The sequence below is a fragment of the Lampris incognitus genome, chromosome 8 (genome assembly GCF_029633865.1).
Source record: "Lampris incognitus isolate fLamInc1 chromosome 8, fLamInc1.hap2, whole genome shotgun sequence".
Taxonomy (NCBI): domain Eukaryota; kingdom Metazoa; phylum Chordata; class Actinopteri; order Lampriformes; family Lampridae; genus Lampris; species Lampris incognitus.
Window position 1 is genome coordinate 28,232,971 of NC_079218.1, and position 143,734 is coordinate 28,376,704.

Genomic DNA, 143,734 nt, shown 5'->3' on the forward strand with positions numbered 1-143,734 from the left:
ATCATTAATTATCTTGAAGTGAACCTCTTTGGCTTTGGGGGGATAGGGAATGAGATGTATGTTTTTCTAATTTTATGGGCATTCAAATTTGAGTACATGTCGAAAATATAATTCCCTTTTAAAGGGTTAGGATAACATCAACAGTTTCTAATACTGCAGGTTCTAGAAGACGAAGAAGAAGAAGAAGAAGAAGAAGAAGAAGAAGAAGAAGAAGAAGAAGAAGAAGAAGAGGACGAAGAGGACGAAGAAGCAGAACAAGAGGGAAAAAGACGAAGAAGAAAAAGGAAAAAAAACACTATGGTTCGGGGCGTCTTTGCGAGCTAGATTTGCAAGTTTGCAAGGCGATCCTTCATGTTCATATCGGGTGTGACAAGTCTTGTAAAAAGCAATCTTCGTCACGGTTACAAACATTCGTTTTCCGCTTAGTTATCGATTCTCGCATGCGCATTGCGCAAATCGCCAACCCTCCCCAAATAGAACTACAAACCTTCCCTAGACGCCCGTCTTTTGTAGTCTTTAAGCAATGTATTCTCGTCGACTGTGGTTGTTTCAGCGCCATTTTTTGCCAAATTATATAGGTGATGTACAGTTGGAAGCCATCGAATAATTGTATCTTTGCTTGAAGCGTCAAGGACGGGTTCGTTTATTCACCCGATGCTACCGCCGTGCTCCGGAGATGTCTGCGGAAATGCTCAGGTAAATAAATTGCTAATTAAACAGCTATACCTGGGGGGGGGGCATTAAACAACTAATGCTAGCCTTAGCAAACGATACCTGTCTCTCCAGTGTTAGCAACTTGTGACATTTTAAACCAGGCAAAAATGTCAAGACGAAAAAAAAACAACCCCTGTTATTTGAAGCGTTGTTGGTTTAGGATTTCTGGCAGTATTTGGCTAAACAGTGTATACGAAAGTAAAACGTAGGCTATCAAATCTAAGTAGCTAAGCTGAACGGGCTATTCTACCGAAACTGTGATTAAAATGAAACTCGCTGATGTGTATAAAATGATTTTGAACAGTTTAGCCCTGGCCATAACATTCAGCATTACGTGACTACATCACAAAGCCATTTGGAAAAGGAAAATAAGGCTCGAATTTGAGAAAACTACTTGAATAGTCACCGCCCAGTTTGGTGATTTTTTTTTATTTTTGCAATTACGAAACATTACAAAAGACATTTATACGCAGAGATACCTACATAAACAGACACTATTAAAACCATTGTCAGGGGGAGGGAATGCATATTATAAAGATGCCACAAATACCAATTCAATATTGTGAGACCGCAGATGGGTATATGGCGATATATATCGTGTGATGATAGAAAAAGTCTATCGTTTCATGTTAAGCTCTATCGTTTATTTCGTTGTGTCGCAAATCACACTCTTGACGGCAATATTTTTCGTCATTTGGGCGACCCTTCCCGCTCTTTGCACAGCACGGACGCAGGCAGGAAATTTGCATGAAGGTAATACAAACAAACATGGAGGACACTGAACGTAAAGGCCGTGACACACTAGGGCGACGGTCGGCCTTCGGCCAATGTCAGGCCGTCGGTCAGCGGCTGTGGCCCTAGGCTGTGTCCGAAATCGCTCACTATATTGTCCACTATATAGTGAGTTCGCCATTTTGTACCCGATCTGTTACGGAAACCCGATGTTTTAGGCATGCGCGAAATGCGTCTACTTCCTGTCGGCGTCTGTCGAAGCAATTTACGGCTCGACGATATATCGAAGCAATTTACGGTAGTTTCTGGGATTTAAATGAAATAATGTTAGCTTTGTTTTTATTAATTTTGAAATAGATTATAATTTTTTTTCATATTAAGTAAATACACCCCCCCTCATTTTTGTAAAGAACGTCTAACACATGGCGCTAATGAAATAGAAGATTACACTTTTACTTATCGAACAAACACCTTTCTCCTGTTTTGATAAAGAATAATATGTGGAGTCAATTTCGTCATCCATTAACAAAAAAGGCTTGGTAAAACGCTTACATTACTTGAATAAAGTGATTGTTAAAAAAAACCAAAACTAAATTACCCTAGCTATTCATTCCAGTATTGAAATTATATATGCAGTGATTCAAGTACTTTCTTTAACTGGACAGTACAAGCCTATTTCATGCCATAAGCAATCATCAGCTGCTGATGATTGCTTATGCTTATAGTGATGTATTGTAAAATAAACTTTCACAATACATCACCATGATGGTGCAGCATCAGCAGTAACGCGGACATTGTACTGGACCGTTGTGGTGAAGAGGGAGCTGAGCCACAAGGCAAAGCTCTCAATTTACCAGTCAGTCTTCATTCCAACCCTCACCTATGGTCATGAGCTTCGGGTAGTGACCGAAAGGATGAGATCGCGGATACAGGCAGCTGAAGTAAGTTTCCTCTGTAGGGTGTCTGGGCTCAGCCTTAGAGAGAGGGTGAGGAGCTCGGACATCCGGAGGGAGCTTAAAATAGAGCCGCTGCTCCTTTGCATCGAAAGGAGCCAATTGAGGTGGTTCGGGCATCTGATTAGGATGTCTCCTGGGCGCCTTCCTTTGGAGGTTTACCAGGCACGGCCAACTGGGAGGAGACCCTGGGGTAGACCCAGAACTCACTGAGGGACTACATGTCCAACCTGGCCTGGGAATGCCTTGGGATTCCCCAGGAGGAGCTGGAGGGCGTTGCTGGGGAGAGGGACGTCTGGAGTGCCCTACTTAGCTTGCTGCCGCTGCGACCCTACCCCAGACAAGCAGTTGAAGATGAATGAGTGAATGAGTACATCACCTTGTTGACAAACTCCTTCACTTGGTCTGTGATGATTTTCCTGATCATGCCGAACATGTACAACTTTGACGTTATTGTTGCAGACACCTCAGTTGCTGTCTTAGATTGCAGAGGCTCTACAATCACCCACTTTGTATAGAGGTCCGTCATAGTAAGGACATATATGTTGTTTTGTGCTGTTTCTGGTAGTGGTCCAATCAAATCTAAACCAAGCACCTCCCAAGCTTCTTTTACCTGTACACAAGGTTGTGACTAGCACGTTAATCCACATTAATCTTCACTAAGCTAAAACATTGTAAGCGGTAGCTTAATGGAATGTAACACTGGTGCAACAGTCTTGATGGGATCATTCAATTGGCAGCGATGACAACATCTGAACTGAAAGATAGGTTAATACAAATGAATACTTTTTTAGAAAAAAATGTCTCGCATAATGAAAGCCCAATGAAGGAGTTATCTTAACAATATCACATCCTACAAATAAATGTTCCACCTGTAAGACACTAATTGCAAATTGGGAAATTGTGTTACGGTTTCATTTTATGCAACGTCACAAAAAGCCAAAAATCACATCCGAGTATAAACAAATCAGCAGATGTGTCAAGTAACAGGCATGTGTCACTCTGTAGTACATTACCCAATCTTTAACATCATGTATCAGTGTGAGCCAGTAGTAGCCAGCAATAACCCTGTTTCTGGTGCCGCTGATGCCATCGCGATTTCCAGTACCAGGGTTATTGTGGCACTCTGTCAGAAAGATCTCTTTCCCTCTGACAGCACAACTAGCATGTACTGCCTGCTGGGGCCGGTGTAGAAGACTCTGTTGTCTGTTTTAAGAGCCAAAAAGGAACAGGCTGAGAAAGTTGCAGTTCACAGTAAAAGACATGACTATATATCTGATTGAGATTAAACTACATTAAATATAAAGCCATTTGTACACTACTTCTCCGACTCAGGTACAGGAGTTGAACAAATACAGTTAACATTTAAATGCTGTTGGACAGAATTATATTTTAAACAAATTGCATTTGTGTATTTTAACACATGACCAAACTGTTACTAACCAGAAAGTCCCCGTTCTTTTAAACCGCCATAAGTACATAATAATTTGTAAACTAAATCCTTTTTGAGAACTTCATGGACTTATACATAAACTATGTAACAATTATTTGTTCAGTAACTCTGGCGTTTCTGGCTAACTAGCGTTGTTTTTCCTTTTCTTTGTTTCTTTTTAAAATCTGCTTATCATTACCTTCAAGGATTAAAATTGAAGATGCCTGTTCCAATTTTACTCGGTCTTTGCGATCAACGTTGGAGGCAATTTCACCTTTTAAGAGGTATTCCTGCAAATGACGGTTGAAGGCAAAAGAAACCATGTCAGGCAAGGGGATGACACTTTTTCGACAATGCTGTAAAACAAGAGCGGTGACAGGAAGTAGACGCTTTTTCACACATGCGTAAAACAAATCAGGTTTCTGTAACGGATCGGGCAATGACAGTCACTAACCAAGTAATATATACCATCATGCATTGCGCTGAAAGAAAAATGGGAGACGGACGAGAGGAGAGAGAGTGCCAGGAAAGAGAACTGGCGTACAAATGTAAGCAATTTTCGGTTTAACTTTCAATGATATGTTGACAGGCCTGAGACAAATCCGTGAATTGTGGCGTGAAAATAATGTTTAATGCATAGACTGGTTTAATATGAGCAGAGCAGCGCATCACAACACAAACGGCCATGAAGCACTTTGTATTTATACATTTGAGAAAATACGCTCAGTATAATATCATCTATTTTCACAAAAATGCAGATTCTGTGACCTGCAGTGTTGGAAGAAGTACTCAGGTCCTTTAGGTATTTAAAGGATCAATACCACAACGTAAAAATACTCGATTACCAGTAAAGTTCCTACATTTAAAATCCTACTTAAGTAAAAGTATAAAAGTATTACCAGCTAAATTGACTTAAATTACTACAGTAAAAGTACTAATTTTGCAGAAAACTGGGTTGTGATTAATATATTAAAATGCTGCTGATGCATTGACTCATCATTATTAATGACTTTGTTAGATATATTTAATATGTCAGGTACTTTTCCTTAAGTAAATTCTATTATTATTATTATTATTACTATTTATTATGGACAGTCCACCTGATGTTGATCTGGCATGTTTTAATTGTGCGACAGCAATGATGTAATTAACGGCGCAGAGAAAATGACCCGAGTAGTGTCTGAAAGTGTTTTTTCATTTTGCCGATGAGCTCACTATATAGTCGTCAACATAGAACCCCCTATATAGGGAGTAGGGAATGAGTGAGTGATTTCGGACACAGCCCTAGTTTTTGCGGTGTGTTCCGTACCGTTGGCACCAGTGTTGTAGTACTCGAGTCCAGGACTTGGACTCGAGTCCGACTCGTGACTCAACATGGACTTGAACACTGATGACTCAGACTTGGACGCGGACTCGAACACTGGGGACTTGAGACTCGACTTGTACTCGAGGTTTAGTGGTTCGACTACAACACTGGTGTGTGTGCACATGTTTGTGAGTGCATTTGTTTGGCTATTGTGTCACAAAGTAAATAAACTCCCTTTGAAATGGTGACAGCTGTGTAATTTTTGTTTAATGTAGACCTTTTTTATTTGTATATCAGCTTTTTTACGGTGCTATAGTGGAGCACTGGAGCCCATCTTGGAACTCGACTCAGACTCAACCTTGATGACTCGGACTCAGACTCAGGTAATGGGGACTTGACTCGGACTCAACTCAGACTATTCTTTGGGGACTCGGACTCGGACTCGAACACTGGGGACTTGAGACTTGACTCGGACTCGAGGTTTAGTGACTCGACTGCAACACTGGTTGGCACTAGTTGGACCCCTGTCGGCAGCTTTTTGGCTGATTCAGCATGTTGAATTGGCGGCGGTGTCCGTCGTTGAGATTGCTCACTCTGATTGGCTGTTCAGCTTAGTGAATCAGTGCGTGAGAAGAGACGGAAGTTACGAAAGCAAGCAAACAACGAAGTAATTTTTTCGCCTCTTCCTTTTTGCCGCCGCCTCTTCCTTTCTTCCACAATTAAACGACCAAGGGCCGACAACGCTAGTGCCATTTGCAACTTTTTATCAGGCGTTTTCTCAGTTAGAAGTAGCTATATTAGTACACTGTCTGTAGTGAGTGAGAGTTGAGTGAAAATGGTAAGCAAATGCTGCTTTGTTTAAGGTTTGTATATCCGCAGTCCTGGGTCTTCGGTTTCAAATTTTGAATGACGAATACAGATTACCGCCACCAGCTGGTGTGTAGAGTTATTTACTCGTACGCAGGCGCTGAATGTACATACTAGTTGGCCATTGGCTGTAGTCTTTGCGGCGTGTTCAAGTGCTACTTTTTGGCCCAGATGCAGGCAACTTGAGGCGACGCAACAGTCGGCCTTCGTCTCCGCTAGTTCTCTGATGTCGGTAATTCCTTCTGTTCGGGGTAATTCCGAACATAAGAACTCTGACCAGCCGGGACATAATGAGGAGCTTGTACCTAAAAGAGGAACTATTTCTATCGTACGGACGTGGTTTGGGTATGAAAAGTCTGACACTGACCAGAAAACCGTACTTTGCAAAATATGCCTAACGCCGGTCCCCACAACAGACTCAAACACCACTAGCTTCACACGTTAATATTGTGGCGAATTCAGGGGGCAGCCAGGAGGCGATCCTGGGTCGCCCGCACCACGGGCGACTGCGCTAACTAGTCAACTAAAGGGTTCGACCTGTTGGCCAAGGGCTAGCGAGTCTAGTCATCCATAATCGTTACACTACCCCCCTCCTTCGGCCAGTGCGTCCCCACACTTCAGCATACTAACTCCCTCACGCCTCTGGGTGCACACGCTTCCGATGGCTTCACGGCCTCACCATCCCACTTCTGACACCAATGTAGCAAATTCAGGGGGCAGACGGGATGTGAACCTGGGTCGCCTGCACCACGGGCAGCTACGTCAACCAGTCAACTAAAGGGTCCGACCTGTTAGCCAATTAGCTAGCAAGTCTAGTCATACATGATCATTACACTGTCCCCCTCCTTTGGGAAGCGCGTCCTCACGTTTCAGCATATCAGCTCCCTCACACCTCTGGGTGCATGCGCTTCCGATGGCCTCACAGTCTCACCATCCCATTTCTGACACCAATGTATCGAATTCAGGGGGCAGCCAGGAACCACCGCAGCCAGGATGCAAACCTGGCTTGCCCGCACCACGGGCGACTGCGCTAACCAGTCAGTTAAAGGGTCTGACCCGTTAGCCAAGGGCCAGCAAGTCTAGTCATCTTTGATCATTACAATATTTTATATTTTGTTGCATGCTTAATTGAAAATAAAAGGAGAAAAATAATCAAATATGAGTACCTTTATTTGTCAAGTACATAATTCAAAATGTAATAAGACCTTTCCATGTGGTCATTTTATATAAACTATTTATTTATTGAATTTACAGAAATTAATAATAATAATAGTAATAATGCATTTTATTTGTGGGCGCCTTTCAAAACACTCAAGGACACCTTACAGAACACAGTAAAAAAAACAAAAAAACAAGCAGCACTGTATCAGACAACGTAAAATCAAAACAAAGTAGGGTAGACAATAAAAAGTTAACACAACAGATAAGTATAAAATCAACATCTGCACAAAACTCAATGAAGCGTGGATCAGACTGAATATGCCAGTTTGAAAAGGTATGTTTTGAGATGGGATTTGAAGGCTGAAAGAGAGTCAGTGTTGTGAATTTCTTGTGGGAGAGAGTTCCATAGGCGGGGACAGAACGACTGAAAGCTCTAGTCTCCATGGCAGTCAAGCGGGCCAATGGTGTGAGTTTGAGAGCAGAAGAGGATCTGAGAGTGCGGGAGGGTGTGCGGCTATGAAGGAGTTCGGAAAGATATGAAGGAGCTAAGTTATTAAGGGCCTTAAAGGTAAGGAGCAGGATCTTGAAGTCAATACGGTATATAGCAGGGAGCCAATGGAGTTGCTGAAGAACAGGAGTGATATGATCTATGGAAGGAGTTCTGGTAATGATACAGGCAGCTGAATTCTGGACCAATTGAAGCTTATGAAGACACTTGACAGGAAGACCTAAGAGGATAGAATTACAGTAGTCAATACGGGATGTAACCAGGGTGTGAGTGAGTATGGCTGTGCTTTTAGGTGTAAGTGACAGCCGAAGACGATAAATATTGCGTAGGTGTAAGTATGCAGACCGAGTAACATTGTTGATGTGGGCTTCAAAAGATAATGTGTTGTCGAGGATGACACCCAGACTCTTAACCTGAGGTGATGGGGGAACTATAGAATTGTCAATAGTAAGAGAAAAACTATCAGTTTTGGCCAAAGTAGATTTAGTGCCAACTAAAAGGACCTGAGTTTTATCACTATTAAGTTTGAGGAAATGGTATGAAAACCAGGATTTAATTTCTAGTAAGCAGTCAATGTGCTATATCGTGATACACTATTTGTGCAAAATTATCGGGACACCTGGCCATTACACCTACAGGAGCTTTTATGACATCCCATTCTAAATTCATAGGCATTAATATGGAGTTGGTCCCCCCCCTTTGCAGCTATAACAGCTTCCACTCTTCTGTGAAGGCTTTCCACAAGATTTTGGTGTCTGTCTGTGGGAATTTTTTGCCCATTCATCCAGAAGAGCGTTTGTGAGGTCAGGCACTGATGTTGGACAAGAAGACCTGGCTCGCAATCTTCGTTCTAGTTCATCCCAAAGGTGTTCGATGGGGTTGAGGTCAGCTCTGTGTGGGCCAGTCAAATGTCTTCCACATCAAACTCACCCAACCATGGCTTAATGGACCTTGCTTTGTGCACTGGGGCACAGTCATGCTGGAACAGAAAAGGGCCCTCCCCAAACTGTTCCCACAAAATTGGAAGCATGGAATTGTCCAAAATATCTTGGTATGCTGAAGCATTAAGATTTCCCTTCACTGGAACGAAGGGGCCTAGCACAACCCCTGAAAAACAACCCCATGTCATTATCCCTCCTCCACCAAACTTTATAGTTGCAGTCAGGCAGGTAACATTCTCCTGGCATCCGCTAAACCCAGACTTATCCATCAGACTGCCAGACAGAGAAGCGTGATTCATCACTCCACAGAACACATTTCCACTGCTCCAGAGTCCAGTGGCAGCGTGCTTTACACCACTCCATCTGACGCTTGGCATTGTGCTTGGTGATGTAAGGCTTGGTGATGTAAGGCTTGCATGCAGCTGCTCGTCCATGGAAACCCATTCCATGAAGCTCCTGGCGCACAGTTTTTGTGCTGATGTTAATGCCAGAGGAAGTTTGGAATGCTGCAGTTATTGAGTCAACAGAGCGTTGGCGACTTTTACGCACTATGCACCTCAGCACTCGTTGACCCCGCTGTGTGACTTTACATGGTCTGCCACTTCGTGGCTGAGTTGCTGTTGATCCTAAATCTTCCACTTTTCAATAATTCCACTTACAGTTGACCGTGGAATATCTAGCGGGGAAGAATTTTCATGAACTGACTTATTGCAAAGGTGGCATCCTATGACAGTACCACGCTTGAATTCACTGAGCTCTTCAGAACGACCCATTCTTTCACAAATGTTTGTAAATGCAGACTGCATGGCTAGCTGCTTGATTTTATACACCTGTGGCAATGGGTCTCACTGAAACACCTGAATTCAATGATTAAGAGGTGTTTCCCAATACTTTTTTACATATAGTGTATGTATCATTATCGAGATATGAATGACCTATATCATGATATGAGATTTTGGTCATATCTCACAGCTCTAGTATAGAGGTATAGTTTTCATTCCTTTCACATTGGTAGAGGACCTAATCGTATCCAAATAATGTTCAAGTTTGTTTTGAATGTGGTGAGAGAATTTTTAGAATTTCTAAATTTACATTTATGAATATGAAATTTGGCAAGTGAAAATATGTAAAGTAAAAAGTAAAGTACATGATGCAGTTCCCTGCCACCTCCTAGATTTCTGTTCTCCAAACTGCAGGGGCCAGACCTGAAGTATTTTTGTCGATTGGATGCCCATGAATAACACCCTGCTCCCCGCCTCAAAAAAACAATCAAAACAAAAACAAAAAACGTCTCACACTAACTGTCCCAATTGAACTATACACAGTAGTGTTGGACCAGTACGATTTTCTTTTTTTTTAAATTTTTGCATTGAGTCAGGAAGTCTCTGAAGTCAAACCTCTTAGCCTTCTGAGTATTTTGAGTAAAGGCCTTTGCACACCAAGTCCATATTTTTCGTCCGAAATTGTTGCACGTTTAAAAATAAATCCGAGGTCATGTTGTGTCAATCACGTTTACACACTGACTCTGAAAGTTTCACTCCTCATCAAAGTTTTCGGAACAGGTTCGATTTTCTGCGTTTTTTTTTTTTGTGCAACCGTCAAAAGTCTGTAGAGTTGTTTGACCACTCAGAGCCACCATACATGCAAACATCGTCATCCAAAATGGCATCTGAGAAACTTATTCACTTCGTCTCCCAGCACAAAGCACTTTATGACGAAGAAAGCAAAGAATATAGAGATGCAGAATTTAAAGACAGATTGTAGCAGGTGCTTGTAGAACAGCTTGGAATTGGGGATGGTAGGTACTGATTACAAAACAAAGATGTACGAAAAATGAGACAGTAGTGATTGTGCTATAGGCAGCTAAGCTAATTTGCCTTGTTTTTGTATTATGTTAGTCAAAGCAGTGAAGAAATTGTGGCGTAAGCTGTGGGACACATATGTCCACAAAAACAGAGAGGCGCAGGACAGAAATGGATGGGGTCAGCAAGAAAAACGAGTGGAAATATATGGAAGCAATTTCCTCCCTGAAATCTTTCACAACAAAGAGAAGGTAACGTTAGCCTATCCAGAAATGCAAAACAGCAATGATGATGCTTACAGCGGAGTGCAATTTAATGGCCGCATAATATCGTTTCATAACTCAGACAGACTACTTTCAATAGGTCAGATAGTAAAATTCAGCTGGGTGATGAGGACAAGGAGGAGGATGAAATACAGGATGAGGACAGCACACAAACAGAGGGAGAGCGATAGTGTGGAGACAGAGAGAGAGCCCCTTCAGGTAGCCATGGTGCCAAATCTAAGATGTGGGCAGAGTGTGGAGACAGCTTAGTGAGGTACCTCCAGTGGAGAGAAGCAAGGGGTGAAATTGAAGGAGAAGGAGCGAGAGGCAGAGCGACAGCAGCGCCAGGCCTGGCAGGAGTAGCAGACAGATGAGGCGTCTCCCTTTCTCTCCAGCTTGGCCCCCCCAGCATAAGGAGACTCACCCAGAGAAACTGTCTCTCGTAAAGATCAAGATGCAGCAGTTAGTTCATGAAGCTGCCTTTGGGGGGGGTCTTCTATCCGCAGTTCTCTCAGGATCCGACCTGCCATGATTTTTACATTCTGAGCATGAAATTTGTCCAGAGGGAAATGTGCACACATATTTTATGAGAGTCCGTATTTTTCATATTTATCTTTTTTTTTCCGTTACAATGTTTGGATATTTTTTTCATAACAATTTAAATGTTAGGTAGCCAAATTTCAATACAGTTATTACTAATTTATTATTTGTCAGTTACTAATTTATTATTATGTATTTTTAATATAGCACTTTTTCTCTGCATTGGTTCAGGTTCTGCTCTTCTGAGCAGCAGGTTCTTTTGTATTTATGAATGCGAAAAAAACGGAACGAGTTCATTGGTCTTTTGTTATTTTACTTTGTATGTACATGTTTGTTTAACAATATCCGGTTCAGTGTGGTATTTACGAAATATAACAATAACAATAGGAATGATAACGTGTAAACTGTGAGTATATAACAATTCTTGGTTCAGTGTTGTATTTATAAAATATAATAATAGCAATAGCAAAAATAATGTGTAAACTGAGTGTATAACAATATTTGGTTCAGTGTTGTGTTTACAAAATATAATAATAACAGCCAATGTATTTAACTACACCCTTGAACCTATGAACAACATTCTAACAAATGTAAAATATCTGACATCTTCTATCTTCTATGGTTGCATTGCTGTATCTCTAACCTATGAGTCTGCGACGCACACGGTCATACTGCCATGGTAGTTGGCCAGCAGGTGAGACAAAATACTGTTTAAATGTATCTCAAATGCGCAGAACCTCTGCAGATGCCCAGTTGCCCCTTGGCCTCTGGATCTACCGTAGACACCCGCTGCTGTCAGCATCGTCAAAACTGTCATCCTGGCCAGCTGGTCCCTCTACTTCATGGTGCAGGTAGTTGCATAAGATGCAGGTTGCTTTTACGATGCTTTCTGCCAGGTCAGGGTTCACCTCCATTGGCCTTTTATAAACCGTGAAACGTTGGGTCAGAATGTTGAATGCATTTTCTGATCCGCGACGTGCTCTTGACAGGCGGAGGTTGGAGATGCGCTTGTCCTCTTCAAGAGGCTTTCCAGGGTAGGGTCGGAGAAGGTATGGCTTCATGGGAAAGGCGTCATCTGCCACAATAACGTGATTGACCTTCCCCAATTCAGGTGCAAACGGGGGCTCCAGCGGGAAGCTGGAGGCCCCTTCCCAGCGTAGAATCTGCAACTATGCCTCCGTCACTATTCCCACCATAGCTCCCCACATCTATGGCAAGGAAACGGTAATCTGCATCCACTAAGGCGAGGAGGACAGTGGAAAAGGTGCCTTTATAATTAAAAAAAAAAAAAAGGGAACCTGTGTTTGCAGGCACCTCAATTCTGATATGCTTTCCATCCAGAGCTCCAAGACAATTAAGGAAGTTCCATCTCTCATTGAGCCTCCTTACTGTGTACTTCGAGATCTCCTCTGTTGGAGCTGGCATGTGTTTGTCCTTGAGGTTGCAGCCAGATTTGGTCACAGGTCTCCCTCACAATCTTCCTTATGGTGCTGATGCCCAACCTGAAACTGCTGGCGATGGTGGTAAATGAGTCCCCAGCGCTGAGATATCTAAAATCATATAAAGATTGTTATAGCAAATGAATTGATGAACGAACAGATGTGTGTGTGTGTGTGTGTGTGTGTGTGTGTGTTTCCTACCTTAGACATACTGCCTGTCACTGTTCGGGATCAATTGGATCGCGGAAATTGGTGGTCTTCTTTTTAATGTATGGTTCCAGTATTGCTAGCACCGAATCTAACTGGACCACTGACATCCTGAAATATATCTGGAAACGATCGGGATAATTCCGCAGCTCCTTTATCAGCAGGTGAAACTCTCCCTGCTCTTGACGTCTTCTCAGGATTGGACGGACCCAATATTTTCTTTTTCTTTCAAGAAGTGAGAGGACCACAAAATCATCCTCACTGCTTGACAACTCCATTTTTTCTCGTATTGCGGATTTTCACAATGCATAGACTAGTAGCACGCATCGGACTCAATGTGCAAGGTTTGTGTGCGTAACAATTTTTATCGGATGACAGATTAAAAAAGCACATACAAAAAATATGGACTTGGTGTGCAAAGGCCTTTAGAGTCCTCAAGCATTCCTTTTCCTGTAATGCATTCAATGTTCCAGTAGAGGGCTCACATGCTATCTGTTACATTGGCAGATTAGTCAAAGAAGGTTTAATCAGTTTATCTGGATACAGCGTTTATTGACAGATACATTCCATCGCTCAACTAAGGGACCTTTCTAAACTGACTGCAGGTATCCCCACCCCTTAGAAACAATACAGTTGCATAACGACCAAAACCAGCGACCATTTACATATACAAATATGGGTGTGACCATAACACTAGAATACCAAGAGGGTCATTATGACCGTTTTGGATTTTCAAAGTTTAATAACTGCGAAAAAAGAGATACAGATGTGCCACTTCCTGAATTGCCCTAAAATTCAATATGAGTTTTAGATCAATTGCACAAAAAAAAGCTATGATAAGATCTAAAACGACCATGGGCGGTCATCATGACCGCTCATAATTTGCATGTGATTGTGCATGTCATGTCAGTATTTATGACGTGTTTTGGTCGCATCATTTCCTTTGTGAAGTTCATTACTCTTTCCTAGAAAAAACTAGCATTCTCCAGTGCAGAGAAATAGTCTAAATTGGATTTTTGATTATTGCCAATTTGTCTGGTTACAGACGCCATTACTGATGCACCATGACTACCACCAACAGGTTGCAGTATGTACAGGCATGGGCAACGGCCATTTTAAATTGTTTGAAAAATAGTATTAAAGTTGTTCAAATGTTAATTTTGGTGTCAGTTAGTTTATTAACAGACATACTAACATATCGTCACCTTCTTAAAATAATGGCCTAAGTCATTTTTTCAAGTTTTTCAAAAAACAGAATAAACTGAAACTGAAACAAAATTTGTCAGTTTATTCTGGCAGGGAAGGAGCCTGAGCTGGTGTGAGAGGTGGAGCAGTACCAACCAGACATAGAATAAACTGAAACTGAAACAAAATTTGTCAGTTTATTGTTTTTTTAAAATATGACTTAGGCCATTATTTTAAGAAGGTGACAATATGTAATGCATTAATATCTCAATTGGGTATTTATCTTGACAGATTATAGTGTTTACAAACTTTGGCAGTCAAAATGACCGCCCATGGTCATTCTAGTAGTTTAAGTTCCAGTTGTTGTTTGGGACTGTTTCAATATTTATTTTCAGTTCTTTTTTTACATTTCACGTTTTATAGGCCTTGTTATGTTTGTTAGATTAACAATATGTGTTTTCGGTTTTGTTTTTCAGGTAATATTTTCACCTTTTCAGTTTTGTTATTCAAGTTCGACAATGTCTCTCTGAAGTTTAAATTGTTTAAAAATAGTATTATTGTTGCTAAAATGTTAATTTTGGCATCAGTCGTTTCCTAATAGATATACTAACATATGCAATGCATTAGTATCTCAATTGGGTATTTATCTTGACAGAATATAGAGTTTAAAAACCAACGGTCATTTTAACTGTCCATGGTCATTTTAGGACCAGGATTTCACTCCTATCTAAAACGACCATGGGCGGTCAAATTGACGGCCGGTTTTTATGCGGATTGACACACATGGAATTGGTCAAAGCCTGGGTTGACAAGGACTGCCATTGGTGCTGTGCCCTCACAGGGTACCGATGGAAGCTGTAAAATCTGCTGTGGTAACCCCTGAGAAATGGGAAAAGCCGAAAGAAGGAGTAATTGTGCATTTTTGAATACATTTCCTAGAAATGCCTTTATTTTCAACATCTGTTGCAGCAGTGGTGAATGAGAACTTGATTTTTTATTAAAAGCCACGATTTCCATTGTGAGTAAAAAGAACTTAAATACAGTGTAACTGTGTTCATCCTGTCAGAGCTAAAGTAGAGTGAACATAGCCTAGCAATATTTGAGCTACAAAAAGGCAAAGACTTTAGGCTCTAGACTTTACTGTCCCCAAGGAGAAATACAACAGCTCACAGTAACTACATGGAATGACAGACAACACTACACACTCAGGCCTGTTCAGCGAGGCCTATTTTTTAAGGTGGCTATGGCTGCGTGGATCAGGCATTTCCCAAGTTGAGCCTTTCTGCACAGTTCTCTACCTGCGCCTGGAGGGTAGTAGGTATAGGGCAAGCAAGTTGATCTAAGTATAGCCACAAGCTAGACCTCCCTCGGCTTTTAGATGGTGGCTATTGCACTCTGGGAAGAAGGTATCAAGCCTGGCTTACTAATTAGCTAGTAAGCCTAGATGAAGCTAACTTTCACCTTATGTAGTTACTTATGATGTAATTCCTCTTTCTTTTTTTGTTACTTATTTTACTGTTGTAAGTGAAAGAAGAAAATAACATTAAATTACAATGTGGGGCTACAGGTAAAACGAACTGGCAAACAGTATCATTACGGTACATTGTGAATGAGAGGCCTAGTCCTGACTACTTGAATGGAAGTGGATACATGCGTTTGAGGGCTCTATATAACCTTCAAATGCATACTGAACACATTTTTGTATGGCAGTGTTATTAATAACGTCATCTCTAGTTTAGACATGGCCTGTTCACTGGTGTTTTAAACATTCAAGCTTTTGAGCTTTGTATATCGCCAGATGCAGCAGTACAATGAGGCTGATTCAGTATGTACCATTCTGTATGAATTATTCAGTACGTGCCATCTGATTCATTCAAGCTGTTGAGCTCTACAGTATTTGTGTATGCCCCAGTATAATTACAATTGATACAAATGATTCAGTACAAATGATTCAGTAGCATTCAGAATATACCTTTTCAGATTGAAATTAAAAATGATTCATTCAAACACGACTTGCTCTTTCATCTTAACCACTGTTGATATAGAAAAATACATCAGTGGCAGCAAACTATTGTCTACCGAAGACCTTTGGAAATGGCTGTCTAAATGCATTAAATTTTGACCTGAAATTTTGGCCTTTAAAATTGATAACCTCAAACCAAATTACTGGGAAGCAGAGACTACATTCTTCTAGAGCTGCAACCAAAGATTATTTTCATAATCCATTGTCTGCTGAGTTATTTTTCTGATTAATCATTTAGTCTGTCAAAAGTACCAATGAATGCCCATTTTAAGTTTCCAGAGTCCAAAGTGATGTCTTAAAACTCAAAGAAGGTTGAATCAGTTCATCAGGATACAACTTTTATTGACAGAAACATTTCGTTACTCATCTAATTCCCCTTTTCCACTACGTGGTACCGGCTTGACTCAACTCGACTCGCTCTTTTTTTGTTTTCCATTACTGGAAAGTACCAGCATTTTGGTAACTGTTACCACTTTTCTGGTACCACCTTTGTTGAGGTTCCAAAAAAACTACATGGAGGGGGTACTGTTACGGTAATGGAAAACGACACAGAAGAGAGTCTAATTGAGTTGAGTCGGTACCATGTAGTGGAAAAGGGGCATAAGTGACATCTTCAGTCTAAACTGACTGCAGGTATCCCCACCCTTGTAAAGAATACAGTTGCATAATGAATGAAACCAACGACCAGTTTCATATGCAAATATCGGTGTGACCATTAACTAGAGTTTCAAAGGCCATGTGTACTATTCACAGAGGATTTGGGAATGTTTGCAATCGCAGCATTGTAAGATGGCGACGGATGTACTCTTGTTTCCCCCCCCTTCGCTTCAGGGATAGTTGTTCCCTCTTAACATAGATGGCTTCTCTGCCTCCTCCGATACATGTGGAGTTGCCAGCCGCGTCTTTTCACCTGACAGTGAAAAGTTTCGCCAGGGGGACCTAACACGTGGGAGGATCACACTATACCCCCCAGTCCCCCCACCCCTAACAGGCGCCCCGACCGACCAGAGGAGGCGCTAGTGCAGCAACTACGACACACACTCACATCTGGCTTCCCACCTGCAGACACGGCCAATTGTGTCTGTAGGGACGCCCAACCAAGCCAGAGGTAACACGGGGATTCGAACTGGCGATCCCCGTGTTGGAAGGCAATGGAATAGACCGCTAAGCTACGCAGACACCCTCTTCTTTGATTTTCTTACCTGGATTATTGAGCATGCATAAAGACATGTCTTAAAACTTTACTTGGGCTGACCAACAGCCAAGCAAAACAGAATTATTCATTTCATAATGATATAAATCAGAGGAAGGTAAGCAAATCTTAGCATTTATGAAGCTGCAACTGATAAATGTTTAGTACGTTTACTTTATGAATGACTGAAACGATTAGTTGACTACCAAAATTGTAATCCACTAATTTTCTGTTGATTGACTAATCAGTTAATCGATCATTTGAGCACAACCTACCTCCCCCGCTTTTCAAACTTGAACTTGCTATGAACAGTCCCATGACTTTGCCTTCACTGATATAAAGAGCGAGTATAATCTCACTTGCCAAGCTCGGAGCTGCCTTAGCTCTGGGGAAGCCCTGGCTGGGTAAGTGCTTAGCCAAGACAATAAAAGCTCAGCTGAGGTACAGTGGTGCTTGAAAGTTTGTGAACCCTTTAGAATTTTCTGTATTTCTGCATAAATATGACCTAAAACATCATCAGATTTTCACACAAGTCCTAAAAAGTAGATAAAGAAAACCTAATTAAACAAATGAGACAATAATATTATACTTGGTCATTTATTTATTGAGGAAAATGATGCAATATTACATATCTGTGAGTGGCAAAAGTATGTGAACCTTTGCTTTCAGTATCTGTTGTGACCCCCTTTGTGCAGCAATAAATGCAGCTAAACGTTTCTGGTAACTGTTGATCAGTCCTGTACATCGGCTTGGAGGAATTTTAGCCCATTCGTCCGTACAGAACCGCTTCAAGTCTGGAATGTTGGTGGGTTTCCTTACATGAACTGCTCGCTTTAGGTCCTTCCACAACATTTTGATTGGATTAAGGTCAGGACTTTGGCTTGGCCTTTCCAAAACATTAACTTTATTCTTCTTTAACCATTCTTTGGTAGAACAACTTGTGTGCTTAGGGTCGTTGTCTTGCTGCATGACCCACGTTCTCTTGAGATTCAGTTCACGGACAGATGTCCTGACATTTTTCTTAAGAATTCACTGGTATAATTCAGAATGTTCCATCAATGATAGCAAGCCGTTCTGGCCCAGATGCCGCTGGGATAATGTTCTTATGCTGGAATGGAGTGTTTTCCTTTCTCCAAACGTAACACTTCTCATTTAAACCAAAAAGTTCTATTTTGGTCTCATCCGTCCACAAATTCTTATTTCCAATAGCCATCTGGCTTGTTCACTTGATCTTTAGCAAACTGCAGACCGGCGGCAATGTTCTTTTTGGAGAGCAGTGGCTTTCTCCTTGCAACCCTGCCATGCACACCATTGTTGTTCAGTATTCTCCTGATGGTGGACTCATGAACATTAACATTAGCCAATGTGAGAGAGGCCTTTAGTTGCTTAGAAGTTACCCTGGGTTCAGAGACATGCAGACGTTATGGCTATAGTGGCTCGAGCCACTGCCCCTTTGCCCTCATTGGCCGAAGTGCCCCTCTGGACCAATTTCTTTCATTATTATGTTGTTGTTGTTGTTGTTTTTGTTGTAGTACCTGTTGCTGCTGCTGCTGCTAGTGTTATAATTACTATTACTGTTATTAGACCAAAATTAAATCGCCATTGTCATTTTTATATTATATGATGATAGGGCAATGACAACAGGAGAGAAGGGCAGCAGGCAGCTGCTAATTGTGACGTGACTGATGTCACACTAGCGACCAACCAAGCGAACGCAGTTGTTGCACTGCGGTGAGTCCTTATCAAACTAAATTAAGGAAAGTATTAATGACAAATACAATTGTTAAAGCGATATATCTGTATATAAATCTCTTACCATGTTAGCTAATAACAAGCTTGTCGTGTTTGCTTGACATTAACGTTACACATATTACCTCAGCTCAGTGTTTCATAACGCTAACGTTAGTCAACATTAACTTAAGTGAAATGTGTGTTCTCTCTCATTCTTCTTGGTTCAGATAGTTTGACCTCTGGGTCATGCTAAATTAGGCAATTGTTTTCTGGCAAAGACAGCTGGAGTTGCATGTTAATGTAAACTGCACGGCAGGTATTTTATTATTATATAGATAGCTAACATTAGCAAGCTTAATGTCATGGTAGTTTTAACGTTAGCTTACCTTTGCTCCTTGGTAGATGTTGCTAGATGGCTTGTTAGATCAAGCTTGTAGTTGATGGTATGCACGTGTGGCTAATGTCACTTCGCTGGCTATGTTGCTTCATCTATGTGAGACACAGTTTTCAGCTAACTAGCATATATTTACTAAAGCAAAACCACACAGCTAGCCTGATTGGGCTGGGAAAATCGTTGGTGGTAGCCTTAACTTAAGCATTACAAATAGTTGTAGCTAGACGCTTATTTTACATGACTGTGGGAAACGGCTTGCTCCAACTGATTACTCTGCTGATTACTCTATGCTCCTGTCTTTTGTGTCTATATATATCTATATATAGATATATATATCTATATCTATATATATATCTATATATATATATATCTATATATATATATAGTGTGTGTGTGTGTGTGTATATATATTCAATTGAACGTCACCTTTAGATATCACAAGTACTCAAGCCTAGAAATAATTAATAATAATTGGACACACACAAAAGAAATCCCCCATATGTTTAATCAGAATCAGAATCTTGTTTATTGGCCATGTAGGTTTGCACATACATGGAATTTGATTCCGGTTTCATGGCTCTCTCAGTGTACTTAACAGATTAACAACAGTACAACACAACGATCTTCAGATATATACACAAGGATTGACTTACACAGTAGTGGAGCTCTTGAAGCAGGAGGGGACTTCACACAGCTCCAGTGCTCTGTGGAAGATCAGTGTGAAAATGGGGGCCAGCTGGTCAGCAAAGACACGAGGGTGACACACCATCCGGGTCCAGTGCCTTATTGGTCTTCTGTCTCTGGAAGAGCTAGCGCACATTGTCAACACAGATCCTGAGTGCGGGTGGGGGTTCGGTGGGGAGGGGAGAGTGGCTGGCAGGGAGTGCAGTTGGTTGTGTATTGTGGCTGGCGAGGGTGAGGGGTGTGAAAGTCTGCTTTTCAAACCTGCAGTAAAACCCATTTAGGTTGTCAGCCAGTTGATGGTTCCCTGCAATTTTGGGGGGATGGTCTCTTGTAGTTGGTAATGTCTTTCAAACTGCTCCAGGGTGATGACGGGTTGTTGGCAGAAAAACTTTTTAAACTTTTCAGAGTAGCACCTTTTTTGCCACTTTGATTTCCTTTGTGAATGTATTTCTGGCTTTGTTATAACAGATACTATCCCCTCTCCTGTAGACTTCCTCTTTGGCCTGATGAAGCTGCCTGAGTTTAGCTGAGAGCCAGGGCTTATTGTTGTTAAAGGTACAGAAGGTTTTGGTGGGCAGACACATGTCCTCACAAAAGCTGATGTAAGATGTCACAGTGTCAGTAAGCTCGTCAAGGTCTGTAGCTGCAGCCTCAAAAACACTTGAGTCAGTGCAGTTGAGGCAGGCCTGGAACTCCAGTTTTAACTCATTGGTCCATTTCCTCACAGATTTCATTTCATTTCAGTTCAATTCAATTTATTGTCATTAAAAACAATATGCAGGCACATGTTAAAAATGAAATAAGGGCTGCGGCTTTGCCAAGCAGTGCAAGACAGACATAGACAAACACAGTATAAGATATACACCAGGGGTGTCAAACTCCAGGCCTAGAGGGCCGCAGTGTCTGCAGGTATTTGTTGCAACCTTGCACTACACCACCTGATTAAACTAGTTCCTTCCCCTCCTTGATCCAGGAGGTGAGCTAATTAGTTAAATCAGGTGGTGTAGTGCAAGGTTGCAACAAATACCTGCAGACACTGCGGCCCTCGAGGCCTGGAGTTTGACACCCCTGATATACACAGATGAAGACCAAAAGCAAAAAAACAAGTTTAAAAAGAGCACGAGTGCAAAATATTTAAAAAATATCCACAGACATTCAGTGGGTAGCCAGGTTCAGGTTGGCAACAGCTTGGGGAAAGAAGCTGTTTTTGAGCCTGGTAGTGCGGGCTCTGAGGCTCCTTTAGTGCCTCCCAGAGCGCAGGGAGTTGAACAGTCCATGGTTGGGGTGGGTGGGATCTCTGCTGATGCTGAGACCCCTTTGAAGGCAGCATTTGTGATAAATGTCTTTTATGGCTGGGAGCTGGGTTCCAGTGATATGCTGGGCCGCCTTGATGTCACGCTGCGGAGCTTTCTGGTCCACTGATGTGCAGTTGCCGTACCACACTGAAATGCAGCTGGTCAGGATGCTCCCTGTGGTGCAGTGGTAGAAGTTGGTGAGAATTTTGGGGGATAGACGGGCGCTCCTTAGCCTCCTCATGAAATGCAGACGTTGTTGGGCCTTTTTCACAAGGGTCTGGGTGTTTAATGTCCATGAAAGTTTCTTGCTGGTGTGGACTACAAGGAATTTAAAGCTGGAGACACGCTCCACTTCCACCCCATTGATGTGTGTGGGGGAGTGGTTGCAGCTTCTAGACCCCCTGAAGTCCACAATCAGCTCCTTTGTCTTCTGCACATTGAGAACAAGATTGTTGGTAGTGCACCATGATGTGAGTTGCTGAATCTCTTCCCTGTAGGCTGTCTTGTCGTTGGTGATACAGCCAATGACTGTGGTGTCATCCCCAAACTTAACTATTACATTTGAAGGGTGAGTTGACAGGCAGTCATGGGTAAAGAGGGAGAAAAAGAGGGTGCTCAGAACACAGCCTTGAGGGGCACCTGTGCTGAAGGACAGAGTGGAAGAGGTGTGGTCACCTAACGTAACAGTCAGGAAGTCCAGGATCCAGTTACAGAGGGAGGGATTGAGGCCAAGGGAGAGGAGTTTGATGGTTAGTTTGGCAGGGATGATAGTGTTGAAGGCAGAGCTATAATCTATAAACAGCATCCGGATGTATGTGTTGTTAAGTTCAAAGTGGGTCAGAGCAAAGTGCAGGGCAGTGGCAATGACATCCTCCGTAGACCCTTTGGGATGGTAGGCGAACTTATGTGGGTCGAATGGGGGGGGGGGGGGTAATGTTTTTGATGTGAGCCAGAACCAGTCTCTCAAAGCACTTCATGGCAATGGGGGTGAGTGCTATGGGTCGGTAGTCATTCAGACATGTGGGTGTTGATTTCTTGGGGACAGGAATGATAGAGGTGGTCTTAAAGCATGCTGGGACTATGGATTGGGACATTGAGGGGTTAAATATAGTTGTGAAGACCTCAGCCAGCTGGTCGGAAGATTCCCGGAGGACCCAACCCGGTATGCCGTCCGATCCGGCGGCCTTCCGTGTGTTCACTCTGCGCAGTGATTCTCTGACCTCTGCGATTTATAGAGTGAGCACCTGGTTTTCTGGGTGGCTGAGGATTTTTGTGGCTGGGTCAGTATTGTCCTTGTCGAAGTGGGCGTTGAAATTATTTAGCTCGTCTGGCAGGGAGGCATCATGGACAGTGGGACCGCTATTGGAGCTTTTGTAGTCTGTGATAGACTGAATGCCTTGCCACATTCGCTGGGGATCGGTGTTATTGTGAAAGTGGTCCTGTATTTGTAGGGAATATTTATGTTTGGCTGTTCTGATGCCTTTTTTGAGGTTGGATCTGGCTGCGCTGTAGGCCTCACAGTTACCTGACTTGAACACTGCATCTCGGGCTTTCAGCAGCTGCCGGACCTCACTGATCGTCCAGGGTTTCTGGTTTATAAAAGTGCGAATTGATTTTTTGTTGTTGTGATACTCTCAGTGCAAAAGTTAATGTAGGATAGTATGGCAGATGTCTGTTCATTAATGTCTATATGGGAGCCATGGGTGGCTGAATGTTCAAAAATACTCCAGTCTGTGTTGTCAAAACAGTCCTGGAGTTCAGAGACTGCTCCTTTTGGCCAGACAGTGATTGTGTTTACTGCTGGCTTGATCCGTTTTATGAGGGGTTTGTAGGCTGGCTGGGACCAGGAACAGGCAGAGGTGGTCAGATTGTTCCAGGTGGAGGCAGGGAGTAGCTTTTTATGAGTCCTTAATGTTTGTATAGAGATGGTCCAGGGTGTTTTGTCCCCTAGTGGGACAGGAGACATGCTGATGGAATTTGGGCAGTAAAGCCCTGAGGTTAGCCTGATTAAAATCACCACCTATGATAACCACAGGCTTTGCAGATTTTAGTTTCTGCCTGTAGGTTGGGATAAGATGAATCAGACCGTGACCAGAGAGGCCCAGAGCTGCATGGGGGACAGAACGATAGGCCGATCGGTGTCCTTTTATATTGTGTAGCAATGATCCAGTCTGTTTTTGTTTCTGGTGGGACATTTTTCCTTTCTCTGCCTTCTGCAATCCCGATAATCCTGATGTTCTGGTGTCTAGAATGGGATTCGAGAATTGCTAGCTTTTTGCACTGCTCATTGTATCCATCCTGGAGAGCCTTGCAGAGCGCCTCAAGCGAAGCTAACTTTATCATTGTATGTGTTCACAGCCTCCTCTATGTTGTGTATCTTCCCTGTCATTGTTGACAGAGTATTTTGCATGGTAGTAATAGTGGCCAAAATGGTGGTGAATTTAGTCTATACAATATTCTTTAGGGTGGTGATTGTGCTCATCAGATCTGCAGTAGAGGAGTTTGTCTCCATATGCAAGCTTGCTGAGGTAGCATCCCTTAGCCCCGCAGGTAACATCAGGTGTTTACTCATTCTTTTCCTGAGCTTTGTTCATTATGGACTTGGTTAGTGTTTTGCCTGTATTGTGACGAGTGGAATGAATGATAAGAATGGTAGTTGAAGGGGTAAATCTTAAAATTAATTGAGGTTAGAGTGGAGCCACTTAAAAACATGACTTCTCCATAGCTTGCTAGCCATGAATCCTTTCATAATCTTTTAACCCTAAAACGACCAGGATTTCACTCCTACCTAAAACGACCATGGGCCGTCAGAATGATGGCCGGTTTTTAAACACTATATTCTGTCAAGATAAATACCCAATTCTGATATTACTGTATTGGATATGTTAGTATGTCTGTTAGGAAACAACTGAAACCAAAAATAAAATTTTAATAACTATAATAAATACTATTTTTAAACAATTTAAACTTCAGAGAGACATGGTCGAACTTGAATAGCAAATTTGAAAAAGTGAAAATATTACCTGAAAAGCAAAACGGAAAACACTTACATATTGCTAATCTAACAACGTAACAAGGCCTATAAAACGTGAAATTTAAAAAAAAAGAACTGAAAATAACTAACAGTCCCAAACAACGACCGGAACTTAAAAACTACTAGAAGGACCATGGGCTGTCAAAATGACCGCCCACAGTTTGTCAAGATCACGGTTGTCAAGATGAATACCTAATTGAGATAATAATGCATTGCATATGTTAGTATGTTGTTAAGAAACGACTGACACCAAAATTAACATTTTAACAACTTTAATACTATTTTTCAAACAATTTAAAATGGCCGCTGTCCAACGCATGTAAATACTACAACGCCTTGGTGGTAGTCATGGTGCGTCTGAAACGGTGTCTGTAACCAGACATGTTGGCAATAATTGAAAATCAAGTTTAGACTATTATTCTGCACTGGAGAACGCTAGTGTGTTTCTAGGACAGAGCAATGAAGTTTGCGAAGGAAATGACGCGACAATCACACGTCGTAAATAGTGACATGACACGCATGATCACGCGTAAATTACGAGCCGCCCCCCCCCCCTTTTCTCCCCAATTGTACTTGGCCAATTACTCCACTCTTCCGAGCCGTGCAGACTACCACATCTCCTCCGATACATGTGGGGTTGCCAGCCGCTTCTTTTCACCTGACAGTGAGGAGTTTCGCCAGCGGGACGTAGCACGTGGGAGGATCACGCTATTCCCCCCCAGTTCCCCCTCACCCTTGAACCCCCTACAGTTATGAAACGGACAGAAAAATACCTGTCTCTACCCACTGCTCATTTTTAAAGTTGCAAACTTTTGGGTGAAGCTAGGATGGTGGAGAGGGGAAGGTGAGTAGTGTAATTGACGGTATGAATCATGACACGACACTAGTGCATGTGTCACGGTAACAGAGACAACAATGGAGTCAACTGTGTTGTATACTACAGAGAGCTCTCTCCTTCTCAGTCACCCTCTTTGAATAAACATTTTGGATGATTATTCAGTGATGACTATTGCGAAACTTGACTAGGGATACGAGCTGCCACAGTACAGATGATATGAAGTTCCACAATAGAAATGTAGCCAGCTTCAGAGATGGGGACAGCCGCTGCACTTGGTGCAAGAGTAATGCCACCAGCTGCTGACAAGCCCGAGTACAATTTTACCAACTGGAGGTGCCTGCACTTTCCTTACAGCAGCATCTACACACTATAATCCTCACAAAGTGTAAAATAAAATTGGACTGTTGCTTTGTTGTGTAAAGTATAGCATTTGTATTTGCTGAAGTTACGCTGATAAGAAACTTCTACATTTGTCAATTCTTTTCCTGCCTTCCATGTAGCCGTTGGTTTCTATTCATTTTAGTATGGTATGGAAATCAACTTGCAGAGAGTTGAAACTTGTCTGCAATAGGTAACATTTAGTCACCTTTATTTTTTATTAAAACGATGTTATTGTGGGATAATGCATTTGAAAGCGTGTTTTGATTTGAAAATATTTCCCGGGTTTTTCATCCTGCAACGATAAGGTAATTTTGACAAAACAAAAAAAGTGACAATACCAGTCAATCTTCGTTCCAACCCTCACCTATGATCATGAGCTTTGGGTAGTGACCGAAAGGGTGAGATCGCGGATACAAGTGGCTGAAATTAGTTTCCTCCCTAGGGTGTCTGGGCCCAGCCTTAGAGATAGGTTGAGGAGCTCGGACTTCCGGAGGGAGCTCGGAGTAGAGTCGCTGCTCCTTCGTGTCGAAAGGAGTCAGTTGAGGTGGTTCGGGCATCTGATTAGGATGCCCCCTGGGCACCTTCCTTTGGAGGTTTTCCGGGCACGTCCAACTGGGGGGAGACCCTGAGGTAGACCCAGAACTGACTGGAGGGATTACATGTCCAGTCTGGCTTGGGAACACCTTGGGATCCCCCAGGAGAAGCTGGAGGGCATTGTTTGGGAGATTGATGTCTGGAGTGCCCTACTTAAGCTTGCTGCCACCGCGACCTGACCCCGGAGATGTGTCTGATGATGAGATGAGATAAAAGTGACAATTCTCACTTTGATAGGTAATACCATGGTAAATTATGGAAAATGGTCAGGAGTAATGTAAAGTATGTAAAGTATACACAATTTGTAGTAAATGGGCTATAAAACCCGAGAATCGTCCTTAAGCATTTTCTGTTGTATTGGCATCTCAACATTCTGAAAAAGATTTGTAAACGCTAGTATAGACAGAAAACTTTTGACCAATTTCAGATAAGAAAGCACCGTTTTCCAGTCTTTCCTGACACCCACTGTATGGTTGTGGTTTGTTCAGTGCCCTACAGACCTATTTATGGAATAACTGAATAGGGCTAAAAGGAAAATTCACTGATTCCAAACTTATTTCTATCTGCGATAGGTATAGCTCATGAAAAACACCTGCAGTTCCTGATCATTTCTGTATCTCTGGAGTGGCAGTGAAACCAAGTTTGTTTTTTTTTCTGTCGTTTAAGTGATGTATTGTGACAATTTCGTGGCCGGAAAAACTTCAGCCTAGTTGGGTTTCTGATACTCTACTGCTGCTACTGCTACTGCTTTCGGCTGCTCCCGTTAGGAGTCACCACAGCGGATTATCCATTTCCATTTCTTCCTGTCCTCTGCATCTTTCTCTGTCACACCAGCCACCTGCATGTCCTCCCTCACCACATCCATAAACCTCTTCTTTGGCCTTCCTCTTTTCCTCTTCCCTGGCAGCTCCATATTCAGCATTCTTCCCCCAATTTACCCAACATCTGTCCTCCACACATGTCGAAGCCATCTCAATCTTGCCTCTCTTGCTTTGTCTCCAAACCGTCCAACCTGAGCATTCCCTCTAATATAATTGTTCCTAATCCTGTCCTTCTTCATCACTCCCAATGAAAATCTTAACATCTTCAACTCTGCCACATCCAGCTCCGCCTCCTGACTTTTCGTCAGTGCCACTGTTTCCAAACCATATAACATAGCTGGTCTCACAACCATCTTGTAAACTTTCCCTTTAACGTTTGCTGGTACCCTTCTGTCGCAAATCACTCCTGACACTCTTCTCCACCCTGCCTGCACTCTCTTCTTCACCTCTCTTCTGCACTCCCCGTTACTTTAGACAGTTGACCCCAATTATTTAAACTCATATGCCTTTGTCACCTCTACTCCTTGCATCCTCACCACTCCACTGTCCTCCCTCTCATTCACACATAGGTATTCCATCTTGCTCCTACTGACTTTCATTCCTCTTCTCTCCAGTGCATACCTCCACCTCTCCAGGCTCTCCTCAACCTTTACCCTACTCTCACTACAGATCACAATGTCATCTGCAAACATCATAGTCCACAGAGACTCCTGCCTGATCTTGTCCGTCAACCTGTCCATCACCATTGCAAACAAGAAAGGGCAAGTGAGGGGAGCACTTGTCAGCACATTTCCATGTTTATCCTTGACCACCCTAACCTGCTGCACATCCTTCCCAGCTTGGTCCCTCTGTCTAGCCAATCGGTACAAGTCCTCTTCTCCTTCCTTAGTGTCTAACCTCTCATAAAACTCACCATATGCCTTTTCCTTTGCCTTTGCCACCTCTCTCTTCGCTTTACACTGCGTCTCCTTGTACTCCTGTCTACTTTCTTCATCTTTCTGTCTATCCCACTTCTTCTTTGCCAACCTCTTCCTCTGTATACTTTGCTGTACTTCCTTATTCCACCACCAAGTCTCCTTGCCTTTCCTTCCTCTGTCCCGATGACACACCAGGTACCTTCCTAGCTGTCTCCCTCACTATTTCTGCAGTGCTTGCCCAGCCATCCGGCAACTGTTCACTACCACCCAGTGCCTGTCTTAACTCCTCCCTGAACTCCACACAACAGTCTTACTTCTTCAACTTCCACCATCTGATCTTTGGCTATGCCTTCACTCGCTTCCTCATCTTGATCTCCAAAGTCATCCTACAGACCACCATCCAGTGCTGCCTAGCTACGTCCTCCCCTGTCACCACCTTGCAGTCTCCAATTCCTTTCAGATTGTGCCTTCTACATAAGATATAGTCCACCTGTGTGCACTTTCCTCCACTCTTGTACATCACCGTGTGTTCTTCCCTCTTCTTGAAATATGTGTTTACCACAGCCGTTTCCATCCTTTTTGCAAAATCCACCACCATCTGTCCTTCCACATTTCTCTTCTTGACACCATACCTTCCCATCACCTCCTCATCACCTCTGTTCCCTTCACCAACATGCCCATTGAAGTCTGCTCCAATCACCACTCTCTCCTCCTTGGGTACACTCTCCACCACTTCATCCAACTCACTCCAGAATTCTTCTTTCTCTTCCATCTCACACCCAACTTATGGGGCATATGCGCTGATAACATTCATCAATACACCTTCGATTTCCAGCTTCATACTCGTCACTCTGTCTGACACTCTCTTTACCTCCAGCATACTCTTGACATACTCTTCCTTCAGAATTACCCCTATCCCATTTCTCCTCCCATTCACACCATGGTAGAAGAGTTTGAACCCACCTCCGATGATCCTGGTCTTACTCCCCTTCCACCTGGTCTCTTGCACACACAGTATACCTACCTTTCTTCTTTCCATCATATCAGCCAGCTCTCTCCCTTTACAGTCATAGTGCCAACATTCAAAGTTCTGCCTCTCACCGCCACACTCCTACCCTTCTTCCTCTCTCACTGCCTCTGGACATGCCTTCCCACTCTCCTTCTCCTTCGCCCAACAGTAGCGTAGTTTCCACCTGCACCCTGCTGGCCAACAGTACTGGTGGCGGTCGTTGGTAACCCGGGCCTCGACTGATCCGGTATGGAAATCTTATTTACTATGATCTGCATATTTGATTTGGCAAAGATTTTAAGCCAGATACCCTTCCTGACGCAACCCTCTCCATTTATCGGGGCTTGGGACTGGCACTAAGAATGCACTGGCTTGTGCATCCTCAGTGGCCGGGCTGGCTCAGTGGCTCTAATCGTCTTTAAACATGCTGTGCAAAAACACTCGGCTAAACTACGTTTCTGATGATAGAAATTACGTTCCCCAATAACAAAACAGAAGATTTTATGGATGACAATATAGGGGCATACGTGCAATCAAGGTCTGAAATTAACACTCGCCACCTGCCAAATGCGAGTAGGTTTTCTGATTTGAAAGTGAATCTCAGAAGCCTACCCGCAACATGGCGAGTAACAAAAAGAAATTCAACCACTTAATCCCCACCCATCTCTCTCTCTCCCTCTCTCGCTCCTTACCAACAGCAATATCATAGCAACAACAATAACAGAAATTAACCAATCAAAGTGCATTAGAATGTTGCTAGACACTACTGGCGGGTAACATTACGCACACACTCTAGAGGAACAGCAATAGCAGCACCCGTCAAACTCGGTACTAGCCGACTCTATTCTTTTAACTAACGTTAGCAAGCAACACCAGTTACGTGGCGATATTTAGAAGGCGCAAAACCACCGTCAAAAAGACAACTATGCCCCGAAGAGGAGGAAGAAGCCACCATCACCACCAAACTGAAAAAAAGAAAGTTCAGTAAAAAGTGGAGGTATGACGATAAAGGAGCTGTCAGAGGCTGGCTGGAGTATCATGCACAAACCGTGATAATGAGTTGCTCCGTCTGTCGCCAGTATGCCAAAAACCGTAGCAATTCATTTGTCATCGGTAACAAGATAATGAAGGTAGAAAACATCAAGGAACATGACCTCCAGATGTCACATTACCTGTATGAATGCCTCTCAGGCTCAGTCAGAGCCTGTCCTCACAACATCCTCTGTAAAGGTGCTAATAGCCATGTCCAAGCAGACCAGCACGAAATTGCAGAACACAGGGCTTAAAGTATTCCGGCACCATGCCGGATTTCCGACGCGCGGTGTTTGGCTGCGGAAAAAAAGAGTCATATTTAAAAAAAAAAAGTCTTGATATCATCACCATCGCTTTCGAGTTTATGAGTTTGTCTGCCAATGATATGAGAGGAGCCCAACTCTTCTGCTCTCAAACTAACATTATTAGCCAATCAGAAGTAGAATGGGGCGGGTCTTGGAAAAATGTGCTTCAACCGAGTCCTATGCTGCATAGATGCCCGAGTAGAGAGACGTCACGTCGAAGGAGAGTAGGATGGAGAGTAAGTTCATGAATCCTGGGGAAGATGCCCTCCTAGTTGATAAAGGATTAAAAAATAAATGGCGTTGGCCGTGGATAGAAGAGATAGGGAAGGACGGTAAGCCTTTTGGTAGCTGGTGTAAGAAGTTAAGAGAAGCAGGTGCTTGCTTCTGCACTTTGTGCTTGAGAAAGCTAGTATATGCAACTAGTGGGAAAAAAGTGCTACCACGTCATGAGCCAGACCCCGCTCATAGAGCACCTGTTTGTGCTCTCCAACATACAACGCGGTCACCGGGAGCAACAACCACAGCTGATGTACCGTCAACAATAACTGACCGTGTGTGTGACTTGAAAATACGCGTGTGCACGTTCATCGCAGAGCACGATCTGTCTTTCAAGCTCGCCCAACCCCTGGTGAATTTATTTTAAAAAAAAATAGCTGAAGACAAAATTGCTTTGACAAAACTGTCAATATCTAATCAGCATGCCAGCTATTTGAACACACACGGCATAACACCAGAGTTTAAAAGACATATTTCGGAAAAGCTAAAAAACGGCATGTTTTCCTTAAATGTCGACGAAGCCGCCAACCAGAACATGGACAAAGTCCTCAATGTCCTCGTTCGTTTTACTATTGCCACCTACAGACCTTTCTTGTTATTGCAGTTTCAAAAGGCCCGCCATAATCCGCAATCATTCATTTCCATATAATGTTTTTTTTTTTACCCTGCGAATGTGTCCACGCCACAGGACGACAACACCCCCCCCCCACACACACACACACACACACATACACACACACACAAAAAGTTCAGGCTCAGGATTTTTTTTTTTTTTTGCTTTAACCCCTGAGAACATGTTTAGGACTGTGCATGCCATTGGCAAGAAGGCGAGACCACTGTCTGACTTCAAATGGTTGCGCGAGTAAGTGAATTTAGTTATCCCCCAATTTACCCAACATCTGTCCTCCACACATGTCGAAACCATCTCAATCTTGCCTCTCTTGCTTTGTCTCCAAACCGTCCAACCTGAGCGTTCCCTCTAATTTAATTGTTCCTAATCCTGTCCTTCTTCATCACTCCCAATGAAAATCTTAACATCTTCAACTCTGCCACATCGAGCTCCGCCTCCTGACTTTTCGTCAGTGCCAGTGTTTCCAACCATATAACAGCTGATCCGCATATGATCCGCATATTTGATTTGGCAAAGATTTTACGCCGGATGCCCTTCCTGACGTAACCCTCCCCATTTGTCCGGGCTTCGGACCGGCACTAAGGATGCACTGGCTTGTGCATCCTCAGTGGCTGGGTTAAGTATTCACACAAAGCAGAAGAAAAATTACACAACTTCACAAACACTGCAAAAGACAGTATATATTGCACTACAGAACAGGCATTTCCAGCAGTTGCAGGAAGCTCTTCACAAACTTTGTAAAGTCAGTATATATTGCACTATAGAAAAGTTAAAACAACAATAACAACAACATACACACACACACACACACACAAGTGCAACTTTCTTCATTAATATAAACCAAATAATTATATTTTAATTATCAATGTTGCTACTGTTGATAAAATTAAATTAATATAGTAAATACAAATAAGAAAACGGAACATTACAATTAGTCACACAAAACACAAGTTACAAAGCTTCAAAAAACACTGCAAAAGACAGTCGGCCTAAAAATTACACTACAGAACAGGCATTTTCAGCAGTTGCAGGAAGCACTACAGACGCACACGTCTGCATTTCCTGGCTGCAAAATCGTAAATTAACTCATCATATGACAGCTTCTAAGCGAGTTCTGCATTGATGCTGATGACAGAGAGACCGCTTAGACGTTCCTGTCCCATTGATGAACGCAGGTATGTTTTAATGAGGTTAAGTTTTGAAAAACTTCGCTCAGCAGAGGCAGCTGTAACTGGGAGGGTTAATGCAATGCGTAGAGAAATCCAGAGATTTGGCTAGACCTCCTGAAGTTGGTTGTCATGAAGAAATGTGAGGCGCAATCGCACAGACCATAGGAAGGAGGAGGGGTGCACCATAATTCATTTTATTATTTCAAGGAAATATGTATATCTTTGTATTACCTATGTGACCCTATTCTTCTGTCTGTCGGCCCAAACACCCCTTGAACTGTCTCTGCGTTTTGTTTAAAAAAAAGATTAAAAAAAAAGTCATTATGAAAATTTTAAATGAATAAATAATTCCGGTGCCGTCTCCGGCAGTTGGTGCCCTACGCACAGTGCATGATGCGTGTTATGGGAGCAGCGGCCCTGCATGTAAGCACATGTAAGACTGACCAGGAGAACACAGTTTTCCCTGTCAATACAGTGAGGACTTTATTGCTTCAATTGACTACTCATCAGTACTGATTACACATACACAAAACCATCAGTGAAATAGCCCTTTAATTCTAGCCAGTAGAGATGTTTCAGAATAATAAGAATATTTAAACAAAAAAAAAAGCTTTTCTTTTTCAAACTGCTATAATTTTAGTGCTAAATTGTAAAGTTTGAGCTGCATTTACACTACCGTTCAAAAGTTTGGGATCACCCAAACAATTTTGTGTTTTCTATGAAAAGTCACACTTATTCACCACCATATGTTGTGAAATGAATAGAAAATAGAGTCAAGACATTGACAAGGTTAGAAATAATGATTTGTATTTGAAATAAGATTTTTTTTACATCAAACTTTGCTTTCGTCAAAGAATCCTCCATTTGCAGCAATTACAGCATTGCAGACCTTTGGCATTCTAGCTGTTAATTTGTTGAGGTAATCTGGAGAAATTGCACCCCACGCTTCCAGAAGCAGCTCCCACAAGTTGGATTGGTTGGATGGGCACTTCTTTGAGCAGATTGAGTTTCTGGAGCATCACATTTGTGGGGTCAATTAAACGCTCAAAATGGCCAGAAAAAGAGAACTTTCATCTGAAGCTCGACAGTCTATTCTTGTTCTTAGAAATGAAGGCTATTCCATGCGAGAAATTGCTAAGAAATTGAAGATTTCCTACACCGGTGTGTACTACTCCCTTCAGAGGACAGCACAAACAGGCTCTAACCAGAGTAGAAAAAGAAGTGGGAGGCCGCGTTGCACAACTGAGCAAGAAGATAAGTACATTAGAGTCTCTAGTTTGAGAAACAGACGCCTCACAGGTCCCCAACTGGCATCTTCATTAAATAGTACCTGTTAGAGCCTGTTTGTGCTGTCCTCTGAAGGGAGTAGTACACACCGGTGTAGGAAATCTTCAATTTCTTAGCAATTTCTCGCATGGAATAGCCTTCATTTCTAAGAACAAGAATAGACTGTCGAGTTTCAGATGAAAGTTCTCTTTTTCTGGCCATTTTGAGCGTTTAATTGACCCCACAAATGTGATGCTCCAGAAACTCAATCTGCTCAAAGAAGCGCCCATCCAACCAATCCAACTTGTGGGAGCTGCTTCTGGAAGCGTGGGGTGCAATTTCTCCAGATTACCTCAACAAATTAACAGCTAGAATGCCAAAGGTCTGCAATGCTGTAATTGCTGCAAATGGAGGATTCTTTGACGAAAGCAAAGTTTGATGTAAAAAAAATCTTATTTCAAATACAAATCATTATTTCTAACCTTGTCAATGTCTTGACTCTATTTTCTATTCATTTCACAACATATGGTGGTGAATAAGTGTGACTTTTCATGGAAAACACGAAATTGTTTGGGTGATCCCAAACTTTTGAACGGTAGTGTAGGTGTGAAATATACTATGCAAATAATAATAATAATAATTATTATTATTATTTGAAGTGCATCATTAAAAGGACCTCACCATTGACTTTGTACATCTATCAGTTTGAGTTTAGATGTTATCCAAAAATCTGTTAAAATACTTAATACTTTAGGTCAAATTTAAAAAGCTGATCAGTGCCACTTTAAATACAGCATTGCAGGGACTTTTCCAGTCTCTATTTTTGGTTTATCTATTGTATTAACAACTGGTTAATTGTTGTGCTGCACCAAGATTGGACATCTTATTGAAGTTGGGTTGAGAAAAGAACCGTATGTGTAAAATTATCTTGTTGATAAAAACACAGTTCATAAATCATTACAGTTTGTCGGCCTAACATTAATCAGGTAGTTGCAGCTTTACATTCAGCAATTATTTAATGATTCATTTTATTTGGAACACACCTGATATTGTCTTACAGAGCAGACAACCAATAAATGAGTCTCAAAAAATAGATCTGCACAGTGTCCTTGTGAAACTATAAGATGGTTGCTGTTGCTATGGAAATAAACTAACTTGGTCAATCACGATACACCTAACACTTAGTAAGTAGTTAGACAAATTTGTTGTGAATTGTGAGGCAACCTATCAACTTGATCTACTTTATTATTTTGGCTCTAGCACCACTACTAGCAAGTTGAATGTATTGGTGACCAAACTCCATGAGTACTTGGCTCGTTCTTCAATTGAAGATGACAAGCGCACATTAGCTTCTGAAGGTAAGGGTACAGCTTCTGATTGATCTAACGCTAAGTGATGAAAGTCTGTCAGTGTCATTGTATACTTTAAAACTGTTCAGTGATAGAATAATTTTCGATTCACAGGTCTGACAAACAATGATTGTGCTGTGGCAAAACCAACAGGACGAATTAGCAGCCAGGTAACTATTGAAATTGACATTCTGTGGTACTTGTTCATACCATTATAATGCATGCTTTAGTGTAAAATTCAACTAGAACATTTTCATTGCCGATCACACTTAAGAGAACACTGGCTTCTCTCAATCATTACTTTCTCTTAAATGAATTTAATACTAGTTGGTAATCAATTTGTTACGACATGTTCTGCTTGGCATCAGTTTTTAAACTTGACTGCTGCTGGTGCAGAACTTCTGCTCAGTCAATGGGAATGAAGCATAAAAACACCTGATGCATTTATTTAATCCAAACAGTTGGTGATAAGTGTTCCCTGGTCAGATAGAAAAACTCCCGTATGGATCTCAGATTTTTTTTTTTTAAACTAAAGAATGGAAAATGTGCCTTTATCAAACCGACTGGGGTATCTGTACACCCGACTGGACATTCTATGGTTAAAGCCTTGTAAATTGATCATTGGATTTAGAGAGGCTTTTTTAATGTACTTTTTTTTAATTTTCTGTAATAGAGGCAATGTGGCTTCGTGAGAAGCACCCTTGCATTGCTCACCTGTAATCCTGTCAGCAAGGCTATGATCATTTCGATAGGTCTCTTCAGTCGACTAGCTTGGGCCCTTTTCCTATTGTAACTGGTTCTGTTTCCCCATTTTTGCTTAAACCGGCTTTATCTTGTCATTGAATGTGTTCATAGAATGTAGCACATCACACAATTAAATTTTATCGGGCTAAACATTGTGATTATCCACAGTGGTGAGATTGATGCAACGTGCATAACTAGTCAGGGATAAACTAATCCCACCCCCAAGGTCCTGGTTGGTACAGTAAGCTCCACACCTCAAACAGGTGCCAAATATCAGAGATATCAGAGGGTGCTTTCACTGTACACTCTCCTTCATGCCTCTCTGCGCTTGGCCGACCAATCATGTAACTTCAGTGATGTCATTAGTCACCTAATCAGTGGTCCAGTCGTGTTGAACTGATCCCTGTCAGTCACTCTAAACATGATCACTCAGTCAGTCATTCAGGAACATTCATGTTTGGAGGGCTAGCCCCGCTGGCTGGTCCAGCCAAAAAATTGCCAAAAGTTCCAGTACACTCCAGCTGCAGCAGCTCCGTCTGGAGACCTCCATCCCCAGACAGCTCTGGGCTCAGACAAGCCAATGATGTGCCGAGAACTTGTTGCTATGTAACACGTCACAGCAACATGGCGCACAGCTGAAGCGATGATCATATTCTTTGACACCACCACCAACACTCAAATTAAACTATGAAACCATGGCAAAAAAAATCATAGCTAGCGCTATGATATTTTATTGCCTCTCGGATTGACTCAATGTATGATGACCTGTCGCTAATCGGTTCAGCCTTAAATAATAACTAAAACTAGAAGAACTGAATAAACCATACATATATTTATTAAGTAATAAGTTTTCATAATAAAAGTCAATAACGGTATCAATAATGTTATGATGGCTAACTGTGGCAGCTGTCATAAAGTGTCCTCAGACGAAGAGACGTGATATGTAGCTATTGCCATTGGGCTATGTTTATAATGTTATATCGTCACCTTCTTAAAATAATGGCCTAAGTCATATTTTCAAGTGTTTCAAAAAACAGAATAAACTGACAAATTTTGCTTCAGTTTATACTGTTTTTTGAAAAACTTGAAAATATGACTTAGGCCATTATTTTAAGAAGGTGATGATATCTATAATCAATGTGATAAATATGTCCCCGAAGGCACTACAGATTACATATTTTAACTCTTGTTTTATTGATCCAACGTTAACGCTATACATTAAGTTCACGATTTAAAACTCCAGTATTCACTTGTGTGTGACAGCTTGCGATTGTAACCTCAGTTTCTGAGGTACTTCGTGACCATGACAGGTGCTTGTAGATTATAACTGTGGCAGGCTGGTGTGTTGTGACGTGACATCAACGTGAAGGACACCATATTTACGACAGCTACTGTTAGCTGGAAGAGTCTTAGTAGATATTTTATCACACCTGTTCAGACATCTCACCACTCAGGCTCTTCCAGCTGCTGGAGAAATTGTGGCTCCCAGAAAGCCAATCACTACCACTTGTTTTGGGCCTGCCCAAAAGTAAATAAATTTTGGCGTAAGATTTATATAGAATTAGTGACTACATTTGGGACAAAAATTACTTTTAATTGGGATGAACTCCTCTTTGGTCTATTACATGCAACACCCACAAACATTAATACAAGTTACATATTTGGAATATTGGGAGTGTAGCTGCCAGAAAAGCAATTACAAAGAAAGGGCTTAAGCCAGACACCCCATCTGTAGAGGACTGGTATGATATCATTTACGATATTTTTTTGATGGAAAGAATTACTTTTTCCATGAGGCTTGAGGAAACTAAATTTGGGAGAAGTGGAAAGGGTATATTTCCCCAAAACTTCCTTTTGTTTAAAATTGTTTATGTAAATATGGTTTTTGTACTTTTTCTTTCCTTTTTTCTTTTATCTCAAATGAAAAAACACCCCATGTTCCATTTTTGTGTTCTTTATATTTACTCTGTAACATGCAGAAAAGATGGATCACTTTATAAACCTATCTAACTAAAGATGATTTTGTAAAAATGCTGTTGATATGCGATTCCACATTAAAAAAAAAAAGAGATAAGATAAGCTGTATTTACTGATGACTTGCCCAAGTGGCAGCATATACCAATTGATTTTCAGACCTTTTCTGCCCAAGGCACACCAAAGGGCAAGCCACAATCTCAAGGCACAACAGCTGTATTGATATCCGTGCAAAATAGCCTCTATAATCCGTTATCACTCTATAAACGTTTATTTTTATTTGCTAATGCCAAATAAAATTTGACAAACAATGACATTATTCACGAAATATTTATGCACAAAATAATTCAATAATTCATTTTAAACTTTGTAAAATTTCATCAAAAAGAGCAGCAACACAACCATTTAAACCAGACAGGTCACACAATTAACTGAAAAGCGGGCAAGACAGAAACGTGTGTGTGTGAGAGAGAGAGAGAGAGAGAGGGGGGGGGGGGGGAGCGAGCGAGAGAAGGAGAGAGCTGGCCTAAGACAGCAGCATCCCTGGTCGAGCGAGATGCAATCACTCTTTACAGACCAAGCTACGCGAGATGCACTGAGAACGAAAACGAATTCACATATAAACAGTAAATTCATATCAACAGCATATGCATTGCTCTGAAAACAGAACTTTTAGTCTAAAATTGTAAAGAAAAAATAAATTCATTGAAAACAAAAAACTAATTTGCATTGCGTAAATTCATAACAGTATGCGTTGAGTTGGAAACAAAACAAGTCTAAAATTGTAAAGAAAAAAGAGACACACTGAGAATGAAAACTAATTGGCATGCAAAACATGAATACAACCATAGTGTCAACGCACTTGACATCGAGTTGAGAAGAAAACTTTTAGTCAGAAATTGTAAATGTAACTTAAATTTGCAGCATTAAAACATTTCCTATCGTAAATATTTTTTTGCCTACTTCCAAACTAGTGAGACACGTGGCTTTCGGTGCTCGCAGATTTTTTAAATCTGAGGTGGTATTGAAGAGAGGGCCACTCGCAAGTCCTGTTAAACAGAGAGCCGTGACCTCCTGTTATTCTTCATGTAAACCAGAGTAGAGAATGCCAACTCACACAGGTAGGTAGTGAGGAAAAGAACAAGTTGCTCAATAGCATGTCTGGAGATGGTTGGGTACTCTGATGCAGAAGCCAACCAAAACTGATCCAGTGGAAGCTCACTAAATTTGAGCTTCAGTGTGCGGTCCATACGGAGCTCTGCGCATTCCTCTCTATCAAAATGAGCTTTTCTGTTGAGGATTCCTGATTGAATGGGTCTCGAATCCAATCATAGTCCTCGATGTCGGCCACATGTGGAAAATATCGCTCATATCTCTCTTTTAACATCTGAAGGTGTTCGGCAAATACAGCACACTCCCTGGCTGCCTGTGGCATGGCTGTTGCCAGTGGGAACATGTCCATGGAGCCCTGCTCCAAAGCCTCGTGCCACAGGGTAAGCTTGCCCATAAACCCCCGAATCTTGTCTGTGGATGACAGAATGTTTTCCTTCCTGCCCTGAAGCATGGCGTTTAATTTGTTAAGATGCCCAAATATGTCTGCAAGGTAAGCCAGCTTGGCGCACCACCTCTCATCTGCGAGCTTGTCCTTATGTGGGACAGTGTGTTCACTTGAAAACTCCAAAAGCTGTTCCTGAAGCTCATAAAAACAGGACAGGACGTTCCTCCATGACAGCCAATGCACCTCTGTGTGGAGGATGAGGCTTTGAGATCAGCTCCCATCTCAGCGCAGTTTGGAGAAGAGGCGAGACTTCAGGGGTCTTGATTTGATGTAATTCACCATCTGTACAGCCTGATCCAGCAGCTCAGCCAACTCCGGGGGCATGGTTTTGGCAACTAATGCCTCTTGACCCAAAATACAGTGCTTTGTCACAATATTTGGGTTTTGTGTGTTCACTTTGGCTATAAATCCTCTCACTCTCCCAGTCATGCATGCCGCACCATCTGTGCAAAGACTGATGCACATATCCCAGGTCAGACTTCTCTCTTTTAAATAGTTATCAGTTACCCTACATATTTCTCCTCCCGTTGTATGGCTTTTCATGTCTTTGCAGAAGAGAAAAGTCTCTTTAATAGAGTCACCATCTAACATACCTGACGTTTGCCAGAAGTTGGGCAGCCCCACTTATGTCAGTGGATTCGTCTATTTGTAGAGAAAATTTGTCGCTCATCTGCTGTTTCTCGGGTCAATTGTTGCTTAATGTCATCTGACATGTCGTCGATTCTTCTTTTGATTGTATTGTCAGACCAAGGCAATTTTGAGACCTCATTTGCGACATCTGGACTGGATCTAGCGTGACACCTGCAATTTTTTGCAAGCGGGGAGGATGAGTGTCTCCGCTATTGTGTGAGGTTTCTTCTGCTTTGCAATAAGCTCGGCTAGCACATAACTTGCCTTCATTGCCTTATCAGACACTTAAACACAAACCGTCTTGCTGCTTCTGGTTCAGATCCCACACTCTTTTGAAGTACATCAAGTCCCTCTCAATGTGGAAGGGATGTTTGGTTTCCAAGTGCCTCTTCAGCTTGCTTGGCACCATGTTAGCATTAGCTAACTTCTCCCGACAGATGACGCACTCGGGCTGTTGACATCCCCAGTCCAGCTGAAACCATGACACAGGTAGCTTTCGTGATACTGTCTACTGACAGTTTTTTCCCTCTTTTCTGTAGGGGGTGCATCGTCTGCACTGGTGGTTAGTGGTGGTTTGCGCCACACAAGAAAGCGATCCATTTTACCCCTCAAGGATTTCTCATGTTGTTATCCTTCACACTGGCTGTCAGTCAGGGCCTTTGATGTGTCACGCTCTAATAATTTCCACGTCTACTGCGCAAACAGTGAAAACCGGGGTTCCCTTTGAACCACCAGATCCTCCTCTCTACCCTCGAGGAGCTGGGTGTCACAGGCTCTGCACTCTCAATGTTTGCATCCTACCTGACTGGTCGCTCCTACCAGGTGACATGGAGGGGATCTGTGTCGGAGCCTCGCAGACTGACTACAGGTGTTCCACAAGGTTCGGTTCTGGGTCCTCTCCTTTTCTCCCTGTACACAACATCCCTGTGTTCTGTTATTCGCTCACATGACTTCTCTTACCATTGTTATGTCGATGACACCCAGCTGATCTTGTCCTTCCCTCCCTTTGACACACAAGTAGAGACACATTGCTGCGTGCTTGACTGACATCTCGGAGTGGATGGTGACACACCACCTGAAGCTCAATCTGGACAAGACAGAGCTGGTGTTCCTCCCAGGGAAAGGTTGCCTGCACCGAGACCTGGCCATCACCATTGACAACACCATGGTGATGCCAACTTGGACTGCGAGGAATCTGGGTGTGATCTTGGACGACCAACTGTCATTTGCTGCAAACGTTGCATTGGTTGCTCGCTCCTGCAGATTTCTCCTCTATAATATCAGGAGGATTCGCCCATTCCTCGCCGACGAGATGGCACAGGTGCTCATCCAGGCTCTGGTCATCTCCCGGCTGGACTATGGCAACTCCCTCCTTGCTGGCGCCCCGGCGTCGGCCATCAGACCTCTGGAGCTTGTTCAGAAAGCTGTAGCTCGTCTGGTGTTCAACCGCCCTAAGTTCTCCCACACAACTCCCCTTCTCATGTCCCTACACTGGCTCCCAGTGGCTGCTCACATCCAGTTTAAGATTCTGTTGCTAGCCTACAGGGCAGTGAAAGGAACAGCTCCTTCCTATCTCCAGGCCATGGTCAAGCCCTACACCCCCGCCCAACCACTTCGCTCTGCTACCTCAGGACGCCTTGTTGCCCTGTCGCTCAGAGGCCCCCGCTGCCGATCGACCCGGTCACAGCTCTTTTCTGTCCAGGCCCCACAGTGGTGGAATGAACTCCCCACTGATGTCAGGACAGTGGAGTTGCTGCCGATCTTTCGGCGCAGGTTGAAAACTCACCTCTTCAAGAACGACTACCCTATTACTTGCTCTTAGCACTTATTGTATTCACTCATTTAAAAAAAAAATCTCTTTCTTGCGCTTTTACTTTAGCACTGGTTTTGCTCTTAGATGCTTGTTTAGAGAAGATGCACTTATGACCTCTGATGACTAGTAGTTCTTCTGATTCCCTACGTTAAATGCACTTATTGTAAGTCGCTTTGGATAAAAGCGTCGGCTAAATGACTATAGTGTAATGTAAAGAATTTTTTTTTTAGGTGGCTAATTTGTCTCTGTATTGGGAAATGAGTATGCACAAAATACTGACAGAAAACTAAAAATTCATTGATAACTTTTTAGTTGTATATTGCAATAATAATGTATGGTTTCACAAAATCCCACAGCCCACCCGGACGTGCCTCATGGCACACCATTTGGGAACCTAGGGCATATACTGTGAGAACAATAATAGGCCAAGAATTGAACTCTGAGTGATACCTTAGTTAATATGAGCCAAGAGCTACAGCAAATGTTCAGTCTGAGAGGAGTGAATGGAACCACTCTAGTGCTCCATTTGAGATGCCTACCCCTTTTGAAATAGAAGGATTTAATGTATCAAAGGTGGCACTGAGGTCAAGAAGGACCAGAACAGAATATTATCAGTCTCCGCTGCTAAAAGATCATCGGCCACTTTGAGAAGAGCTGTCTCTTTACTATGACAGGCTCTGAACCAATTTGGAACTTTTCAAAGATAGCATTTTTTTTTTTTTTTTTGGATTATTTTCCCCCTTTTTCTCCCTAATTGTACCTGGCCAATTACCATACTCTTCCGGCCCATCCCGGTCGCTGCTCCACCCCCTGTGCCGATCTGGGAGGACTGCAGACTACCACATGTCTCATTCGATACATGTGGAGTCGCCAGCCACTTCTTTTCACCTGACAGTGAGGAGTTTCACCAGGGGACGTAGTGCGTGGGAGGATCACACTATTCCCCCCAGTCCCCCCCCGAACAGGTGCCCCAACCGACCAGAGGAGGCGCTAGTTCAATGACCAGGACACATACCCACATCCGGCTTCCTACCCGCAGACACGGCCAATTGTGTCTGTAGGGACGGACGCTCGACCAAGCCAGAGGTAAAACTGGGATTCGAACTGGCGATCCCCGTGTTGGTAGGCAACGGAACCCCAACCGCCACGCTACCCGGATGCCCCCAAAGATAGCATTTTTAATAAAATTACCAGTTGTGTTGAAACCAGTTTTTCTCAAGATCTTGGATAGATTAATTTTGAAACCGGTATGTAGTTGTTCAGTTTCAGAGGCTCAAGGCTATATTTCTTAAAAATTAAGGAGCTATTGCGTGCTTAAAATAGGATGAAATAGTGCTAGAAAAGAGAGCTGTTGGATATAGAAAGAGTATTTGTACCAATAAAATCAAAGCATCTTTAAGGAATTTAGTGGGGATAATATGAATATATGATCACATGAAGTGTGCAGGTGGGAGACTTAATGTAATTTATAATCACATGACATAAGTGTGATTTAATGTGTTGTGGTTATTTAAATATTTAAATTCATCTGACAGCAGGCTTTGCATATTTCCTCTTTTGGTATGTGTTATTTCCTTTTTCACCCTTTTAGTTTTTTATGTAAACCTAAAATTTTGGAAGATTTAAATGTCAACACAATGTCCTTTTTTGATATTTTCTATCAAAATAATATTTTGATATAATAATAATAATAATAATAATAATAGATTATATTTATATAGCACTTTATTTAAGACAACACTTAACGAATATCCACAAACACTTTTTGTGTGTGTTCATTTTAATGGTTATTGTTTGGTAAAACTTGTGCTGGATAATGGATGTGCATAGTGTTTAACATCCGTTATAGCACAAATGTGGAAGAATAAGGTAGTTGGTAGTGAAACTGAAAAATTGAAGTTGTTATGACTTGCAAGCAGATATAACAAACCAAACTCGTATGAGGCCTTTACAAACAGATACTATAACATCAATAGCTCATTCTCAATCATTAGTCTAGTCTAGCCCATTTATTGAGCTTCTAAGAAAAACAAATTTTCACTGCCAAACACTTATAAATTATGTTACTTGTAATGTGTTTGTTTTTCTAGGCGAGATGTCTAATTTTTTGTAAAACTAGGTACTAGCAATCAGTGCTCAACTAACAAATCTTTTATTTCACAGGTAGGAATCTCCACGGATATTACAAAATATTCTGGCTCAAAGAGGTGAGTTTTGTTTTGAATCATAATTTAGATTAACAGCTATAGGAGGACACCCATCGTCAATGAGTCCATTCACATGTGGTCCTATTTCACTGATATTACAGGAAACCTTCCGTGGTTATAAAACACTCTGGGCTGGATGAATCTGGAGACTCCAATGAGAGTGATGGTGACTATGATGTACCCATCAATTCAAATGGTCATCTTGATTTAACACGATTGCCAAAAGGTAGATCTTAAATTTCTCTGAAATTAAGCTAGTATTGTTATTGAAGGAATGGTTATTTAATTGCCATGCTTTATCCAAATAGGTACTGTGTTGGTGAGGCCTGAGCCAGTGGACAATATAAGAGATGACTTCAGAGGTCCAGAGTTTCACAGTCGGAAATCTGGTGTGCTTAGGAAAGACTTTCCAAAGAGACGACGAGGTCAGCAGCTTCCTTAGAATGGGAACATATTTAATTTGGTTTGCATACTTTGGGTCAGACTCTACACTGAGTATTACTGAGGAGGAAATTTGTTCAGATGTGCAGGAGAGGAAGTCTGAGCATTTATATCTGTTTTTGTTGTTGTTATTGTTTTTTTGTTTTTTTTTGGCGGGGGGTGGCATTTCAAGAGAAATTAAGTTTTTTTTTCTAGGGATTAAATTTTGCCTTTGAAATAACTCATCTGGTATACAACAGTTTTCTAGACGTACCTGTGAACCAGATACGGTCATTGATACACTGTATAGCTAAAAGTAAGTGGACATCCCTTCTAATGGGTGTATTTTGCTGTTTCAGCCACATCTATTGCTGGTAGATACCTAAATTCAAGTACAGAGCCATACAGTCTCTATAGATAAACACTGTTAGTAGAATGGGTCATACTGAAGAGACTTGGAAATGTGCCATTGTCATAGGATGCCACCTTTCCAAAAGTCAGTTTGTCAAATTTCTGCCCTGCTAGAGCTGCCCCGGTCAACTGCAAATGCTGTTATTGTGAAGTCGAAATGTCTAGGTGCAACAACAGCTCAGCTGGGAAATGACGATAGGCCACACAAGCTCACAGAATGGGACTGACGAGTGCTGAAGTGCATAGTGCATAAAAATCTTCCTCGTTTGCAACACTCACTACCAAGTTCCAAACTGCCCCTGCCAAGCAGCCACACACACGCCTAAGATCACCATGCACAAAGTGTTGGTTGAAGTGGTGTTAAAGCAAACTGCCACTGGACATGGGTGCAGTGGAAACATGTTTTTTGGAATGATGACTCACGCTTCACTATCTGGCAGTCTGATGGACAAGGGTTTGGTGAATACCAAGATAATACTACCTGCCCCAATGCATAGTGCCAACTATAAAGTTTGGTGGAGGAAGAATAATGATCTGAGTTTGTTTTTCATTGTTTGGGCTAGGCCCCTTAGTTCCAGTGAAGGGAAATTGTAATGCTATAGCATACAATGACAGTCTAAAGAATTGTGGGCTTCCAACTTTGTGGCAACAGTTTGGGAAAGGTTGATGCTAGATCCAATGGGGTGTAGGTACGAAAGTAGACATGATTGGTTGTTGTGTCGGCCAGTAGACAGCGTGGAACCTTTAAGCGCACTGACTGCCAGACCGACAGACAGAGCAATAGTTGGGGTGAATTAAGTTAACGTTAGTTAGCTAGTTTAGGAACAGTGGGAAACAGTAGATTGACGTTAGACGCAGCTCGGGCCTTCGGCCCTCGCATACATTCACTTGTCCAGGACCCCCTCCTGAGTCTGCGGCCTCGCTCCTTAGACGCAGCTCGGGCCTTTAGCCCTCGCACCTTTATTAACCAACTCTATGTCAACGTGGATTGTAAAAAAACACACAGCTAAATAACTATAAAGCTAGCGTTAAACAATGCTGGCTAGCAACATAATCCGTGACTTCATATGTAGTTGAAGGACTCTGAGTCGATGTTTCAGTCAGTCAGTGCTCTTCGAGGTTCCGCGCTGTCTATTGGCCGATGCAACAGCCAATCACGGCTACTTCCGTGCCTACACCCCGTTGGCTCTAGCGTCAACCTTTGGGAAAGGCCCTTTCCTGTTTCAGCATGATAGTGCTCCGATGCACAAAGTGAGGTCCATAAACATGGTTTGCTGAGTTTGATGTGGAAGAGCTTGACTGGCCTGCACAGAGCCCTGACCTCAACTCCATTCAACACCTTTGGAATGAATTGGAACATTGACTGCGAGCCAGGCCTCTAGCCCAACATCAGTGCCTGTCCTCACTAATGCTCATGTGGACCAATGGGAGTGAATCCCTGTTCCACGATCTAGTGAAAAGCCTTCCCAGAAGAGTTGAGGCTGTTAGAGCAGCAAAGGGGGAACCAACTCTATATTAATGCCCATGATTTTAGAAGATGTTCAACAAGCACATATGGTTGTGATGTTCGGTGTCCACATACATTTGGCCATGTACTGTAAGTGGGTAGTTGTTTAAAAAAGCAAGGTTGATAATAAAATCTACAAGCACTTGTCTTTTTTGCTAGCCTTTGATTGTGAAGTGCCATCTGAGTCTTCATAAAGCTCTGCATACAGGTCCTAATGGAAAAGCACTTAAAATAATAGCTGCAGTGAAAGACTTGTTGTATTTAAATTGGACAAATAGCTATGGTGGTGTATTTTCTTAAATTTCATCCTTAGGGACAAACAGGAAGTATTGATGTCTGTGATTCTAACATGGGATTACTTTGAGAAGGATAATTGTAACATCACTTGTTAAAGGATGATGGAAATTTTAACCTAAACATGCTATCTTTACCAAAATTCTTAACTTGATATAGTCATTCACATTTTTCACAACATCACTTAACTATATACTTTTTCAAAATACCTTTCTGTAAAATTGCAAAGATTTTAATTGATCTCAAGACAAAAGTACACAACTGTGACTTATGAAAGTGGCAACTGTAACTGATTATTTTTTCCAGTCATTTGCTCACTTTGAGGGGCCAACATGTATGAAATACAGAAAGAATAGCATAGAGTCAACCATTTATGTCATCCCTGGACCAAGATAGGTTAATGATCTCAATTACCTATTAGGGGTAACTAGTAGCAAGTCATAGAAATTGAAACACAGTCTCCAGCCACCTTGCCATCCTTCATGCCCTGATTTTGTACCATTTTGTGGCCAATGACAGTGATGTATCTTTGCAGGAGTTGAACATCTGGAAATTGTAAGTTGCACAGCATGTGGTCGACAAGTTAACCACTTCCAGAGAGATTCTTTTTATCGGCATCCAGTTCTCAAAGTACTTATATGCAAGGTAAGTCTTAATGATCTTGTTTGAGTTCGATTTCAAGCTTAATAATGACGTTTTGCCATACTGCATTTTTTTTTTATTAGGCATTTTAGCCTTCATTGACAGGACAGTGTAGATTGACAGGAAACGAGGAAAGAGTAGGAGAAGCAACAAAGGTCCCAAGCTGGACTGAAATGTCACATGGCCAGAGCCTATATTGTAAGCACTCTTTTAGCCACTGAGGCGCCCCTGCCATATTGCTTCTAAATGGGAATACTGCTGTATTTAAGATAAGTGCTGATAAAAAAATAACTGTTTTGTGAAGTTGAACAACTAGCATTCAGTCAGAAACCAGAGAAAATCAACCCGAGTATGTGATTTAATCAATGTAAAAGCTGTATGAATTTATGAAGATGGTAAATTTGACAAGATAAAACCCAGGGAAGGATCTCTGCAATACAAATGAAATGCCCAAAAGCTGCAAAGAGAAGATAAAAGTAAGCAATCAAGAATATGGATTTTTATTAAGGGCTACATACATTATTTCTCAGCTGTCATTTTCAACTGCTCAAATCAGCCAACTACAGATGGCTGTCTGTACTTAATCTTGATGGCTGTTGTGTCATTTCGTATTTAATAACAACAGAGACAAAATTTAAATAGTTGATGAATTCACATTAAGTTGGGATTTTTGGTGGTATCCCTCTTTGACTTTTAAACCTGTTATGCAATACTTAAAGGTGTGGCTATTGTACCAATTTATGTTTGTACGCACACAGTTCTTGACTGCTATAATTTATTAGGTTTAGATGGTAATTTGATCATAATGTTTACATTTTTTTATGTCACAGGTTTACCAACAGCCTTGTCTATATCTAATAAAGAAACTCACCTGCACAAAAAATGTAAAGACTGAGCAGAGATCTCAGGGGGTTTAAACTTTATAATGTATTTCCATGAGACCTGCTGCAGTTCATAAGCATGCAGGAGTGTTCTTTGCATTTTCTGCCATATACCTTATCTTTTTGTACATACTATGTTACTAATAAAACTTTCATGTTTATCATTTTATCAGTCTTGCTACAAGTATTACTCAAGTGATGACATCAGTAAGGATGGAGATGGAATGGATGAACAATGCAGGTATTTAAGAGTTCAACTGAAATATAAAATGCTAACTTTAACTGGATGTTTTCTCTTAAAATTTTTATTATATTTTTTTCTCCATATAGATGGTGTGCTGAAGGGGGCAACTTGATCTGTTGTGACTTCTGTAGTAATGCCTTTTGTAAGAAGTGCATTTTGAGAAATCTGGGTAGGAAGCAGCTGTCTGGTATTTTGGAGAGTAAATGGTACTGTTACGTCTGCTGCCCGGAGCCCCTTTTGGACCTAGTTGTGGCCTGTGACAATGTCCTTGACAACTTGGAACGTCTGTGTAATCAGCATCGCAGGAAAAGCCGTGTAGAGCCAGAGAAAGCTGAACTTTTTGAAATTTTTCCAAGGTTGCCCGAAAACATTCACCTGGACAAGTGGGACCACAGTGGCATGGATGGTAATGTTGTTTTTAACTACAGCACACTGCAGATTCCAAAGGATCTCACCAAAAAGATCAAGCATTTAATAGACTCAACAAACATTTTAAACAGAGAATTTGTTAAGTTCATTCAAAGAGTGACAAAGGACAAACAACCAAGTGGTGTTCGACTTCTCTACCTGAGGTCGTTCCTGTTAGTACTGAAAAGTTTGAGGAAATCTCATACTGCCCTTGAGGAAAGCCTTAAGGAGGAGTTTAATGATTTTGACCATTTGAGCTATTGGGAAAACTTGCTTAGTGATGATTTTGATGTAGGACATCATGAAAAAGAATGGGACACAGAGCTGGATATCTCTGATGAACAGTGCTTGAATGATTTGCAGAAGTTGGCTGCTGAACATTTAGAAGAGGATGATTCAGACTCGAAGGGCATGACAGATGATGTAAATGCTTCTCTTTCCCGTGGGAAAAGTACCCATTATTGCCCCAGTGAGGCCACAGTGTCAACTTCACATCGCCTCAGAGGAAGACCCAAAAAACCTGTACTGAGACCCTCTGAAAGTTTGGTCAATGTGACTAAACAACTGGTGGTGAAACTTACACCTGTGCCTGTGGAACAAGAGTCACCCCCCAGTGCTCCAGCCATGCCAGTATGCATGGAATTAGAAGAAAATATCAAAATAGAGGATGGAGAGAAAGAGGTTATGTGCATTAAAGATGAAAGAGAGAGGAAGAGTGAAATCCCCATTGAAGTGAGCGAATTTTTACACCTGGACAAGGAACCTGACAATAGACAATGTCCTCGAGTGAAAACCACACCTTTGCGCCGGCCAAATGACATCAATACCAAACCTTCCTTTTCAGCAGCTGACAGTGATAGTGACTTGGATTCTGAGGTAAGATCTACCAGAGTACCAGTCAGCGGGGTCGAAAATCGAGGGCTTAATATACCAGGAAGAGAGGACTCTGACTCTGATGAAGTCCCTACAGCTCTGCTCCAGCGAGCAGCTATGACACGCAGTTCTGACGAGGTCCAGAGTGATGAGGAAGGAAAGCTGTCAACTCAAGTGACAAAGAAGTGCCTGTTTTGGTTAAATAAGAATGCCCCTCTCTCACCGGAAAGGGGTTTCCGCAAACGTAAGGCTGCAGACAGTTCCTCTGAATCTGACCCCATGGGGGGCAGAAGAGTGAAACCTCGCCAAGAAAGTGACTTAGATTCATCAAGTGATGAACAAGAACCGCAAAGGGAGATAAAGCCCTTGAACACACTCAGGGCAATGTGTAAGCCTCGCATTACCAAAAGGGAAGATGAAGGTACCACTGGAAAGATGGATGGGAAGTCTGAGTATGAAGTTATATCTCAGAAGAAAGCAATGGAGACCTCAACCTCATCAAGCGAAGAGGAACACGATGAGGATTCAGACTCTGGGAGTGACAAAGATGTTCAGAAGATGAAGCCAATTACAGAGGATGTGTCCTTATTGGCTGCAGCGGCCTTCCATCAGTCATCTGGTAAGAATTATTTCAAGTTTCTGCATTAATCTATTTTTTTTTCAAATCAAATGTCTTTATTTCGAACATGCAAAATAAAAGAAAAAATTACCACGCATAAATTAAAAAAAAATGATAAAATTAAAACCAGAAGAATTCAGCAAAAGAATACTCAGTCAAGAATCCAACAAACATATGTTCAAGGAACAGGAGGAAGTTACTACTTATAATTTCCAGCCCTCTCTCTAATGCGCAACTACTACTACTTTTGGCTGCTCCCGTTAGGGGTCGCCACAGCGGATTATCCATTTCCATTTCTTCCTGTCTTCTGCGTCTTCCTCTGTCACACCAGCCACCTGCATGTCTTCCCTCACCGCATCCATAAACCTCCTCTTTGGCCTTCCTCTTCTCCTCTTCCCTGGCAGCTCCATATTCAGCATCCTTCTCCCAATATACTCAGCATCTCTCCTCCACACATGTCGAAGCCATCTCAATCTTGCCTCTCTTGCTTTGTCTCCAAACCGTCCAACCTGAGCGGTCCCTCTAATATAATCGTTCCTAATCCTGTCCTTCTTCGTTACTCCCAGTGGAAATCTTAGCATCTTCAACTCTGCCACCTCCAGCTCCGCCTCCTGTCTTTTCGTCAGTGCCACTGTCTCCAAACCATATAACATAGCTGGTCTCACAACCACCTTGTAAACTTTCCCTTTAACTCTTGCTGGTACCCTTCTGTCGCAAATCACTCCTGACACACTTCTCCACCCACTCCAACCTGCCTGCACTCTCTTTTTCACCTCTCTACTGCACTCCCCGTTACTTTGGACAGTTGACCCTATTTAAACTCAAATGCCTTTGTCACCTCCACTCCTTGCATCCTGACCATTTCACTGTCCTCTCTCTCATTCACACATAGGTATTCCGTCTTGCTCCTACTGACTTTCATTCCTCTTCTCTCCAGTGCATACCTCCACCTCTCCAGGCTCTCCTCAACCTGCACCCTACTCTCGCTACAGATCACAATGTCATCCGCGAACATCATCGTCCATGGAGACTCCTGCCTGATCTTGTCCGTCAACCTGTCCATCACCATTGCAAACAAGAAAGGGCTCAGAGCCGATCCTTGATGTAATCCCACCTCCACCTTGAACCCATCTGTCATTCCAACCGCACACCTCACCATTGTCACACTTCCCTCATATGTATCCTGCACCACTCCTACATACTTCTCTGCAACTCCTGACTTCCTCATACAATACCACACCTCCTCTCTCGGCACTCTGTCATAAGCTTTCTCTAAATCTACAAAGACACAATGCAACTCTATCTGGCCTTCTCTATACTTCTCAATCAACATTCTCAAAGCAAACATCGCATCTGTGGTGCTCTTTTGTGGCAGGAACCCATACTGCTGCTCGCTGATCGTCACCTCTCCTCTTAACCTAGCTTCTATTACTCTTTCCCAAATCTTCATGCTGTGGCTGATCAACTTTATACCTCTGTAGTTGTTACAGTTCTGCACATCGCCCTTGTTCTTGAAAATCGGTACCAGTATGCTTATTCTCCACTCCTCAGGCATCCTCTCACTTTCCAGGATTGTGTTAAACAATCTAGTTAAAAACTCCACTGCCATCTCTCCTAAACATCTCCATGCCTCCACAGGTATGTCATCAGGACCAACTGCCTTTCCACTCTTCATCCTCTTCATAGCTGCCCTCACTTCCTCCTTGCTAATCCGCTGAACTTCCTGATTCACTATCCCTACATCATCCAACCTTCTCTCTCTCTCATTTTCTTCACTCATCAGCCCCTCAAAGTATTCCTTCCACCTTCTTAGCACACTCTCCTCGCTTGTCAGCACATTTCCATCTCTATCCTTGATCGCCCTAATTTGCTGTACATCCTTTGCAGCTTGGTCTCTCTGTCTAGCCAATCGGTACAAGTCCTTTTCTCCTTCCTTAGTGTCTAATCTGTCATACAACTCACCATACGCCTTTTCCTTTGCCTTTGCCACCTCTCTCTTTGCTTTACGCTGCATCTCCTTGTACTCCTGTCTACTTTCTTCATCTCTCTTACTATCCCACTTCTTCTTTGCCAACCTTTTCCTCTGTATAATTTGCTGTACTTCCTCATTCCACCGCCAAGTCTCCTTGTCTTCCTTCCTCTGTCCTGATGACACACCAAGTACCTTCCTAGCTGTCTCCCTCACTATTTCCGCAGTGGTTGTCCAGCCATCTGGCAACTCTTCACTACCACCCAGTGCCTGTCTTAACTCCTGCCTGAACTCCACACAAGTCTTCCTTCTTCAACTTCCACCATTCTATCTTTGGCTGTGTCTTCACTCGCTTCCTCTTCTTGGTCTCCAAAGTCATCCTACAGACCACCATCCAATGCTGCCTAGCTACGTTCTCCCCTGTCACCACCTTGCAGTCTCCAATCCCTTTTAGATGGCTCCTTCTACATAAGATATAGTCCACCTGTGTGCACTTTCCTCCACTCTTGTATGTCACCCTGTGTTCCTCCCTCTTCTTGAAATATGTATTCACCACAGCCATTTCCATCCTTTTTGCAAAATCGACCACCATCTGTCCTTCCACATTTCTCTTCTTGACTCCATACCTTCCCATCACCTCCTCATCACCTCTGTTCCCTTCACCAACATGTCCATTGAAGTCCGCTCCAATCACCACTCTCTCCTCCTTGGGTACCCTCTCCACCATGTCGTCCAACTCACTCCAGAATTCTTCTTTTTCATCCATCTCACACCCAACTTGCGGGGCATATGCGCTAACATTCATCAATAAACCTTCAATTTCCAGCTTCATACTCATCACTCTGTCTGACACTCTCTTCACCTCCAGCACGCTCTTGACATACTCTTCCTTCAGAATTACCCCTACCCCATTACTCCTCCCATTCACACCATGGTAGAAGAGTTTGAACCCACCTCCGATACTCCTGGCCTTACTTCCCTTCCACCTGGTCTCTTGCACACACAGTATGCCTACCTTTCTTCTTTCCATCATGTCAGCCAGCTCTCTCCCTTTACCAGTCATAGTGCCAACATTCAAAGTTCCAACTCTCACCTCCACATGCCTACCCTTCCTCCTCTCTAGCTGCCTCTGGACATGCTTTCCCCCTCTCCGTCTCCTTCGCCCAACAGTAGCATCGTTTCCACCGACACCCTGCTGGTTAACAGTACCGGTGGCGGTCGTTGGTAACCCGGGCCTCGACCGATCCGGTATGTAAGTCTTATTTATGATCCGCATATTTGATTCGGCAAAGATTTTACGCCGGATGCCCTTCCTGACGCAACCCTCCCCATTTGTCCGGGCTTGGGACCGGCACTAAGGATGCACTGGCTTGTGCATCCTCAGTGGCTGGGTTCTCTAATGCGCAACTAATAAACCTAAATAATAAACTTAGTTATTCACATATGAGAGTATGTCATTCTCAATATCTATCTCAGAATATCTCAATTAAAAAAAAACAATAAAAAATAAAAACAAACAAACAAAAATAAAACAATAATAATGATTTCCAAAAACGACAATAGCAGCATCCACCATGGGTGTCACGGTCATGGAAAAAGCAAAACCTCTTCATCCTTGTACCTCTTTAAAACAATTTATTTGTGCCTCTTTTTGAATTGATTTAAACTTGTGCTTTCCTTGAGTTCTTCATCTAAACCATTTGTGTTTACTTGGGTTCTCTAATTCAGCAGTTGTCAAAAATTCCTCTAGTTTTTTCACCCTTGTACCTCTTTAAAACAATTTATTTGTACCTCTTTTTGAATTGATTTAAACTTGTGCTTTCCTTGAGTTCTTCATCTAAACCATTTGTGTTTACTTGGGTTCTCTAATTCAGCAGTTGTCAAAAATTCCTCTAGTTTGGACTTTTATTAACATGCTGGTCTCTGAAGAAATGTAGTCTGATCATCATTTCTGTAAGTGTTTTGTAAGGTAATCTCACAACTCTTCAAGATGGAGCCTTGAAACAAAAATCCAAATGCTGGAAGAGAGTTTTGAACAAAAGTGCTATCATGTCCTAACTCCAACTGGCCTGTAGTGGATGCTCAATTCATGGCTTAACTGCCAAATTTCCATGGCTCTTCAACAGTGAATATGTAGTAATCATGCAGCCTGGCATATCGGTAGCATAGAGTTAAAAACCATTGAAAATTTATTTTAATGTCTACAAATGGAAACGTCAAAAAAGTTCTCGTAAATTATATCTCATTTTGTTACCCCCGGCTTGGTCGGGCTTCCCTACAGACACAATTGGCCGTGTCTGCGGGTAGGAAGCCAGATGTGGGTATGCGTCCTGGTTGCTGCACTAGTGCTTCCTCTGGTCGGTCGGGGTGCCTGTTCAAGGGGGAGAGGGAACTGGGGTGAGTAGCGTGATCCTCCCATGCACTACGTCCCCCTGGTGAAACTCCTGACTGTCAGGTGAAAAGAAGCGGCTGGCAACTCCACATGTATCAGAGGAGGCATGTGGTAGTCTGCAGCCCTCCCCGGCTCAGCAAAGGGGGTGGAGCAGCAACCGGGGCGGCTCGGAAGAATGGGGTAAAGTAAAATTGGGAGCGAAGGGGGGAGGGGATTATATCTCATTTGTCAGTTAAATTCAATGAACCTTTATATACAATGGTGTGGAAAAAGTATTTTTTTCTTCCTAATTTCCTCTATTTTTACATATTTGTTACACTGAATGGTTTCAGATCTTCATACAAAATGTAACAAGACAAGGAGAACCCAAGTAAACACAAAATACAGTGTTTTAATTATTTCATTTATTGAAGGAAAAAAGATATCCAACGCCTATATCACCCATATGAAAGAATAATTACCCACCTTGAACTGCGTAACTGGTTGTGCCTCCTTGAGTAGCAACACCCACAACCAATCACTCCCTATAATTAGAGATCAGTCTTTCACATCGCTGTGGAGGAATTTTGGCCCACTCTTCTTTGCAGAATTGCTGTATTTCAGCGACATTGGCAGGTTTTCAAGCATGAACCGCGTGTTTAAGGTCCTGCCACAGCATCTCGATGGGGTTCAAGTCAGGACTTTGATTAGGCTATTCCAAAACCTTAATTCTGTTTCTTTTGAGCCATTCTGAGGTGGACTTACTCTTGGGGTAACTCTTGGGACTTACTCTTGGATCATTGTCCTGCTGCATAATCCAGTTATGCTTCAGATCACAGACTGATGATCGGATGTTCTCCTTCAGAATTTTGTGGTAGAGAGCAAATTCATGGTTCATGCAATGATTGCAAGTCTTCTAGGCCCTGAGGCAGCAAAGCATCCTGACACCATCATACTACTAACACTATGTTTGACTGGTGATGTTCTTATTGTGAAATACTGTTTGTTTCACACAAGACATAATGGGCCCATGTCTTATAAAATGTTCCACTTTTGACTTGTCTGTCCACAGAACATTACCCCAAAAGGCTTTGGGGTCATCAGTGTGCTTTTTTTGCAAATGTGAGACAAGCACTAATGTTTCTCTTGGTAGTGGTTTGCACCTTTCAACTCTCCCTTGAATTCCATTTTTGCCTGGTCTCCTTCTTATTGTCAAATCATCGACAATGACCTTAGCTGAAGCTAGAGAGGCCTGCAGTTCTTTAAAGATGTCCTGGGTTTTTTCATTACTTTGTGGATGAGTTGGCGCTGTGCCTTTGGAGGAATTTTGGTAGGCTGGACACTCCTGGAAAGATTCCCCACTGTTTCAAGTATTCTTCATTTGGAGACTGGCTGTCACTGTGGTTTGCTTGAGTCCTAGAGCCTTAGAAATTGCTTTGTAATCCTTGAAATGGAAAAATACAAAGGTTTCAGCAGAACCTGTATAAGTTTGTATTGGGAAAAGTACAACCGTATACAGGTTCTGCTGAAACCTCTGTATTTTTCCATTACACCCTTTCCAGACTGATATATCTCAACAATTTTTTTCTCATCTGTTCCGGAATTTCTGTTGATCACAGCATAGTGTGCTGCTTGTGGAGACCTTGTAGCCTACATCACATTAATGGTAAGGTCCCATACAAGTTGTGTTTAGATTCAATAGGGCTGGCAGTAATCAAGCCTGGGTCTGTCTGCTCTAATTGAATCTAATGATCAATTAAATTTGGTTAATTGGTTGATTGAGTTACAAATCTTCTGACTGGTGGCTGGTGTGACAGAGGAAGATGCAGAAGACAAGAAGAAATGGAAACGGACTATCCGCTGTGGCGACCCCTAACAGGAGCAGCCGAAAGTAGTAGTAGTAGGTTGATTGAGTAAGAAAAGGGGCATTTACTTTTTCACACAGGGTGAGTTGGTGTTAGATAACTGTTTTTCTTGTATAAATAAAAATATAATTTAAAAAGCTAATTTTGTCTGGAGTGCCCTACTTAGCTTGCTGCTACTGTGACTCGACCCCAGAGAAGCGACTGGTGATGAGATGAGATGAGAAACCTAATTTTATGTTTACTTGGGTTCTCTTCATCTTATATTACATTTTGTATGAAGATCTGAAACGATTAAGCTTGACAAATAGGAAGGGGGCAAGTACTTTTGCACGGCACTGTACATGCCTCACTGAATCCCTGAATGATCCATTACTTGTTTACCTTACCGCTGTTTTTGTGCCTTTCTCTGATGCTTTTAATAGGGGATGAAGAGCAGTCCCGGTCTGGGCCCTCTTGGGCAGCAGAGGAAGATGATGACCCAGAAAATAGGTATGATTCAAAAAGACTGGACTTAGCGATTGTAACACACCCTGTGTGCGGCAGAAGGGCTGAAACTCGGATCCCCAAGTCCTGTGCTAAATCTAGGAACCACCTTATCCTCAAGACCAAGTACCGGTCAATCCAAACACGACCAAAACGTAGATGCAGTAGATCAACATCAATCAAATACACTTTCTAGAGGTGTAGTGTAAAGCACAGGGCCCACTTTATGATATATTGTGAGACTTAATGGCATTTACAACATGCTGTGGATAATGCACCACATGCTCAACTGGTCATTTTGAATATTTTATTTATTTTTAATCCCTGGTTCACATTTGGTAAATTTCAAGGTAACTGCAAAACTTAGATGATAGCTGCTTCACCTTTAAAGACATTTCATCACTTGTATGGTAAAATCTACCATGGATGGATCATAGTTGTGGTGTGGTATGATAAAATATTATTTTGCCCTCACTAAGGTAAATTGGTTTGGCAGGTGTTGCCTGTAGAATGTATCCAACTATCAAATATTGTTACCAACAATTCAAAATGATACACACTTGGAGTAAAGTTCTTTACCCATTCATAGTGATTCTATAAAGCAGGTCAATTCTTCTCCTCATTTAAGGTCCCTAGAATCTACAGCTTTGTAAATTTCGTTGGAACTTTTTTCGAGTGCTCGTAAACCTAAATGTGCCCTTTCTGCTTTTAGCAATATATATTAAATACTGCTACAATCAAAAATTTGGCTCTCAGACCACATGCAACCTAGTCTTCAGTTTGAATTGTTGTGATGTGAATTAGTTGTATTTGTGTAAATATTTTAGTTTTTTCATGAAAAATGTTTTTTTCTGAAATGTCATTGAAATGTGTTTTTTTCTTTTACCCAGCTGGTATAATGTTTAGTGTTGTTTAGTAGGGGTGTAACGGTACGCAAAAGTCACGGTTCGGTATGTTCCTCGGTTTTGACGTCACGGTTCGGTACGCTTTTGGTTACAGCGGAAAAAAAGACATGCAAAACATGGAATTTATTTTACTTTTGTCAGGGGAGAGGAGGGCATGGCTGTACCTTGCCTTAAAGATTACTTACTACCTGTTGGCTCAGCTGAGGCCTCTTGTGTGTTGGTGTAACCCAGCCTGTGAGGCTAAGTGGAAGGACATTGAACTATCTTTAACAGAGGACATCCAGGTTGTGTAGCAATCTATTCTGTTGCCTACCAACACGGGGCTCGCCGGTTTGAATCCCCGTGTTACTTCCGGCTAGGTCGGGTGTCCCTACAGACTCAATTGGCCTCGTCTGCGGGTGGGAAGCGAGATGTGGGTATGTGTCCTGGTCGCTGCACTAGCGCCTCCTCTGGTCGGTCAGTGCGCCTGTTTGGGGGGAGGGGGGACTGGTGGGAATAGCGCAATCCTCCCACACGCTACGTGCCACTGGCAAAACTCTTGACTGTCAGGTGAAAAGCAGCAGCTGGCAACGGATGTGTATCGGAGGAGGCATGTGGTAGTCTGCAGCCCTTCCCGTATCGGCAGAGGGGGTGGGGCAGCGACTGGGAAGGCTTGGAAGAGCGGGGTAATTGGCCAGGTGCAATTGGGGAGAAAAAGGGGGGGAAGAAAAAACCAAACTATCTTTAACAGACATACCTATACAGTCAGTATTGGGCTACCCCAGCAGAGTTAATGAAGTACTCCAGCTCCAAAATAAATGGGTTGCTTTTTCAGTGAATATGTGGTCAGAAGGGGTAGAGAGATTTCAGCCCCATAGAGAGATCAAACTGCTGAGCTGGCCGGCATACAATCCACTCTTCCTGCCAGTATCACAAGATCATAGGTACAGACAATGGGCCAAGCGAGGCATCACCTCTATTTGCCGAGTAATAACAAATGGAAATCTTCATAAATTTGAAGATACATGCCAGTCTTACGAGCTGGGCAAAGAGGATTTTTACCGGTAACTACAGACCCGCCACTTCTTTCAATAGGAAATAGGGAGCCCTGATTTTGTTGAGCCCTCAAGAATAACTCATATTTATTGATACTTATAATTCAAAAAACACTAAAGGCATTATAGGCAAACTATATAAGGGCTTCACCTCGATGGATAAAATTTCAATCAATTGCATAAGACAGTGCTGAGAAAAGGAAGCTGGCATAGTAATATCAGAGGAAGAGTGGCTTCAAATATGGGAAACCCAGTCTATTTCTACTAACTCCTTGTTTTGAAGAGATTTCTGCTGGAAAAATCTGATCCATTTTTTAGTATTTTCAACAAGTAATCCAGATTAAGTGGATGTCAGCACTCCTGCTGGAGGGAGTGTGGATCAGTTTTGGTGGACCATGCATGCATGCATTTTTTTTTTCTTGTCCATGTTGAGCCTTTTTGGAAAGCAGTGGGCCATTTCGTCTGAGATTCTGAACCTATAATCTTATTTCTGTTTCACTTCTCTGTACCTTGGAAATATTTCTAAAGGTCTTAGTAAAATTGATGTTTGAATTTTGAAGATTATTATGGCCGAAAGTAAAAAAAAAAAACAATCACAAAATGCTGGCTCCAGAGAAACCCTCCCACCACTGCCCTCCTTATCAACATAATTAACTCTACCCGCTCAATGGAGAAACTGACTTTTACTCTCTTGACTTCAAAAGGAGAAGGGGGATACATAATGGAAAAAATGGGATTGCTATAATCACCTAGACTTTTAACAAGTTTTCTTTCTTTTTGTCTGAACCTTCATAAATGCATTATAAACTGTACCTGTGCCTGTTTTCGACTGACTGTGTTGTTATGTCCCCAGACCTCATCTGTTGTGTTCATACAGAAAATAAAAGTATCCAAAAACAAGAAATTTCTTTTCATTTATTATAAATTTAACTTGAAAACATATAAACTTGTACGGCAGGAAGGAGGGAATGCACATAAAGGCACATAACTTTCTTTAAAAAAACATACCTGTGTCTAGGTATTGTTTAAAAAAATGTGAGGGAACGTCGTACCGGGGCTCAATCACTTTATACATGTGTTTGAAACCTGAAATATCTACAAGAGTATGGTTGCAGATTTAGTGTAATAAAAACACCTGTTGGCATTTGTTATTGCTTTTGCCCGGTCTGAATTAGCAGGGAGAGTGTTGTTAAATGCCACAGGTATCAGTGTTTGCACTCCACACTGTTTTTCTTTGTACCTGTGATATTCATATTTGGAGGATGCTGTCTCAAATGAGTATTCATGTTCGATGTACTGCTAGCAACCTCCCCGATTTCCATTGAGCAACTCCTGCACGCTGCCTTCATCTTATTCAATTGTCTTCGCCCACTGCTACTGTAGTTCACTGGAAGACCGAAATGTTCCCAAACAGGAGACCTGAAGGATATGACAGGGTTCTCAAGCTCTGGCTTTATAGTTGCCATATTTACAAGGCTGCATCACTGAACATGTGCTAATTCAGTTACTAAGTTACGGCTCTGTTATGGAATCGGAGAGGAAATTGAGTTTTTAATTTTAGTTCTACACAGAAATGTAGAAGAGTGGGCACACTGCAGCTTGTCATGTACCACTTTATTTGCTAACATTTCAGTCGACTGACCATCAGAGTATAAATACGTTATGCACATGCGTGGTTGAAGCGAGACTATATTCACTCGGATCACATTGCGCACTGAACCGAACGTCCTGTACTGAATGGTACAGTACAAATACGTGTACCGTTACACCCCTATTGTTTAGTGTGAGAATTTAAATTGCCTTTTGAAGAGAATCCAATTTATCATTCAAAGAAATAAGAACTTGTTTTTGGCTCTCGTCTGTTTTGGCATATTTCTAGCTTATATCTTGCTGTTGCTCCTGCCACTCCCATCACATACTGAACAGTGTTGGACTTTGCCATGGTTGTTATATTTTCTGTCTTTCGGTATTTGGGAAACCTTGGTATGTCCCCCTCTTCAAAACCCTTTTTTACTTCATAAGACAAGAAAGACACAGTATGCTTTTGCTTCCAGTGTTACTTTCGAAGAGATGCTTTGTGAAGATGTATTGTTTATGTAAGAGTATGGCATCATTTTGGGAATAATTTAAGTGTACTATTTCTCGGGACTCATAAATGACCACAACCTGTACAGTTTCATAAGCTGTTGCTCAAGCATCATCTAGGTCTTCAAGATATTTTTCAAACTATTCAGGCAACATTGTCATCATGGACTGAAAGGCCCTAAAAGGCCCATTTAACAGTGTTAATACTTAATCCTCTGACCTTCTAGTAATGTTTTTTTTTTTAAATTTTTTATTGGAAATGAAAATGAGCTTGGCTGTACAGTTGCTATGGTGGTCACCACATGCTGGAGGGAAGTGTTTTTTTCCCCGAGATGAATTAGGCAAAAGTGAACCGTATATGATGTGAAATTCATCTGTAAAGGATTCTCTGACTCTTGGAATCTAAAAAAAAATAAAAATAAAAAATAACCCAAAGTCTTAAACATTCCCCTAAACCCTTCAGAGGTAGCCCCTGGGGGTGCATGCTGTTTCCCAACGCCCATAGAAAAATTGCCCAACGGATGCTTGTGGTAAATTGAGCTAAGGGACAGGAAGAATGGTGGAAAGCAACGTGCCACAAAAGACAAAACTAGCTGAGTTGTAATTGAGTATAAAATCCTAAAGTATGAAAAATACTATATTTATCTTTGTTAAGACATTGGCCCAAAAGCTGCCGACTCACCAAGAGGAATTTAATTGCATTTAGATGTGTGCTGTTGATAACTGGTGACACAAACCTATGGCAATTCCCATGTTGCATGTAAAAATTGCATATTCAATCCATTCTTTGTATCCTGCTGGAATTATAGAAGGACTGTTGACTATCTTCTTTTGATTATTGGCACTAGGTGTGAAAACACATTTTTCCACACAGCATATGGCGACTGAGTTCAGCCTTATCAGACTGCTGCCTCTTGGCTTATGTTTTGTCTATACTTCACCTTTTCTTCTGTATGATTTTACCTTTGTTTCTTGTTGTTGGAGAAAGATGTGCTCAGACCAAATTTTGCTGCTATCTGCCTCCGCCTTAAATGAGGGGGGACCTCATTGTTAACTCGTAACGAGTACCTGTACGATATTGTAATTAACCAATGTTTATTCTAAACTGTTATGGGTTGATTGTTTGCCACTCAGAACACAAATACAAACCCCATAAGCTTTTGACCTTTTAATGTAGGGGGAAAACCTCTACTTTGCTCTTTAAACTGTATATAAGTCTACATCTCTTGTGTATGTCAACAGATGAAGGATACACGCATGACCTTGTCTGTATCAATTTAAAGATTGTTGTCTTCTGAAATTAACTGCTGGAGTATTAGTGGTTTAAAAAGAAATTCCAAACAATATTTTTGTGTACCACTTTAATTTTTGGGGTATAGTAATGTTTTTACTTATGAGACATGCTTGAAAAAGATATGTCCTTTTGTTTTTGTTCAAGTTCTTTAAGCGTCTGTTGTAATAAATAAATCCTCTTTATAATGTCTCCGCCTCATTTTATATGGGTTCTTCTCTCTTTTTGACGGTTTTTTTAAATGTGTAACTGGATGTAGACATTGGTGCTTTGATTACACAGTTCTATATTGATACATTAATGTAGAAGATATTTACTCTATAAGGGAGTTCGACGATGAAAAGATCACAAACGTTATAATTTGATAGGATTCAGAATTATTCGCTTCTTTATGTAAAAAAGCCCATTCTGTTTGGGAAGATGCAATATAGAGTTGTGTATTTGCACTTAAAAGTGGTTAACTATTATTCTGTTGACAACAGTTGAAATCCAAACATGTTATTGCACAGTACTGCAATTAAAGTTTTACAGAAGATATTGATGAGAATACTCAGCTGAATACATTGTAAATTATAATGAAATGAACTTCCGTTACATTTTTCTTCTCTTCCCCTGCTTTTAAAAGAATCGCCAAGAAAATGCTCTTGGCTCAAATCAAAGCCAACTACTCCTCGGGGGAAGATATCTCTCCATCAGACGAGGAAGCATTTGAAGAAGAATCTGAGTCAGAGGGTGACATGGAGGTTAAAGAAGGGAGAGTGGCTGATGGCACAGATGAAAATGGTATGTAATTCTTTTAAAACCTTTTTTTAAACAATGCTGTGCATCCTGTCAGCACAGATGGTGATTTCAATTAATGGCTCTATTGGTCACCATAACTATGTATTCCTTAATTATGAAACCAGCTGTTGCCTGCAAAATGGAAAATGGCAATATAATTTTGTCATGACTCACCTGTCAGGTGCCCAATCTGTTACTTTATATAAGAGACATGGACTGAGATCTGTAGTTCAAATAACGCTCTATTTTGTTTTATTTTTTGTATGGGAAGAATCAGCCATGGCATCAGAATCATCTGAAACCATTTCTGATGGGCCCATTTCCAGGCACCACCTCCTCCGCCACAAACTAAGCCTCGATGAAAATACATCAAGTGATAAAACTGCTACAGAAGGGGATGGAACAGAGAAAAGGCACAAAATAAAAGTCAGGAGCAAGGACTTTTCTGGTAATGGGGAGTAACAATATCTTTAGGATGCTCAGAGTGAATGCTAAATGTATAGCTTCTAATTTCTCATTGTTTCTCACAAATAGAAAGTGAAACTTCTGATGACAGCCAGTCAGAGCTAGAAGAGCCTGGTTTAAGCGAGGAGCTCAGTCAGTCAGAAGATGAGGCCAGTGAAAAGAAATCCAAAAGGTACTTGAACTTTGAAGAAAATGTCACAAAAAAGTTCAACTTTGGTCATTTTGAAAGCTGTGATTCTATTTTATGGTTTTCAGCTGATTTATGTGTCATTTGCAATGCTATTTCTTTCTCCTGGTTTTATTGGATAATAACAACCACATCTGTTTTTTTTTGGGTTGCTTTTTCATCTTTTCCTACCCAGGTTAACCACCAAAGATGAAAAGGAAGGAGCCTGTAGTTATCTGCAGAAAAATTTGCCTCCATGTATTGTGTTGTCTGATTCTAGCAATTTAAAGGTACCAGTTTTTGTTATCACTGTTATGGGTTAATCAGTTCATTTCACAGACATGACATTTTTTTTTTAAAGTTTGTTTTACAGAATGATTCCTTTGTGTTTTTTTCCCAACTGACCTGCCTTTGCTGTACTCAGAGTGATGAAGAGAATGGGGAGGATGAGAATGTGGACCTTAAAGGCACACCAAAAAGGCGGAAGAAGATCCGCAAGATCATTGACAACAAGGAACTCTGCACTGAGTCTCAGAACGCTCTGAAGGAAGAGAAGGAGAGATGCCAGCGCTTGGCAGATCGAGAGCAACAGAGAGAGGACCTGAGAGAGGTACAGTACATAAAAAAAGGCCAAGGCTGCCCTGCGCTTTCACTGTATTACCGGATAGAAAATGATCATCAGTTCAGCGCCAGCTGCTTCACATCGAACAGGATTCGACTCAGACAGCATGTCCAGAGTAGAGTCTATTGGAAAATGAAAATAGGCGTGACGCTTAAATCAATCAATCAATCATTTATTATTGACCAGACGACCGAGATCAGTGGAATTTGCTTTCAGTACAGCATGGTAGGTAAGCTCAATTCAACAGTGTCAGTAACATCAGACCATGGCAGCACATCACATCACATTAGACAGTGACTAACACAACAGATAATATTTACAGATTGCCAAAAGACAAAATACACAGACCATATTTATAAGATGGACACAGGAGTTTTAAGTGCAGGTCAATCTGTCAGGGTTAGTGAGAAGTATTCAGAGACTTTATTGCAGTAGGGGGAAAAAACTTTTTAAACGGGGAGGGACATAGAGCACCTCCTAGAGGGCACTAGCTGGAACAGGTGGTGAGCAGGGTGAGAGTGGTGAGAGATTATTTTTTTGCTCTTTTGATTGTGCATTTGTTATATAGTGATTCAATTGATGGGAGGGGTTGCCAGCAATCCTGGATGATTTGTTGACTATGCACTACAGTTTTTGCATGTGTGACTGTCAGTGCTGCCATACCAAACTGTTATGGATGTGGTGAGTATGTTCACAATAATGGCTGTGTAAAACTGGAGGAGGCTTTGTTTTACTTGAGCTGTCTTAGGAAAAATATTCTTTGCTGGGCTTTTTTTGATAATGTGGTCTGTATTTATATGTTCTATTTGAGTGTGTTGCAGATGTGTGTGCCAAGAAATTTGAATGAATCAGTGATGGTTATGGGTTCTCCTGAGACGCGTATGTGGGTTTTAGGGAGGGGACTATGCCTGAAGTCTATAATGAGTTCTTCTGTTTTAGATGTGTTGAGCTGGAGGTTGCTATCAAGGCACCAAGTGACTTCATGGGCTACCTGCTTACAGTATCAGCCTTAGTTGTTGGTTATAAATCCAATTATGATTGTGTTGTCTGCATATTTAAGAATGGTGACTGAGCTGGGGTAGGCTGTGAAGTGGTTAGTCTAGAGTGAGAAGAGCCAGGGTGAGAGGACACAACCTTGGGGTGGGGGGGCACCATGCTGAGATGAAGGGCTATTCATCTTTAACCCTCTGTTGCCTCCTCCAAAAGATACTCTGGATCCAGTGGCATATGCAGGGGTCAATGTTCATGTCCAAAAGTTTATTGAAGAGATTGACCAGGTTTATTGTATTGAAGGCCTAGCTGAAGTCGATGAATAGGATGTGGGCATAGGTGTTGGGTGATTCTAGAGGCTCTGGTTTACACCCGGTACAAAGTGGCGTCAAAAGCAACACGTGTTTTTGCTAGTTTCCGACCGACGCAGTTGTCATTTTCCTGTCCAGCGCCCAAGTTGTTTGAAAAGCAAATGTACTTGTGCCCATCTGAGCAGCCATGGCCGTGTTAGTCATACAATGAGGTGTGGTCAGGTGCATTGTTGGTGCATTTCTATCTTGAGGCAGCAGGAAGCGATTGGCCAACAAAAACTTGGCATTAAGTCAGTGGCGCAGTATTTTACTGTTATATTAAGGGTGCATTATTAAGATACTAATATACGCCTATATAGGCGGGCGCAATATTCTAAAAGAATACATGTCATATTGGTTGATCATAATTTTATCAGAATTAGCTAATTGCAATAATGATGAATGAAATTGGCTAATTATTTGACCAATCGTGGCAATACACATAGGAATTTAGACAGACCCATCAGGTTGAGTGTCTGTCGAGACCCAGAAGACGGATATCGACAATGGATCAGGCACGGATTGACTTTTCTGCTACATCAATACAGGACCATGTAACTTGAACAAAACGTTACTCGTTGAACTCCTCAGTTAAATACGCATTTGCTCATATATTCTCAATTCGCACAACCAATTGGAGAACTTGATGGGACAGAGGATTGGGAGACAGTGGAGGCAGAGGATCCACCAGCCAAGGACCAAACTGGCCCTCAGTGAAGAAAAATGCCACCATAAACTACATTTATCCCACCAGACTGTAACAGACATCTACAATCTCCTTGCAGATGAGCTGGAGACTAATTCCTGCTGTCCCTGTACACTCTCCACTGCTGTGAAAGTCACTGCTGTGCTACATTTACTAGTGCGTCATTTCAGCATCCCCTGAGTTCAGTTGGAGGCATATCCCAATCTGCCGTAAATTCAGCCATACGTACATGCAGTTACATCAAGCCTAGTCCATTGTGCCAATGAATTCATTAAATTCCCCATGAAACCTGCCAGCCAAGAACAGGTTAAACAGGAGTTCTTGCGAACTTTGGGTTCCCTGGGGTTCTGGGTTCGATTGGTTGCACACACGTACACAACCCGATATCACAAGATTTCGTTCTTATATTGACGAAAATTAATCTATTGAATCGTCCACCAGTGGACGATTGTTTAACTTTTTTTGTCCTGCACTGGACGAATTTAAGTCAAGTTGTGTCTAACTGTTTTGGATTGATGTATTCCCTGCCTGCCTACTGGCCCTGTGGGCCACTGAACAGTTTAATCAGCTGGCCCGAGGTGGACCAGAGTGTTGAAAATGGTAATGTCAAGCCCTGCTACACAATACTCACTTGCAATGGATGGAGTTTCCTCAAAGATTTCCTCCCTCTCAAATGCCAAACCCATAAACCAGTTGTCTGGTATGTTGAAAACCTGGCTTCAGAAAATAGAAGTGCTAACCATGTATTTGCTTCTCCCATGGACTAAACCAGCTGATTTCACTAATTAGTTCTCCTACCTGGCTGAAGTGTTGTGCTAATTAGAATCGGCTGGTTTAGTGCATGGGTGGATCAAATACATGGTTAGTTCTTCTACTTTCTGAAGCGGGGTTTTCCACCTCTGGGTGAGAGCTACACAGAAGTCATGAAGTAAGCAATAGTTTTGCTTTTTGTTTTGTTTTGGGGTGAGAGCTACACAGAAGTCATGAAGTAAGCAATAGTTTTGCTTTTTGTTTTGTTTTTTTGTGTGTAAGATATCGCGCACTAATGAGACCGTGGTCTCATACCAAAAGATTTAACACCACTATAATAGTCATTCCCTTGCAACTCGGACTTTAACTTTAATGTTCTGTTTTATATTCTTTTATCAACTCAAAGCTTACTTGTTGTAATGTAGTTACAAATGTAATTTGCACAAATGTGCACATTTCGCACTGATGCAAACACTTCATCAGGGCCAGGACTATCTCAGAATAAGAAAGCTGTTGACATTACCGGACAAGCAACCTAAGTACTATACCTGTGGCAATCTCATAAAACAACTTCCTTGCAGTGGGTGAGGTGACTGGAAAGAAGGCGCTGCCTTGCAGCTTGAAGGCCTGCATCACTGCATGCTGGTGCTTATAGGGAGCACCACTGTTGCCATCTGGACAGGTGCATGTGCCCATAGACACATTCACCAGGTACACGACATCTGTTGATGCACTGGGAATGATATAGTTTGACTCAATATGAAAAAAAGAGAAGAATGTTGAAGATGATATTACGAACATTGTTTGTTGTGAACTATACAATATGAGCCGATATGCACTGAGAATACACACCTTGACAATTCTGTCAGCACTCATGATGCCTTTGAATTTGGGTTGTTGCTTTGTGGTCCTGTTGTTTGCCACATCCATCATCTCACATACTATGCCTCCAGCCTGGTTGTGATGAAGTCTACCGGTTGTGTGACATTGAAGGCCTTCAGCATGTAAAAGATCTTGTCCTTCAGGATCCTCATTGCACTTTCCACAAAGTTTGTGTTGTTACCTTGTGTTGGACGGTCCAACCGTAGGCAGATAGCCCAAACCTAATGCCTCTCAAAAACTGAAGCCAGATGGTCTTTGTACTTTGAGTGTTGGTTTACTGTGGGGTCCTGGACTGCCTGATGGTATGACGCCTCCAGATCCAGTGGTGACTTGGCGTAGATGAGATGCTTGAAAATTTCTAGGAGATGCTGCCGATCATTTTTTCGGCACCCCATGGTGAGTGTCCCATAGCGATCTCCACATCGCTTGGAGCATGTGGAAGACACAGAGGATGGGGCTGTCTATTTTAGTAGAACAAAGTAGGGTGTATACATTGTCAATTCAGTCCTATGAGTCTAGTCCCATGTACCTGAGAGAAATGTCCTTTATTTTCCTTATAAAATCATACCTCAATACAAAAATGGCTAATGCATGGTCAGGCTGTAATTATAATAACTTGTGTTTAACAGTGAGTTGCTCTTAGCCATCTAACCTCAAGATGCTCCAGTATCTCCAAATCATCTTGTTTCTCGCAAATATGACACCACTTAATTGGCATACCTTCATCCTCTCTCTCTTCTTCTTCTCTTACCTCTCCTTCCTTCAGTAGTCTACCTTTATTGATATGAAAGTATAAATGTTAGACATATGTGCCGATAGGAGCTAGAATTGACTGTGTTGGTAATAGCTGATGTAGAACGTATGTCTTCTCTATTCCTGTTACGTTATACAAAAACATATATATTCATATAACGTTATCAATTCATAAACATTAAGCTCTTAACGCTTGCAAAATTCGTATTCGTATAACTATACATTAGCAAAAGTTAATGTATTAACGCTGCTTACCTTACGCTTGTCTCCTCAGGATGTCTTGACAAGACCGAGCAGCAACGTTTCACCGGCCAATCAGGCAGCGCTTCTTCCCGTGCGACTCACCGGCCAATCAGGCAGCGCTTCTTTTATGAATATTAATTAGCCTTCCCCTGCCATCCTACATTTCTGAAATTCGCGCGCGGCGCATATCAAGCACGACTCATACTTCATACCGAGTGCTTGTAAGGTGGCATCTTGGTGGGAAGTGTGCGAGGAAATTTTGACCGCTTACAATATGGATTTTTTTCACCACAGATACACAAGATGAGGTAATTGACAACTTCTATAAAATATTGGCTGATGTGGTATTGAGCTGTTATTTGTTTCGCCTTGTGTTTTTAAACGACACAGGCCGTTGAGTTTGTGTATGTGAGCAAGCTGCCCAGCCACTAGCAAGAAAAAGTGACACGTGGATACGGCCACAGTGTAATCAGTAAATTTGGGAGAAATAACCATTCGTATTGTTAAGATTAATACTCATCCCACATCTTTTGTTACTAGAAAATCGAGCAGTTATGAATGATATAGTTGTAAAGTCACAGGATGTTAAATATGTTAGGCCAATGGTAACGTTGATGGTAGCAAGTGCTGGTTGACAACAGTGCTACAATAGCAGCCCACTAGTCAACAACGTTATCCATTCGTCAATCTGTTTGACTTGTTGAGTGACAACCGATTTTTATGCATGTGGTAATCCTGGCATGGCATGCGCTGAAATGATTAAATATTTTCGAACAGTTAACATAGAGACCCATTTGGCTGTGTTGATATGCAAAGCCTGTGTGCTATTCAGAGGCTCTGATTCATTCCCACGTGGTAATAATGGAAATGATAATGTTAGGTGTAATGTTAGGATATTGATCTGTTGTTGTAAGGATGGACTGGCTGGGATGACAAGGCGCTCAATCTGAATGTGGCGTTCTTTTCATCCATGCAGAGATATCAGCAAGGCATGACGATATCCATGCCAAGACTGTGAGGTCATCTGGCGGGAATGATAGGAAGAGCTGGGTATTGTCAGCATAGCAGTGGTATGAGAAACCATGGGAGCAGATGATTGCACGAAGTGAGGAGGTTTATAGTGGTTTTTGAAAGTTTGTGAACCCTTTAGAATTTTCTATATTTCTGCATAAATACGACCTAAAACATCATCGGATTTTCACACAAGTCCTAAAAGTAGATAAAGAGAACCCAATTAAACAAATGAGACAAAAATATTATACTTGGTCATTTATTTATTGAAGAAAATTATCCAATATTACATATTTGTGAGTGGCAAAAGAATGTGAACCTTTGCTTTCAGTATCTGGTATGACCCCCGTGCAGCAATTAACTGCAACTAAACTTTTCTGGTAACTGTTGATCAGTCCTGCACATCAGCTTGGAGGAATTTTAGCCCATTTCTCTGTACAGAACAGCTTCAACTCTGGGATGTTGGTGGGTTTCCTCACATGAACTGTTCACTTCAGGTCCTTCCACAACATTTCGATTGGATTAAGGTCAGGACTTTGACTTGGACGTTCCAAAGCATTAACTTTATTCTTCTTTCTCTAAATTTATTTCTGATTTTTCCCTTTTTCTCCCAATTTAGTGGCCAATCGATCCCTATTTTAGTTCAAACACCCACCCTCGTACTGCATGCGTTTGCCAGCTGCATCTCTCCGGCCGGCAGTCTCGAAGGAGACGCCTCGGCACTTTCACGACAAGGCGAATCCAGGCCAAACCACTGCTTTTTCCGACACACACAGAAACGCATTCATGTGACGACAGAGGTGTAAAAACCAGGTCCAGAAAGTAAATGTCCAAATCGTGTATTTCCTTCAACCATGTTACTAAACCAGCTGATTTCATTAGCTAGTTTTCCCTACCTAGTTGAGGAGTGGTGTTGACTAGAATCTGCTGGTGTTGTGCATGAGTGGAGCAAATACATGGTTTGGACTTTTACTTTCTGGACCTGGTTTTTAAACCTCTGTGTGACGAACACAAGCCGACTCCGCTCCCTCCCGAAGACAGCATTGCCAATTATTGCTGCTTCATCCTGTCCGGCCATAGTCGGATCTGACGAGACCGAGGCGCGAACCCCGGTCCCCAGTGGGCAACTGCATCGACACAAAGCCGATGCTTAGATCACTACACCACTGCGGACCTCAACTTTATTCTTCTTTAACCATTCTTTGGTAGAATGACTTGTGTGCTTAGGGTCATTGTCTTGCTGCATGACCCTCGTTCTTTTGAGGTTCAGTTCACGGACAGATGTCCTGACATTTTCCTTAAGAATTCGCTGGTATAATTCAGAATTAATTGTTCTATCAATGATGGCTGGAATGCAGTGTTTTCCTTTCTCCAAACATAACGCTTCTCATTTAAACCAAAAAGTTCTATTTTGGTCTCATCTGTCCACAAAACATTTTTCCAATAACCTTCCGGCTTTCCACATGATCTTTAGCAAACTGCAGCAATGCAGCAAAACAGGCAGCAATGTTCTTTTTGGAGAGCAGTGGCTTTCTCCTTGCAACCCTGCCATGCACACCATTGTTGTTCAGTGTTCTGCTGTTGGTGGACTCATGAACATTAACATCAACCAATGTGAGAGAGGCCTTTAGTTGCTTAGAAGTTACCCTGGGTTCCTTTGTGACCTGGCCGACTATAACACACCTTGCTCTTGGAGTGATCTTTGATCGTTGACCACTCCTGGGGAGGGTAACAATGGTCTTGAATTTCCTCCATTTGTACACAATCTGTCTGACTGTGGATTGGTGGACTCCAAATGCTTTAGAGATGGCTTTGTAACCTTTTCCAGCCTGATGAGCATCAATAACGCTTTTTCTGAGGTCCTCAGAAATCTCTTTTGTTCTTGCCATGATACACTTCCACAAACATGAGTTGTGAGGATCAGACTTTGATAGATCCCTATTCTTTAAATAAAACAGGGTGCCCACTCACACCCGATTGTCATCCCATTGATTGAAAACACCTGACCGTAATTTCACCTAGAGGTTCACATACTTTTGCCACTCACAGATATGTAATATTGGATCATTTTCCTCAATAAATAAATGACCAAGTATAATATTTTTGTCTCATTTATTTAATTGGGTTCTCTTTATCTACTTTTAGGACTTGTGTGAAAATCTGATGTTTTAGGTCATATTTATCCAGAAATATAGAAAATTCTAAAGGGTTCACAAACTTTCAAGTACCACTGTATATTGAGAAAAGAAGGAGACCGAGCACTGACCCTTGAGGTACCCCCGTGGGTAAGCCATGCGGTTTGGACACTACTCCCCTCCAAGATACTTTAAAAGATCTCCCCGAGAGGTAGGACTTGAACCAGTGGAGGGCAGATCCTGAGATACCAAGCTCAGTGAGTGTGGAGAGGAGGATTTGGTGGTTACCCGTGTCAAAGGCAGCTGACAGATCAAGCAGCAATAAAGCTGAGGACTTAGAACTAGAAACACAAAAATGTTAAAAAACAAATCAAAACAGTAGTATGCAAATGGATACATAGTCCGGATCTCTTAATAAATCTAAAACATAGTGCGGGCCACACAAAACTGCCTCGGGACAGTAGTTTGAGACCCCTACACTATACATACATACATACATACATACATACATATACACTCACTGGCCACTTTATTAGGTACACCTTGCTAGTACCGGGTTGGACCCCCTTTTCCCTTCAGAACTGCCTTAATCCTTCGTGGCATAGATTCAACAAGGTACTGGAAACATTCCTCAGAGAGTTTGGTCCATATTGACATGATAGCATCACGCAGTTGCTGCAGATTGTCGGCTGCACATCCATGATGCGAATCTCCCGGTCCACCACATCCCAAAGGTGCTCTATTGGATTGAGATCTGGTGGCTGTGGAGGCCATTTGAGTACAGTGAACTCATTGTCATGTTCAAGAAACCAGTCTGAGATGATTCGAGCTTTATGACATGGCGCGTTATCCTGCTGGAAGTAGCCATCAGAAGATGGGAACACTGTGGTCATAAAGGGATGGACATGGTCAGCAACAATACTCAGGTAGGCTGTGGCGTTGACACGATGCTCAATTGGTACTAAGGGGCCCAAAGTGTGCCAAGAAAATATCCCCCACACCATTACACCACCACCACCAGCCTGAACCGTTGATACAAGGCAGGATGGATCCATGCTTTCATGTTGTTGACGCTAAATTCTGACCCTACCATCCGAATGTCGCAGCAGAAATCGAGACTCATCAGACCAGGCAACGTTTTTCCAATCTTCTATTGTCCAATTTTGGTGAGCCTATGCGAATTGCAGCCTCAGTTTCCTGTTCTTAGCTGACAGGAGTGGCACCCGGTGTGGTCTTCTGCTGCTGTAGCCCATCTGCCTCAAGGTTCGACGTGTTGTGCGTTCAGAGATGCTCTTCTGCATACCTCGGTTGTAATGAGTGGGTATTTGAGTTACTGTTGCCTTTCTATCAGCTCGAACCAGTCTGGCCATTCTCCTCTGACCTCTGGCATCAACAAGGCATTTTCGCCTACAGAACTGCCGCTCAATGGATATTTTCTCTTTTTCAGACCATTCTCTGTAAACCCTAGAGATGGTTGTGTGTGAAAATCCCAGTAGATCAGCAGTTTCTGAAATACTCAGACCAGCCCGTCTGGCACCAACAACCATGCCACGTTCAAAGTCACTTAAATCACCTTTCTACCCCATTCTGATGCTCGGTTTGAACTGCAGCAGATCGTCTTGACCATGTCTACATGCCTAAATGCATTGAGTTGCTGCATGTGATTGGCTGATTAGAAATTTGCGTTAACGAGCAGTTGGACAGGTGTGCCTAATAAAGTGGCCGGTGAGTGTGTGTGTATATATATATATATATATATATATATATATATATATATGTAACTTATATTTACATATATTTTTGGAGCATATTTTGTCATAGTTGAGTTGCTTCTTGAAATTATCCATTTTAAAATATAAAAGTTCCAGTATTTCTAGTCTGTATTGTGTATCCTTTAACCTTAGGAGCTATCCTATTAATCATCATTATGTACAGGATGAAAACCCAACCAATGATGAATATCTTTAAATCAGCTTCCATGCAACTTCCATGTTTACAAATTATATAAACAAACACTAGCTTAGCTGCAGCTATTAGGCCTGTGAAAGATACATAGTTTATTGATAATTGCAGACAGTCACCATTACTTTGTTAAACGGTTGGGTACTTGGCTTCCATAATGTGAAGTAATTTCTTTTTTTTGGAATCTGTGTCACTGTAGTTCATATATGCATTAGTTAATAGGCTTTTATAGCTTATCGATGGAAATGAAAGGAGGGCACAAAAAAAACACCCAGGTGAACATGGCTGCTCAGGACAGCTTTTTTTTTCTTGTTACTATATTATGGTCTTATTTTTAACAATTTTACTCTTGTGAAGTACTTTGTGACCTTGCTTTGTGAAATGTGTTATACTAAATAAACTTTACTTACTTTACTTACTTGTCACTAAAGATGTGAGTCCATGAAGCCTCAAAAGGCAAAAAGCAATAGCATGACTTGTCTTATGTGAAAGATGAGAGATGAGAGTCAGACAGGAGAAGTTACTGAATGTCAATGTTTTTTGGGAGAAGATCAGCTCAGTCTGAAACTTAAAAAAAATGTACCTCAGTGGGCCACCTAAGTAAAGTATATGTTGGAAACACTGCAGACCATGTAGGACCATAGGTATGCCCTTCATGTAAAAACTGATGCCAGTGTGTTATTTTCAGTCATGAAACTGTTTTCCAGGTCATCGTTATTGAGGATAAGTTGACTCAAATTCCGTGTCCCATCACCACAAAATTGGTCCTGGATCAGGATGAGGTCACCAAGGAGCCCCTTGTCCAGGTGCACCGGAACCTGGTCACAAAGCTAAAACCTCACCAGGTGGACGGTTAGTCTACCCTCTCCTTTCATGCACACTAAGGGCGTACTCACACTAGGCACGGTTGCCTTGTACTGTGCCTGAGCACGATTCTTCCCCCTCCCCACTCCCCCGCTGGCCTGCACTCACATTGCGCTCAACATTCCGAGCCCGAACATGCTTACGTCATCATGACATGACTTTTTGTGTTGAAGAGAAGCGCTCTCGCATAGCGCAGTGGAGTTCATGGTTTTATTTACCTTGTTGCTTATTTGAAGTCGTTTGAGCGCGGTGACACACGACCTTCTCACATGCCTTATAGATTTATCAATTATGCAATGCAGCGATTTTCAATAAATCGTGCTGCACACATAAGAAGATTTTTACGGAGGCACCTGACGTTGAGGAAGGAATTTGTGGCTTTACTCGCCAACTACAATTCACGTTCGTCAATAAGGTGAGAACTAGACCCACTATCAACCCAAATATTCTTGAAATAATTGAAAAGTGTACTATATAACAGTAGTAATAGAATATGTTTGTTGTAATTATGACAGTAGTGCACACACAAGTAGTAGCCCTAACAGGTAAACATTAGCCAACATTATTGTGATTAGGCGACTGTAATCTGATACAAAATATTGGTCTGTCCCTTAGTATGACTGAAACACAGTCTACACTATGTGTTATTATGTTATTAATAATGCTGTAAGGTAATAGTCTATGCATCAGTTAACTTACAATTAAAGTTACTTCTCCATTCTGCCTCAGGAGCATCTGGATTCAACAGCGATGTGGTGTGTGGTGGGAGCATGTTGTCACCAGCTGGACAGATTATGAATGGAAAATAAATTTTAGAATGAGAAAGACCGACCACATTCTTGCAGTTGTGCAACATCCTTTGGCCACACCTTCAAAAAGAGACAACCACATTCAGGAAACCAGTGCCTGTGCAGCAGCATGTGGCAGTATGCATCTGGAGACTGGCCACAGTGTGGAGTTCAGAACCATTTCCCTTTTATTTGGGATTGGCCAGTCTACTGCGGTCACTATAGCCAATCATGTTGCCTCTGTAATTGTGAACAGTATGCTTTCCCTCCACATCAGAACACCCTCTGAACATGAAATCAAGGTTATTATTCAAGGTTTCTAAGACCAGTGGGGTTTCCCCCAATGTGGAGGGGCTATTGATGGGACTCATATTGGGATTTTAGCTCCACCTGACAGCCCTACAGACTACTACAACCATAAAGGTTTCTACTCTGTCATCCTGCAAGGTGTGGTAGACCATCGGCTTCGGTTCTGGGACATCAGTTTGGGTTGGCTGGGCAAAGTCCATGATGCCAGAGTGTTTGGCAATTCATCCTTGTACAAGAGGGGTCAGAGTGGTACACTGTTCCCTAATATCACAGAGCGGTTTGCAGGCGTAGCTGTGCCGGTAGTGATGTTGGGGGATGCAACATATGCACTACTGCTGTGGTTGATGAAACCATACCCTGAAAACCAACAAACAACCCCTGCACAGATCATCTTTAACAGCTGGCTTAATAAGGCATGGATGACTGTGGAGAGGGCATTTGGCCATCTTAAGGGAAGATGACAGTGCATAATGAAGAGGTATGATTGCCACATCGACAACATCAACACTATCATCACAGCTTGTTGCGTGCTTCACAATTTTTGTGAAGTTAACAGTGAGGAATATGATGATATTGAAGTTGATGTTCATGAAGAAAATGAGGCCCATGAATGGAATCCTCTTCATGCAAACACCATGTCAAACACCTCAAGAGATGTTGTGTTCGTATTTCTCAAAATGTAGTGCTTACAGATTTTTTTTAACACTGGTCTCAGAAAGGTGTTTGTTTTTAGGTTTGAAAGTGTTGTACATAGGATTAACAGTAACCTTCAGATAAGTGTCTGTGACTGCTCCAAATGTAACAAACTTGTTTTACTATCTGTATTGGGTTTTTCTGATAACATGAACTTTATATCTTTGGCTGATGCTGGCAATAAATTTATATCGTTTATTCCAAGAACAGTGTGGACCTTATTGGTTTATAACAGACAAAACATAGGGTAATGGCCAAATATGTTTTATTCAAGTACTTCCAATGTTCAAAAGTCAGTAGTTTAAAGAACACTACCACTGAAGTGGTAATATGTAAAAATAAAAATATACTTGTTTACATACAGAGGGAAATATATAGGCCACTGTCGTGGCAATTATTTAATTCCACTCTGACATTAAATGAGGAGCGACACAAAAATCTCTTACAGTCTTGTCACACGATTTTAATATATGTTCAATGAACAGATGCATTCAAACCCAGGTGCTTGAATGCGCGCCGGTTAATACAGTACAGTCTCTCTTATAGGGCAGTTGTCTGCACAGAATAGAGATCATACAGAAATACCAATGACATTTTCGACGTGTAAGATGTAATATGACGTCACTGGACCGCCGCTATTACTGTTCAACTGGAGCTTAATTCAAAATTTGCTAAATTTGTGTGTTTTCACACTGTTTTCATGGATTGTCATCATAGTGAGTTGTGAAAATGCTGTTGTCGTTCGTAAAGGGGCTAATTACTGCCTTGGGATCCACTGCAGTAGTAACAGCAAAGACACCATCGAGCCGAGGACAGGTAGAATCGTCCGATTACATCGGTGAATTTTGTGTCTTTTCATTGCATCGCAGTACAAAATATTACCTCGATGTTATTGTTCCTGACTGTATATTGATGTTTAGAGTTGAATGGTGAATTTGAATGGTTTTTCCTGCCAGGTTTAATCTCAAAGGGTCAACTTACCTGAAAAAGGGATTTTAGAGTGTAGACTTACCTGATTCACCAGAAACTAAAAAGAGTTAACTCAAGGGATAAAATAACTGACACAAAATAGGTCTAGCTTAATAAAATAGACTATTATCCTAGGAAAAACATATACCGGTCTCATCTTAATTGGAAAATATAAAATGGATAATTGACTAAACCAGGGGTCGGCAACCTTTAACATGTAAAGAGCCATTTTTTGGCTGTCTGGAGCCGCAAAAGATATTTGAGTCCCACAGCACTAGCAGTAGGCTACTAATGTTTAGATGAGCATTAGGTTAATGCTGTAGCCTACCACAAGGTGGCTGGATAGGCTGTTTATTAGGCCTATTATTTGGTTACTTTAAGTTTAACCTAACATTGTTATTAATTTAATTTTTTGTGCATTCATTAAATGATATACCCAGCTACGTACCTGCAACTATTGTAATAAAGAAACAGTTGACACTTATTTTTGTGAGGGATGCCTTTTCCAACAAAACACGAGAGAACAATGGTAAAGTAGTGTTGAAAACAATCCACTTGCACATGTGGGCTTACTAGCTAGCTTTGTGAAAGACCAAATGAGATGAAAAGCCCAAATGTAATTAAATTTAAGGCATAAACAAAACATAGCTAGCTTTAAATTGTAAAAGTAGAAAAAATAGACCAGTTTCAAAAAATGAGCTGCATTTTGAACAAATATATGTTATAATTCAGTGTAAGGCTATCCATTGTAGAGTTATTTTATCCATGGCCACGTACAGCAATCGATCCAGGACCTGATGAGCAACACAACTATGTCACATATAATTCATGGAGAAAACTTGCTAAAAGAGATGATACCAATGAAGCATATCATTCTCACCCCTTAATGGGACTTCTGTTTCTGGATATCACTGCAGATCTTCTCGATATCAGGGCTGTAAGACGTAACTTTCATCTTCACGCAAGACTGCAGGCTCTCGTCTCTTAAGTCGGGAGCAATGTTTGGACTTTATGTAGTTCAAGCTTGAGAAAATTTGCTCACACAAATACGTTGATCCAAAGAGGGACAGGACTCCAAATGCATACTTCTTAATGTTGGCATAATTGTCAGGAATTGCATTCCATGTTTCAAGCACAAGTTTGTCGGGTCTGGGGAGTTTTTCAGTTTCACTCCAATTGTGGATTAGAGCAAGAGCAGCTTTCTGACGGGCGATATCTGCGAGTGCAGCTTTCAGGCTTTTGAACTCAAGATACCCATATATCTTTGTCGGCTATGTCGGCCAGTTCAATTTCAAAATCGGATGGGCTTACTCTTGAGGATGCGGATGTGTTTAACAGGGATGGCTCAATGTCCAGGGGTGTGACAGGGAAGGCTAGTGTGTGTGTGTGTGTGTGTGTGTGTGTGTGTGTGTGTGTGTGTGTTTTTTCCCCATTTCGGAACTCTCCCAATCATTCCCCAAATGCCGATTGCATTTCTGTGATTGCACGTTGTAAATAATCACCACTTATCATATGATTATGTTCTCTGAACTCTTTCAATGAAGAGAAGTGGCACAGCGTGCCTCTCTGTATATCTTTAACAAACACTGTCAGCTTGTGCTCAGACGCTAAAATCTCCTTTAGCAGTTGCTGTTCTGTGCTCCCCTTTCCCTGAAGACTTTTTGTTCAGGTTGTTCAGGTGACCTGTCATGTCCACCATGAAGTGTAACTTCTCCAGCCAATCTGGATCTTCCAGTTGCGGATAGACCTGGCCTTTGCTTTACAGGAAGACTTTCACATGCTCTACACAAGCGGCAAACCTTTTCAGGACCTCCCCTCTGGACAGCCACCGGACTTTGTTGTGGAGCAGAAGATCCGAATATGCACTGTCAACCTCATCACTGCACGAAATTGGCAGTGGTTTAAGCCTTTTGCAATAATTTTGTTCATGATCTGGAGGACTAGGTTCATCACTTCTATACACTCAGGAGGGAATGTTTGAGCGCGGCGCTTCTTGGTTCAAGATGCAGTGAAACACTAGAAGCTTTCAATCTAACGACTTTTGTAGTAAAGTCACAAACCTCTTATGCTTTCCTCTCATACTAGGTGCCCCATCTGTAGCCACTGACACCATGTGACTTGTGTTTATTTTTTTATCTTTTAAACAGTTCAAGACAGCCTCACAAATGTCCCCCCCCCCGTGTTTGGCCTTTCATCGGTATCAGATCAATTATTTCTTCCTGTGGTCCATCAGAGTTCACATACCTACATAGCAACACAGTCTGCTAAATGCCATTCATGTCACATGTCTCATCACAGGCAATAGAATAAGCAGGAGCTGAGTTAATGTCATTAACTTGCTGACAGGTGATGTCTGCTGCCATTCTTATGGCTCTTTCTTTGACTGTCTTAGCAGAGAGGGGCATATCTCTAATTTTTTGAATGATCTCTGGTTTGTTTTTGAAGTCTGAAAAGAGCTGTTCTAATATTTTCATCAAGGATGTTTTCATGTATTCACCGTCTGTGAACGGCTTTCCATGTTTTACGATCTCCTGAGCTGCGACGCAACTAGCAACAGTAGTGGGCTTTGACTTTAGAGATGTTATCCATTTCTTGAAAATACCTTTGCTTTGCTCTGCTTTCCACAGCAGCGCCGAAACCGCTTTCTTTCTGTGTTCCCCAGCCGCTATTTTTCAGCAAATGCAGTGTGCTTCTGGAAATGTCTTTCAACATTATTTTTTGTTGTTTGCTAACTTTTTGCCACAGATCAAGCATTCCGGCAAACCAGCAGTAGAGGCGGTGAAGGCAAATGTATCTGTCCAAGCACTATTAAATCCTCGGTTTTCTTCCGATATCTTTCTTTTTTTGGAGTTTGAATCCATAGCTAGGAGAATACATAGGCTACTCAAGCCACCTCTCTTAACTTTGGCTAAAAGGTGCCAGGATGTATATAAATTTCAGCTAAAACGTGCCAGGATGTAGACGTAACAAATAGTCCATTTAAGTGTTTTCTTTATTCGATCTGCATATTTTATTTTTTTTTACTAATGGCTAGTGTTAGGATAACCTTAAGGTCAACAACATTGATAGAAAAAAAAATAGGCCTATATTTTTTGGCAACGTTAGGGAGCCACAAGGGAGGCGTGTAAGAGCCGCATGCAGCTTGCGAGCTGCAGGTTGCCGACCCCCGGACTAAACTAATTAGAAACCTGAACCTAAAACAACCTAATTGGAATTAAAAAGGGATTCAAACCAGGGATTTCAGTATATCTAAATGTGTGACACACAGCTGTGAATAGTTTTCCTGTTTCAAGTGAATTTACACTATTTTGTCATTAAATTGACAGCTTTTTCATTTTGTAGCCCAGTCTCTGGTCTGCTATTTTGTTATTCAACCACTCCTTAAGAGCCTAGATCTGGTCCAGCGTGAGATAGTGACACAAGTGTTACATTTAAAAAAAATTTTTTTTTTATTGCATCACAGTACAAAATATTCTCTCAAAATTTATGTAAAACTTGTGTCACTATCTCACATTGGACCAGAGCTAGGCTCTTAAGGAGTGGTTGAGCAACAAAATAGCAGACCAGAGACTGGGGCTACAAAATGAAAAAGCTGTCAATTTAATGACAAAATAGTGTAAATTCACTTGAAACAGGAAAACTATTCACAGCTATGTGTCACACATTCACACATGGACTTTAAGCATCTATCCAAGCAATGTAAGGTCATACATGGTAAAAGATTGATAGTAAGCAAACATCAAATATGAATTGCCCTCACAATCCCCCCTTTTGATTACTTTTAATCAACAACAAATCGCCTAAATAAAGCATCAAAGAAAACATAACAATGGTTATACATCCTGGGGAACAGCTTACCTCACACAGAATGATTGTGAGGCCTGTCTGTCAGTTATAAGTCAACTGAAATGCTTCAGATTTACATCAAAAACACTCCATATAAACTCAGCAGTCAGACAGAAGTCACAATCATCCCATGTCCTCTCGAACCAAACATCTCACTTCACTCTTGATTAGAAATGAGTGAAAGATTCGAGAGGTTACCTACACTAATCTGAGCGGTTATATCACAAGAAAAATCCAGTGTTGACATTTGGGAAAAACTTATGTGAATGCTCAAAATTCCTCTAAAATACAACATAGTCCCCAGTAACATTAAACAATGAATAAAATGATGAAACAATAAATGAGAGATATATTCCTAACACACACATGTAGATTGGTTACAAATTAACTAACTAAGCATTAACATAAGGAAAGGAAAAGAAACCAATAACTCCAAATAAAGGAAAGGGTCCTGGGGAACTACCCTATTAAATGAAGTGAATGTAGACACTTGCTAAACATTTTCATTATCATCACTATGATATGGTGGAACCCAGGTATCAGGAAAATGTTGAGCTTGTACAGCATTAAGTACAGTCTAAATGCAATATTTACGGCTCATACCAATCATATAAGTAAGCCCTCAGCTGTAAGTCGGTCTGTGACTAACACTTTACAGTGTTCTGTTCCACATGTAGTGACACGATAGTAATTATCGCTTATCCATGACCAGTAAACTTTGCCTACTTCGACCAAACTTAAACCAGAATTTCAACCAAACTTCGACCAGGGTGAACTGTAGGGTCAATGGTTGGTAAACAGCTAGTATCTCTGCACAAAAAAGACATTGATCTCCTGTCATCTGTACATCTAGCAATTTGGCTATGGTGGGGGTAAAAGGTGCTGAATGAAAATGTAACAGAGGTCGATGTTACCATATTATTATTTTGTGGGGAATCAAAAACCCATAACATGGGACTAACAATCATAATAGTTATTATCGTAAAACAACAAATCGTTCCCCTGAGACCAAACCCCATTCTCCTGAAAGGATGCCAGGGCCTGTTTTCAGGTACTGACCTCGTCACTACAAGGTACCTCGATGGTGCTGTATTGTAAAGAATGCTTCTCCCTATAGCGTAGCAACCATTGGCTCTCGGTAGTTTTGTTTTTTTTATCTCAGTGAGAGCTAGCCACGTCTACTTCTCCTCCTCATTTGTGAGCGGAGCGGGTCTCTCACCCTGGCCCTCCGTCTCTAGTGGTGGCACCTTCTTGCAGTGGCTGGCATGTGTCCAGCTGACTCCACTCCACCTTCACTGCTGTAGGTGTGGTCAAGAGCACTTGGTGGGGCCCCACCCACAGGGGCTTCCTCCAATGTTTCCTTTTTAGGTCCTTTATCAGCACATAATCTCCTGGCTTCAGGTCATGCAGCTGACCCTCTATTGGCTGTGGAAATGCTGATCTCACCTGCATGTGAATAGAACTCAGCATTTTGTTTAGTTGCATTCCGTAGTTAAGCATTACATCCTTCATGAGGTCTGAGCTGAGAACCCACCTTTGCGGGGGAAGGGCTAGTCCAGTGTTCATGGGTCTGCCTGTGAGGATTTCAAAAGATGACAGACCTGTTGCAGCCCTCCCTCTTGCTCTCATAGACATTAGCACTAACGGTAGTGCTTTTATCCACGTGAGTCCTGTCTCATCACAACATTTGAGCAGTTTATTTTTTATTTTTATGTTTTTAAAAAATTTATTTCTGATTTTTCCCTTTTTTCTCCCAATTTAGTGACCAATTGATCCCTATTTTAATTCAAACACCCACCCTCGTATTGCATGCGTTCGCCAACTGCATCTCTCCGGCCGGCAGTCTCGAAGGAGACGCCTCCCCACTTTCGTGACAAGGCGAATCCAAGCCGAACCACTGTTTTTCCGACACACAGAGACGCATTCACATGACGAACACAAGCCGACTCCGCCCCCCTCCCGAAGACAGCGTTGCCAATGATTGCTGCTTCATCGAGTCCGGCCATAGTCGGATCTGACGAGACCGGGGCGCGAACCCCAGTCCCCAGTGGGCAACTGCATCGACACCAAGCCGATGCTTAGACCGCTACGCCACCGCGGACTGAGCAGTTTAATTTTAATCGTCCCATTTTCTCTCTCAACTGCTCCACCACTCTGTGGGTGATAGGCACAATGTTTCCTCAGATTAATACCCAAAAATGTTGAAAGTTGTTTAACAGCAATATTTACAAAGTGAATTCCGTTATCACTGCTGATCTTCTCTGGTATTCCCCATCTGGGAATAATCTCTCTTACTAGCACCTTTGCTACTGTAGAGGCATCTGCCTTTCCTGTAGTGAAAACTTCAACCCACTTAGAAAACATATCAACAATCACAATATACAATATTTCTTTCTCTCACATGGTGTTAATTCAATGACATAATTCTTTAAGTGATCAAACAGTCAGGGGGAGGGTGGCTCAAGGCTTGTGTGGTTTGCTCTCGCAACATTATTTTCCAAACAAATTAAAAATTTTGAACAAAAATTTTGAGAACAGTTCATGAAGCCTCTCGTAAACCAGTGTTTGTTTACTGGGTCCACCATCCCCCCTTTTGACATGCGCTCCTTTCCATGTGCCAATTTGCATAAAAGGAAACAAACACTTAGGCAGGCAAGGACTTCCGTCCTCAGACTGCCATATGTCATTTACATATGTACATCCAGTTCCTCTCTAAAAATATGCCACTGGTCGCTGCTTTCCCCCATGTTCTTGTAACAGAACAGAAGTCATAAAGCCCGCCTTTTCATCCACAGTCTGTGTGAATGGTCTGTCAGGGACGGGCAGTCCCAACGTGGGCGTGGTAGTCAAAGTGTTTCAGTCAAATGAAAGCTGCGTCAGCAGCCTCTGTCTATGTCACATTGTCAGTGGAGCCTCCACACACACACACACACACACACACACAAACACACACTATACACACATCCACATGTAATCACAGATCTACTGTCTACAGTAGCCTGTCGTCCTCAAAAATGACATCAATTGTATCTTAGCGCAAGGTTGTCTAATTTTGAGGATGGCTTCTAGTTTTGAGCTTAATGTTTTACACTTTTTATTTTTATTTTATTTTTAGAGATCTCATGTCCTAGGTAGATGATTTTTTTCCTGAACAACTTGCAATTTACTCAAGCTAGCTGCTCAAGCTAGCAGTTTACTCAAGCTAGCTAGCTTTGTGGCCTTGTTCTGGTAGATGTTTTAGTAATGCAGTGGTACCAATCAAATCATCAACATACTATCTCAGCGCGCTCCCTGTTGGAAGATGTAAATTGTCCAGACTTGCATGCAAAACCTGCGAGTCAACTGCTGGGGACTCAACGTAACCGTGTACCATCCTGGTCCACATATATGTTTCACCCTGAACCATGAAAACAAACCAATAGAGGGTATGTGGGTGGCGTCACAGATGCGGAACTCAGTGGTTATGCAGCACCGAGTGGCAAAAAGACTGAGTGGCAGCGTTAACGTCCAGCTTGAATACAGCGAAAACGCATCTAAAATGGGAAAGACCTGTTGTGCGATAGACTGCACTAGTAGATTTCACAAGAAATTGGAGTTATCTTATTACAGACTACTGATAGATAAGGTAAAGAGAAACTAATGGATCGCTGCAATTCGCAGAAATAACTGGAATCCAGGCCCTGAAACTTGGATTTGCGGTTCCCATTTTGTGTCAGGTAGGCTAACGTTAGGCTATGTTGGATTTTTGGGTAACGTTAAATGGTAAAATCATAAAGTCATATACTGTACTGACTACTCATCAATTAAATATTTAGCATCTTTCATAAGTTTTTGTCAGTATATTTTTTTAAATACGTCCTTGTGTTGTGTTCTACAAACAAAGGGGAGAATGGTTGGCTTAACATTACAGTTTTCACAGTTGTAACTTAATAAAATAAAATAAATATTTGTACAAACCTGTCCACATACAACCATAATGTCCATCGGTGTCCTCATCACTAAATCCCACCTTGAAGTACGACCAAGCGTCAAGACTTTTGTATACCTTCAGGCTTTGCTTTGTGTATTTCCCTGGCATAGAAATCAAGTACATATAAATATCAGGAAACTCAATTTGTGGCCAAATGTTAATGTCCATGGACCACTGGTTATTTGGTAAGCTGTACAGGTCACTGTCAAGTCCAACTTCCTTTAATTTAAGCAGATAATCTTGTGTTATAATCTCGGTTTCACTGTTTCCCCTACTAGAAGCAGCCATGTTGCAGGATGTTTTGCCACTCACTGCGACTGAGGGGGCATGTTCCAGCGAGAAAGTGATGTCAATGCATACCCTCTATACTGAGAGTCTGGGTGCACACAAACACCGCTGCATTTAAAATCTCACATGAATCACCACTGATTCTCCGGCCTTATCTTTTTAACTGGAAAGATAGGCATCCTCACTGATGAATGAGCACATGGGATAATGACTCCCGCTGCCAGCAAACTGTTAAACACTGGTGTTATACCTATTACTGCCTCTGGTTTGGGCAGATATTGTGCCTGACGTGGACGGTATGTGCTCTGGGGTGTCACATGGAGGGGTTCAGCCCCTTTAACTAATCCCCACATCGTAATTATCTGCAGCCCATAATATTTGTGGCACTTCTTGCAATTCTGATGAGTCAGTGGTTAACTTGGGGAAATTTCTCCACTCCCTTCACGTTGAATTTTCTGCTCTGTGTTAAATGCACAGTCTGTTTTGCCATAAAAGTGCTCTGAAATGGGCATCTGTATGCTTACATTTGGGGTGAGTATTGCACTCCTCCTCCCACTTGTGGTCTTGTGAACACTGAGTGACCCACGGTTCTAAATCCTCCCACTGGGTGTCAACTGTTTTGACTAGAGGCACATGGGGTGTCAAGTTACACACCCAGTGGAGCTGAGTCACAGCAGGGGTTGGCACAACCGTCAATGCATACATATGATTATTCCTGACATCCAATCAGTCGTCATAAAATCACTTTCTTTTCCTTGCCTGAATCAAACTTTCTCAAATCCCTCATCAACTCTTTCACTTACATTGGCTGTAACATGCAAATCAGAATGTTCCATGAACGTGTGCTGTGGTGACTTGCAAATATGCGCCAATTTAAGCAAATCAGAGGTTGTTGATCTCGAACATATCCCATTGGTATATGTACAAGGGCTTGCCACAACCTAATTGTACATACTGACCCGAGATGTTCTCGCTGCCATTTCTAAAATAATTTCAGGCAAATTCTCAATTGTGCGTGTGTGTGTGTGTGTAGTGTCGGAGGTGCATTCACCAGACTCCGGAATCTCCCCCTTCCCCGCCGCCAGTCACGCTTCATCTTCGGTGTACACACCGCATGTCCTGTGAGCCCCAGTCTCTTTCTTGGTTCGGTCCAGTCTTTTGCCCAATGATCAGGGGCCCCACAGTTCCAACACCCCTCGTCTTGAGGGCCTGCATTATGGGGTCCTCTACTCAGAGCTCGGCCTCTGCTCCAAGGGGGACCACCACACCCTCTGCTTCTCCCTCTGCCCGTCGGGACTCTGCTGAGTCTGGAACTGTGCCATTTGAAGCTCGTTAGTCAACTGAGCTTTGGTTCATTGTGCTTTTGTCTCCGAGAGTTTCATATTATTTTCAACATGAATGGCATGCTCTTGGACAGCAGCCAAACATCCTCTGTCTCAGCCCACACAGTGTTTGCGCACCTGACGGCTGATTTCTTCCTTCGTGCTTTCCAGGAAACATCTTGAAGTGCCGTTCATACGGGGAGTCATTTCGTTCGTACGGCGGCGTTGATGGTGCTAGACCGCTGTTTTCCCTGAAAACTTTAATCTGACTAAAAAGTCAGACACAGTCTCTCCAGGCTGTTGTCTACAGACCTTTATTGTCCCCATCTCATCATGGCCGGGAAACTGTCTCTCATTCTGTCACATAGTCCCTCTACATGGCACCAATAATTGGCATTGTCTGCCAGTTATAACGGTCAGTTTCATCCCGGCTGTACCCGCCTGGTGTGGAGGCAGGGCGGTCGCTGGGCTCCGTGTGACGGACTCTGCTGCTGCAGCCAGCTGTTCTCGGGCCTCTGTATATAGACGGGCAGGCTGCCGTTGGTCTGCAGCAGGTTGCTGCTGATCTACGGGTCTCTGATGAGCAGCTGAGACGGGGAGGAGATCCTGGTCCTTTTTGGAAAGCTGAGGACAGTGATTAATTGCCCCCCCCCCAAATCCTTATATCTCTTCTCACTATTCTTCTGCCTGTTTTTTTCTCTTTCCTCTTTCCACACCTTCAATGCTTAAGATCACTTTACCTGTCCTTTTTATTTTTTTTGCAGCTGTTTACAGTAAAACTACCTGTTTCAGGAAATCTAAATGTCTTTTTCCACATTGAAAGCTGTTTACAGGAGTCTTCACCATATTTTTCACGCATCATTTTCGCACATCCTGTCAGACAAGACTTGTCAGTCAAAAGTTTGCTTTGATTTTTCCCCATTCTTCTAATCCGCAGTCACTCTTACCTGGAAATGTCCTATCATGACCATTCCATTGACATTCATTATTTCCTTTGCCAATGGATCATCAACCCTAAGTGAACGTCATTACCTTCAGACGTCTGCACGTGGTCTTCAATACTGTGTCCTCATTTAGATAAAAAGCCATATCATACAATTCCTCTCTCCACAATCGCACAACCTTCTCTTCTCAACCCCGGGAGTCGGCTACGAGCTATCCTCAGGGGAGGTAGACTTCCTGGGTCTTAGGCAATTTTCCAATCCCTTCACCAGACTGACTGGCCAGATTCCAGGCAGAGAGTGGGTCAAAGTAGAATATGAATTAGGCTTCTTGGGCAAGCCCCCAAACTGTCATGGCAATTATTTAATTCCACTCTGACATTAAATGAAGAGCGAGACAAAAATCTCTTACAGTATTGTCACACAATTTTAATGTATGTTCGATAAACAGACGCATTCAAACCCAGGTGCTTGAATGTGCCCCGATTAATACAGTACAGTCTCTCTTATAGGGAAGTTGTGCGTTCTTCCCCTCCTTATCGCATGTCTCCCAGCTCTCATCCACCGAGGCCACTTCTGAAATTAGTGTGTACAGACTTGCTACACTCAGTGTGTCTCCCATATACACTCACTGGCCACTTTATCAGGTACACCTTGCTAGTACCGGGTTGGACCCCCTTTTCCCTTCAGAACTGCCTTAATCCTTCGAGGCATAGATTCAACGAGGTACTGGAAACATTCCTCAGAGAGTTTGGTCCATATTGACATGATAGCATCATGCAGTTGCTGCAGATTTGTTGGCTGCACATCCATGATGCGAATCTCCCGGTCCACCACATCCCAAAGGTGCTCTATTGGATCTGGTGACTGTGGAGGCCATTTGAGTACAGTGAACTCATTGTCATGTTCCAGAAACCAGTCTGAGATGATTTGAGCTTTATGACATGGCGCGTTATCCTGCTGGAAGTAGCCATCAGAAGATGGGAACACTGTGGTCATAAAGGGATGGACATGGTCAGCAACAATACTCAGGTAGGCTGTGGCGTTGACACGATGCTCAATTGGTACTAAGGGGCCCAAAGTGTGCCAAGAAAATATCCCCCACACCATTACACCACCACCACCAGCCTGAACCGTTGATACAAGGCAGGATGGATCCATGCTTTCATGTTGTTGACGCCAAATTCTGACCCTACCATCCGAATGTCGCAGCAGAAGTCGAGACTCATCAGACCAGGCAACGTTTTTCCAATCTTCTATTGTCCAATTTTGGTGAACCTGTGCGAATTGTAGCCTCAGTTTCCTGTTCTTAGCTGACAGGAGTGGCACCCGGTGTGGTCTTCTGCTGCTGTAGCCCATCTGCCTCAAGGTTCGACGTGTTGTGTGTTCAGAGATGCTCTTCTGCATACCTCGGTTGTAATGAGTGGTTATTTGAGTTACTGTTGCCTTTCTGTCAGCTCGAACCAGTCTGGCCATTCTCCTCTGACCTCTGGCATCAAGAAGGCATTTTCGCCCACAGAACTGCTGCTCACTGGATAGTTTCTCTTTTTCGGACCATTCTCTGTAAACCCTAGAGATGGTTGTGCGTGAAAATCCCAGTAGATCAGCAGTTTCTGAAATACTCAGACCAGCCCGTCTGGCACCAACAACCATGCCACATTCAAAGTCACTTAAATCGCCTTTCTTCCCCATTCTGATGCTCGATTTGAACTGCAGCAGATCGTCTTGACCATGTCTACATGCCTAAATGCATTGAGTTGCTGCCATGTGATTGGCTGATTAGAAATTTGCGTTAACGAGCAGTTGGACAGGTGTGCCTAATAAAGTGGCCAGTGAGTATGAGACAATACAATACAGAACAAAAGCAGCGTTGTAATTACAATAATAGCTTAAATTCTAAACATAAACCAATTAAACGACAATAACTGTATGCAAATGAAGAACTAGGCCTATACCTTAAAGGTTGTGATAATCCTGTGTAGACTGAAGGGGCTGATCAGAGTAGGCTGGTGGTGTCTGCTCATGGACAGGGTAGGAATAGTGACGAGGAGGATAATGTGGCTGTGAGGGTTTGTGCTTCTGGAATAAAGGCACCATAGTATCAAACAGTCTGCTCATCATTTGCTGGAACATCCTTTTTGTCTCTTGGCATTCCTCCCTCTGTACCTGTTGTCGATGCTCCTCCATCTCCACATTTGCCTTCAACCAGTTATCGGTCATCTCCTTCTCTTGCTGATGATTCAGCTGCTCCCCTTGCATGACTTCATCATACTGTTTCTTTTGCATGTCCATCATGCCATCATGTCACTCACATCTGTCTTTATCTTCCTCTTCCTATTCTTGCTCTGTTCTTAGGGTGTTCTATCAGGTGTACTACTATCAGAGGTTTCAGTGTGTGTCTCATCACCAGTGTGTGACTGATCTGAAGTGAGTGATGTGACTATCAAAATAAAAGCAAAATAAACATAGTAAACACAAATATAAACATCAGCTCATCTTACTAATGACAGGCAAAGACCATATATGTGTAGATTTTGAATGACTAACAATAAGCATAGCCGTCGATAAAAAAAACCACAAAAAAAAACCACATGTGCTATGTTAGGTTATTCTGGCACAGACTTAAAACTGTAGTCGGTCCCCGGGCACTGCGCTGTGGCTACCCACTGCTCCTAATACTTATGATGGGTTAAATGCAGAGAATGAATTTCCCTATGGGGATCAATAAAGGATAAGTTAGCATAGGCTCACTCCTAGTTACTAGCATAGTTACTCACTGCTTAGTGGGCTCACCGGTCCAGTGTCTTCTATAACGTTATCAGATGGTGTTCCCGACTGAGACTCCAAAACATTAGGTTCGCTACTTGGTTTAAACCTGATTATTTTGTCGACCGAAGCGTATCAATGGAATTTATCCTTTTCCTCCAGTGAACTGCCAGATTTACGGAGCACATCCCATACCTTCAGATACTGAACCTGCAGTTTTTTCAGTTTGTCACGACATTGTTCAGTGGTTCTTTTGTATCCACGAGCGTGAAGATAGTCGCGAATTTTACCAGATAACTTGGCGTTTTTATGTGTTTTATCCAGTTTTTCCTATATACTCTCATCCGCCAAGAATTTCCAGCAAACACTGCACCTCTGCGATAGACCAAAGTGATCCCTTTGCCGCCATGTTTTTAAATGGAACAGTCACATAATTGACGTCATAGCGTTCCGAGTTCCGTGCTTGGGCAGGGTTAGCGATCACACTAGATGCATACCATGCTGGAGTCAAACTGAACTGTGCCGGAGCCCACCTCCTCAAGCGGGCCAGGGCATGGTACGCTGAACCATGCCCGAGCGCGGTACGAAGCGATCACACTAGTCAAACAAACTGGACTTTGGGGGTCAAACATGCTTGGGCATGGTACAGATTGCCTAGTGTGAGTACACCCTAATAAGTATGACCAACATGGATCTTTATACAGTTTCTTTTGTATGTGTCAGCATAATGCTACTTTGTCATGTCAGGTGTTGGAATATAACACTCATTTTCCAACAGGTGTTCAATTCATGTGGGACTGCTGTTGTGAGTCTGTGAAGAAGGCCAATTCAAGTCCAGGATCAGGCTGTATACTGGCACACTGCATGGGCTTGGGGAAGACTCTGCAGGTGTGACTCGATAGATTTTTTTTTTTGTGTTAGAAGTCGGATTTGTTCAAGCATGGGGCATTAAAACATAATTTTCTCTGTCCGTGCTGTATTCCACAACAACACCAACATTGATGCCCAATCACTTCCTTCATATTCTTTGTTTCAAGTAGCACATCACTGTCAGGGCTCACTTTTTCATACTTTGTGTTGTATTTTCTTGTAGGTGATAGCGTTCCTTCACACAATGCTGCAATCCAAGAACCTAAGGTTCAAAACTGCCCTGGTGGTATGTCCACTCAACACCATACTCAACTGGGTCAGCGAGTTCAAGAAATGGCAAGATAACATGAGAGAGGATACAGTCAAGGTAAAATGGACAAAATCCTAAAACATCGCTCTGCATTATTTACCACACAAACATGTTTAAACTTACACTTACGTTACTCCATTATTTATTCTTCTGACAAACAAACATTGCAGGTTACAGAACTCGTCACAGTGAAGCAGCCTGTTGCACGCCTCAGAGCCCTGCAGAAGTGGCAGAAGGATGGAGGTGTTATGATAATGGGATATGAAATGTACCGCAACCTCTCACTAAGCCACAAAATCACCTATGAGCGCTTTAAAATAATGTTTCAGAGTGCACTGGTCAATCCAGGTATGACAACTGTGAAAAATAATGACAATAACTAATGTCTGGTTTTGTCTTTTGTTGCATCTCACATTAAAATAGTTTTTATTTTTAGCCTTTTTATTTGTTAATGTTTATTCCCAAGGTCCAGACTTTGTGATTTGTGATGAGGGGCATGTCCTCAAGAATGAAGCATCCAATATCTCAAAAGCCATGAATGCCATCAAGACCCTAAGGAGAGTAGTGCTAACTGGAACACCACTGCAAAACAATCTAGTTGAGTGTAAGACTGCATCCCATGCCGTATTTTTTGGTTTTACAATTTGTCTTGGATTGGAGTATAGTTGTGTTCATGGTTTGAGGATTAAGACGCTGAAACAGGTCATATTTCTGCATTTTTTTTTTCCATTGTAGTTCATATAATGGTATATATGGAAAACTAGATATAATCTGACCCCAAGAGTTCCTCCTTTAAAGACAGCCTTGATCTTATTCTTGATTGGTTTTCCTCTTATTCTTGCCTGGAATTCTCTGAAAAGTGACTGTATGATGAAGGGATGACCTTTAAAGGTCTTGTGAGAAATGAAAAACATGTATTTCTCTTTTATCTGCACCTAATTTACATCTATGTAACACTTCTATACATTTACCAAAACAACATCCTTTTGTTTTTTGTATTAGTTAATGTTTTTCTCCTCCTGACAAATATTAATAATTTTTTTAATCATGTCACCCTGCACTTGTGTGCCTACACTAACAAAAATATCCAGTGAAATGGAGTGAGATTGAGAGAACATAAGTGATATTCTACCACTAAACTGAGACCAGCCAGTAGCATATTGATGTCCATATTCTTCTGAAAATGCCGGTCATCATTGGCTGCCAGTCAAATCACCCCCCCCCCCGAAAATCCTACCCGACAGTTTCGTTGCATTCAAATGTGTGTCAAAATGTGAAAGTTTGCGATGCTTTAAATTTAAAACTAATTTCTTTTGCTTCTTCACTATAACCCAAACCGTTTGCACCACTGCAAAATAAGTAGCATCTACGCTTGCTGTATTATATGTAGTGTAGCTGCTGATGAGGAAAGCTACAGTATGTGGTAATGGAAACAAAGTTAACACTGCAACTATTTATTCTCTTTTCAGCCTTTATGATTATATAATGCTAAGCTCAGTTGTCCACACTTAACCAAGAAGCTTAACCTTCAATGGTCTTACTCACTGAAAAAATTACTTGTCGAAAGACTGTACGTGCATGCTTTTTATGATGCTCGCTGCTGCTGCTCATTTAAGCATATAGCACCACGACTGGCCAGTATGGGCTTGGGATTGCATAAGGTCAACTGTATTTCCCTAAAACTAGTTAATGAGTCATCACCAGCTGGTCTGTCTTACCTCATGTTCACCTAAGACAAATTTAAATGGTAGTCATTGTGAAAACCAATAGTGTTGATTTTCCTTGACATTATATTCTATATTCTGCTATCATGCCTTATGTCAGTTTGCAAGGCAACTTAAAAAGGGAGGAAGAAAAAAAAAATCTTTTTAAAATAAAACTTGATGTTATTAAAACACATTTAGGTTGCACTTTATTTTAGGGGGTCGGAAAATTACCTAGTAATAAGGTGGTAATTATCATGTAAGTTCTTAGAAATAAGGTTGAAATTACCCTGTAATTTGGGTTAGGGTTAGCTGTAAAATTAGGAAATTACAAGGTAATTTCAACCTTATTTCTAAGAAATTATGTGACAATTACCACCTTATTACCCGACCCCCTAAAATAAAGTATTAACCACATTTCGCTCCTCATAGATCATTGCATGGTCAATTTCATCAAGAAGAACCTACTGGGCTCACTGAAGGAATTCCGAAACCGTTTCATCAACCCCATACAGAACGGCCAGTGTGCTGATTCCACCCCCAGAGATGTCCGGATCATGAAGAACCGTTCCCATGTCCTTCACGGATTTTTGGCTGGATGTGTTCAGGTAGAAATCATTTCTAATTGCTGGCCTCCTGGTTGCTCAGTCTCTGCATGTCCCATGTACAATGTTATATGTAGAATATCAAACCCCGGCTCAACCATTTATTCTTCCAATTGCCTGATCTCTCCACATTATTTTTATACTTGTGAGGTTCTTGTAGAGAACTGCCCACCTTCTTTCCAAAAAATTACCCTGAATTTTAAATGGAGGTGAAATTGACTAGTTGCGAGATGTGATTGTTTATAGATATGGTGATAACAGAGAAGCAAGAAGAAAGAACAATCAAATCACTTTCAAGTAGTTGTGCCTCTTTTGAGCCTAATTTGATGATAATCTGTTTTGTTTCTTTAGAGAAGAGACTACTCAGAACTGACTCAGTTCCTACCCCCCAAACATGAGTATGTGCTCGCGGTTAGGATGAGTTCTCTTCAGTGTAAGCTGTACCGCCACTACCTTGACCACTTCACTGGTAAGGATCAGTATTTGATCCATTTCCTTAATATAATCTGCACAAAAGTCAATACGCACAGTGTTAAATGAAAAATCTGTCTTTTCGGGTTTGAGAGAAGCACTCCACATACAGTAGCACATACAAGTAGCAAAAAGGGGATTTCACTTCAACAGAAATTAAAACTCAATTTAACATTCCCAATATGACTCAAAGCCTCCTTGATAAATGAGACATTTATTTCTGTATACTCATTTATCCAACAATGTTCTCTACACTACTGAAGAGCCCAAAATAGTCAAGATAGACTGTTCAGGGATGCACTGAGATACTAACAGAAAATATGGGAAGAGTGCAAATGAATACTGGATATGGTGTATTTCCTTGAATTGTTTAAACAAAGCCCTGTGATAGCCTGACGGCGTGTCCAGGGTGTCCCCCCACCTGCCGCCCAATGATTGCTGAAATAGGCTCCAGCATCCCCGCGACCCTGAGAGCAGGATAAGTGGTTCGGATAATGGATGGATGGATGGATGTTCAAACAAAGAGGACCGATAATCATTTTTTTAATTCATAAATTTACTGTTGAAGGAGCCATTTTAGAGCTACTAAATCAAGTGAAGTTTAAACACTTCCCTAAGTTTTCGTTTTCTCAATGATTGCTTATTAAGACTAATAATTTAGTCAAGAGTGTAGAAGATATACTGAGTTAAAATTGTAGGGATAGGATCATTAGAAATTGTCAAGATATGATTATTACAGGCCATTGAAGTTTGGCAAAAAAAACTCAACTGATATTGGGGCTTTATATACTCTATATTTAATTGAATTTTGGGGCCATCTAGTAAAATGTGTCTGCTTTGTCAGGTGCAAATTCCTTGGCTGATGGAGCCAGGGTCAAAGCTGGAACATCGCTTTTCAAGGACTTCCAGATACTCAGTCGAATTTGGACTCATCCCTGGTGTCTGCAGCTCAACTACATCAGCAAAGAAAACAAGGTAAAATCGTCTTGGAACACAAAATACACAGTTTCCCTGTTAACTTTTCTTCATGTATTGTGGTTATATCTTGTCCTTTTCTCACTTTACTGGTGGTTATGCTTTTTAATTGAAGGGATATTTTGAGGGGAAGAAACAGGTTAAAGCTGCTGCACTTTTAGTTAATGAAGACACTATTGGAACTGAGAGGTGAGTTTGTATTACACTGCTATAGTTTGTTTAACAAAATGTTAGTCATTTTATTCGCCACAGGGAGAAGATTGCATTTAAACATTGCCTGATTTATTTAAGCCCAAACTGTAGATATTCCCATTTGACTTTTCTCTTTTGCCCTGTATTTATGTGCTTGTTACAGTGGAAAAGCAAACAAGATGAATGTAGTTGCGCATGATGGAAAAAAGGTCATGGCTTGTGACAACTTATCAAAGTGTACCAGTAAGGCTGGTGACCAACAAAGCATTCCAGTAGTAGAAGGTATTTGAAACTTTATGCCAACAATGCCTTTATTCTGTAGCTTTGAAAATCTGTACCAATGTAGTTTGCTTTCCATTCTATTCTTCACAGCAGGGAAGACTGCCACCAATGCAAGACCTGATACCCCATCTGAAGACTGGTATAAAAACTTGTTGTCTGAAACTGATGCCAAGGTCTTGGCGCACTCGGGGAAGATGGTGCTTTTGTTTGAGATTCTGAGAATGGCTGAGGAGTTGGAGAACAAAGTGTAATTTAGAATTTACTTCCTTCGTGATATGACTTTCAAAGACAGAGGTAGATTGTCTGTTAACATGCATACACTTGTATTATCATTGATGCCTAAAGTATCAATTTTCCTGTTCTTAGGCTTGTGTTCAGTCAGTCTTTGATATCACTAGACTTAATCGAAGATTTCTTGGAATATGCTCACCAGAAACGAATAAGCAGTAACTTATCCCCATACAAAGGTATTTTTCTTTATGTTGATATAATAACATTGACACACTGACACACAATGTCTTGATTAATAATACACTTGATGTTGTGTAATTTATTCTTCTGCTTCAATGTTCCATCGCTATAGGCACTGGCAGCTGGATTAAAAACACTGATTACTATCGCCTCGATGGGGCCACCAATGCCATTTTAAGGAAAAAATGGGCAGCAGAGTTCAATGATGCTACTAATGTCCGGTAGATATATCCAACTAACATGCCTTACTACAGAGAATACACTGCAGTGTAGCATTCAGCTGTATGAGACTTTCTAATACATAGATGGTGTAGGGCTAAATATTTGACCATGTGATTTATGGAACTTCTCTGATTGCACTTTGTTGAATTTTACTCTAAAGTGGCCGGTTGTTTCTCATATCGACGAGAGCCGGGGCACTGGGCATCAACCTTGTGGCAGCCAACCGGGTCATTATCTTTGACGCCTCCTGGAATCCCTGCTATGACATGCAGAGCATCTTCAGAGTGTACCGCTTTGGTCAAGGGAAGCATGTGTTTGTGTACCGCCTCTTGGCTCAGGTAATCTCAGTGGTTCTTACCATGTCTTGTCCTGTTGATCATTGAAACAGCAAACCTTTTTCTGTATGACTTTTTTTTTCTTTCTAACATGTCTTTAGAACCACAAAATGCAGTGTGAAGGCTGAGCTCAAGTATGATGGCACATAGATTCTTGGCATTTCCCTCTTGCTTCACTACACAGATTTATGTGTTTTGTAGCTAAAAATGATGAGTCATGTTGGCTGATGTGTGCCCCTACTTGATTATGGATGCACTGTCCCCGCAGTTTAAAGAGTAGTGACTACTTGTGTGTTTGTAATTATTCAGATAAGCAATTATGTACTGATGTTATATAATTAAGTAATGTGCAATTATGAGTACAACTATTATGAATTACAAATACACTGCTCATGTTTTATTTCTAGCACCTAACTCAGATGATTTGTTTGCTCTCCCCCTCTTTTCTGTTTGGATTTTATTGATTTATTTACAAAGTGAATCTTGTGATTGCATATATACATGTATAAATGCTGGCTTTCCAACCCCAGTTGGGACTAGTCTCTAGTAAGAGTCTATGGCTTAGACTCCTATTGTGTTAGACGTGAGTGAGAGTAACACGAATAGTCATACTGGCTTGGACGTCGCCTGGGTTAACAAGGTCCACGTCAGGTGTTGGGGAACCAGGACAACCTGATGAGAAATGGGTTACTGGAACAAGACATTAATGGACAAGGGCTGAGAATGTCAAACCGATGGAATGCTACTATAAATGCAGACCCCATCAGAGTGGCTATATGAAACATATGTGGGAACTGTGGACTAGTAGGAGACCACACTGACTCAGAAACAGCTAGTGGCTCAATGCTCGAACATCAGTAGAAAGAAGCTACTATCACAGCTTAAGATGGAGAGGCTCCTACAGGATGACTATACAATTCAGCACTCTGAATGACCACCCAGTAGACAGGAGATACATGAGGACAGACTCCAACCAGCTGAAACAATCCTACCAGCCATGACAGCTGAAGCTGAGGTTCAAATGAGAATCATGGCCAGAGTAAAGACAGTCAATCCCCGGGCTTGGCTTACATGACTCAGTGACAAAGTATCATCACAAAGCCTGATTGCGGATGTGAACACAGCCTTACGCAATATCTCAACTGCCACCATAACAGAGACCAACAAGCTTATATATGCCACTGCAACCATAATCCTGGAGATGCTTGGGTATAGGATTAAGAACACAGGTCACCAACAGTACCCTTCATGGAGGAGAAGGCTGGAAGCCACGATCAAAGCAACACAGAGTGATATTAGTCAGTTAACAGATGCAGAAAGGTGTGATGAAAGGCAGGCCCTGATTGAAGAAGTACAGCAAGATGTCCATAGGTGAGGCCCTGGAAACTGCCAAACAAAGGCTCACAGCTCTGGCCGCCAGGCTGAAGAGATACACTAGAGAGGCAGAAGCCAAAAGAATAAAAAGGAGGCATCACACAACACCAATGCCCAGTGGCTGGTGGACCTAAGAACAGACCACAGCGATATACCAAAACAAGAAGCAGTTATCATCACAGTGGCCGACATCCAATGACGGGTCTCAAACATGAAGAGCTGGACTGCACCATGCCCTGACATGATTCATGCCTACTGGCCGAAGACGCTAACAGCACTCCATGAATGGCTGGTAACACAGATGAACCAGCTGTTAACATCAGTGTTTCACCCTGACTGGCTAATAGGGGAGAACAATACTGATCATGAAGGATCCCCACAAGGGTACAACACCTTCAAACTACTGCTGATAACCTGCCTCCACAACATCAGAGATCGTGTCAGGCATCATAGCAGCCAAGATGAATGGACACTGTGAATGGGCAGCTACTGTTTATAGAGCAGTCACACAAGACTCTAAGACCAGACAGACCAACCTGAGCACAGCCTGGATTGGCTACAAGAAAGCCTGCGATTCAGTGCCCCACACATGGTTAATGGAGTGCTTGGCACTATAAAAAGCCAACAGAACACTGATATTCTACTCTATAAACTCCGGTGAACAGTGCATCCATAATCAAATAGGCACACAAATCAGCCAACATCAAGAATTCAATGCGGCAGTGGAAAACAACACTAGAGGCCAATTCAAAGACAATCACACAGGTAGCCATCAAATATGGCATATACCAAGGTGATGCACTATCCCCACAGCTATTGTGCATAGGCCTGAACCCCCTCAGTCAGATCATCACAAAGAGTGGATATGGATACAGGTGCAGAAGTGGAGTTACCATCAGCCACCTCCTATACATGGATGACATCAAGCTATATGCCAGGAATGAGCAAGACATTGACTCACTGATCACCTCACCAGGATCTACAGCGGTGACGTCATTCAGACTGGACAAGTGGCATGTCAAATGGTGGCAAAAAGAGGAAAGGTGGTGAGGACTAATGGGGTTGAATTACCAGATGGTAGGATAACAGACATACAGGACAGTTACAAGTATCTGGGTATTCTACAGGCAAATGGAAACCACGTGGAGGCAGCAAGGAGGTCAGCTACAGCCAGATACCTCCAGAGAGTGAGGCAGGTCCTGAGGAGCCAGCTCAATGGGAAGAATAAGAGCCAAGCCATCAGCACATACATATGCCCTACCAGACATCAGATACCCAGCAAGAATAATAAGCTGGCCAAAGGAGGAGATAAAGGCCACAGATATCAGGACACAGAAACTCCTCATAAACTATGAAGGGTTCCACCTGAAGTCCAACAGCCTAAGAACGTACAATAAGCGAAAAGATGGGGGCTTTCAATGTCCAAGCCACAATCCAGGATGAAACAAGGAATACCCATGAGTGCATCAGAAAGAGGGCCCCCAAGAAGAACTGCTGAGTGAGTACCTCAGGCAGCAGAAGACGGAGTGCAGAGGATGACGAAAAGGAGGTATCATGGAAGACTAAGCTGGTGTACGGGATGTACCATCGACAGATAGAAGGACGTGGCTGATATCGAGAAATCCTACCAGTGGCTAGAAAAGGCTGGACTGAAGGAATGCACAGAGGCTCTGATCATAGCAGCACAAGACCAGACACTAAGCACCAGATTGGTGGAGGCAGGGGTCTACTACACCAAACAAGACCCAAGATGGAGGCTGTGCAAAGATGCCATTGAGCCAGTCTAGCACTTAGTTACAGAGTGTAAAATGCTAGCTGGGAAAATGTACACTGAAAGGCATAACCAAGTGAAATTAACTAAATTGGGTTAGTGCGATACACAAACTATTTATCTAGTGTAATAGATATTACACTTACGCATACATTATATGTTGATTGTGCTGCAAATGTGTGTCTATTTGTATTTGTATTTTGACTATTTGTATATATTTCTTTTCTTTTGTATTTTGTACCACTGGGGAGTTGCATTTAATTTCGTTGTACAGCTGTGCAATGACAAATAGGCATTCATTCATTCAAATGAGTTACATTCAATCTCTACACCCTTTCCCTAATCTTAGCCATACCCAATTTATGCCTAACCCTAATCATAACTCTAACCTTAACCTAACCCTAATTCGAACCTTAACTAATAAACCAAAATTAGCATTTTTCCTTTATGACATTCCGTCGCCATGCTAGGAAACGAAATTTACTGTCCACGGGAAATACATGGGCAATTTCCTGGAAGACTCATTTTATGCATTTAGCGGCACTTTTGACTCAGGTTGGGCAAGGACATTTGCCAATCTGATAACCTCTGTGAAATCCTTGAACCCTTTTTTGTTACCCGGGTGAACAAATTGTTTGAAAATATTTGTAATAAATTATAGAATTTCCCCTTTGTGTGGCTTGTCCAAGTCTACTTCCAAATGCATCAACATGTTAAGTTAATTTAGGTCAGTCTATCTCCAGGGCACAATGGAGGAGAAGATCTATGATCGTCAGGTAGCAAAGCAATCTCTGTCCTTCCGGGTAGTGGATCAACAACAGATAGAGAGGCACTTCACCCAGTCCGACCTGACCGAACTGTACATGTTTGAGCCAGAGCTGCTAGATGACCCAAAGTCCAAGAGAAGCAAGAAGACCCCCTCTTTGTTACCCAAGGTAAATACAGGGTCTCAGTTCAGTGTCACATCTCTGGCTTTGCAGCAACTATAGTTTTTCTTATTGATGCAGTATTCAGTTACAAGGCTGTTTTGACTGTTGCACCGTTTGGCATGATCTCTGTGTACTCATCTGTCTAAGGATTTTATCCTGACTCACCTCCTGCAAAGCTGTAAGGAACATATAGTGCGCTACCATGAGCATGAGTCTCTCCTGGATCATAAGGAGGAGGAGGAGCTGAGTGAGGCTGAACGCAAAGCTGCCTGGGCGGAGTATGAAGCAGAAGTAAAGAACCACACACAAACTGCAAAACAGTTGTATAATGAACACTTCTGAGCTATGGTCATCTCTTGTGTCTTCAGAAGAAGCCTTCACACACACTATTTTATGAAATTTGATGTTTACATTTAAATTTGTGTATTTCTTTCTGACTAAGGGTGCACTGTTGTCAAACAAGCAATTAAACCCCCCTGACCTCACGGCACATTACTTTCACCTGAGCCCAAGTGCAATGACAGAGATGACCAATGAAGAACTAATGGTATAAGTGTGAACCGCCTTGAAAATTTATTGAAATTGCTTCTACAGTGGGCTGTATTTTATTTCATATTAAAATATTTCATTAAAAATGTCTTCACAGAAGCTGCTGAATCAGGGTCGAACAAATGTAAGGAGAGCCACTCTCTCACTGCAGTCCTTTAGGACTCTGAGCCTTCCAGACCTCGTGTTAACAGTGGTGAGTAACCTTAAGTGCCCCAGTCATACTAATCTGGTGGCTGAAAATTCTCAAAAGGAGAGGGCAATTAAAAAAAATTGATCGCAATTAAAAGAAAAAAAATCGCACCAAAAATGAATGGTTATATTTGAATGGTCAGTTGGTGCTTTTTTGGTATGCCCTGAGTATGCTTGGTTGGTTCTGAGTATGCTTCAAACACTTAGAATTTTGAGTAAATACATGAATTTGAAGATTTTTAGATGGAAAATTTTGCAGCCATTGGCTGGTGGTTAACATACGAAATGGCTGACAGAGAACATCAACATTCATCTGTCTCGCAGAATACAACTGGACTGTCAAAGGAGAGCAAGTATCAGCTTGTAGTTAGCTGTGCAGAGCATCTATTTTGGATTGCTTGTGTTTGCTATTTTACAGAGGCAAGCGAACCCACAAATGTCTGAGGCCGAGGTTAGGATCAAGGCTGAGATTAAGAAGCTGTCAGATGAAAAGGAGCTGGGACGTAGGCAAGCCATTTATCAAGATATTCTTGGAAAACAACAATCTGTAAGTCTTGTTATTTACACCAGTTTCAACCTTACCTGTGTATGTATTTGAGGCTATTCTCATATCTTTAACTTATCCCTGTTTAGCTGGCACTGTGCGTCCAGGCCATAATGACGAATCGAAGACAACAAGCGGTACAGATGGCTGTAACCAATGTGCAGCCAGTGCTGATTGACTTGACTACAAATGCCATGTTCTAGCTGAAAAAGATACACATGCATTTGGCCTTAATTTTCAGTTTGGATTACGCTCAGAATAAGAACAAAGAAGGTTCATAAGTTTACCACTGGCAGCAGAAATTAAGCAATTTGGCTAAAATTGATTTTTATTCTGCTGTTGTTTTCAGTGTCCAGTGTTTTGTTAAACTTAATGTACAGCAGAAATTACAACGAAGCCAAAAGGGACAATAACATATTGTGCTGTGATGTAACACTACGCCATTACTGGATTGGATTGAAATTTACACAGTGACCACAAATGCTAAATTACACTGACAATATTGTTTTGGGGTACGTTATGTTATTCTGATTGAAAAGTAAAAGCACCTTTAGTATGAATGTTTTGTATAGCCAAAAAGTAACCTTAAGTATGTGATGCATTGTCAGACCACTTCAGTCCTCTTCAAAAGTATCTCTGCATTTCATTGTCTCAGGGATTCAGTTGTGTGGCTCTGAATTACAGTACATTACAAACTGACCCATGAATCTGCTAGTCAAGATATTAATTTCTTTCAGTTCTGTATGCCGACTTCTGGCAGATTTGGTTAGGAATTCATATGCACTGATGGTTCATTTGTTCAGTTATGGCTGAGAGTTAAGAATTTATTTATAGATTTTGGCTTAAAATACACTCACAGCAGACATTGTACGTTAACTCTTGTCGTTATAATTTCATGTCAGAAATAATTACAACCAACAAAGCCAAACAACAATGCGCTGCTGTCCAAACAGAGAGATGCTTATTTGTTTGATGTTTGTTTGCTGTCTGTTTGAACAGTAGCGCATTGCATTTAACATTAAAATGTGTTGCATTTGAATGACAATGATTTGATTCTTGTTTTATTGGTGCAGTCTTTTTCATGTTTAAATAAACAGTTGGAAATATTGCAGAGCGTCTCTATTGGTTCATTTTTTTGCAGTGTCATCAAAACAGTCATGGCAAAGACCATGACAGAATTTAGCTGCTACGGGAAGAAAATGCAATTTAACAGTAAGTAGATGAATATAAGGAGGCGTTTTTGTCATGGACCTTAAATAACATTTTAAACAGAATGCATATCTAAATGTAATTATGTTTGGGGGGGGGTTTGATCCAGCTGAGTGAGGCTGGCATAAAAATTTGATCGTGTAGTGTTTAATAAATTAAAATTTCCTTTCACTTTAGTGTCTTCCTTTCATGAGTCCCAATTTAGATTCATCCTGTGGCACTGAGCAAACCAGCTGAGTGAGGCTGGTTTGCTTAGTGCCACAGGGTGTACATGGGTGGAAAGCTGCACATTATATCTTTGACTAAAAAACATTAAAAGTCATATTCATTTTTTATTTATTTTTTTTACAACTCAAGATAGTCATAGATGGACCCTTCTTAGTGCCGTACTACTTTACCAACTTAAGCTGAGCAGTGCTGTCTGTTTTCAATGTAACCTCTTGAAGAAGGGTTTATAAAACGTTTTCCTCCAAAATGATAGTTATGATGCCATGTTGCACAGTTATCATTTGAAGTTCCGGGGGAAGTTCACTTATTGATTCTTGATTTAAAAAAAACAAAAACAGTGAGTCATACGTGTGTGAATTTCAGTTTTGTTCTGCACAGTTGATTCATTGACCAGCAACAATAAGACCAAAGAGGATCAATCACTCAATCAATCCTTTTTGGTCCTCTTGTTGCTTTCTTCTCTTCAAATGTCTTAATATACCTTTATACTATCCCTATCCCACAAAGTAACCTTTACTGAATTGGTATGATGAAACTGCACTGCTGAAACCTACCTTAAGTTTTCAGGTACTACTCAAACGTGATAAAAAAAAACGGTAAAGCACAAACAAAATGTGTAGCACTCGGTCTCGATATAAGAAAGTATTCACTCATTGGCCCTGTCTGTGGGTGGGAAGCTGGATGTGGGTGTGTGTGCTGGTCACTGCACTAGTGCCTCCTCTGGTCGGTCGGGGCACCTGTTCGGGGGTGGGGGGACTGGGGGGAATAGCGTGATCCTCACTGTCAGGTGAAAAGAAGCGGCTGGTGACTCCAGATGTATCGGAGGCATGTGGTAGTCTGCAGCCCTCCCCGGGTTGGCAGAGGTAGTGGCACAGTGACCGGGATGGCTCGGAAAAATAGGGTAATTTGCCAAGTACAATTGGGGAGAAAAGGCAAAAAAAAAAAAGAACTTCATACATACTTTACATACTTTGACAATATTTTTGTTTAGGTTTTCATTTGGACCGTAGTTCAGCCAGGGGGCCAAAATATACTAGAATTCTGTGGCAGTTGGATGAATGAAGGATCAGATTGTTATAAAACAGAGCGCCAAAAGATGTAATTTGGATTTGTGAATGTCCACTGCCTACCCAGCCACTGACCTCACCACACATAACTGCCCTGAATTAACCCTTTAGCCGTCACCAGACCAGTTTTTATTTCTGGTAATAGCCTTGCATACATGAACAATATAAAAAAATAAAATGTCAGGGTGTTGAGAATATCACAGTAGATTGGACCATGTTGTATTCGGATGACTTGACCAAGCAGAAGGCAATATCTCTTGCTCTGTGTCCCACTGGAAGTAGGGAGCAGCTGTTCAAGCAACTGAGAGTTTCCCTAGAGAGGTCTCGGGCCTCCTAAGGATATTCGTTAATTAAAGAAACCGAGCCAGATGTAGTAGCTGAAAGCCTTCAAGGTTCCCCCTTTGTGCTCCACTTCAACTGATGCTCTGGAAAGTAATGCAGACAAAACTACTTGGGGCCCAATAATAAGGACTAGGGACTACATGCATGTCTGGAAATGTCCTTACAGGATATGAATTTCTTCTCAATTAATGAAATGAGGGGACGATTACGTATGATGTCTATGACGGACTTTACTTTCAGGTGTTTTCACATATCAGGCCAAGATTTTGTCCGCATTTATAACAACTCACCTGTGCTCCTGCATGCTTGTTTTTTTAGTGTGGCACATTAGTGGTTTGTGTGCATGTGGACAAAATTGATATATATCTTGTCAACCCCATAAGTTGACGGTATAATGGTTGTTGAAACAGTTTATCATTATACACCTACATATTGTGACAATTTTAGTGTTGCTAGTGCAGGCTTCATTCCTGGTGACATAGCTTAACTGATTTTTTTTCCCCTTTCTACAGCTCTCACCTGACGAACTGCATTTAGTATTGAGCAACAAAACAAGACCCCACACCCCTACCACATTCTCAAACTCACTTTGGTTAAGACATTAAGAAAAGAAATTATGTAAAATCATTTATTTTAAAAAATGGGGGGGGGGGATAGGTCACAATGCCTGAGGTCATTTAGAATTACATGTTGGAGAAAGTGGATAGTGTCCATTAGAGAGACATCTGAAGTGGTCTGTCAGCATTTGATATATGAGCTAGTAAAACATTAATTGCTCTGGGCCAACCAGTAAGTTGTAACAGAAAGGTCTCTACTTGTGGTATATCTCAAATTAACATTCCAGGCATTTTACGTGATGTAGCATATTCATAAGGATTGGTTAAGGCCAGGGATGGTGCCTCAAAATAAAACGTGTAGCTATAATTTTGGCATCGCTCTTCTAGTTCGAGGTTGCAGCCTTGGGATTTGCTTTATTTTTCACTTCAAAAAAAAAAAAATCCCTAAGAGTGACCATTCCGGCTAGTATAAATTGCAGCATGCCTGATGACAGTCTGTTTGACGGCAGTCACATATCTTCCACCATTATCATTGCTTCCTCCATATTGTTTACCGTCTATGAGTCTACTCACGAGGGAGAGGCAAAGAACAACCTTTCCACCATTAAAACAATGCGTGAGTTTTTCTTTAATCCTAAAACGTGTGAACATGCAGCTGTTTCCCATACAAACTGAAAGGGATTGTCTATCGGCACAATTAACAGATACTTGACACACTTTGTACTCTAGTTGACTGGCAAAGTGTGCAGCACTCCAAACTGTGCTGTTTGGCCAATCTGTGTGCAAATGGGTCTGACCTGTCTCAGCCAGCACACACACGAGATTTGAAAATTACCTTTTCACAGGGGTTTCATATACTGTAAATTGAAGGGGGAAAAAAGCATAGCAAGCATTACACTATATAGACAAAAGTATTGGGACACACCTCTTAATCACTAAATTCAGGCGTTTCATTCAGACCCATTGCCACAGGTGTATAAAATCCAGCAGCTAGCCATTCAGTCTGCATTTACAAACATTTATGAAAGAATGGGTCGTTCTGAAGAGCTCAGTGAATTCAAGCGTGGTACTGTCATAGGATGCCACCTTTGCAATAAGTAAGTTCGTGAAGTTTCCTCCTTGCTAGATATTCCACGGTCAACTCTAAGTGGTATTACTGAAAAGTGGAAGCATTCAGGAACAACAGCAACTCAGCCACGAAGTGGCAGACCACTTAAAGTCACACAGTTGCCATAATATTCATCGCACTCTTCCAAAGGCATGTGGGTTATTACGTGTCAAATAAGCTATGAGAGATGGCTTACACTGTTGTTGAGACAGATGCATATTTACTGCTACCTCTTGACATAACCCAATTTAAAAAAAAAAAATCCATGGCACAAATAAATATTCTAAAATAATAAAGTGTTTTAGGAATGTCTTGCAAAAATGTGAATTATTCATTATCTGTTGTTTTCTGTCTTTTATTTAGTTTTTAATGATCTCTTACTCCGAGGCAACTTTTTCTCATCGCAATGGCTTTGTGAGCGCCACTCCATGTATTTGCTAAAGGGTTTCCATCCAGATAACCTTCAACACTTGCTTCCCAGAAAATGCAGTAATGTCCTCTTAAGGTCAATTCAAAATCAATATAGAAACTTTTCTCATTTCTGATTCAGAGAGAGATGTTCATTTTAAAATGTCCAAATATTGTCAAATACTAAAATATTTTGTGTTTAAAGGATATATTACACCTTTAAGGGGAAATTATATCTTTTCTGGTTCAACGACTGGAAAATGGTCCATTTAAATCCATTATGAGGATATTGGGCTATACAAATAAAATTGACTTGACCCCTGACCCAAAGGGGGGCACCATTTAGTGCTATTAGGAAATAAAATGTAAAATGTGCTGCCAATGTTATATTCATTATCTGTAATGAATCCTAGATTTGTTTAGTAAGGTCAAACATTTAAAAACATGTTAAAAAAATAAATAGATGAACATAAAATATATACATGCAGATTACTGTGCAAAGTCCCAGAGTGGTAAAACCATCCCTGTATTAACTGTGAAACATGAATGCTCAAGTTGAAAATTCACAGCTGAAATGTGGATTGATTTTGCCAAGTAAAGGATTTAGAACTTGATCTACACTAATTCTTTATACATATAAATGAAGTAATGAAACATACTATATAATGAATTAATGAAACACTGATGCAACGACAAGTTTAACATCAGTTTCGTAATGGTAGTTTGGTGGGGTCGGTATTTAAAAATGGCAGGAAATCTTAGTCACCACACACAATCGCTTTATAGTTCATAAAGTCATGTTGTAAAACTCAAAATCAAGCCAAGCTCAGTATACAGTTAAGTAGGTCAAAACCCTTAGCAGAAGACCAGGCATCTCGCTCTACCAAAGGAAATTGAGATCAATTGTAGTAGACCACCTTTGTATTTAGGAACCCCCTTTTTTGCATCGAGTGGGCTTTGGGCAGTCTGTGCATAGTGAAAGTAAATCCACTGCTCAGGCCTTAATGTTGCTTTTAGTGCCCTGTGTCCAGGTCCCTCATGTAATCCTGAAGGGCTTGGAGCCTGGCATCAATCTCCGACAGCTCCGCACCTGTATCTATGGAACTTTCTTGAGTTAAAAAAAACAAAAACAAAAAACACAAACAAACCAGTGAAACAGATCATTCAAATATACTAGTAAATATGTCATCTAATGAGCATTTTTAATACACTTTCATAACATTAGCTGTTTCTAATATAATTTATTATATTAGAATTCTACAATTCATTACTTGGCAGATCTAGAGTTGTGATGTATTTACCTTTGTCTGACTTCATCCTATGTGTGGGAGTGCTACAATATTGCTTCCTGCTTAAATGGCTTCCTCTGGGCTAGAAAAACACATGCCACTCATCAGAAATACAAATTAGAAAGCAAGAAAAAGCTCTATAAAACAAAAATAAAAAATCATGTTAAAAATAGTGTCACTCACCACACTAGGACCATTGCAAGTTGGCTGTCTTCCTCTGAAAACAGGAAAATCATTTAAAACTGGCAGCCAAGGTATGTTTCTTTATCAGAATAACTTCATGAAAGTTTTCCAAATGGTAATTCTATATTAGTGCAACCACACTCATGAGATAGGAGATCACCTGAACATGAGGTTTTTAGCCATTTCATCAATGTCCACCAAGGAACCTTCAGAGGAGTGCCTGCTCCCTTGCTCCACGGATAAGCTCCTTCCTCTGCTGCTGGACCTGGCTGTCAAGGGGTAGGCCTCTCTGGAGCGTGAACGACCCCGCTCGAGGACAACAGGTGATGTCAACATGTCTCTACGGACCTTCCTCTGTCTGAGGGGATGGAGTTTAAAACATTAATGATAGTAGTAAAACTACCAAAGAGCTGGTGATCTTTATGGAACTAGCTAGACTTGAGTTTTTCTTTAAAGTGGCACCAGGTAACTTTTTTTGTTAACCTATCATCAAATTCATGTTGGTCACATAGGTCACATGGCTGTGGAAGAATGACACAATCACTGTTCAGACCAGTACCCCAGAAGCCATGGTTTTGCTTTGTATTATCTGCCACCAGGCACGAAACTTTCCTGGTAATATAGGGACTTCCGTTAAGGCATACAAGTGCAGCTAGTTGCTATGCAAATGGGGGGGGGGGGGGCTAGGCTGTCTTTGCAGCAACTGGTGTAAAAAAAAAAGTTGCCCAATTCCAAAAAGTAACCTCTTGCCACTTGAGAGAAAAAAAAAGAAGAAAGTAACTAACTTTTTAATTTCTGTTTCTTTCTGCCTGCGCTGTCTGTCCTGGATGTAAGCAGTTGGATCAAAGCGTGGTACCCGTGATCCTGAAAAAATGTGGGTGTAAAGATTAAGGTGAAGCTGTAGTTACTGACTACAAAAAAATGACAATGATACATAATCAAAAGAACATTGGTTGAGGGACGACCAATTACCAGGTACATTAAGAAACAGCTGACAACATTATGAGCACAAGTCTACCACTGCACCAAAAGTGTGACAGTAATAGTACCGAGTTGTAACACTGAAATTTAGAAAAGGAAAAAAGCCACATTTCGTCATTGTACCTTACAATGAATTGTAGCCTTACAATGAAAATTTTTCTCCGCATTTAACCCATCCTGTTGTATAGGAGTAGTGGGCAGCTGCAGCGCCCGGGGACCAATTCCAGTTCTTCTTTCCATTGCCTTGGTCAGGGACACAGGCAGGAGTATTAACCTAACACGCATGTCTTTTTGATGGTGGGAGGAAACCGGAGCACCCGGAGGAAACCCACATAAACACAGGGAGAACAAGTAAACTCCACACAGAAAGGACGTGGGACGGCCTGGTGTTTGAACCCAGAACCTTCTTGCTGTCAGGCAACAGTACTAACCACTGGGCCACTACTCTTATAATGTAACAGTTAAAAGTCAATGCAGTAATGTTTGGATTACCAGTTTAATAGTCTTAAAATTCTCAATGTTTAGTCTGAGATCAAATAAAAGTCAATAAAATTAGTCTATTGACGTTGAGATGTTGATTCTCTGTAAACATGACCCCTATTGCTCTACAGAAATGTCAATAACAACATAATATAACATGTTGTTAACCTATATAATTTTGGAAAAAAAAAACAAAACATGAATGCCTGTTGTCTATACTTTATCACCTTATGTTTAAAGAAAATTGACTTAACAAAACTGGAAGTGGTACCTATACATCACTGAATGGAGCTGAATACTGTGGTTGTCCAAGTTATTGATCAACCCGTTTAATTTTTTTCAAACTAATTACGGTAACATTGAAGCCCACGCACATGTAAATAAATTAACAAATCTGACATCAGCAGTGTGTATCAGCATGTATATCATCATAGCTAATACCTGTGGGAGAGGGTGATGGCCTTGGGATGTGAGCCCGTGGCCCTGAGGAATCTGCTCTTCTTCCTCTTTCCTCTGACCTTCGCCCCCTATCTTCTTTTCTCTCTCGGGATCCAGAGCGAGCCCTGGTTGCCCCGTACCCTGACCGCCGATCTCGGGACAGTGAGCGATAAATTTCCCCATCACCCCGGGAGCCGGTTTGATCAGACAGAACAGGAGTCGTCCTGCTACAGTCACACAATGTGATGTGTCCATATTAGATAATTGGGAGGTTAAAGTGTTGAGAACACATGTGAGTGAGTGAATCAAAAAAGAGAAAATAATAGTTAAAGAATCTCTGTATATGGTGATTGTCTTACCCCCTCCGTAACAACGCCAGTTCACTGGTGAGACTCTTGACTCGAATTCGTAGAGCACACTCTGATGCCCTGAGCTCTTCAAACTTGACAAAAACAAGAAAAAAAGTTTAGCAACTGCATAACCAAAGAAATAGTTAAAATCCTATAATGATTTCACAGTGAATAATTCAACTGCAAAGCAGAAGGGCCTCACCTGCTCCATTAGGAGGCGCTGCTCTTGGCTCCTCTTGCTTGCAGAACGCTGGCTTTTAGCCCTCTCTTTGACAAGCTGCTCCTCCAGGGTCCTCACCACGTCTCTGACTTTCCATGCTTCTCTTCCAGGTGTGGGACCCCCTCCACTAATCTGCAGTCTCTCCAGAGCCTTGGCCATGGCCTCTTTCTCCTCTTTCGCCAGAGCCAGTCTTGAATATAAGGCAGATATCAATACATACCCTATTCACCTCACGTCTGTCAACATCAAGAGGCAACACTGCTGTTCTTACTCTGCTCGTAGCCGTTGTATTTCTAGTTCTGCTGGTTTGTGATCTCCATGAGAAATTAGGCTATTTAGTTCATTTCTCAAGGCTCTGATTTCTTTCTGTAGAGCAGCTGGGTCAGGTTTACCCTGGTAAGGCAGAGGCAAGGGATAGTGTATCCTATGGACAAAAAAAATATGATCAGTAACTACACCCAATTACAACAACTGAGAGACCAAACCTGCAATAACAAACAACATTTATTTTTAAAATAGCAAGAAAAATTAGTTCCTCTGACTTAAAGGAGAGCATCACCCAACTTGGGCAATGCTTGATACTCTGTCAACTGTACAGTGAATCCAGAAGAGACAGACCTGTCAAACTCCACGGTGTAAATGAGGATAAGATATCTTTTGGCACTGAGAACAGGAGACTGCTGTTGGCCACGGGGACGACCAATAACACCGGCCTTTCTGTTACGAAGGAGCTCCAAATCGGCATAGGTCAAGAGGTCAAGGGTAACAGAATCACTCGTCTGCAGAAAAAGCTCATGTCAAACACTATAATCTATATAGATACAGTGACCTAAGAACCTAAACAGGTTACCAACTCTTTAGAAAATCACCCCCCAGCATAGCACTCTAAAGACTTATCTTTGCAATGTGCAAGATTAAATAGTCATGCTGCAGAAAAACCACCAAAATATATTTCACCATCATGTGTGGGTGGGGAAGTCGTTCATTCTCAAGAGAATCATAGAATTGACTCCAATTCAGAATGATTCTCTTCTTTTTCATCGTTTCTACGTGCAAATTCTGGTGACTTAAGGAAAGACCAATAGATTACTTCCAGGACCTTATAATGGGTTTTCATGGATGTTTTTATGAATAACACAAAGTTGCAACAAGTTTTCCACAACCCCATTTGAACACTACCAAAATATGCTGGCTTCCTGGCTTGGCATCATTTCTTTTTCATGCCCAATGCATTTTCAAATCAACATTATGCCTTATCAATTCATATTTTTTTCCCAGATATTTTGAACTCCTAAGTAGCATGAACAAATACAATAATTCTTATACGTGGCAGTTAAAAGTGATGTTTTGAATACCAGTGTTACAATACCAGAAAAAGGGTGATTTTCCAATAGCCTCAAGCTTGTAGCATACAATTTATTTTTTTATGGTATTATTGAAGGGAAATGTAGATACACTGAACAAAAATACTTGATATCCTGGTTCTGTGAACTAAGCTTTGATTTAGACTATGGAGTGGAGCAAATAAGTAGAAAGCATTGGTAGGTTTAAGTAATGTCCATCCACAAGGCCATCACAGCTTTTAGTCTATTTACTTTCAGCCAGAGACATACCTTTTTAACAGCAGATTCCAGCATGTTACAAAAAATAGGAAATTGCTTGAAGTTGCCAGTTTTGCGTGTAAGGTCCTCAATATCTACAAAATAAGAGAATGATTTCAGCAGATCTATTTAAACCTATAACAGCGTTTGGTTCAAGTTAGTCAAATTTTAAACTTACATGCCGGGTCAAATTCCCCCATCCACTGATCAGCTGTCATAGAGTCAGAGATCTCGACAATCAGCAAGCCCTTCTCCAGTTCTATTTTCACAGTGAACTCCACACCTCGGAATACAATGTCCTCGATCACTGCTGAGCCCACCTCCATCGCTCTGGACCTGCATTTAATTATAAAACATTAGTAGATAATCCCTTCATTGTTCGAGTCAGTCCAGCGTTGTCTCCGACTACAGCATGACATTTTTCTCAGGCTCCCTTTGTAACAGCGGGCGGGTAGACCATTATGTGATAGCTTATAATATCGGTCTTTAATAAATGGACGTTTCTTATAAATAGTGCGTAAATGTATACCCCTTCCTTCTACTCACTGACTTGTGTTGTGGAAAAATTGTAGGACAAAAAATTTTTTAAAAATCAATCCCACCACATTGCTGAACTTTTTGCCATGTCATTTGCAGTGTTTGGCATCTCCAGTCACACATGATGAGAACAATCACATAAGACAGTACAGCAAAGACATCATTGAAGCACGACAACATTTTGTGTTGTATGAAAAAAGTTACTTTCAAATAAATGGCTTTTATACCCAAGAGCACTAATACAGTGCTATGTTTCCACGTGTATGACAAACAGGAGCATATGTCTTACAAGAAAGCCAAAATATGCTCCACGATGAGCTTCATGATGTCCAAAAAGTATTCAATTAAAAATGATACAACAGCGTAACTCAGTGTCGACAAATCGGGGGAAGGCTTATGGCGGTGTGTGCGCAGTGTGCACAATGCGAGCGGAACTTTACTGACCGGGTTCGCTCGGTTTTTCCTCCAATCTCCGCCCTCCAGCATACATACACCGAGGGGGGCGCGCTAGAGAACGGCGCTAATCGATTTCAAAAGTTGAGTTTTCTTAAAGTCAATACTGTGCGGCGGGCTTGCGTAGCATTTTATGGCCCATTTTCCTGGAGGACAAGAACAACTTGGAAAAGGCGTAGAGTCATGTTTTACGAGGTATGTGTCGGCGTAACGCTAGACAATAAAGCCGCTGGACGTTGCCCGGCGGTTTGACGAGACACTCTCCCGTCTTATCTCTTAAGTTATACTTATTGGGAACTTTGCGTGGATAAATTGACAGCATTGTCAGCCGACGTCCCAACTTGTTAGCCAACTTCCAACACCGTTGCAAGAGGAAGGGGAGAAAATTGCGGGGTGGTCACTGGTCACAACATCGTCTCTTCTCTCCGGCTCTGTTATTAATAAAACATCTGGCGGCTACTTCAAACTACTGCGTTACCGTCCTAGCAACAGTAGCGTTAATACGTTTGCGTTTCGTTAACCGGCGAATGCTAGCTTATGTTGTTAGCATGAGCACCTTCGTCGATAGTTAACCCAAATAGCAGTGGAAGTTGTACGGGTTGTTTTGGGTAGCCGCTAGCTCTGTCATTCATTGAGAATAGACCCACAAAGACATCGTTTAACTTTACCCTTCGTAGCAGCAGTGATGCGCTTGAATCAACCGGAGGCGTCAGTTATTGGCTTTAGCTTCAGTATCATCGCCTGAAATGAAATCCCGCAGACTAAACATTTTATTTACTAGCAGGCGTTCATACTGTTTGCACACATTCAGCAACTGCAGCTAGCCGTGGCAAGCGCCACTGTCGGACGGAGCGGTACAACAACCGGGAACGTTAAATCTTTCTTCTTCGCCACTTTCCTTTTTTTCTTCGTCTTCTTCTCTTGACCAGTCCCCCCCCCCCCCCCCGCGTGTCCTTCTTCTTCTGCCATTTCTTTTCTTCCAGGAGTTGAGGCATCTGGGAGGCATTGCTGCCCTCCACAGGTAATAAGTAGGAATATGTGTTACGGTGCGCTGTGATTATACGTAGCAACGTATCTAACTTTTTATTCCCTGTGATGGTCTGGCGGCCTGTCCAGGGTGTCTCTCCCCGCCTGCCGCCCAGTGACTGCTGGGATAGGCTCCATCATCCCCGCGACCCTGAGAGCAGGATAAGCGGTTTGGATAATGGATGGATGGACTTATCTAACACCCCATTCCCTGTGAAAACTACTCAAAAACATCTTATCCATCCCTTGCAAGGAAATCTGTAAACTTTAATCATAACATTATTATATAGTCATCGGTCATTGACATAAAACAATGTAAATTCCCCAAATTTTGTATTTTAAGTGTTCGAATGCCATAAGCCAATATTACTACTACTACTACTTTCGGTTGCTGCCGTTAGTCAAGTCACGTCAAGTCAAGTTTATTTATATAGCACATTTAAAACAACCACAGTTGAACCAAAGTGCTGAACAAGCTTAAAATACAATATAGAATAAGTGACACATATGAATATAAAAATATATGTAAAAAATACATAATAAAGAAATTAAAATGTAAACAATAAAACAGAAAAGTATATTTCCACAATAAAACCACGGTGTCAAGCTCAACTTGAATTGAACGCCAGCGAGAAGAGGTAGGTCTTTAACAAAGATTTAAAAGTCTCTAGGGTCTGAGCAGATCTTATGTGTACTGGTAAGTTGTTCCAGAGATCAGGGGCAGCCACTGCAAAGGCTCTGTCGTCCCGATTCTTAAGCCTGGATCTCGTGCATGTAAGAGCATCTGGTTTGTTGACCTGAGTGCCCTGACTGGTGTCTGATGATGTATTAGCTCAGATAAATAAGATGGTGCCAGCCCATTTAAAGACTTAAAAACAAGTAATAAAATCTTAAACTGGATCTTAAAACAGACAGGAAGCCAATGAAGGGAGGCCAGTACAGGCATTATGTGATCACGTCGTTTCTTTCCTGTTAGCAGGCGAGCAGCTGCATTTTGTACAAGCTGCAGGCGACGAAGCGACGACTGAGCTACGCCAACATACAATGAGTTACAATAATCCAAACGAGATGTAATAAATGCATGAATTACCCTTTCAACTTCATTTGGAGGGAAATAGGCCTTTACTTTTCCCAAAAGTCGTAATTGAAAAAAACTTGGGGTTAGGGGTCACCACAGTGGATCATCCGTTTCCATCTCTTCCTGTCCTCTGCATCTTCCTCTGTCACACCAGCCACCTGCATGTCCTCCCTCACCACATCCATGAGCCTCCTCTTTGGCCTTCATCTTTTCCTCTTCCCTGGCAGCTCCATATTCAGCATCCTTCTCCCAATATACCCAGCATCTCTCCTCCACACATGTCCAAGCCACTCAATCTTGCCTCTCTTGCTTTGTCCATAGGCCAATATTCCATCCATCCATTATCCAAGCCGCTTATCCCAACCAGGGTTGCGGGGATGCTGGAGCCTATCCCAGTAATCATTGGGTGGCAGGCTTGAAGACACCCTGGACAGGCCGCCAAACCAATATTATGATATAATATTGTAGCGTTCACTGCTATAAAAAAGAAAACGCACGCACAAACACACACACACACACACACACACACACACACACACACACACCCACACACACACACACTTTGAAACTTACAACTGAGTGTTTATTCACGGCTGTTGTCGGCCACAGACACGCTGCACACAACGCCATTAAGCCCAACTCACAGGTTGTCTCTCCCTCGTCTCGACCCACTAACCCTTGACCCAGCAACAGTGTACCAGCCCCCCCCCCCCCGGAACTGCAAAACATTCCCCCAACTATATACAACACTTGTACCCCCCGGTAAACCTGAACAAGCTACAGTATTATACATTGTAATAGAGCAGATTTTTACAAAATCCTGCCATGAAGTTACATAAAACTGGCTCAAATAGTTTTCTGAATTATTAATGTTAATTATTTTTCCAAATTATGCATAGTACCATCTCAAAACCTTTATAAATGATTCACACAAAGTGTTTATGAAGTGTTGTGCATGGTATCTTCATGCAAAACAAGTCTTGTCTGTAAATGTTTGATGAATTTATGTCCCTGTTGCATAAGATCAGAGTTAGAACCCTCCTCTATATGTATTCACTGAGTCTCATGGTGAATGACCGTTTCCATGGAGACATTTACCCATAAGGCCGAAACCAAGTGACTAAGTCTGAAGTCTGAGTTCTGGTCTCTCAGTGGAGACACAGAAAAACACAACTATCAGAGGAATGTACCTGAGTATATATACTGAAAAATGACTGCCTGAGGTCTAATATGGTCATTACCCTCCCCATGCAGAACGCCACATGGAAGAAACAGACAAGACAGGGGACCTCATCTCCCATCTCTATGTCCCCAAAGAAACCACAGGAGTGGCTACAAGTGGTAGGACATGCAGGTTTGTCTATACAGCCTAAGCTTACCTCTTTCTTTTTTTTCTATGCCTTGCTGTGTTAAAAAAAAACTCCCCGACAGGAACCAGTGAACTTGAGTATGGTTGTATTTATCCCACAAAACATGCTCAATCTCTGCCTTCTCATGCCCTTTTATATGGGGGATTTTTGCAGGTTGTTTCCAAGTTGGGGAATATGGAAAGCTACTGAAGAGATTTTGTGAGGGGGAGCGACAATGCTTCCAGAAGCTGATGGAGGACACATTGAAGCCTTTTGTGCCAGCCTACCATGGTGTGGTGCAGCAAGAAGAGCATGATTACAACATGATGGACAACCTGCTGACTCATTTCACCAATCCTGCCATCATGGACTGTAAGATGGGCAGTCGGTGAGTTTTAGTGAATGTGATTTTTGTTTTGGTTTTTTCATTGACTGCAAATGACTAAAGGTTTGTGTGAGACCTGAAATTTTTCTGTTTCTATGCTAACTCATAAATTGAAAAATGTAACAGAAACTACACTGTCTCTCACAGTACATATCTAGAAGAAGAGCTAGTGGTGGCACGGGAGCGGCCGAACCCTCGTAAGGATATGTATGACAAGATGGTGGCTGTGGACCCAGAGGCCCCCACAGCCCAGGAACAAGCACAGCAGGCAGTACTCAAAAGCAGATACATGCAATGGAGGGAGACCCTAAGCTCCACAGCAACACTGGGCTTCCGCATTGAGGGAGTCAGAGTAAGCTCAATACCTCACAATCACTCAAGTGATAATTATCTTCATACACATCCATGTGGTTATTCTATTATTTTAATCAATTTTCAAATAATCATTGTTTCTGGAAAAAATGAATGCTAATAGTTTGTCAGTTAGCTTTGTGTGTTCTTTTAATTTCCTGTGCAGAAGGCAAATGGGGAGTGTCACACAAACTTCAAAAGGACAAGAAGCAGAGAGCAAGTGATGGAAGCACTTAAAGACTTTGCAGATTCCAACCCCCAAATCATGGTGAGCAAGATGTTATTATCTTTCGTTTACTTAAATAGTAAACTTTGTTGTCTCTGTATTTGTGAAGTGACTTTCTTTTCCATCAGAGGGGCTACCTGTGGCGGCTAAAACAGTTGCGCTGGGTGTTGGAAACTTCAGACTTCTTCAGAACACATGAGGTCAGACATGGTACATTTTTCTTGAGCCAGAACTAAGGTATATTAGACATAAAGACCCCAGGTGACACATCATTTGTCTCCCTACAGGTTGTTGGGAGTTCCTTGTTGTTTGTGCATGATGGAACAGGGAAAACAGGAGTGTGGATGATTGATTTTGGAAAGACAGTGGCTTTACCCCCCTCAATCACCTTGGACCACCGCACACCCTGGGTGGAGGGGAACCGAGAAGATGGCTACCTATGGGGTTTGGACAACCTTGTTGACATAATGTCTGACATTCTGACCTTTATCTGAACTTCACTCCAAAAATGCCTTGGAATTTTTGTATACTTTAAACCCTCAATCCTTTTAGCACTGTACATTATGCAGTTGGTTATGGTTCCAGCTGGATTGGCTCCTGAATTTTATGTTGCTGAAATTTTGGACTTGAATGTTTGAAGATAATGAATCAGGCTGTTGTGAAAAATAAAAGGGCTGTTTTATTAACGAAGAAAAAGAAGAATGCTTTCACTGATAGTCATTTTCTCTAATGCTGTGACGTTGCCCTGCCCCATTTTGTCATACAAGGACAAATACCTTTTTAAATACGTGGATTGTGTGGTTGAAAGTGGGTATTACATTGGAGTTATAAAATATGCCTTTTGTCACAGTTGTTTTGTTTTAAAATGGCAGAAAATAATTCCAGAATGCTCAATGGTAAATTCTTGAATCCAAGACCACCCCTTTATACATCCACTCTCATCACTCAGACATACACTTACCAACTTATATATGTCTATGCTTACACATACCCCGTAGGCTTTCAACATCAGCAAATGGTGCTAAAACTATGACGCAAAGATACACAACAGTTGCCTTTTACTTTCATTACTGTTTTATTTGTTTAATCTAGCATCCTTTTTATGTAGTTAAATCCATGTCTTTGATCATTCTATGTTTTATAATCCATTGCATTTATAGTCAAATATCTTCTTATATTTAAGTGAATTTTGAAATTGCTGCTATTTGAACAAACTGTGCCACGATGGCTTGATAATTTGGTTGAGATTATAGTTTGCACCAATTATGTGTTAAGGTTACAATTGATTTTCACAGTTGAGAGAGGGGGACCTAATCCAGGCCCCAGGAATAAAAAGGTGGGGGCTCCAACAAATTAGTGATTTCATTTGGTTTCATGCTTTGTTACCTTGGGATCAAATTGTACAATTACAACAAGAAATTCTGAATTTTTAATGCTGTGTATAAGCATCTGGACATCTTTTGTGCTATTATTTTGTATTTAGTTAAGTTCATCATTTGGCTTTTCCCCATACATTATTTGTTGACCTGTACCCTACTTCTGATCATTTCCCTAATTAAAACACTCGTAGCTGTCCCTCCTCTCAAAAAGTTTAGAAGTTACTGTAGTTCCTGAAAGTGCAACGTATAATTCTACTTGAATGTTAGTGTATGTCTCTCAAAGGAAGTTTAACATGTAGTCAGGGTATCTTTGCCTTAACTGGCAACATAAAACCTAGCATTGGCAGTCACTGATAACCAGTCTCACAAAGGTGATTATCAACTCGCTCTCTCAACCCTCATTTTTCAAAGCTAGCATTAGCATGTTCACAAAATGGGCAGTGTTAGTAGCACATGGCAAAGTGGGAGGCTCATAAAACGACAATATAATGTAGAATATCTAAGATAAGTAGTCAAGGAAGTAATGGAATTTGGTTTGTCATCTGTAAAGAATGAAAAAAAGCAATACAATTTCATAAATAGAAAAAAAAACCTGTTGACAGTGGCTATAATACAGTATTCAACCGTGTATATTGTTGAGAAGAGAAGCGAGACTATCCATCTTACAGCTACACACTAGAACACACACATGCATGTAGAGAGTGGTGGCTGTAGAAATGTTCCTTCTGTATTTTTCCCGTACCGCTGTCCTTCGTCCAGGAGCAGCCAGAAACAGTGGGCAGCCCTTTCCTGTAGCGCCTGGGGACCAAATCCAGGTGGACATCCATGTCGTGGTCAGGGACAGGACAGGAGGGTGTTCTGCATGTTTGTTTGTTTTTTCAAAAGTATTTTTATCGGAGATGTAGGTACAAATAACAATAAAGTATCCAGTATTAACAAATATCTCCACATTTTATATTTTTAAAGAAATTCAAAACAGAACATACAAAACAACAGATGACCCCCCCCTCGTGCCTAAGGAGTATTGGAAAATAAAATGACAATACTGTAGCTCAGTGTCATCTGTTCACGGGTTTGCCTTGATTAAGTGTCATAGGCAAGAACATTAAACAATGTACATTTGTAAAATACATGTAAAAATTGCCAGCCAAAGCTGAAAGGGTACAGATGAATAATGACAAATTCAGCATAGTTTTGATAGACTTAGGACAGATCTCTCAACCCCATCTGATCTCTACTCCAAGGGTAATCCAGACAGGTTTGCAAAATAGGAAAGGAAAGGCTGCCATTTGCAGTAAAAACGTTCTTTTGATCCCTGAAAGTATATTTAATCTTTTCTAAGGTTAAATATGACATTATATCTTTTAACCACCTAGAATGTGATGGTGATGGGGGAGATTTCCAGGCTAAAAGAATCATTCAGTGACCCAGAAGAGATATGAATGCAATAATATCAATTTGTTTTGTGTTCAAGGATAAGAACAAATTATTTGTTGGGGCGCCAAAGATTGCAATTTGTGGATTTGGTTCAATGGGGACTCCTAACACATCTGAAAGGGTGATGAAAACTAAAGACCAATAATTTTGAAGTGCATAGCATGACCAAAACATATGGGTCAGATCTGTGGGTGAGTGAGAGCAATGGTCACACTGTGGATCTAAGCCTGGATATATCTCAGCTAGCCTGGATTTACTAAAATGGATTCTATGTAAAACCTTAAATTGAATGAGTGTTAGGCTGGCACATGATGAAGAGTTAACCCGTTTTAAAGCTCCCTCCCAATTGTCATCTATTAGCTCAATATCTAGTTCCTTCTGCCAGTATGCTTTGATTTTCTGAGTTGAATGATTTTCTAAGCTTAAGAGGCTCTCATACAAGAATGATATTAGCCCTTTTTGAGCAGGGAGTATAGGGCTTAACATATTTTTCCAAGCGAGTTGGGGTGGAAGAGAAGGAAATGAGGGAAATTGTTCATGTATAAAGTTACACAATTGAAAAAAACTGAACATATTGGAGTGAGGTAAATTGTATTTTTTTTATGTAGATCATCAAAGCCGGGAAATGTGTCATTGGGAAATAATTCTTTAAAACATTGTAGACCTACATCTTTCCACTTAGAAAAAGGAGAGTCAAGGTTTGAGGGAGGGAATAGATGATTGTTGGTAATAGGTCCTAATACAGATGACGTTTTGAATTTGTAGTGACGTCAGAATTGGATCCACATTTTTTAAGTAGAAAGTACTATAGGGTTATAGGTGTAGCTAGATGGTTTTATAGGGAATGATGAAAAGACTAATGCTGGAAGTGAAGACAAGCGACATGATTGAGCCTCTAATGAGCACCAACTAGATTCTGGCGCATGGAGCCAAAATTATATTTTTTTTTTGTATATTCGCTGCCCAGTAGAAATGGATAAAACTGGGAAGAGCTAAGGCACCCATTTCTTTGTTTCGTGTAAGTATGGCTAATTCTGGGGTGATTGCCTCCCCAAATAAAATAGCTGATTGTTTGATTAACTGTGCGAAAAAAATGTTTTAGGGAGGAATACGGGGAGACACTGGAAAACAAAGAATTCGGGAGAATGTTCATTTTTACTGATTGGATTCTACCAATGAATGATTGTGGCAGGCTACTCCATCTATTGAAATTAAGTTCCATTTGATTTGGCAGTGGGGTGAAATGTGCTGTGTAAAGAGAGGAGGGGAGCGAGTAATTTTTATACCAAGATATTTAAAACTTGAATAGCATGAGTGAAATGGGATTGAAGCTTGTCGAATTTGTAGGGCTTTCTCATTGATGGGGAAGCATTCACTCTTATTAAAGTTTAATTTGTACCAAGAAAATGACCCAAAATCCTCAAGGAGTGAAACAGTTGTTGATGTACAAGATTCAGGGTCAGTTAAGTACACTAATAAATCATCTGCATACAAAGTCACACAGTGCTCAACCCGTCCTCTTCTCACACCTTGCAGTAATGGTGAAGTCCGTAGTGCTATGGAAAGACGTTCGATGGCTATAACGAAAAGCAGTGGGGATAGGGGGCACCGCTAACGAGTTCCCCTAGAGAGATTAAAGAACGGAGACTTTATAGAGTTAGTGCAGACTGAAGCTTGTGGTGAGGAATAGAGAAGACGGATTCATGCGATAAGATTATTACCAAAACCAAATTTGTCAAGTACTGTGAATAAATAGCCCCATTCAATTCGGTCAAAGGCCTTCTCCACATCTAGGGATATGACCACTTCTGGAGAAGAGTTGTTGGTCTTCAGAGATGACATTTGGAAGAACTGATTCTAAGCAGAGAGCAAACACCTTTGAAATGATCTTGACATCTACATTAAGAAGTGAGATAGGACGAAAGGATCCACAGTTAGTGGGGTCATTGTCTTTCTTAAGTAGAAGGGATATGGATACTTGACAGAGTGTTGAAAATAACTGGCTTTTTTCAATTGAGTCTTGGAACATATTACGCAAAAGAGGAGAGAGCTTGTCAGCAAACTTCTTATAGAAATCGGTAGAATAACTATCTGGACCCGGCATCTTCCCACTCTGCATTGTTCTTACAGCTGTAACAATTTCTGCCAGACCTACTGGCCTCTCCAAATCGGAGGCAAGATCCTCACCAATTGTTGGAATATTTAAATTGTTTAAAAAAATCATTTTGGGATTGTCCACTGGTGCTTCAGAAGTGTATAAAGTGGAGTAAAATGGTTTAAAAAATTGTTAATCTCTTTAGGATCTATCACCAGGTTATTACAAGGGTCCTTCACCTGAGGTATAAGCCGAGATGCAGATTGTCGTTTTAATTGATGAGCAAGAAGCCTACTCCCTTTTTCTCCATACTCATAATAAAAACCACGAGAATGGGGTGATGAGTGCTCTGCCTTATTTGTAGATGCTAGCAATTAATTGTAGATCTATTTTTTAAGGAGTTTTGGCGTAGGATTTGTGGAACATTGGTGATCTATGTTTAATATTGATTCTGTTAATTCTTGAAGTTTTTTTGCGTTCTTTACTTATATGCGAGGAATAGGAAATTATTTGGCCCCTTAGGAATGCTTTCAAAGTTTCCCACAGTAATGGGGAGGAGGTGGACTCATCTATATTTGTATCTAGGAATGTTTCTATAGATTTTGATAGCTAGTTGTAGAATTTCTCATCAGATAGCAATAGTGAGTTAAATTTCCAAGGAGGACGATCTGTCAAGAGATTGGAGAAGTTAATTTCAAGTGTCAATGGGGCATGATCTGGTATGACAATTGCCAAATATTTGGCAATTGTCATACCAGATCATGTATGGTATGAACTGTGGAATATTTAATATTCCACAGTTCGTATGTGTGTACTCTCAGCGGAGCGGACTCCATCAGACTGTCTAGCATGCTTTCCGCCACAAACGATTTTCTTCGGTGTCTCGCTGAGTTCCCGGTCCTCACGCAGCCCACCTTCTTGTCTTCCACCGCCAAGCACGGAGTGGAGCACCATATCGCCACCACCACTGGCCCACCAGTCTGCTCGGGCTCGGCGCTTCGATCCGACCAAGCTCACCGCCGCCAGGGAGGAGTTTGGGAATATGGAGTGGCTCGGCATCATTCGCCGCTCCTACAGCCGTGGGTTTCACCCCTCCACGTCGTCCCGAAGCCTGGCGGCGGGTGGCGCCTGTGCGGTGATTACCGCCGACTCAGAAATACGACACCGGACCACTACCCAGTCCCACACATTCAGGATTTTTCCGCCCACCTGGCTGGAAAAGTCATCTTTTCTAAAGTGGACCGTGTTACGGGTCTAGATAGATCGATGCCATCGGCTATCCACTAGTTTACCTTAGATACACATGACCCGCGCTCAGGAACATGTTACATCACTTTGATTAGACTTGGCTGCACTGAGTAACTCGTGTGTGTGTCATTCTTTATAAGATAGCCTACTGAAACATGGTGCCAGAAGTCGGAGAACTTATTTCTTATTTTACTAGCTCGCATGTTTAAGTTTGTAGGCCTGAGTAGGTCACATGTCGGAGGATTCCGATTCAGAGCAAAGTACTTCTGCTGAAGACGTTGTCACAGAGGAGCTAACGCTAGCATTACCGGCGCCGATAGCATCACATACAATGGCAGCTAACGTGAATATTCCACCACCGTCCCCGATGAGCTTCACAGGCGATTGGAGCGTCAATTGGGACATTTTTCGGGCCGAATAGGAAGACTACGTCCTCGTCACGGGCATACTTGGCAAGGACAAGAAAATACAAGCGGCTACTCTAAGGAGTGTGATGGGAAGTGAATGCAGGCATATTTACCGCCACAATCTGAACCTCTCAGAAGATGATCAAGGGGATCCTGACGCCATACTGAGAGAGTTGGGGAAATACTTCAAGCCAGCAAAAAACACAATATACGAGAGGTACATTTTCGGGAGTTGCAAGCAGGAGGAAGGAGAATCGTTTGATACCTTTGTGACGAGACTGAGAGAGAGGGCAGCAACCTGTGAGTATGGACAGTTGAAAGATAAATGATCCGTGATAAGATAGTCCTGGGAGTTGCAAGCGAGGCCGTTAGGCGCAGGCTGTTGAGAGAGAAGGATTTGAACATGGTCACAGCTATTGACATGTGTCGCGCAGCAGAGCAAACTGACATCCGTATGAGAGCAATGGAGTTTGCAACAACACCGCAGCCGGAGGCAGTGCATGCCGTTGCTAGGCAACCCAGACAAAACCAATGGAAACAGAGCAATCCACCCAGAACAGCAGGAGATGCAGGCAATTGCAAATATTGTGGCAGCTCGCATTCAAGGGGCAGAGAGCATTGCCCGGCCTTCGGGAAACAATGTAGGTCATGTGGGACACTTAATCACTTTTCTAAAGTGTGCTTAAAGAGCAAAAAGGGGCATGCTGAGGGCAAGGTAAACTGTGTGGAATACACAGAAGAACCCCCAGAGCATAGTAATGATGCAGATGATCTGTACATGTTTGAGTCAATCGGCGCAGTGCACACCAAAGGAAAGAAGTGGTTTGTGACTCTGAAACTCCACGACAAGCCACAACAATGTCAGCTGGACTCTGGAGCCACCTGCAATGTAATGGGCTTTCAAGACAAGAAAAGGCTGGCCCCAAACACACCTCTCCGCCCGAGTGACACCAGACTGAAGCTGTATTCGGGGGAAACACTGAGCTCTATGGGCACCTTTGAGACTGACTGTACTGTGAGAGGCCAAACACACAAGCTCTCATTCGAAATAGTGAGGACCAGCCAACATCCTCTTCTGTCAGGCTCCACCTGTGAACGCTTAGGGCTCATGCATTTCACAATTCCAGAGGATGTGCTCAAAATGGAACACACACAACCAGGAGCCCTAACTAAAGAACAGCTTATCAACAGATACAGTGACGTGTTCAACTCCCCTGTGGAATCCGTGCCTGGGGAGGTCCATTTTGACCTTGATCCTAGTGTTGCTGCAGTACAGAGTGCCCCTCGCAATGTCCCAATCGCAATGAAAGCAGCAGTCAAAGCCCAGCTGGACAAGTACGAGGCTGACGGCCACCTTGCGCCTGTCACAGATCCTACAGATTGGATCAGCAACATGGTGATTGTTAAAAAACCGGAGAAGCTGAGAATATGCATTGACCCTAAACCATTGAACAAAGCCCTAAAGCGCTCTCACTACATCATGCCTACCTTGGAGGACATTTTGTATAAATTGCCCAAGGCCAGAGTCTTCACGTTAGTGGACGCTCGGGATGCATTCCTGCAATGCAAACTGGACTATGAGAGTAGCCTCATGACCACGTTCTGGACCCCCTGGGGGAGGAAGCGGTGGCTCAAGCTACCATTTGGAGTATCGGTGGCGCCCGAGGTATATCAGCGCAAGCAGCACGAGCTCCTGGCCGGTCTGAAGGGCATTGAGCCCATTGCAGACGATATCCTGGTCGTCGGCTGCGGGGACACAGACAAGGAGGCTGGGGACAACCACGACGTCAAGCTTGCGGCGTTGATGGAACGCTGCCGCGAGGTCAAGCTTCGCCTCGGCCTGAAGAAGTTGCAGTTCAAGGTGGCTGAGGTGCAGTTTCATGGCCACATTCTCTCATCTGCTGGACTGAAGCCCGATCCAGAGAAGGTGAGAGCCATTATTGACATGCCGAACCCAACAGATGCCAAGGGCGTGCAGCGTCTCATTGGCTTCGCTAACTATTTAGCCAAGTTCATGCCTCATCTATCTACTGTCTGCGAGCCGTTGCGATGCCTGTTGGACAAGGACACACCCTGGCACTGGCTGCCTAAGCACGAGGCGGCGGTTCATGAGCTTAAGGCGCTGGCGACAGCCATGCCCGTCCTGCGCTACTATGATGTAACTAAGCCAATCGCAATCCAGAGCGACGCCAGCCAGAGCGGTCTCGGTTGTTGTCTCATGCAGGAAGGTCAGCCCATCGCATTTGCCTCGAGGGCTCTTACCCCCACCGAAAAAAACTATGCATAAATTGAGAAGGAGTGTCTCAGTATCGTCTTCGCCTGCCAGAGGTTTCACCATTACCTGTATGGCCGCGACCCAATCACAGCAGAGACGGACCATAAGCCTCTGATCTCTATTTTCAGCAAGCCACTTCTCAATGCCCCCAAGAGACTCCAGAGCATGCTCATGACTCTGCAGAACTACGACCTGAGGGTAATCTACAAACCAGGCCCAGAGATGTTCATAAGCGACACGCTCAGCAGAGCTACGGCTGGATGCTCCGGCAGAGGGACTGCATATCAGCGACACGCTATCTGCTCTCTGCAACAAGAGCAGGAAGACATACAGCACGTGAACCAGGCAGAGTACCTGAATGTGACTAACCAGCGGCTGGAACAGATCAGACGACACACCGACAGAGATGAATGCTTACAGGCACTGAAGAACACTGTTCTCGTGGGCTGGCCAGATGTAAAGGAGGAAGCGCCCCTCATCGCTAGGGAGTACTGGCCCTTCAGGGATGAAATCAGTGTGCAGAACGGAGTTCTGTTCCGGGGGCAAAAAGTCATCATCCCAAAGTCACTCCGCCCAGAAATGTTGACGCGCATACATTCAAGTCACATAGGGGGTGATGTATGCTACCGACACGCTCAAGAGACATTGTACTGGCCCAACATGCAGTCAGAGATAAAGGACTTTGTAAGCAGCTGCTCGACCTGCAATGTGTACGCCCACAATCAGCAAAAGGAGACCATGCTCTCTCACGAAGTACCAACCAGGCCATGGCAGGTCTTGAGCATGGACCTATTCAGCTTCAGACAGAAAGACTATCTCCTAATAGTCGACCACTATTCCGATTTTTGGGAGATTGAGCTTCTACCCGACATGTCTGCAGAGACAGTCATCAAGCGATGTAAGGCACAGTTCGCCCGACATGGTCAGCCAGAGAAGGTTATTACAGACAATGGCCCTCAGTTCACAGCTCAGTTCACACGGTTCGCTTCTGAGTGGGAATTTGAGCACGTGACCTCCTCTCCCAGACACCCGAAAGCGAATGGCAAGGCCGAGTCGGCCGTGAAGATTGTAAAAAATCTTCTGCGTAAGGCCGCGCATGATGGTGAAGACCCCTGGAAAGCCGTGCTTCACTGGAGGAATACACCTACGGAAAACATGGGCAGCAGCCCAGCACAACGCCTCATGTCCCGCCGGTTGAAGACGTCCATCCCGGCGGCAAGCAAGCTCCTGGAACCAGCTGTTGTCGTGGGCGTCACTGAAAAGCTGCGCCACAGGAAGCAACTCGCCAAATCCTTCTATGACAGATCTGCCCGTGAATTGCCGGCACTTGAAATTGGGGAAGTCGTACGGATGAAGCCCCTGCCAGGTGATAACACTGGCCGCTGGAGAGTCGGAACTTGTCTCCGCAGGGTTGCGCCGAGGTCTTATCTTGTGGACATTGATGGCTCCCTGTACCGTCGTAACAGGATCGATCTCAGAGTGGCTGAGCCAGCTGCACGAGCCGCGCACGATCCTGTTGAACCCGCTGCGGCACACACACCGGACGGGGATCCAGCTACAGAAACTGTCATTGAGACCCCTCAGGCTGTGTTCGAGCCGAGCCCCATCAGGTCCATGCCCAAGGCGCCATCTACTCCTGTTGGCGCTCCGCGTTCGGATGGACACACTTACACAAGGGTTGGACGGCTGTCTAAACCTCCACTGAAACTCACTATGTAATCTGAATAATGTTGATGGTTGCTATGTGGGAGAGAGGGGGAAAAGAGGAGAAATGTTATCATACGCTACTGTGGTTATTACACTGGTATGGGATATGAAGAGATTTACTGCTGTTGCACTGTTATTGGTTGTTCGTATATGAAAGTAATTTTATTTTGCACTAACTTCATGTGTATGTGTTTATACTTGGAAAAGGAGGATGTTACGGGTCTAGATAGATCGATGCCATCGGCTATCCACTAGTTTACCTTAGATACACATGACCCGCGCTCAGGAATATGTTACATCACTTTGATTAGACTTGGCTGCACTGAGCAACTCGTGTGTGTGTCATTCTTTATAAGATAGCCTACTGAAACAGACCGCGTCCGTGGATTCCATCAGGTGCCCGTCTGCCCACTGGATGTCCCCAAAACGGCGGTGATCACCCCATTTGGATTGTTCGAGTTCCTGCACATGCCGTTCGGTCTCAAGAACACCTCGGGATACCCCAGGAGAGGAATAGGCTCGTAAACCCCTACAGAAAATCAACGTCTACAGTGCTGTTGTTTTTTGTTTTTCTTGCCCTTTTGTATCTGTTTAAGTTGGAGAGTATTGCTGGCGTCGTGTGTGGCTGCCGCTTCTCCCTCTCGTAACCCCCCCCCTTCCCATCGACCGCTGTATGTCTGTTATGTTTATCTGTTGTCTTGTTTCACCTCGTTTATTGTAAAGCAACTTTGAGTGTTAGAGAAGCGCTATAAAAGTTTAATTTATCATTATTATTATTATTATTATTACCCTTACCAAAAAGTATGATACTTATAGTGTACTTTTCATAATCTTATACTTGTATAAGTATACTTTAAATTAACTATTCATGCGTATACTTAAACCAAAGTATACTTGTTATAATCTTATACTTGTGTAAGTATACTTTAAGTTAACTTTGAATTTACTATTCAGGAGTATACTTAAACCAAAGTATACTAAAAGTATAACTAATGTATACTTGGCCTATTATAAACTGACACAGAATAAGTCGAAGTATACTTTAAGTATAGCTATAATTTATAAATAAGTGTATAAGCCTAAGCCAGTACTTTCAGTAAATCAGCCCTCCCTGCTGAAAAAAATCTTACAAACCATTAGCCATTTCCCATAAGGAAATATCTGAGAATCTTAAAGGGGACCAAATATGCCAAAGTAACACACCAAATATGTTGTTCTTGCCTAAAAAATGTGTTATCTTATGTCCTTTCGTCAGAACAGACATTTTTTGGTCCTGTTTCGACCATTTCTTTACCCCATTTTCTGACCTCAAGTTCAACCGTCCTGATTTTATGAGCATTAATAAGGGGAAAGACTTCTGCTGCAGACAGGCCTTAAACATGTGACCCTATGTTTTCAAGTTGGTAGATTTTAAAAAATCAGATTGTTATACCTGTGATTAGCTAGTTTTAAGTTCTGTGGTCCCATGATGACATCACACTGAGACAGAAAATAGAATGGGGCCAAGGAGATGGGGCATTTATCTCAGCCTGGAAATCGTACTGAAGCTGGGATTTTTTAGCTCTGAAAATCTGGTGGTTTAAAGATCGACAAAGACAAAAATGAAAAAGACTACTACATTTGTAAGTGAGTTTAGGCATCTGTGGTCATGCAAGATCTGTGCTAAAGTACTTGTATACTATTTACAAACCAAATTTATTACCATCATGGATATTACTTAACTAAAGTATACAATACATAAAAGTACAAGTGTGCTGTATCCTAGTTGCATGCATGCAGGCAAACTATCCAACTATTTCATGCATGTAACATTTTAAAAACAGATACACATGGTTCCTCTTTTTACGTTTTTATTGAGCATTATTGACCATTCAATTCACGTTCAGTTTACATAGTCCTTCGGCAGGAACTTAATCAAAGTGACTTACAAAAATCCATTCAAAGTGGGACAAGATGAGTCACATTTCAAGTGGAGAAAGTCATTACATTTGCAGTGTGCAATTGATCAGATTAAACAAGTACACATATCTGCTGCTTCAATTAGAGCAGTGTTTTCTGCTCTAGCCTAATATGGTCAACTACTCTTTATTCTGTGCATCTTAATTAAAGGGCCCCACACATCCCAAATTAACATACCTCAAATCTGTAGTTTTAGCCTAAAAAATGTGTTATGTAATGTCCTTTGGTCACCATAAGAAGATCTTCATGTAGGTTTCTTGTGTTGCTCGCGACTTAGCAGTTTGGGTTCGGCAGATCTAGCATAGAACCGTTTTCCGAGAGACACCTTCTGTCCCTCGTCTCTCAAATACGAAATATTTACAAATGATGGAAGTGCTGCTTGGGAACCAATTTGACAACTTGAATGCTCTTGCATTTCTTGTTAAGCGACGTGAACGAGTCGCGCGAGTTGTTGCAACCACTTTTGATTGGAGAGCAATGATTCATACACGTAGCAACGTGATTCTGATTGGTTAGCAAGACTGTCGGTCATAAACGCTGTTCCTGCATTTCATAGTAGTGTGAAATAATCGCAGCTTTTGCTATGTGCAAATGAAGAAGGCTACTACATGAAAGTGAATTTAGGTTGTGTGGGCCCCTTTAAGATACTATGCATCTCACATACACAAGTTGCTAGTCACGTTCATGCACATTTGGCAATTGCATGATATACAATTGATCAGTTTCAACAAGAACACATTTCTTTTTCACCATATATGGCCAGATTGCACAGACATTGCCAGTCTTCTCAACTACATGGATGAAACGACTCTCTGCCCCAACTTGGGCATCATTACACACTGGTCTCCTGTTTGTTTTGAGCATCTCAACTAATATGCAGCAATGTTTCTCACATTCACAAGTGGCAGGTGGGCTTTGATGTTCACAGTTGATTTTAAAAACCACAAGATCACCAACCAAGCAAAATGTACCATCATTCAAGCATGCACCATTGTTACGTCTTTTTTTAAGCCTGTCATATGTTTCACTATGGTACAGAACCCCATCTATCAAAAAACGTCTATGTGACCAAAAGCAGTCAGCTACAGTGAAGTTACCAATTGATCTACACAAGTTGTCGATGGCATGTCTATTTGGGACATTTGCTCGCACAGGAGGGTGCCTAAATCCTGTGACAGTCTCATTCAGTACCTCACACTTTTTAGTTTGTCGTTCTTTTGAGTAGAGCTTTTCCACAAAGGAGTGCACGTTTGGACTGGTAATCTGTTTGATTTTCCGAGGCAACTCTCTCCACAAGATAAACTTTCTGACTATTTGTGAGGGGACATATTGGGTTCCATGAAAGTAACGAAGCAAAGTGCCCATATTTGATTCAAATGGAAACGTTGACGTAGCCCATAATGGACCCCAATGTCTAACACTTTGAGGGACGTGCGTGAGCAAATGTATGTTAAACGTCATGTTTTGTTCTCCATAAAGCCTCTGGAATTCTATGACAAATTTCTTCAGAGACAGTTCAGACACAAATGTACAGCTGGTCTTGACCTGATCCTCTAGTAGCGTATATATGCTAAAAACAAGTAGGAAAAGGTGATTCCAAAATCTGGCAGGGAGTATGCCTTTTAAGGCAGGAAGAGCATAGAAAAGCAGAAACGCTCGCCACTCTGAAGCTTTCCAGAACTTTCTGTCATTAAGAGATCTTGGGGTTCGAGTAATCTCAGCAGGAGGTTGGATATTTTCAAGTCGCTTGCTCACCTCTGCTATTTCCCTACCGATATACCATGGGCTCTGATGGTTTTCGGTGTCGAACCACAATCCTGCCATCTGTCGTGTCACTCCTAAGCAAACATTATGTTGGTACTCAGGGACAAACCCATTTATCATCTGAAAGTGTTTTAACTTCATTAACGGAGATGGCCCTTTGACACCAAACACTGGGTTCAACTCTGTAGCAGCCATTGCATGATCAAAATGATCCTTTTCATTTCTAAGGGGAGGGTCAGGTTGTTTGTGCGGATATTTTTTATCACCCCCTTCATGGTAACAGAAGTCACAACCATAGTTGCCGTTAAACTGCTTTGTGTTACGTAGCATCGGACGAGCAACCGAGTCACAGCTGGAGATGAGTACAAACACTTTAGAAATGTGAGAGTTTCCCTGAGCATCCTGCCATTCCACTCCTTCTTTCTCCAAGAGTGAGGCCTCTTTGACAAAGGGTTCAAGCAATGTAAAAACAGATGGTTTGCCTTGCCCAAACCATAAAGCTGACATTAGCACATGTTTTTTCCTAAGTTCTGGTTTGAGCTCTATTACCTGACACTGGATAGGCCAAATGCTGCATTTAGAACTTTTAAAAACAGGGGCACCATCGCAATTCCAAATGAGTGACAAATCATCTTTGCCCAACACTCCAGTGTCACACAACTTTTGATATTCTTGACCAGACTGCATGTCAGATAACACCCCAGTGGTACTAGTTTTCTCATTAAGACTGACATCATGTTCTTCTAGAAGTTGCTTAATCTGGTCATGCAAGGGCAAAAAAAGGAAGTAAATACCATTCTTTAGATTTGTTTCAGCTTCAAATACAGTGTTGCATGAATTACAGTGTGAAGGACAGTTGGCTCGAATGCCAAGGTAAGCCGAACATTTTTCACAATAAAAGTGAACCTCACAATCTGACGAACTTCCAAACTCTTTTTTGAAAAGGTAATGTGACGATGGGATGAGACCTGGAAACATAATGTTGAACATTTCTAACAAGTGACTGACTGCTTCGCCTGTTAAATTAAGACGCAATATATAAGACATCAACATCAATACACTTTCATTTCTTGTAAGACTTGCCCCTGGATACAAGAGATCTGCATCATCATCTGCTTGATCTTCTGGAGGCACAGGAATGATGTCAATGTCAGCTTCAGCCTGTATTAAGTCTTCCACAGCTCCTTGGTTTCCTGCCATCAAACCCTCATCAGACAGGTTCTCTTCATCAGATACACCCTCGTTCTGCAGGATGACAGGAAAATGCAATTTAGTTTCATTAACCCCAAAACCTGAACATAGTCTAGCTTTGTGCAAGTGTTTCTCGGGGGACGGGGGGGCTGATGCCAGTGGGGATATGTCACCCATGGCTGGCATATCCTGTTGGGCAATTGGGATACACAATGGGGTAAAAGGGTGAGGGAGGGATGTAGTAGTTCCTTTCTTGTCCTGGTGTCTTATCCGGCTTTAGGGACATCCAAATGAACATCTGAGGTGGATTCTACTAATTCTCCGCTTTCCAACATGGTATTGGGGTGACATAAACAAAACGGCCTGGCGAGCGGTGAGACACATTTTGGTCACGACCCACAAGGTTGAAGTACTAGGCTAGGCTCCTCTTGGTTAATGTTAACGTTACTGCTTTACTTAGTAAAGGCACACCCAGGCGAAGACAGAAGCTATTATAATCAGAAATCCCAAATATGCCATAAATCGGTCCAGAGGAATCATAACTATCTGACTGTACAGAAAAAAGAGCCAACAGTGTAGTGGCTGTTGGGCAGGCGATCAATTCCAAATGTAAACAAATGAGGGCCGGCACAGCCCTATCCAATGCATGTTTATGCAGTATGTTGACATCACTTGCAAAATGTGGTAACAGCATTATTATGCCATCTACAAGCGTGTAACTTTAAAGGGCCATTGGTTGGGTTTTTTTTTTTCAAACAGGAAGTGGAATTTTTCACATGCGCAATGCTAAAAGAGCATGCAGAATGCTGGTTTCCATTTAAAAACCCTTACAAACAGCAGCACAGACCTGCTTAACCCATTGATGCAGAGGCAGTTTTTTTAGGATTTAAGTCTTGATACAGTTTAGAAATGTATACAGTCCGTTCATTTTAAGACGGCTACTGAAGCAAAAGTTGAGGACGCACCTCTGAAGATCCAGGTAAGCTCTCTTCTTCAGATTCATCAAACATCGAGTCTCCACTGGCTCCTTCGTTGCTGTCCTCCACACACTCAACAGGCAGATTCTCCTCAACTGGCAAGCTGTCCTCAAAACCAGCTGAATCTTCCTCAATCTTAAGAGTTAACACAGGAAAAAATATGATTGAGTTCATCCATTACATTTCTAACCATTGTTGTTTAATAGGATTTATGCAGAACATGAGTACTTCCTGAAACTAAACCGGCAACTACTACAACAATCCTAGGAAGATTCGACAGGAAGAGTCACAAGGGGTGTGGATTACCTCCATTGGAGAGGGGAGCATGCTGAGTAGAAACCTCTACATTGCACTTACTGCTTTCTGCTGGCCCGGTGTGCGAGAGCCATGAGGCGCCCACAGCTCTCACTGTTCTCTGCTGGCCTGGTGTGTAAGTGCAGTGTAGAGGTTTCTACTGAGCATGCTCCCCTTTCCAATGGAGGTGAACCACACCCCCTGTGAAAGAGTCGAATCTTCTTAGCAAAAATTGACGGGACAGGAGGTGGAGCTATCCCCAGAACGCGGTGCTACAGAGAGAATCCAGTTTAGGCCCACATCAAACTCAAGTCCCAGTAGATGGCGTGAGAGTCGCAAGAGCAATTAATGAGGAATGTTTGTTTTACATCACAAAAATGCCCTTTTGCTGAACCTGTCTGTGGTTTTGCACCACCAGCTTTTTATGCACACAAGCCTCGGACAAGGCCGTTCATAGCCTAGTAGGCTATTGTAGCCTCAGGGACAAACATGAAACAAAGGTAAAAGTCACCTGTGTAGGCTGAGTAATGTGACATTCAGTAAGTAACTGGTCAACCCATGCATTGCAAGAGTTTTTATTCAAGCTTGATTGGTTTTGGTGGTGTCTCAATTGTGGCCCTTTGAGGATGTTGACAACCCCCTTTCTCGCCCTAATTTTTTGTCATAGTCTTGCACTATTGGATGAAATGATCAGATGACACACGTTAAGCATGTTATGTTAGCCATTGCATACTCGACACCCTTACAATTTATTGTGTAGATAACACCAGAGACACTTGTGCGAGACAGCTCCCTCTCCTGCCATCTTTGTAATAGCAGGGCACTCCGTCGAGCATGCTCAGAAGACACTTGGGCATACTCGACATAGTGCCCTCGGGCTATGACCAATCACATTACGAGGGCGTGTCAGGCTTCTGTAATGTGATTGGTCAGAGTGTGAATAGAGTGCCATCTTTGATCTCCACCCCTATTACAGTAAAATCCATTCAAAATTATACGAGCGAGAAATCTTCTAATATAATATCTTTGATAACACTTACAATACTGCTACTAGATCCAGGCAGGCTCTCTTCATCAGATTCACCCAACATCAAGTCTTTACTGGCTCTTTTGTCACCAACGCTCGTGCCCTCAACAGGATCAACTGATTCTTCCTACAGGTCAAAACAGGAAAATGTTTAATTTTGTATTCTTCAATTCCTTGCTATAGCGCAGGGATGCAAACCTAGCACCATTGAAAACTGACATCAATGTCAAAAAGAGGTGACAAATAGGAACAGGAACACTCAATATTATCAGTCTGTCGATATTGTCGGACGATAATAGCATTAAAATGTAATCAATAACATACAAATAATTACGCATTTTGCATTTAAAAGGCTTGCACCCCTGATAGTGTAGGCTGATAGGCTGTCTCTGTTTTGGAGCCCATTTATACCAGCCGTCCCTGATTGGTACAGTCATGGTAATATCAATCCCCGCTGAGCCAGTCAGGTCTTTTCCACTACCATCCTTTGCTCTGATTCAGTCATAGGTACACAAAGCCACAGACCGAGTACCAAAGATTATCACGCCTATAGTATCCTCAGCTCCCCGCACTGTTGGCACAAAAGCTACTCATACGCTGAGTTGGCGGCACCCGGGATCGAACTCACAACCTTGCGATCCATAGGCGAGAGCTCTACCGACTGAGCTACGCCCGGGTACAATTGCCCAAGGAGCATAGGCTTACTATATTACATTCAGACACAGACGAGCCAGCTCACCTACTCGGCGAGGCGCATTTTCCTCGATAAGTGACACATTTCACGCATAAATATCAGAGAACTACCAGGGTGGGTTATGCGCCCAAATATAGGCTATAGCCTAATAAGTTGAAATTGGTTTAGTGTCGAAAGTTTCCACATACTTTAGCCAACCTGGACTTTGTGAATTCGTTTTTGTGATATAAAAATAGAAATCGAAATCGTATGATTCATTGTCTTCTTAATAATCTGCCCTAAATAATGCATTATTGAAAATGCACTTTTTGCGCCAAACAGCGTCAAACCTGCTGACCGGGGAACATAGGACCTTTCTTTATAAAAAGGGTCCTATGTTCCCCGGGTGCCCTAGGGGAACATAGGACCCTTTTTATAAAGAAAGGTCCTATGTTCCCCTGGACATACAAAACGGGGAACATGGGACCCTTTTGGGGAAAAGTGGGGAATATAGGGCCCTCTGTATACAAAAAGGTCTGATATTCCCCGGTCTCATACAAAGCGGGGAACATAGGACCCGGGGACTATAGGGAGGACCCCGAATCTTTGATAGTGCTAGCTACCGGTAGCTACCGTTTACCGTTAGCATGCTGAACTGAAGTTCAAACATATATCCCGCCGTAATACCTAGAATTACCTGGAGTCACTTACCCGTTTCGTCCGGCTATGTTGTGTTTGTTTTGGAATGTTCTCTGTTCCATCTTCAAGGTATCCTTTGTAAGATCCCCTTTTTTTCGCCATTGTAGCTGGCTAGCTACGTTAACTGCGTGCGAGGACCGAAAAGCGATGTTACCTTTATGTTGTGTAGTGTGCGCATGCGTGCCAAAATATCAATCCCAGAATTCCCTTCAAGAGCGGGATTTCGGCCATTTCACGGCGTGGGTGCACGTTAGCAAAAATTACAATCTGAACATGGACTACAAGTACGCTTTGTTTTATTTTAAAAATGACAAAAAAGTTGAAGTGGGCTCGGTAACACAAATTCAACCCGACGATTTGGAGGGCTTAGACCCAGTGATAGAAGAATGTCCGGACCTTCAAAATGACGATGGATGGATCCAGGTCAGGTGGAAGGTGTTTGAGGGGAAAAAGAAGACAGAAACTAGCTACGAGGCCAAAGTGTTGCTCTTCGGTAGTAAGTTGAGTTAAAATTACTTCATACTTGTTGAAAATGTTTAACGTTACCCTGACATATCAGAGTAAAAGGCCATTTCCTTCATTATTTAACGTTAGAGATAGAGTGTAATTTATTACACGTGCAATAGGCTATCCGGCTGGCAACCCCAGCCTTTAGCCTAGAAAATGTGACATTATTAGCTAGCTAGCTGGAAAACTGATACTGGGAGCTAACCGGAGCTAACGTTAGCGTATCAAGCTTGCTACCATTTAAAATGCTAACCACCGATAAATTTTAGTTAGTGCCCGCTCCGGTTAGCTCCCAGCATCAGTCTGCCAGCTTGTGCCAGCTAGTTCTAGTGCCATTCATATAGGCTTATGATAGCTACCTTGCTAGCGTCCGCTAGCTAACGTTTTTACCATGTGACCAAAATCTGTAAAGGGACAGTAAGTGATTTTAGCGACCTCTAGTGGTAAAAATGAAATTTACAGATTTGACTCAATTTAGAAAAAAAAGGCATTCCTATGCTAAATTGAGTCATGATGCTGTGCAGCTACTATTTTTGCCATTGTCCTGTGCTCAGAAGCTCTCTGTTTCTCCCTAGGATGACAGGCGGGTAGGACGGCAGCCCTTTTGAATTCATAAAAAGACTCATTTTAAAGGGGCAACAGTCAACTCTTTTTCTGTGAGGATCTATGGACATTTAAAGTTTTGGTCACATGGTACAAACGTTAGCTAGCATATAGATGCTGTTACAGTAATCCTTTGGGGTAAGGAATCATTAAAAATTAACTTGTATCAAGGGTGGAGTAGCCCTTTCAATCCATCATGGAATAAGGGCGTACCGTATCAAAATGTGGAAAAAATGAAAGGGTGTGAATACTTTACTAGCTTCCTCTCGAAATAACAATTTTCTCCGTCCAGATGACTACCCTGATTTATGCCAGAAACGAGAGGAGTTTGGCAGAAAGGGCTCCAACATTTGGGACACTTCCCGCAAGCGAATCCCCCCCAAAAAATTAAGTGAGGAGGAGGAGGAGATTCGGCCCAAAAAACCGAAGGTAACCTTAAAAAAGCACTTTCACCTTTTGCATGTAGACAAAGCATTATACTTCTACTCACTGTTTGTTACTGGTGTATCCACTCATGCTCTTGATTTGCCTACTTGTTACTACCCTCCAAATTAAAAGGCCATACCCTTTTTAATTATGAGTACTGCATGACTAGCGAACCCCTCTGTCATAGGTATTTCATATTATTGCATCGAACATTTGAAAAAAGTCTACATTGAGCGTATCAGGTCAATAGCACAATTGTAAACATTTTTCATTGTCCTCATAAACGCAAATGCACATCTGTCATTGCACTCTCATAATGAAAACAATCTGATTTTCCTTTCCAACAGAAGGTGTCATCGACAGCCCAGAGCCAGAAGGACAAGAAAAAAGCTTCGTCGGACATGGTCGAAAAATTGAAGGAAGAACTAAAGGTATTGAATTAGACATAGACTGGAAGTAGAGAGGTTAAAGGGCCACTGCACCCTTTTTACAAGTTAATTTCTAATGATTCCTTACCCCAAAAGGATCACTAACACAAGGTAGCATGAGCTAGCTAACGATTTGGTCATGTGACCAAATTCTTTAAACGTCCAAAACCCCTCACAGGAATGCGTTAGAGACTTGCTCCAATTGGATGTTTTGATCAGTATGTAACACAGAACAAATCACTGGCCATTTTCTTTTTCAAAACAGGAAGTAGAATTTTTAAATTCTACTTCTTGGTGCTTTGATGATGCTGCGCTTCACCAAAGTGTAGCCTTTAGAGGGTAAACTCTAACATCTTACATGGAGTTAGTACATTCACTGGGATTATCATCAACTTTGTGATAAAATGAAGCTTTCAGCTCAATGTTGTTCTGGGGGTGTGTTAACCAGGCACTCAAGGTTGGTAATCAAGTAGTGTAGCGCTGTGCTCTTGGATATCCTGGAAAAACGAATCAGATTGAAAAAAGTTTTTCCAGGCACTCGGCAGGAGTTATTTAAATAAAAAAGCCTAGTGGCTAGACATGTCAAACAGCGACATGTTTCGACCATGCAGATATCGACTGTACTGTAATGGAAAATATTGCAGTTCGGTACATACCGCTGGCACTACTTTGACCTAAAGACACCTTCAGTGATTTGGCCAATGAAAAACAAAAAATTGCCAGACCATTAGGAAACAATTAGAAACCATTAGGAAAACCATCAGGAACCTTTACAGAAACCATTACCACTAGGGAAACCATTAGGAACCAAAAATGGGTGCCTCCAAGAAGGTTTCAGACACCAAATACAGGAAAGAAGGGGGTCTCAAGATATCCGGCATTTGCCCAGACACCTTAGAGCAACCATTACGGAAACTATTACCACTAGGGAAACCATTAGGAACCAAAAATGGGTGGCTCCAAGAAAGTTTCAGTACCCAAATACAGGAAAGGAGGGGGTCTCAAGATATTGGGCATTTGCCCAGACACCTTAGAATAGTGTGTTCTAAGAGAATGTGGAGCTGTTTTGGTGCTGTATTCACATAAATAAATCACTGAATGTGTCTTTAAAGACTAGAAAAGGAATCAATCTTTTTAACATAATAGAAAAAGGTGGGACTTAGGGCTCATTTATGCTTGTTCTCGAGAACCTGTCGCGAGACATTTGAGCAAGGAAGTTCCAATAGGAAGAGTTACAGTGGGCATGGCTAGCCTCTATTTAGAGTCCCTGCGAGGGGTGCATTCTCAGCAGAAGCCTTTACAGAGGTCTGTAGAGGTTTCTACTGAGCACTCACCCCTCGCAAGGACTCTACATAGAGGCTAGCCATGCCCACCGTAACTCTTCCTGTTGGAACTTCCTTGCTCAAATGTCGCGCGACAGGCTCTCGAGAACAAGCATAACGGAGCCCTTAGTGCAACTTGTTACAGTGCATGATAAAGGTAAACATCCAATTTCCAGCCTTGGCCAGTAACCAATTTCTTTGGCGGAGAGGGCAAAACAGTCAAAAGCGCTACTCTATTTCACTGGAGTTGACAGTGTGCTAACATCAATCTGATCGAATGATTTGATTCTGATGTTCGGTATACTTGGTACAGGGCTTTCGGTACAGTACAGACATGTAATTGTTGTTGCTTGTGGCTAGGATCTGACCCCCCCCCCCCAGCTCAACTATCTCATTGACTTACAACAAGTGACCAGTAAATCCCATGGCTTTAGAGCTCTTAGCTTTCCTAGTGGTGCATTTTCGGTGTGAGCATACCATAATTTGTTGTGATGTAGTCCACTAGGCAAGAGCCTGAGGAGATGGAGGATGAGGCATTGGATGAACCAGAGGACCTGACCCACCCCCCCCTCCCCCGGACGTGGAGCCAGGCCATCATGGAAAATCGGCGACTTCGAGAGTTAAACGAAGAACTAAAAGAAGAAAACCAGAACCTGAAGGGGGAGCTACTCGATGCAGCCAGAGGTGATAATTTGATCTCAACTTTTTCCAGCTCACAAATCATTTTGATAGCCTGGCTTAGTGTAGTGACAATGAAGCATCCGTCATACATTGAACGCAAGCGTACCCCTGCCCTGGAAGGCTGTCAATTTACATTTCTACTACGGCAAGTAGTGCCTCTTGATTGTGCCTCTTGATTCTGATTGGCTGAAGGGTGTGGTGAAAAGAGGCCAACCCGCTCCTTCTCCCTTATGCGTCAATTACTAATGTGTGTTATTTTACAGCAATAGGCAACAACAGTCCCGCCCCTTCCTGTTTACTCCAACGGACTCAAGCTAATTCGGAAGTCATTCATTTTCCCATAGACCTGTAACTAAATCATCATTTAAACGATTTCTAAGCCTCAAACCGAGTAAAAATATATATGTGGGTTATCAGGACCAAAAGCCTCATTGATATATACCAAAGGAATTTTAAAAAATAACATAGAAAAAATCGTTTTTTTCTCATTTTTCCTATGTTTGTTTTTTTAAATTCCTTTGGTATATATCAATGAGGCTTGTGGTCCTGATAACCCACATATATATTTTTACTCGGTTTGAGGCTTAGAAATCGTTTAAATGATGATTTAGTTACAGGTCTATGGGAAAATGAATGACTTCCGAATTAGCTTGAGTCCGTTGGAGTAAACAGGAAGGGGCGGGACTGTTGTTGCCTATCGGGTTGAAAAGCATCCAATCACTCCTAGCAGTGGGTCGGTCTGTTTCAACCACACCTAGGGGGTCTAACGCCTCAAGACGATAATCAATTTTGGTGATATTTTATCCCACCACCACCCCCAAACAGTGCTCCTGTTCAAGATTCTTTTCCAGCTTCAGGCTTGAACAAGGAGCACACTTATAGGCTTGAAATATAGAAATAAACTTGAACAAGAGGTTTCATTTTTCATAGTTGGAACTTTCTACCCAGCACCCTTAGGCTTTCAACATACTTCAGATCAATACTTCGCTTCGCTCGGGTCTCACAACCACCCTATTCATTAGGTCGTCCTCAGACGAGTTCGCCAACGTATTTTCCAATCTTCTCTTTCATACATACATCTGGCCAGCTCCGCAGAGCTCTCCACCCCAGCATCCTGCGCCAAAACCTCCACGAATGTTTTTGTGGGGTGACCCTTCGATCGGTGCCCACGTGCACGTGACTGCTCCCATAGCACAAGTCTGCCAGCTGGAAGCTCCGGGTGTCGGTGACAGTGACCTGCAAATTGCATCCTCCTGGATGCAACCCTGTCACTCAACTGTGGCAGCCCACCATACAGTTGCTCGTTGGTTACGTGCTCGCTCCAGTTGATATATATTATTAATTAATAATTTATTATTATTAATGAATGAATGAATGCCATTCACTTATGTTATCACTAATGCTCCATGCCCTAGGTGTGGTTGAAATAGGTCAACCCACTGCTTGTCATGATTTAATGCTTCATTTTCACACCAGGATCCGACAGTGGGATACACTTCTTGGTTTTATATGCAGTCGTTCAGCGCAAGGGCAAGTGAGCTATACAGCATTTTGTTTGCCAGTCTGTTAAAGTGTTCACTGACTTCATTCAGCCTACAATATCAATTGTACATGCCAAGTTAAATCAATCAACACAATAAAACACCAAATTCACTCATTAAATTCCGACATAGTTGCCACAACTCCAAATGGCTGGATGTGGCTTAGCAGTCAGGCATGTGCTTGATGTGTGGTTCCTATCCCCTGCTTAAGTTTGCTATGAGCAAAGCCTAGCAACAGTTCTGCTGCTGAAGCGTGAGCCCAGTCTTGCTGAAATCCATGCCTGTAAAGGGGCCATGATCACACTACGACTGCATTGCTAAAACCATGGCTCATTCAAACCCTCCACACTTCAACCTGTTCAACACCGCTTTTATGCAAGGTGTCTGCTTGATTTCTTGTTAAAATTATTCTTCTTTCTCTTAACAGAGCTTCCAAAGGCTGTGAGGCATCTGAAAAAGATGCTGGAACGGGTTCAAGCTAGCCAGCAAGAGCACCCAAGGTATGGATTGTGAGGCAACATGCTCAATCGTTTGTTGTGAAGTAGCGTTGGAGACTTTTTACCAGTGGCATGTAATAAGTGGAAGGATCAAGTTATTCTCACCAATTCCTTTCTCTCCCATCATGCGCCCAATTGACCTGAGGAGG

The 143,734-nt window shown here is 42.0% G+C and overlaps 3 protein-coding genes across 4 annotated transcripts; 2 read left to right on the plus strand and 1 right to left on the minus strand.

Annotated features, from left to right (window-relative positions):
• Positions 1-552: 552 nt before the first annotated feature.
• Positions 553-103,685, plus strand: LOC130117200 (transcriptional regulator ATRX-like). Of its 2 annotated transcripts, none has more exons than XM_056285371.1 (35): positions 553-696; positions 34,903-35,000; positions 35,106-35,161; positions 43,874-43,917; positions 44,019-44,143; positions 44,226-44,342; positions 47,085-47,194; positions 48,246-48,313; positions 48,403-50,216; positions 56,844-56,910; positions 62,845-63,002; positions 63,271-63,447; positions 63,534-63,636; positions 63,827-63,920; positions 64,055-64,240; positions 74,742-74,886; positions 91,569-91,678; positions 91,884-92,027; positions 92,141-92,318; positions 92,437-92,574; positions 94,106-94,281; positions 94,630-94,747; positions 95,594-95,724; positions 95,840-95,913; positions 96,080-96,198; positions 96,289-96,445; positions 96,565-96,665; positions 96,782-96,890; positions 97,052-97,229; positions 101,115-101,306; positions 101,448-101,591; positions 101,743-101,847; positions 101,947-102,042; positions 102,457-102,585; positions 102,672-103,685. In XM_056285371.1, the coding sequence occupies exons 1-35, from the start codon at positions 677-679 to the stop codon at positions 102,783-102,785; spliced, it is 5,895 nt and encodes a 1,964-aa protein (XP_056141346.1). In that variant the 5' UTR covers positions 553-676; the 3' UTR covers positions 102,786-103,685. The 2 variants fall into 2 exon arrangements, with proteins under 2 accessions (XP_056141346.1, XP_056141347.1); XM_056285372.1 differs by having other exon boundaries at positions 101,950-102,042.
• A 4,180-nt stretch (positions 103,686-107,865) lies between these two features.
• ccdc61 (coiled-coil domain containing 61) lies at positions 107,866-114,909 on the minus strand. The gene is made up of 13 exons (XM_056285405.1): positions 114,702-114,909; positions 113,222-113,379; positions 113,056-113,138; positions 112,061-112,221; positions 111,714-111,866; positions 111,425-111,632; positions 111,232-111,314; positions 110,876-111,099; positions 109,759-109,837; positions 109,134-109,331; positions 108,974-109,007; positions 108,803-108,872; positions 107,866-108,609 (listed from the first exon to the last, which is right to left on the minus strand). The coding sequence occupies exons 2-13, from the start codon at positions 113,367-113,369 to the stop codon at positions 108,515-108,517; spliced, it is 1,536 nt and encodes a 511-aa protein (XP_056141380.1). The 5' UTR covers positions 113,370-113,379; positions 114,702-114,909; the 3' UTR covers positions 107,866-108,514.
• Positions 114,096-119,844, plus strand: itpkca (inositol-trisphosphate 3-kinase Ca). The gene is made up of 7 exons (XM_056285425.1): positions 114,096-114,228; positions 117,392-117,491; positions 117,661-117,874; positions 118,019-118,223; positions 118,389-118,490; positions 118,577-118,648; positions 118,736-119,844. Exons 1-7 carry the CDS (start codon positions 114,217-114,219, stop codon positions 118,940-118,942), a joined length of 912 nt encoding a protein of 303 aa, XP_056141400.1. The 5' UTR covers positions 114,096-114,216; the 3' UTR covers positions 118,943-119,844.
• Positions 119,845-143,734: the final 23,890 nt, after the last annotated feature.

What these genes read in the sequence shown, in the direction of transcription:
- LOC130117200 (XM_056285371.1), top strand. Translation starts at nt 677, where the DNA reads ATGTCTGCGGAAATGCTCAG. An exon ending in CTACCTTGACCACTTCACTG is followed by an intron (nt 94,748 to 95,593) that starts GTAAGGATCAGT and finishes CTGCTTTGTCAG; the next exon opens with GTGCAAATTCCTTGGCTGAT. An exon ending in GGGCGGAGTATGAAGCAGAA is followed by an intron (nt 101,592 to 101,742) that starts GTAAAGAACCAC and finishes TTTCTGACTAAG; the next exon opens with GGTGCACTGTTGTCAAACAA.
- ccdc61 (XM_056285405.1), bottom strand. Translation starts at nt 113,369, where the DNA reads ATGGAGGTGGGCTCAGCAGTGATCGAGGACATTGTATTCCGAGGTGTG. An exon ending in TGGAATCTGCTGTTAAAAAG is followed by an intron (nt 112,222 to 113,055) that starts GTATGTCTCTGG and finishes CTTTTTCTGCAG; the next exon opens with ACGAGTGATTCTGTTACCCT. An exon ending in TACACCGTGGAGTTTGACAG is followed by an intron (nt 111,867 to 112,060) that starts GTCTGTCTCTTC and finishes TTTTGTCCATAG; the next exon opens with GATACACTATCCCTTGCCTC.
- itpkca (XM_056285425.1), top strand. An exon ending in TCCGCATTGAGGGAGTCAGA is followed by an intron (nt 118,224 to 118,388) that starts GTAAGCTCAATA and finishes TTTCCTGTGCAG; the next exon opens with AAGGCAAATGGGGAGTGTCA. An exon ending in ATTCCAACCCCCAAATCATG is followed by an intron (nt 118,491 to 118,576) that starts GTGAGCAAGATG and finishes CTTTTCCATCAG; the next exon opens with AGGGGCTACCTGTGGCGGCT.